At 43.7% G+C, this 144,179-nt stretch overlaps 1 protein-coding gene and 2 non-coding genes across 3 annotated transcripts; 1 reads left to right on the top strand and 2 right to left on the bottom strand.

The window, feature by feature from the left end:
• The first annotated feature begins 29,278 nt into the window (after positions 1-29,278).
• On the top strand, positions 29,279-137,665 carry TEX2 (testis expressed 2). The gene is made up of 12 exons (XM_087441424.1): positions 29,279-29,396; positions 73,264-74,920; positions 93,264-93,464; positions 94,456-94,795; positions 96,467-96,714; positions 107,191-107,337; positions 112,471-112,570; positions 122,124-122,256; positions 128,181-128,306; positions 129,812-130,021; positions 132,841-132,961; positions 134,541-137,665. Exons 2-12 carry the CDS (start codon positions 73,289-73,291, stop codon positions 134,661-134,663), a joined length of 3,381 nt encoding a protein of 1,126 aa, XP_087297550.1. The 5' UTR covers positions 29,279-29,396; positions 73,264-73,288; the 3' UTR covers positions 134,664-137,665.
• On the bottom strand, positions 137,170-137,301 carry LOC147915056 (small nucleolar RNA SNORA76). Its single transcript, XR_015554814.1, has one exon. It is a non-coding gene; the product is annotated as a small nucleolar RNA SNORA76 (small nucleolar RNA).
• Positions 137,490-137,559, bottom strand: LOC147915055 (small nucleolar RNA SNORD104). Its single transcript, XR_015554809.1, has one exon. It is a non-coding gene; the product is annotated as a small nucleolar RNA SNORD104 (small nucleolar RNA).
• Positions 137,666-144,179: the final 6,514 nt, after the last annotated feature.

Raw genomic sequence — 144,179 nt, 5'->3', positions numbered from 1 at the left:
ATTTCAGGAGACCCTTGGGCATTTATGGATTTACCATTTGAGGTTTTGATTCTTTAGGAATGACCCAGAAGATTTAGAAGGGAGGCAGGCGGTCGTTCCGCTGGACCCCTGTGGCAGGACCAGTCACCGAGGTGCAATTTGTTATTATTTCTCTCTGGGCTCCTTCCAGCCCCTGCCATCATGCACAACTCTAGGAGGCCCAGCCTGAGGCCCTGTGTGTCCCTCACCCCAAGGAAGGTTGTAGTGGGGGAGGGGCAGAAGTGGAGCAGCAGGCAAAGGGGAGTTTTCAAAACTAGGAAGAGTGAGCCGCAGGGACTCACTCCCTGCCCCTGTGATGGCCGTTGGTCCCTCAGAGAAATGTTCGACTGCACGAGATGTCCAGGGAGGGCGGACACTAGGCCCCGGGACTTGCACCCTTGGCCAAGATCCTCATGCAGCTCATGTGACAGGGAGCCTGTGGAGCCACCTGTCTTCTAGGGACCTTGGGATCCTGATTCACGAGGAGCTCAAGCAGTGACCACAACCAGAATTCCTCCCTCTTCCCCTGTTTTCCAGGAACCACATGATCCTTCTGGATTCTTATACAACTCTAGGGAGAGAAAGGATTTGCCAGTTGAGGCCAACATTAAATTTCCCAACAGCATGGCAGAATGGGGGCTCAGGGACTGATTATATTTCACTTCACGATGATGAAGGAATGTGATGTTTGTTTCACAACCAAGTTTGGAGTTGATAAGCCACGCCTTCTACATAGAACTGAATCATGCTCTTTGAGGCTGATGTGCATGTCTGGAGAGCATGGATGGTGAGTGAGCCTAGGCAGCCACTCAGTGAGCCTCATCTTATTGGATATTTTTGCAAGAAGTACTTTTTAAGTACCTGTTAAGGTCCAGATCCTATGCTGGGTTCCGAGGATGCATCAGAGAACAGGACACACATGGTCTCTGGCGCTTGTGATATTTTGCCCACGTATATCAGTCACGAAGTCACATTCTCAGAGAAGTCACGATTTTCAGTCGTGCTTTTTTAGGAAGAAAGTTGCTAGCATGTCAAACGTTCGCGGAAGTTATCCCTTTCCAGTGTTAAAGTTCTACTCAGGAAGTGGATTCCCAGATCCGGAGCGCTTTGGCGTCATTGCAAAAGGAAGTCAAATGCATGGGGACATATTTTCATCAGACTACAAATGCTAAAAGGACAATTAAGCTCATGTGGGAGTCTGCAAATTTTTTATGTTAAAGAATAGTCTTTATACTTGAACAGGTCAACACCCATTGGTCTACTGTATAAATCTCTGAATTTGTCAGAGTTCTAATCGCTGTCTTGAGGTGATGTGACTGTCCAGCCCTTGGTCCACGAGTGTACATAAGTAGAGCTGTGCGTGAACACACACTTAACGCATGTGCTCATCCATATGCACACATGCACGTGACAGGGCACTAGAGAACAAGGACGCCCTAGTCCTGTGCTTGAACAGATCTTGTGCCAAGACCAACACAGGTGCTTCTCTCTGTTTTGTGGGAGGTGTTGGCATATGAGGATGTGATATTTAAATCAAAAAGTGAAAATCAAGACAGCATGACTCCAACAGTCCAACACATCACCTTTGCTTATCAGAGTTTATTCAACAAATGATGAGCATCTGGTTTGTGCAAGGCTCTGCATGATCCATGGCTGTGTGGAAGAGGCCAAGATAAGCAGACACTTCAAAGAAGCAGGAGCCTACAAATAACCAAGACAGACTGAAAGCCCGTTATAGGCCTATCCAGCCCTCGAAGATGGCAGCCCTTCCCACAGTGCTTTGTACACAGCAGGCTTGTGGCAAACCCAATTGGGTCTCTTCGTTCAAGATGGAAGCAACTGATCCACGTGGTTGAAGCAGAGGGATCCAGGCCATTCAGGCAAAAGCCTGGGGTTTGATTGGAGCAGAACCCAGCACCAGTTGGTAGTTAAGGCCACTTGACACGTTGCAGGTTTAAGCCCTGGGCCCTCTCACAGCCAAGGATTGTCCACGTGGCAGAACCAATGCCAAGTGGAGAAAGCATGCACCAACATACCGCTTGTCAAGCCATGCTGTGGCCGCGTCCCATATAAAAAAGTAGAGGAAGATGGGCATGGATGTTAGCCCAGGGCCAGTCTTCCTCAGCAAAAAGAGGAGGATTGGCAGATGTTAGCTCAGGGCCGATCTTCCTCACAAAAAAAAAAAGAAAGAAAATATTTGTTGTTGTTTATTAAACTATATTGGCTAGTATTCACTCACAGAATATTCAGAGGCTTTGGAAAAGAAATGGGTTTTGAAAAAGCATCAGCATGGGCCGGCCCTGTGGCTTGGTGGTTAAGTGCGCGCGCTGCGATGCTGGCAGCCCGGGTTCGGATCCCGGGTGCGCATCGAGGCACCACTTCTCTGTCCATCCTGAGGCCGAGTCCCACATACAGCAACTAGAAGGGTGTACAGCTATGACATACAACTATCTACTGGGGCTTTGGGGGCAAAAAATAAAATAAATAAAATCTTTAAAAAAAAAAAAAAGAAAAAGCATCAGCAGAAACAGTGCGATTGTCCCTGCTCGATGGTGGAGGACAACTTCCTGGTGGCCAGAAGAGGTGAATTTGCCAGACGTGCAGTCTCTCTTTAGGACACGTGATAAACCCCGGCAAATACTCTATACAACTTGAAGAAACAGAAGTGGTTTCCCCTCCTGTCCTCTCTGCCCTAGAGATAGCTGGGCCTGGGGAGGGCCCTGCGGGAAAGTGAAAAACAGAAAGAGGAGGGGGTTTATAGTAGAAGCTCAATACATATTTGTTAAACATATGAAAATCCAATCAATGAATTGCCTGTGGTTCAATGTTTATCAAAGCTTGAGACATCAGTTTTTTTGTAAAAGATATTCCTAGATGTTTTGAACTGTGATGTATTCTTCTAGATTCTCTCTTTTTCATCTTTATTTTCAGAGCATCATAATAGCATTCACTTGCACCACAAGAGCGTCTTTGCAGAGAAAAGGATCGCATGCTTCAACCAGGACTTGGGTTTTCTGTAAACATTGGCCAATTTGGGGCCCAGTGGATGTTACCCGGAGTTCTCTTGTCCCAAATTCCTGCCGGCCGTGAGTTCCCGCCGAGTGCTCAGTCTTTCTTAGGTCAGACAACGAACGCTATGCAGTCCACGTGCTTCCTGTTTAACTCAGCTGCCAAAGAATTTAGAGCCAAATTCTGGCCCCCATCAGAGTAATTAACTACCGTCAAGTGCCCGTTATGTCGACTCCCTCTTCCTTTAGATGATATCTCTTCCATTTTGATGCCTCACTGTTCCATTTTATATGACCTTTAATCTTGTTAGCTGTTTCAGATCTTTTTTGGAAAAGGCCTAACACAAATAATAAAAATTAAAATTGTAACTTAAAATTTAACTGATAGAAACAAGTCCTGCTTTTAAATTATGTTCATTTAGAAGAATAGGGACAATATTCCTACTGTCCGTGTGATCTTGGTCAAGTCTTTATTTTGCCCAAAGACCGGGAGCTCATTTCTTCATCAACAGAATGAGGGCACTGGGGAAAGGATCCAGCAGGTTGAAGGGGAACTGGAAGCTAGGGTGGGGAGAGGTGGCAGTATTCCATAGGGTGGTCTGGGCAAGCCTCATTAAGAAGTGAGACTTGAGAAAAGGCTTGAGGGAGCCGAAAGAGTTAAGCCAAACACAGTATCTGGGAGAAGAGATTCCAGAGAGAACAGCCAGAGCAAAGGTACAAAAGCAAGGAGGCCAAAGGGCTGGGGTGGAGGGAGGGAGCAGGAGAGCAGGAGGAGATGAGACCAGCTTCATTGCTGATTATGATATAAAAATAAAAGTTGCCTAATTGTAAATAGAAATGTTTCTTCAGATGCTTGTTCTAAACCCCTGCTCCTCAAAGTGTGGTCCGCAGACCGGCAGCATCGCAGTCACCCAGCCACTTGTTAGAAATGCAGAATCTCAGGACTCACTCTAGTCCCACTGAAGCAAAATCCTGAAGAACAGTATCCCAGGTGATTATGAATCATATGTGAGAAGTCACTCTCGAAAGGATACTACCTTTAGAAATATACAGGCGTTTTTAACATCATATGCTTTAGCAAATAAGAGTCTTATCTGATTGAGACAAAAGAGATTTGCTTGCCCTAAATTGCCCTTTTACAAGGGTTTTTGAGGACCAAGGGCTTCCGAGAGCGCCACCTGGTGGTGGCATAAAAAGTTTACATTTCTAGGACAAGGATCATGTCTAGAATTCGAGTATCATCTTTAAAGTAATTGTAGTTTCAACACAATTGGCTTGGACTTTACAAGTATTTCCATGTCAGAAAAGACCAAAAAGGGCTGAAGAACTGCTCTATATTAAAGGAGACCAAATAGGCTGACCAACAAAATGCAACACGTAATTCTGGTTTGGATCCCAGACCTTTTGAAAAAAGAAGCTATTAAAGGATATTCTTGGGTCAACTGAGAAAATTTGAACATGGAATGTATATTAGATACTAGGATAGGATTAATGTTAAATTTCCCAAGTGTGATAATATACTGTGGTCATGTAGGATATGCTCATTCTTAGTATTAGGAATAAAGCTTGATGATGTCTGTACCTAAATTTCAAACGATTCAGCAAAAATGAAAATTATATATGTAGAAAGAGAGAGAAAGCAAATGGGAAAAATATTAACAGCTAGTAAATCTAAGTGAAGGATATACAAGTGTTCATTGTACTGTTTCTTGGAACTTTTCTGAAGGCTTGAACGTTTTCAGACTAACGAGGGAGAGCTATCGTCTTTGGATACACTTTCAGTCGCAAGGAACTACTTATGAAGGAGACCTGGGACCTGAGGGTCAGGCAGTAACAGCTGGGGTAACCTTGAAACTTCCCCCACAAAGCTATCTCTGTCTCTCTGGCTTATTTCCCTTGAGAGATTAAAGATCAAACCTAGGAGCCGATGGAAGCCTGAAGCGATGGTGTCCCACTTCTCCGGGCTGTGGAAAGACTCAAAGTGGGAAATTAGGCTCAGGGCTGTGTCTCAGGCTGTATCATGGGCTCCATTTGTGCATTTCCCATTTATTTTATGTCCCCATTTTGCATTATTTTAAATTACAAACACAATACGTATTTTTTGTGGAAAAAATTCAAACAATATAGAAGCATAGAGAGTAAAATATGAAAACCATTTCCCCGCTCCCATACACCCTGCCTAAAAATAACCAGTGCAAACAGCTCCTTCTAGTCTTGCTTCGTTTATTTATAAACCCTGGCTATGCACGTTCCACTGAAGAAGGAGGCTTGTGTGGTTTGCCTTTTTATCCATGGCGCCTGGCATGTAATAGGTCCTCATTAAATGTTGAATAAATTATTTCCTTTTACATACATGGGATCACTTGGAACGTATTTTTCTTTTACCTGGTATCCTGTAATATGGAAGGACCTTCACATGTTTAACCAGTTGCCCATTAATGGGCTTTTTTTTTTTCTTTTTTGTGAGGAAGATCAGCCCTGAGCTGCTAACATCCATGCTAATCCTCCTCTTTTTGCTGAGGAAGCCTGGCTCTGAGCTAACATCTATTGCCAATCCTCATCCTTTTTTTCCCCAAAGCCCCAGTAGATAGTTGTATGTCATAGCCGCACATCCTTCTAGTTGCTGTATGTGGGACGCGGCCTCAGCATGGCTGGAGAAGCGGTGCGTTGGTGCGCGCCTGGGATCCCAAACCGGGCTGCCAACAGCGGAGCACGCAAACTTAACCCCTAAGCCATGGGGCCCGCCCATAATGGGCTTTTTTTTCCCCCATTGCAAACAGCAGAGAAAGTCCTTACACATAGCATTATGCACAGTGTGAGTATTCTGTGGCTGAGATTTCTAGCCTGGGAACTGCCAGTCAACGGACATCTAATATTTGAATGGCTATTGTCCTCCTTTGGACTTGGTCACCCGCTGTTTCCTCCTCCTGGAAACTTCTCTTTCCCTGATACATTGTAGCTCATGGAGACCCTCTGCTCCTTGGGCACAGGGGAGGGAGTCGGGGCCTTTTCCATTCAAAGGTAGGAATGAGCTGGTCCAGTGGGGCTTCTCTCTCTGGTGCAGGTGGATCCAGACTTTGAGAAACTCTGCCAGGGGTGCCCTTGCTTGCTAGAGTTGGATGGAGGGAGAAAATATGAAATGTGACAACTAAGAACACTGAGCTTTTTTTTTTTTTTTTAATTTCTGTTTGTCTTTTTTTTGTGAGGAAGATCAGCCCTGAGCTAACATCCGTGCTAATCCTCCTCTTTTTGCTGAGGAAGACCGGCTCTGAGCTAACATCTATTGCCAATCCTCCTCCCCCCCCCCAAAGCCCCAGTAGATTGTTGTATGTCATAGGTGCACATCCTTCTAGTTGCTGTATGCAGGACACAGCCTCAGCATGGCCGGAGAAGCGGTGTGTCGATGCGCGCCCGGGATCCGAACCCCGGCCGCCAGTAGCGGAGCGCGCACACTTAACCGCTAAGCCAGGGGGCCGGCCCAGAACACTGAGCTTTGAGGAGCATTCTAGGTGGTGGGCAGCCGGCCTCCTGCCTCGTGGTGGGTGTGAGCCTCTCAGGTGAGGGGACCTGCCCCTTAGCTGAGCCTCTGGGGAGGAAGAAACTCAAAGGCTACATCCCTCAGAGAAAAAGAGAGAGAGAGGGAGAGAGAGAAAGCCCTTCTAGGAAACACACCAACAGAGCAGGCCGGGAAAACGGATGAAGGGACAGTTGCTGACAGCGTTGGCAAAATTACCAACCATGCACAAAAAGAAAATAACGAGTCTGTGCGTTCCTAGGCTTGATTAAACAGTAATTATGCTTCAAAAGCTTGCTAAATATCCCTCTTAAAAAACCACCCAGCTAGGCAATTTTTCTTTCACATTTAATAGCAACTATTCCTGTAGTCTTTCTTGTCCAAAGTGGCCATAATTATGGGGGCGTGATGAGACAAGCACCCTCATAAGCTGCTGGTGGGAGAGGGAAGTGGCATAATCTTTCTGAAGAATAACTGTTCCAAGAGCCTTAAAAACTTTCCCGCCCTCTGGCTCGGTAATTTGGTAATAACTTCTAGGAATCTATCCCGAGGCAATAGACAAAGATTTATGGACAAAAATGCTCAGCACAGCCTTGTTTATGGGACAAAAACATTGGGGATCACCTAAGCAGTGACCCTAGCGAGGGATGCATTTTAGAATCAACTGGAAGTTTATTAAACACATGTGCATGCACACATGCGTGTGCACACACACACTGGGGCAGAAGTGGGAGGCCCAGCTGCAGTTTGAGTGTCTCTGGTTTTAACAAGCTCACACAGGTCATATTTATGCTAACGCCAGGTGGAGAATCATTCACCTGATCCCTCTAGGATTATGGGTGTTTTTCCTTTAAATATGTCTTCTTTAAATCTCACAATGGGCATGAATTACTTTTATAATCAGAAAAATATATTAAGAAAATAAGCTAGAAGACAATACAAAGTTCAGCTGGCAAACACCTATTGTGTACCAGGCCCTGTGTGCGGCGTTGATTCTGAAATAAACCAAGCATGGTCTGCCCTTCAAGTTCACAGCCCACAGCAGCAGAGCCATGGGGAAATAACTATTCTTCAAAATACATACAGAGACGTGTTGTACTAGAGGTAAGTGCCAGGTGCAGGGTTGGTGTAATCAAGGGAGTAATTAGCTCTGGTTAGAAGCCTTGGGGAACCACTTCTGGATCCAGTCCTTGGGGCACCTGTAGCAGGGCAGGAGGGAGACAGCATTCCAGGCTGAGGAAATAGCTCGTGCAAAAAGCACGGAGGCGTGAACACCCTTGCGTGTTTGAGGAAATGTGAGCAGGGAGGTGTGGCTAGGGCAGAGGGTTGATATAAACCACAAGAGGAAGTAAAACTGGAGAGGCAGGAAGGCCCAGCCCAGCTGCTTGTGCCCTAAGCTAAGGACGGGCAACTTGAGCTGGAAGGCCAGTGGTTCCCAGCCTGTGTGCTGAGGAACACCAGTCCTCCTTCAGACTGTGACGGATGCTCAGTGCAAAGGGATCCCATGCCAAAATGCCTTTGGAAGACTCTAGGTTAAAGTATTCTTTTTTAAAAAATTTCAGGACATGTCAAAGACTTTAATATACTAATATGCCAGGGATTCTCTAAGACTGGGCAGCAGAGGGAGCATGTCCCAAATTTATTTAACCACAGACCCACCACCACCACCAGCCACCCCGCTCCACACACACTTTTTACTACTGTTGTTGTTTTAAAGGAAACTTCTTTTTAACATCTTATACGGTGGTGTTCCCAGGGCATGGTTTGGGAAACTCAGCTGTGGTCAGTAGGATGCCCATGAGGGAAAACCAGTGAAATGAGAAGAGCACAAACTTAGGAGTCCCACAGACCTGGGTTCAAATCCCACTTGCACTGTTTCCCAGCTCAGTGACCTTGATCACATTATTTAAGCAAGTTGCCTCGTCAGTAAAGTGGGACTAATAAAAACTACCTTGTGTGGGGCCAGCCTGGTGGTGTAGTGGTTAAGCTTGCATGCTCTGCTTCAGCAGCCCGGGATTCACAGGTTCAGAACCCCAGGCAGGGACCTAACGCACCACTCATCAAGCCATGCTCTGGCAGCGTCCCACATACAAAATAGAGGAAGATGGGCACGGATGTTAGCTTAGGGCTAATCTTCCTCAGCAAAAAAAAACTACCTTGTAGGCTCTTGGAGATAAAATGAAAGAATATGAGCAATATGGTAGACACCTAATAGGTTCTGAGTAATTGATTGTCACCATTATGTTCTTTTTATTTGTTTCAGAAAGATCCCTTGGCAGCTGGCTTGAAGGGTGCTCAGCCAAGTTCAGGCCTGGAGGCAGAGGGACTAAGGAACATGCTGTGTAGCTGCCTGGGGAGGTGAGGAGTGTGGCTGAACTCACGGGGCAGCGAGGACAGGGGGACTATCCCACAGCTGCGAAAGGCAGGAAATCGCAGGACTGGGTGACTTGATGGAGTGAGAAGGGGAATACTGAGGACACCCCTAGGTCAAGGACCAGTAGGTCTGGGGGTTGGTGGGAATTTTAACCAGGGCAGAAAGTCCAGGCAGAACAGCATTTTAGGGAGAAAAACAATGAATTGTTGAGTGTGTATAGCCTCCTCTTTCTAACTCAGATCGTTCTGCATGACTTAAGACTGGCTCTGAAAGATACTCCTTGATTTATTTATTTTTTTAGAATTGTAGACACAATGATTACTCCCACTTTCAAATCGGATTTCATGTTGTTTTTCTTTACCTGACTCAGAAGGTTTTAGTATGTCTTTTCCCCAGCCTGTAATAACAAAAGAAGGAAGAATAAATTTTAGGTGGGAAAATTAGTTGCTCGGCTCTCGCCTGAAAACTACCATGCATGCATGTCTCTAGGTGCTGTCGCAGAAGAAAGGTTCTGTGGTTCCACAGCTGAGGGGCGGGGGCGGGAGTAGAAGCGCTGCCTTTTGAACGGATGCTGGTGACACTCAGATGTTTTCACACTGAGAGACATCAGGACGTCCCCATATGAACGTCTGTGTTCACCATGAATCCGCCACTCACCATAAAGAGCAAACGGCAAGAAGAGAACTGTGCCAGACATTTTGCTTAAGGGAAATCTGATCCATTTTGCTTAAGGGAAACGTGACCTCCCAGGAAGACAGATCAAGGCAGCACCATTTTGTAGGTGAGGATACTGACGCTTAGGGAAGCTAAGTCACTTGCCTGAGGTCACACAGCAACTGTGGCAGATCTGAGATTCCAGTTCGGGTTCTGGAGAGCAAACTCCACTATTCCATTTCCACACATCTCCGGAGAAGCACGCAAATAAAATGCTCAGCGAAGTGCCTGGCACATAGTAGGCACGCAGTAAAAGTTAGCTGCTCCTATTACCATTATTGTCATTCTTAAAACTCGGAACAGGGTGGCTGCCAGTGGTGGAATCTGAGAGCTACTGTAACAAGCCCAAAGGTAATAATAGCATGTTTGTGCAAATGTTGTCATCGGCATTTCCTCTAAGCTTAAAAGCACTTGGAGCAGAAGGGAAACCTCCTCCTCTACCCCAGTCTGGGAGTTTTACAGGCAAGGAAACCAAAGACTGGACTTGCCTGGGATCACCCAGGAGGAGGGCGAGTGGAACCTGAACTCAGATCTCCTGACTCCACAGCATTCCATCACATGTGGGTGCATCATTCCAGGGCCAGCATCTTCAAATTTCTCCTGCTCTGTCTTCATAACGCCTTCTCCTCTGCGTATGAAATCTCCCTCCACTTCTATCTTATAAGGACACTTGTGATTGCATTTAGGGCTTACCCAATAAACCAGGATAAACTCCCCATCTCAAGATCCTTAACTTAATCACATCTGCAATATGCACATCTTTTTTGCGTGTAAGGTAACATTCACAGGTTCCAAGGAATAGGATGTGGATATCTTTTGGGGGGTTGTTTTTCAGCACACCACAATGGCTAATAAATTCACTTCTCTGCTAGCTATCTTTCAAGGCCCTGGCGAATGGGAGCTGGGAGGAGAATGTCAGTAGACAGGAGAGAAAGGGAGGAAGAGAGAGGGCTGAGGCCTGGGGTGAGCTGTCATCTAACGGGCTCAGGCAGCTCCTCTGAGTTTTGGGGATGCTGAATCAGCAGTCAGGACACTCATTGGATGCTCTAGGGGATCCAGCAAACTATAGACCATGTGTTGGCTGCCTATTCTTGTAAATAAAGTTTTATTGGAACACAGACATGTCCATTTGTTTACATATCGTCTGTGGTTGCTTTTAAACAGAGTTGAATAGGCAGAGTCGAGTAGTTGGGGACAGAAACCATATGGCCCACAAGCCTAAAATATCTACTATCTGTCCCTTTAAGAAAAAGTTTCCTGGTCCCTGCCCTGGGGAAGGAGAGGAAGCAGAGAGATGACTCTCTGTTCATATTTTTTTCTGTCTTTTCTCCCCTCTGTGTTTCATTCTTGATTGTTTCTAATGCTATGTCTTCAAGTCTACTCATCTTTTCTTCACAGAATCTAATCTGGAGTTAGCACCATACAATGTATGTTTTTCCTCAAGCATTTTCCTTTCATTTCCTTTCACCTCTACAAGTTCAATTTGGGTCTTTTTTCATATTTTCCATATCTCTACTAAACATGCTCAATATTTCCTCTACCTTCTTGAATATAGGGTATATAATAGCTGTTTTAATGTTCTTGTCTACTAATTGTATTATCTGTGTCACTTTTAGGTCTATTGATTGATTTTTCTCATTATGGGTCACATTTTTTTTCTTCTTTGCATACCTGATAATTTTTTATTGGATGTCAGACTGTGACTCTACCAGTTACCAATTTATTTCCTCTCAGCCCCAAATCGAGTCTTTGTTGCCTGCCCTGAAGTAGCTTAGCTGGACTCTGAGCTTTTCTTCTTGGCAGCTGGCACCATGTTATGCTGTGTCAGTAGGGGGCGCTGGAGGGACAGCGTAGGTAAAGGGGCTTGTCTTCCTTATTCTGATGTGCTTCTGCTTCTTTCTCTTATTGCACGGCTGCCAGTGGAGTGTGGGGGACATCCAGGGGCAGTCACCCCCATCGAATTTCAGCAGCATCCCTTTGACAGCTTCCCGTCAAGTGTCAGGAGCTCCCTCATGGGCAGGTTCTCAGTGAGTCTCACAGGCCCCACAGTGGCTTTCCACCTTCAATCCACTGGGAGGATTTCCTACTTGCCAACCCCAATCCCATGGTTCTCTGCCCACCACACTGACCGGCCTGCATCCTAGAGGGGAGTTTCCTCCTTGCCCAGTGACTGTGGACCAGCTCTGGCCCAGGCAACCCAGTGAACTCCACCCTTGAATGGGCTGCAACCACACCTTCTCCAGTGAAGTTTGAATTCCAGCTGTAGATCTTTCCCTCAGTCCTAGGATATTCTTTGGAGTTCTCTTTACCCATTTATAGTTACTCCCCTGTTATAGTTAATAATTCTTTATACTAAACTTTCCCTGTTCAAACTACTATGTGGTTTCCCCCTCTTGAGTGGACCCTGAATGTTACACAGACATTGTGAATTTTACCTTGCTGGGTGTTGGATGTTTTTATATTCCTAGAAGTGTTTCTGAGCTTTGTCGGGGGATGCAGGTAAGTTGCTTGGGAACAGTTGGTCCTTTCAAGTCTTGCTGTTAAGCTTTGTTATGCAGGACCAGAGCAATGTTTTCGTCTAGGGCTAATTTTTCCCCACTACTGAGGGAAAAAACCAATGCCTCACGAATGACGAGGTTTTCCACTCCAGCTAGCAGGAACATGGTCTACTCCTGGTCCTGTATGACACCCAAGAATTGTTCTTTCTGCTCCTTGTGGGTTGTTCTTTCTCTGGCTTCTGGTAGTTTCCTCACATGTCTGTGCTGACCAGTATTCAGCTGATGACTTGAGCGGGACCCTGTGCAGATTTCTGGAACTCTCTCTTTGTGAAGCTCTCTTCTCCAGGTCTCTACCCTGAAAAATAGCTGCTCTGGCTTCCCAACTCCATCTCTTTAATTCAGAGAGCCTGCCAAGCTCCATCTGACGACCCCTGCCCACACACTGGCCTGCAAACTCGCAAGGCAGTTGGTCAGGGCAGTTGTGGGGCTCACCTGATTTGTCTCATCTCTCAAGGACCACTATCCTCTGCTGCCTGATGTCAATGTCCAGACAACCATTGTTTCATATATTTTGTCCAGTTTTTACGTTGTTTCAGGCTGGTCCCTGTTGCTCTGTTTTGGTCAGATGTGGAAGTCAAATCTCCCAATTTTTAAATATTCATTTATTCAATGCATGCACAAAAAATTATTAAGCACCAGCCATCTGGACAAGCTTCCAAAAGATCTCAGGCTGAACACAGAATGGCTCTGAGACGGGTGAGCTAGATTCACACAGGATGTATAATGGGCTAGTCAGTCGTATGAAATGCTTGAGCCATGTTTCCCACATGCGGACAATTACATGAGGTCCTGAGCATATCCCTAGGCCTTGGACTGAGATGGACCTTGGGTTGGAAGTCCCACAGTAGAAGACCTACTGTGACATTTATGCTACTTATGGAGCTATATCATTGTCAGTTTAATTCTTCACTGGATTTTTGTCTTAGTGTAGTTTCTTACTTTGACCACAAGGGAGCGCCAATGGGCTTGGTGGCCAATAGTTGGGGGACACCAAGCATTGTAGACTTTATTGTGTGTGTGTGTGTGTGTGTGTGTGTGAGGAAGATCAGCCCTGAGCTAACATCCATGCCAATCCTCCTCTTTTTGCCGAGGAAGACTGGCCCTGGGCTAACATCTGTGCCCATCTTGACATCCGTGCCCATCTTCCTCCACTTTATGTGGGACGCCGCCACAACATGGCCTGACAAGCACCCGGGATCCGAACCCAGGCCGCCAGCAGTGGAGCGTGCGCACTTAACCGCTACACCATGGGGCCAGCCCCCATTGTAGACTTTAAAAAGAAAATCTCAAGATTGCCTCCTTCTTAATTGATCAAACCTTAACTTTTTTCTCCTATTCTACACTTTCCAAATTTTCTGCAATGAGCTTGCATTGTTGTTTTTTGTTTTTTGGGTTTTTTTGCAGGGAAGGATTTGCCCTGAGCTAACATCTGTTGCCAATCTTCCTCCTTTTTTTTTTCCCCTCCCCAAAGGCCCAGTGCATGGTTGTATATCCTAGTTGTAAGTCCTTCTAGTTCTTCTGTGTGAGCCGGCACAGCATGGCAACTGACAGATGGGTGTGGTTCCACAACCAGAAAACAAACCTGGAGCCGCCAAAGTGGTGAGAGGGCAGAACTTGTTGAACCACTAGGTCATCATGGCTGGCTCGAGCTTGCATTGCTTCTACAAAAGCAGAATTGGGGAGGAGGGGAGGGTCACCACTCAGTGATAGATAAACTTATTTGGTATACTAACTTTGGACACTTTTTCTTTATATGATTGTGGTTATGTGATAGTATAATTGTTTAATAGTTTTTAAGCTTGACATTATAATTACTCTCTATGTTTCTACAAGTTCTTCATAAACATTTATTGCTGCACATTATACAGTGACCTAATATTGAGAGCTCACTTGGAACCAGGAAAACTCTTTGCTGAGTGACTTATGTGCATTTTTCTTGGTCCTCATAATAGTAGTGCCTACCGTGTGAGGTGCGCACTATTACTACCCATATTTTATCCACAAGTAAAATGATACTTTGAGAAGACTTGATAGTAAATGGTGGAGTGTCTTCTAACATCCCTGCGTTTCTCTAATCACAGTGATATTTCGTTGGGTATTACCATAACTTAACCATTTACCTAGCATGTCCATTTAATTTATTGCCAAATTTTGTTATTATAAATAAAGCTGCAGAAAACATCTTTATGTATAAAGCTTTTTCTGGATTCGGAAAATATTTCTGGAAGTGAACTCATCAAGTCTAAACATTTTTAAGGCTCTTGATAAATACACAGCACCAAATATGAGAAAAATTTCAGGAAAACTTGAACTCTGGCTGGATATTTTATGATATTAAGGAATTAGTGTTGGGCCGGCCCCGTGGCTTAGCAGTTAAGTGCATGCGCTCTGCTACTGGTGGCCTGGGTTCAGATCCCTGGCGCACACCGATGCATCGCTTCTCTGGCCATGCTGAGGCCGTGTCCCACATACAGCAACTAGAAGGATGTGCAACTATGACATACAACTATCTACTGGGGCTTTGGGGAAAAAAAAAAGGAGGAGGATTGGCAATAGATGTTAGCTCAGAGCCAGTCTTCCTCAGCAAAAAGAGGAGGATTGGCATGGATGTTAGCTCAGGGCTGATCCTCCTCACAAAAAAAAAAAAAAAAAAGGGAATTAGTGTTCATTTTTCTAGGCAATTGAATGGTATTGCAGTTGTGTATTTCTAAAGAGCCTTTCCTAGGGATACATAATGAAGTATACAATGAAATAATATTATCTAGAATTTGTAAAATAATTCACTTGAGGGAGGAGTAGTGGATTGATGAAAAAAGTGTAGGCACGTGTCAATCATTGATAAAGCCAGGTTATGGGTACACAGGTGTCGATTACCTTATTCTCTCTACTTCTGTATATGTTTGAAAATTTCTATGATAAAAAGTTTAAAATATAGCTATAAAATAATCTTATAATCTATAAGAGAAGTCAGCTCCATATTCCTATTCTGCCTAATTAGTGAGAAAGGCAGAAAGAGGGGGTAGCTTTCTCGAACAGTTTCACTCAATTCCCTCTCCCCATCAAATAAGAGTTAAGGTCTCCTAAAAACCAAAACGTATCAATCGATTTCATTTTGCTGAGACTTTTATTTCTTTTTTAATAGGATTATAGAGCTGGAAAGGGTCTTAGAGATCTGCTCCTCCTTTTTTAAACTTCTGAGAATCCTCTTCTGAATTATAATCAATGCTCTTGTGACAATTTCACACACACTCTTCCCAGCCATAATTTGGTGCAGATTTCTGGAAGTGTCCAGTGTTCCCCTTCATAGTGGAGAAACTCATCTATCATTTTAAATTTAAAAAGCAAAATATTTTGTGTTTTATGGACACAGGTGAGCATTGAGCATTTGGAGACTGTCTGGGGGAGGGGGACACAGCATCAAAAGGAAAAAGAGTTATCCCTCTGGTCACTTTGCACACACACACCTCCATGGTTTTACTCAAATCCCTCCCTCCCTCCGCACACTTCCTCCTGTGTGCTGGCACCTTCTAACCACCCTCCCGCATTCTTTCCACAGGACACACAGGCCTCATCTGGCCAGCTCTGCCAGCGTCAGCAGCTGGGCTTGGGCATGTCACACAGTGCTGGCTCAGTGCAGCTGGTCCCCAGTGGGGGACACCCAGAAGATGAGGTTGAAGAAAGACGGAGAACAATACATTGCCCCTCTCTGCAGGTCTTGGTTTTTCAGTCTTCAAGAGTCCTTAAGGGAAAGCAAAATTTAGCATGCCCCTCCTCCTTCTTTTTTCCTAACTTGGTCACAGAAACAGGAATTTCTACCTATCCTTATGTATTCCACGTGATTTAGGAAATAAAATCTTTTAAGACAGAGGGAGTTCATTCCCTTAAACAAATACTGCTACTGCAGGGTTTTATTAGGTTCAGTGGATGTTGGATATAAAGTCATTGGAGTCATCGCCCTCCTCCCACCATATATGGGAAGGATTTTTGTACTTTTCCCCAGGCCTTAGAAATTCCATCGTAAGGATTCAGACTAGAGGGTTTGTGCCTCATTTTTCTCATGGTGCTGCTCTGTTCCCTCGATAGAACTTGTCAGTTTGAAGCTTCTGAGGCGTAGAAAGGAAAGTCTGTCACACTACTGTAGAGTGAGAACTAGAACTCTGGCTCATCCCAGCGGCCTTTAGCCTAAAAATATCTCAACTCAGCTTACAGGAACTTTTTTCTATCTTTTCTTTTAGTAGAAAAGGCTGGAGGCAGACAGAACCTTTCCAAACTCTAGCTGCATAGAACACGTGTCTGTAAGAGCCAAGATGAAGAGAAGAGCTGAGAGGTGTTTCCTTGGGTCCAATAGGCCCAGAGAGGCCCTTCACTGTTTCTTAGTGGACATCTTCCTTCATAACGAGTGCTTATTGAGAGCCTATGGTGGGCCTGGTCTTGCAGAAGGAGGGAGGAACAAGATCTGATCCCTGTTCTCCTGGAGCTCACCGTCCAGGGGCAGAGATGCTAATAATTACTTGAATCATTCTTTTGATAAGTGTCACCAGAGGGACCTTGGCCGCTCTCATTTATAACCCAGGGCCAAAGGAAATGTGTCACCAGGATGACAGGCTTGATTTCATCTTTAGAGAAGAGTCTGGTAAAGGTGAAGAGGTCTGAGGAGGAGGTAGATATTGATGGAAAAGATCGGGATTTGATACTGATTGATCTGCAGAAAGGGAGAAAAGGCAAGGAGGTTTCAAGTTGTTCCTTGGGCCCTCTGTCAGCGTAAACATTAACCAGGTTTATAGCAGATACATGAATTCTATAGCCAAGCTCTTGAAAAGGTCACTGAGATGCAATCACAGCTTCATGGGAGCCTTGAGTGATGCTAGCCAGGCCTCAGACTGTCAAGTCCTTCAGAGTGAGGATGAGCAGGTCACCTCTGTGGATTGCTGCCCACTGTGGGCACCTCCTCCCTGGTGCTCCACCCACAGACAAGGTCCCTACAGGTGAGGACCCATCTTCTTATCAGGCATTTTATTTTTTGGCACCCAACTTTTCTCTGTTGCCCAAACACCATTAAAACAACAATAATGGAAATTGGGAGAGAAAAAAACAAGCTTATCACTCTCACCTATCAACACGTTAAGTTTTCCATTTCCAGGCTTGTGTGAAAGACGAAGACAACAGGCTCGTGGGAACATTGTTTGGTGATTATAGTGACATCCCAGGGCCTTCCCTGGCCAACACCCCACTCTTACTTTTCCTGGCACCAATGTTCAGATTGAGGTCTGAAGTCCAATCTGCTGGACAGGAAACCAACCACCAGAAATGTGTGACCTGGGTGGCAAAGCTTGCTGTCTCCATCCCACCATGGCTTCGAGGGAATATGAGAGACCAGACTAAGGGAACAAGGTTTGGGTGAGTTGAGAGGTAGCAAATAGATGTTTTGAAAAGGACTGAGTAAGACAGAGAAGCGAGCTCTGGGTTTAGCGGAGTGGAGGTCATCAGTCATTTGACAAGAGTAGTTTCAGGGGAGCAGTAGAAGCAGAAGCCACTTTGGAGCAGGTTCAAGAGGATGGTAGGAGAGGAAGAGGAGAACTCTTTTGAGAAGTTGTGCTGGAAAGCACAGCAGAGAGTGGGACGGCAGGAGGGAGTATTGGGCCAGATGGAGGGGATTTTTCAGAAGACAGAGACTAGAGCATGTTTGTATGTTGATGGGAATGATCCAGTAGAGAGGAAGAAATTGATTATGCAGGAGAAAGATGGAGGGTGATTGCAGGAGTAAACGTCAGGAAGACAGCGAGTTTAGGTCTTTGATAGGATCAAGGACAGAAAACCACGGGCATGCACGCAAATGCCACAGGGAGACCTGGTGCTAAGAAGGTCCTATCTGCCTGGTCCTGTATTTCCAGGGAAGGATGATGAGCTCAGCAGCTGAGGGGGGCAAGGAGGTGCAGGGCATCTGAAGAGAGAGAGCAATCATAGTTGTCTCCGAGAGCGGGAAAGGGAACTTACCCAGGAAATGCATGCTTGCTGGCCAGGGTTGAGTGCCCATTTGAGGTCTGTGATTATCAATTTAAAGTGGAAGCATTGAGTGAGGGTAAAAGCAGAGGGTCCACCTGAGAGCTGATGGTGGCAGTGGAGATGGAGAGAAGCAGACAGATTTGAGAGAGTTCAGATATACCCAAACCAGGACTTGTTCATGGATTGGATGTGACCAGGAAAGGATGAAATCAAGAATAACTCACTGTTCTTGACTTGAGCAAGTATGTGGGTGGGCAATGGTGCCATTGACTAAGATGGGGTGGGCAGAGACCGAGAGCTCATTTGAAGCATTTTAACATGAGATAATTATCAGGCATCCACAAGAGACCATGCAGGCAGTTGGGTAAGGCTGGAGCATAAGGGGGAGGCCCTGTGTTTTCTCCTCTGCTCTGAGATGTATGAAAACTATACCATGAGCTGGGCCTGGGTATGTGACATTCACCATCCTAACTGGCACGAAGAGGAAGAAAGGCACTAGACTGAAAGCTTCTTGCAGGCAGGGCCTGGGTTTTGTTCATTGCTGTGTCTCTAGCAGCTTGCAGAGCACCTAGAAGACAGTAGGTGTTCAATCAGTATTTTCTGGCTGGATAGATGAATAATGCCCTTGTCCCCCGCAAGCCTCCAGAAACTGGGTGAGTTTCTAAAGTCTGGGACAGATAGCTTCATAGCTTAATGAGAGAGGCCTTACTAATTGTAATGATGATGACAATGATTTGGGAATGACATAGTCAGGAAGGGCCAATTGCCCTTCTGAATAATCACTTAAATGGGTCACATCGTGATTGCTCAGAGTGACATGAGTGGCAAGGTGGGTGTAGGAGGGTGGGGTGGGTATTGGAAAATGGGAGGGAGGTAATTCCAATTCCACCATTAAGCTGGGTTTGCTCTGTGACCTCAGGCTAGCTATTTGACTTCTCTAGCCTTTTGGGTTTTTTTGGGGGGCGAGTGATAGAGATCTACCACCCCAAATGGCCGTAGGCACTCTAATAAAATTGTGGCGCCTCTGTGGCAAACAAGGGAACCTAATAAACCAGAGGCTGAACATCAGTTCTCAGAAGCAAAGACTGTCTCTACTTTAGGAAACTTAGCCAGGGCCCTGGATACTGTGAAAGAGGCCAATGATTTTCCAGCCAAGTCACTATAGGACTTGGCCTTGAGGAAGGGTAGATGGAAAACATAGTCTGCATTTGTTCCGCTCTTTGCCTGTGTGTCCCAGGGATCTGTTGTGTTTCCATTTTCCTTTGGCTGAAGGTAGAGGGCCTGGGCTAATCTCCTCTTGCCAAGTTACACAGCCCCGTGGTTGAAATCACCAGGAAGGCTTCATGAGGACCAGGTGCCTGGAGTGTGTGTACCACAGAAAGAGAGAAGAAGGAACTTGCGTGGGGGTGAGGAATAGAGACGCCACAGACACTGGAGTCTCCCTACAAGAGTAAAGTGAGGCCATGTGGCAGGCAGCCAAGTAAGCAGCCATAAAACTACAGAGAGATGGGGACTTGCAGAATGTAAGGCACGGGATGGCCTAACCTCTGTGAGTTTATAGAGGAGGAGACTGAAGCCCAACAAAGGTCATCTATTTATTCACCAGACATTTCTCAGGAGCCAATTATGTGCCAGGTGCTGAGCGGGTGTTTTGCTTAAATATTGCTGCACAACACATCACCCCAAAACTCAGAACTTAAAACAACAGCCATTTTATTATTTCTCACATATCTGTGGGTTGACTGAGCTCAGGTGTGGTTGTTTTGCTCTGTGTGGTGATGGCTGAGACTGTGGTCATCTGGGGCAAGGCTCAGCTGGGACCTCCGGGATGCTTACTCACAGACATGGCAGTTGCTGCTGACTGTTGGCTGGGCCTTTCACCTGGCGTGCCTCAGTTCTCTTCTATATGGCTTCTCCATGTAGCTTGGGCTTCTCAAAGCATGGTGACTGATTTCCAGCCAGAAAGTGGAAGCTGTCAGTCCTCTTAAGGCCTGGGCTCAGAAGTCCCAGAATGTTACTTCTATTCTATTGGTCAAAGCCAGTCATAGAGTGTATCAGTTATCTATTGCTACATAAGAAATAATCGCAAAACTTAGTGGTTTAAAATCGTGAAAAATATTTTTCAGTTTCTGTGGATTAGTCAGGAATTACGGAACAATTTTTCTGGGCAATTCTGGCTTAGGATATCTCATGAGATGCAGTCAAAATGTCAGCCAGAGCTGCACTCCTCTGAAGTCTTGACTGGGACCAGAGGATCCATTTCCAAGGTGGCTCACTCATATCATTGGCAAATTGATGCTTGCTGTTGGCGAGAGGACTCAGTTCTTCTGTACGTGGGCCTCTCCACAGGCTGCTTGAGTGTCCTCATGACACGGTGGCTGGCTTCCCCCAGAGCGAGTAATCCAAGGGGCCCAGGCAGAAGCCTCAATGCCCTTCATGGGCTACCCTCAGAAGTCGGACTTCATCACCTCCGCCATACATTTTTTGTCACACAGACCAGCCCTGATTCACAGTGGAAGGAGACTATGAAAGGGTATGAATGACTAGGAAGTGAGGACCACTGGGACCATCTTGGAGGCTGGCTACTATACAAGGCCAGCCCAAGATTCCAAGAGGTGCAGAAATAAACTCTACCTCTGGATGAGAGGAATGACCAAGACTTTTGGCCATCTTTAATCTGCCAGAGAGGGCCGGCCCCACGGCTTAGCGGTTAAGTGCGCGCGCTCCGCTGCTGGCGGCCGGGGTCCGGATCCCGGGCACGCACTGACGCACCGCTTCTCCGGCCATGCTGAGGCCGAGTCCCACATACAGCAACTAGAAGGATGTGCAACTATGACATACAACTATCTACTGGGGCTTTGGGGGGAAAAATAAATAAATAAAGTTAAAAAAAAAAAAATCTGCCAGAGGCAGGCTCTGGGGATTTAGCAGAGGACCAGTCAGAAAGGGCTTTGTGTTCACCAAGCTTACAGTCTAGAGGACCACACAGAAGACTAGTGGCAGAGAAGGAATGTGTCTATCATCTTATTATACAGATGACAAACCTGAGGCTCAGAAAAGGTAAATGATATGCCCAAAGTCAGATGGTGAGTAAGTGACAGGCTGAGATTAATACTCAGATCCTTCTGACTCTAAGACAACCCCTTCTTTCCCTTACCCTGTACTGCTGCTCATTATGTTACAATGCTAAATTTTAAATGGGGAATACAAAACTGTATAAGTGTAAAACAATAGCTGTGTAAAACAATAGCTGTGTAAAACAAACTATGCTTTTAAAAAGAACAGAAGGAAATACAAACAAAATGTTGACAATTGTTAATGACTGGTAAGAAAACGAGGGAGTTTTTTTTCTTCCTTCTTCTAGGTTTCTGTGTTTTTTTTTCTTTTCTTCTTCTTTTTTTTTTTTTGTGAGGAAGATCGGCCATGAGCTAACATCTGCCAATCCTCCTCTTTTTGCTGAGGAAGACTGGCCCTGGGCTAACATCCACACCCATCTTCCTCCACTTTACATGGGACGCCTGCCACAGCATGGCCTGACAAGCGGTGCGTTGGTGCACACCCGGGATCCAAACTGGGGAACCCTGGGCTGCTGCAGCAGAGCGTATGCACCTAACCGCTTGCGCCACCGGCCGGCCCCCTATTTTTTTTTTTAATACTCTAAAGTGAGCTTCTATCACTTTCATAGTAGAAAAACCCAAACTATTTGCTGCTGTGGTGGGTCACATAGGCCCAGCAGAAGAAAGGGGTCCTGGGGGTTGGAGGGGGAGCTGTGGGGGAATGAGAGAGGAGCCCTCCACCTGCAGATTTTGGTTCCTCCTCTGCCATGTGGCATTCATTGCACTTCAAGTGTGTGGTTCTTCTGAAAGTCACATGGCTGTTAATTAGCCGCCTGTGCAAACAAAGCTGCTCCCACCCCCACCCCCACCCCCACCTCAGCTGAGGTACGGGAGGAAGAACCTCCTCCGAAAGAGGAGCTGTGTTTCCCACGCTCCAGGGGTGGGTGGAGCAAAGGAAACAAGAGGGCTGATGTTTCCCCTTCTTGATGAGATATATCTATAACACTGTTTTCTGGTCCAAGATCAAGGGACCTGCCTTGTCAAATGAGTTTATGTACTGGGAAAACAAGAGAAAATATTTGAAATTGATGCTTTCCTGGAAACGCCAAGATATGTAGTCACAGTAGATAGAAGCTGTTTGGTTGTTTGAAGTATTAGAAGTCTTTTTTGGTTTGCTCCAACCTTGTGATGTCTTTTTTTACTTCTGTTTTTGAGGCTTAAGCATATCACCCCATTGTCTTCCTGCATGCGTTACACTCCATGGCAGAAATTTTCCGTAGAGTAAAAAACAACAGCTTCCGTTAATTTGGCACCTATTATGTAATGATGCTACATTCAGCATTTATACATACACTTAATCTTCACGATAACATATAATGTGGATATCCCCAACTTGCAGATGAGGAAACAGGGGCTCAAGAAGGTTCAGTATCTTCTCCAAGGTCACATGGCTCAGAAATGACAGAAGCAAAACCTGAACCCAGGTCCACACAACCCCAAAGCCATTAGCGTAATGCTGCTTTCCTAAAAAGAACATTATAAGAAATTAAAAGACATTTGAAATCTTATATTCCTCCATCATAACTTAAGATGGCAGCTATTTGCTGAGCAAAGTCCCTCTTTTTGAAAATGGACTTGGTATCAGAAAACTCGTATTACCACTTGAGATCTCCCAGCCACTGCTGTCGTGTGCAGTTCTGTAAATGCTTCTACCAGCTTCCAGCAGGTGCAATCTAACAAGTGTCTTGTCTTGGGGTTCACAGCTGGCACCTCTCAGCCCCCATCCAGGGCATCTCTGTCAACATCCACTCCGTGCCAGGCCAGCTCATCCTGGAAGCAGGGCTCAGGTCCCTCTGCAGAGCCTTTCACCAGTGGGGGCAGAAGCCATTGGATAAATGCCTTCCCCTTTCTCCCCTATCCCAGATAGTGGGTGCTGAGATACTTTTCATAGGGCTTCTCAGGCCCTCCAAATCAAGCAGCCAGGAACGTGGCCACCCAAATAGCACATTATCAAACGCCTCTGCCTCCATCCTTGCTATGGTCCCTGAGCCTCAGGTATGCTCCCTGGGCTCATGCTCCCCAGTAATGTATTTGAATGTGAGCTTTTGTCTCGTGCTCTGCTTTCTGGAGAACCCTGGCCAAAACAGATACATACATTTTCTTTGCCTAAGCTCTCACCCAAATATAGACCATCTTTGTCTTCTGAACGGCATAGGTGCGGAGTAGAATAGCCACGTGGAAATGCACAGGCTCACAATTCCACCATTTCCATTTACAACTCTTTTAACAACCTGGTTGGGAGCTGACATTTCCCACTGACTTCTAGCTACTGTATATCAGGAAATATAAATCACCCTTTCAAGATTAAAAAAACTGAACTTCCTCTATGTTTGGACGGATGTACGTGTTGTTAAATAGCCAGCTGAAGGGCCGGCCTGGTGGCGCAAGCAGTTGGGTGCGTGCGCTCCGCTGCAGTGGCCCAGGGTTCACTGGTTCGGATCCCGGGTGCGCATCAGTGCACTGCTTGTCGAGCCATGCTGTGGCGGCATCCCGTATAAAGTAGAGGAAAATGGGCACGCATGTTAGCTCAGGGCCAATCTTCCTCAGGGGAAAAAAAAAGAAGAGGATTGGCATCAGATGTTAGCTCAGGGCTGACCTTCCTCATGAAAAAAAAAAAAGTGGCCAGCTGAGCCCTCCCACTTCCGCTACTTACAGAGTGATGTGTTGTGGTGGGGACCAGAGATGCAGGGCTGGGGCCAGCACTTGTTGGCTGCACTGCTGACCCTCCATCCCTGGAGTTAGAATTGTGCTCCAGGGTGATTCTAGGCAAGCTGGAGATGGAATTTCCTGTGCTGGACTAGAGCAGAGGGCCTGGTGCTTGAAAGGCAGCAAGGTTATGGAGAAAGCAAGAGAGTAACTGCTGTGTGGTGTGTTCATTCTCTGTATGAGCACTGGGAGGGCCCCTGAGAGGCAAGGCGCAGAGTAAGTGGGGAAAGGGAGGGAAATGTCAGTCTTTCTCCCTAGAAATATCAGTTAGAAGCCACCATTCCCCAATGGCCCTTGACATGACAGAGCTTTGAGACATTTATATTTAATAACCTTGGGTCTCATGTGCTAACTAGCAAAGTAAATAATAGACATCATCTTGCCATTTGCTGCTCCATTACGGAGAGGAATTATTCACAGGAGCATCAACCTACTGGTTGAGGCATCTCCGAAGCCCCTGAAGACTTCTCTCAAGGAGCCCTTCCCACAGACGCTCCTGTCTCCACGATGGTGGGAGTCCTTCTGATGATTAACAAGTTTTTGTTTTAGAAGGAAAACCAGATGAGAATGATGCTCTCTCCACCACCAATCCCCATCATCTCAGAGAGTCACCACAGTGGTGGTACAGAGTGAACAGAAAGTACTGGAAGCTGCACAGTCTTAAATCATTCTCCATAAGGAGCTGGGGAGGGGAAAAACCAGGAGTTGAGCATCTTCAGGAATTCCAATTCTACGACCACACCTGACCTTGTCATCACTCAGAACTGTTCTCCTGGGAAACCCTCACCTGCCCCATCCCACTCTGAATGAACACAAAGTCTGGTTCTTTTCCTCTCTCCTGCCCCAACATATTTCCTCCCATTCAGCCCTTCCTCCTTGGATTTCCTTCTATCTCCATCCAACATAGGACACATGATCCATCATTTCAACCCCCCTGTTGTCAGTACCCAAATTGCTTTGTATTCCTCCTGTTCCTGACCCTGTAAATTCCTGACTCTAGATTCTCCATACCTAGGCCCAGCTTCCAAGCCCCTGATAACCATCCATCCAACTCGGCAGGCAGTCCTGGGGCGGCATCAAATGCACCGGCCCTCGGGGCCGCCCAGAATTCTCTGTCTCAATCTGACGGCTCCCTCTTTCATTCCTCTCAGTGGCTTTCCAGTTCTTCAGTTTCCCTCCAAGCCTGTATTATCACCTCCCACCCACTCTCCAGAGATGACTTAGATGACTTTGCTTCTCACTTTACAGCTAAAAAGACAGAAGCCTACAGGCAGGAATTTCCTCTACTTCCTGCTCCACCTATGAATGAATCTGCACCCACACCCATTCTTAGCTGCATCCAGCTTATCTATTGTAGTAGGAGAGCAGACCCTCTGCCTGCCCCAGTGTAATTCCCGTCTCCTTGGGCCTCCTGGGACCCTGCCCCCTTGGTCCTCTCCTGCCCAGCCTCTTCATTCTCTTTTCTTAGCTCTTCTCAGCCTAGCTCTAGGGAGCATATCCAGCCCCACCTAGACTGCTTTTGTCAGTGACCCCAATAACCTTTTAATTTCCAACTCCCAAGGTGTACTGTTCAGACTTCTTCTAACTTGACCCTTCTGAGGCCTATGTTGCTGTTGACCACTCCCTCCTTCTCCAATCTCTTCTCCTTTGTTGATAACACTCTTTTTTTTTTATAATTTCTATTTATTTATTTTTTTCCCCCAAAGCCCCAGTAGGTAGTTGTATGTCATAGTTGCACATCCTTCTAGTTGCTGTATGTGGGACGCGGCCTCAGCATAGCCGGAGAAGCGGTGCGTCGGTGCGTGCCCGGGATCCGAACCCGGGCCGCCAGTAGCGGAGCGCGCCCACTTAACCGCTGAGCCACAGGGGCCTGCCCTGTTGATAACACTCTTACTTGGGTTTTTATCACTTTTCTGGTTTCTCTTCTTAATAGCCTTCATCTGTCCACTCCTAAAACATTATTGGGATTCCTCTGGAGTTCTAAGTACTATTCTGTGCCCTATAGCTCCCGGGCTTACCTCTGTGGAAGCCTATAATGGTCTAGCAACTTGTCGATCTTTCTCTACTACATCTAGTGCCAAAAGTCCACCTTTTTTACACTGTTTTTTACAAGTACCTTCATCTCCATCCCCAGTGCTTAGTACACCACTTGCTACTTACTGAGCTCTCAGTGATTGCTCATTAATGGTGCATCAGGGGCACAATGGATCCCTCATCGTTTTTTCGATATACAAGTAGATCAACTTTTTGTGTACTTCATAACCATTTCTCCCCCAAAAGTGCAATGCAGTGTCAAGAAATTGAATTAAAAACCTTAGAGCATTTTTTGGTTTGGAGTTCCATGAGAAAATAGGGGTTATCTTGAAATGTCATAATTGGGAATAATTCAAGTATAGCAGAATCTATGTAGGCTTAAGCTGAAGCCTGGGTTGTGAGAGAGACTCGGGTAACGTGGGGGGAAGGGGGACAGATGCCAAAGTAATAACTTGAGCTTGAATTTCTCTGACTTCTCCCTCTACCTCTTCTGTAAGTACAGAAATTTAGTTCCCTTTGTGTATGCTGTACCTATAGAGCAGCTATTTGGGAGACAAAGTAAGGAATCTTGCCTGATATCTGAATTGGGCATCACAATCCCTGACCTTTGCCATAGGTTGCTATAATGAGTCACGGATGCCAAGCTCTAAAATCACTCTTTTCATTTGTAAATTCAAAGTATGTATGTATATGTGTATATATATGTATGTGTATAGCATGTATGTACATGTGTATAAGTACACATATATATGTATATATAAGTATGTATATATATGTGTATATGTATATATATATATATTCATATATATTCTTTATTTGATTAGGTTTCATTCTAGCCCAAGGAGGAAGAATTTATTATCCCATTTTATAGATGAGCAATCTGAAGCTCAAACAGATTTAATTATATAACTTGTTCAAGGTCAAACAGATGGTACGTTAGAGCAATGGAATTTAAACTCCAAAGCAGTGCTCCTATATCACACTGTCTTTTGGTGAAGATTAGTGATATTTGCTTCTTTTGCCTTTTTAAGTTATCCATCCTGTTCCTGGCAGCAAGCAAGGTCATTTTGGCAGGCACTGGAGCAAAGCAGTTAGGAGAAGCCTGGTCATTAGAGCCACAAATGCTGGCACTTTCTTTACTAGTCTTGTGATCTTGGACATCTCAACAATCCTCTTTGAGCTTCAGTTTCTGCATCCGTAAAATGGAGAAAATAACAATCATATCTGCCACACAGGGTTATTGTAAGGTTTCAATGAATTCATATGTGCAAAGACCTTGACATAGTATCTGGCACATAGTAACTTCTTAATAAGCAGGAAGTGTTAATATTATTTTGTTATTATATGTTCATTTATTTTTCAAAGCATCTAAATTCCTCACTTTTCAAAAAGAAGAGCTCCTTCTAAGTGTTCATGCTGGATCTTGTTGGCCCTAGTTTTAGGTCAGGTTGATAATGTATGAATTAATCTAATATTTAGGTAGGGCTTGACATGGACAAGGAAGGTGGTGGGCACTCTGAGATATACACTGCCAGCTTCCAAGGACTCTTCCAGTGGTGCAGGTCCACGTTTCTCCACTGTGCAGCCCCAGGTTGGGGGTTTTAAGATGAAGCCGAGAAGAGCTTTGGGCTGTTTCTCTATTGATGACTGCTCTTGTTGCATATTTCCAGATATCCACAACTGGAGCCTTCTCCTGTTGAGACAAGAGCTCCTTTTCCTTTGGGAAGGCCAAGGGGAGGCAAATAGTGATCCCAGGCAGTAATTTCTCCAACCCAGAGATTTAACCCTGATGAGTCTGATCAATCTGTGTGCGGAGCTGTTTCTGGCAAACACAGCACCCATCAGATATCACAGCAAAAAAAGGGTTGCTCTGTGGAGGCCATCTGCTCCTCATAGGAGGAGTCTGGGTGAAAGGGGGTGACCTTCAAGTTTAGGGCAGTGATTTCTGGGTCAGATGAATGTCTGGGACATGGGGATGGGGAGAGGAATGTGGTGTGGGTGGGCAGGGCTTGATGGCATTGGAATGAAGCTCCAGAAGGGCAAGGCACCCTCCTGGGGTTATAATTGGGCCTAGTGATAGCAATGAGGAAGGGTGTGCTTGCCATTAAGATGTTTAAGGTTTTGGAGCCGGCCCTGGCTTAGCGGTTGGGTGCGCGCGCTCCGCTGCTGGCGGCCCAGGGTTCGGATCCGAGTGCGCACCGAGGCACCGCTTCTCCGGCCATGCTGAGGCCGCATCCCATGTACAGCAACTAGAAGGATGTGAAACTATGATGTACAACTATCTACTGGGGCTTTGGGGGTAAAAAAATAAATAAATAAAATTAAAAAAAAAAAGTTTAAGGTTTCTCTCACCAGTCAGAGAACAAGACTGGCTTGTTGTTTCATCTCAGTCCAATACCCTTCAAATTCAGTTCTTAGTAGGACCCACTCAGGAAACTGTTCTGAGTTTCTCAGTAGGCGACCTCCAGCACAACCAGCAAGTCTTCCAACCATATTACTGATTTTGAGGATAAAAAAGAGTTTAGCTTTATTTTTGGCAGTTGAATTTGAATTTCATTACAACGATGGACTCGCAATATGCACCTGAGTGTGGCTCTTGTGCCACCTACATCAGAATCACCTCGGGGGAGGGGTGTTGAAAAATGCATATTCTCCCCAGTCTCATTCCAAACGTAGGGAATTAGAGGCTCTGGGATGGGACCTAGGAATCTGCATGTTAAAATCCTCCAGGGTGAGGCTGAGAATGTGCCTTTTTAAGCCAATTTCTGGGATAGTACGGGGATAGATGTGTCTGACGACCCTCTAAAACCCAAATTCGAGTGAATTTGCTCAGCGGGAGACCCCGAATTCTCGGAGCCTCAGTTTCTCCCTCTGACAGGGGCAGGTTCTGTCTCCACTTGTTAGGCTGCAGGAAGAGGATATTTATAAATGGAAAGAGCTGGGGAAAGCTCTGCAGCCGGGTTGGGACAGAAGAGAAGCTCTCCCCCCTCCCACCCGGAACTCTTCCAGGTAACCCTGCCGCTGCCAGTCTCCCCAGCTCCGTGGGCGCCGGCCCCTTTAACAGACCTGACCAATCGCCCGCACATTTCCGCGGCCGCGCCTCGGCGGGCGTGTAGGGAATGGATTGGCCGGGCCTGGCGCGCGGCCTGCCCCACCCCGTCGTCCTCTGGTTGGCGGCGGCGGCCGCGGGCGCGGGGCTGGTCCGCCGACGGGGCGGGGCAGCCGGTGCCCGGGGGCGGGCGGCGGGACGGCGGCCGGAGCCCCAGGCCAAGCCGGAGTTGGAGCCGGACCCGCGGCGGCCGCGGAGCACGGGCGCCGGCGCAGTACGATGAGGCAGCCAGCGGATCCGGGGTGAGTGCGCCCGGCGCCGGGTGGGGCGGTGGAGGAGCGCCCGCGGAGAAGGCCCGGGCCGGGGGGCCCGACCCCGCTGGTCCAGGGGCGCGCCGAGGCTGGCGGCCGTTGGCGCGGCGGGGCGCGGGGTCCGGTCCCCAGGCCCCCGCCCCGCTGTCACCGCCCGGGTGTTGACGAGGACGCCCACTCGCGACGTCCCCGGGCGAGCCCTTCCTTCGTTTGGGGCGGTGTGGGTCGTTTTGGGCTTGACCTCGGCCCGAGGTGCTCGCCGGCCCGTCCCCTCAGCCTGCCGTCCGCGGGCTCGGGGCTCGGGATTCGGCCCCTGCCAGGGAGGACGGTCCACACGCAAACTAAGGGAAAACAGCTCGTGATTTTATGAATGGGGCCCCGGGTTCCTGCCGCCCCGCTCGCCCACGTCGCGAAATGCTCGGAAGTCGAGAACCGCAGTTACTTGTGCGAGGATCTGTCAGGGGCTGTCTGCGCCTCGGGTTCTTTTTCTCCAACTCCTGGAAATCGCGGTGGCCGTGGGGTGGTTTGCGTGCCTTAGACAGGAGGCGGCGGCGTGCCGAAACCCGGGGATCGGAAGGTCTTCAAGTGACATTGGGCTGAGGCCTACCGCCAGGTGCCCTGTCGGGAGCGCGGGTGTGACAGTGGAGTGTGTGGCTGCTGGTGAGCACAAGAATGAGACGGGGGGACCAGGAGAAGGAATGAACGGCCGACTTAAGTTGCACCACGCACGCTGCCCAGAACGCGCGGCAGACGCGGGGGTTGATGCAGGGGAATTTTCCCCTTTTGAAAATGATTTTTGGAAAACTTAGCCCCCCAGTGATGGTTACTTAAACCATCAGTTGTTATGATTACAGGGCATCAAATGTAAGGGCAAAGTCTGTTTCCACCCTCGTTCTTTCTCCCAACCTATGAAGTACTTTGTCACTGCGTTTTACAGACACTGCACAGGGAGGACATACTTTTTTAGAGTTGCAGGAAAAGCCTGGGCCTCTTGAAGGCAGGGGTGGGGCCATATTCACGTTTCAAGTCCCAGGTCTTGACATTATGGCTGTTTTGCGCAAGAATTGAAAGGAACACACTTTACATGTTCTGATGATTTTCATCAAAAGCTTTAAAAGAGTCCTTTCAGGAGCCAGATATAAGCTGGAAGGGAAACAGTGAGCGACTTTTATAGGGAAACCAATAGGGAAAAGCGGAGGGGCAAATGGTCCTTGAACTCTGGATATGGAGTGTTTGAGGAATCTAGGTTTTTGGGTTCAGAGCCGGATGACACAGTGAAGCTCATCTCATAGGAGGTATTGGAAGAGCAAAACTGCCATTTCTGTTAGCTCTTACCCAACCCTTAAACTATTTCAATATTTTTTCACATTCTTCCAAAAACTTGTAGTTGGTTTAAACTTATGGAAAACAAATAAGCCTCCTGAGGTGATGGGGATAGAGTTAGATTTTTGCCTGGTAGTTCTTTATTTCACGTGGGCCTCTCAGGGAGTGTCAGTGAAGGCTTGAGTGTGGGTGTGGAGGGCTCTGGGTGAACTCAACTTGCCTGTACATCTATCTGCAGGAAAAAGTGCTGTGCCTGAGAGGAGGGAGATTAACAGACTGATTCAGGTCAGAAGATAGTGGTTGAGACAACTGACCAGTAAGCCAAGGGCTGGGACAGATGAGAAGGAAGGGAAAGTGCAGGAGTTTGGTTGGGTTGAGTGTGCAGGGCCTTGTTGGAGGTTTGAAGAGACAGTAGAAGGTTATCGTATGAGAGGATTGAAGATAGCATACACCAAGTGTATTGTTTGTTTATTAGAGATTACGTTTTTAGAATGCTTCTGGAAAAGAAGCAGGAAAGATTAGGCTTTTAGGTAGAATAAATGTGTTGGATGTTTTGGAGTTTTGGTCAAAAAGAAATTGCATGTAGTCCAAAAATACTCATTCAATGAATTGTTGTTGAGAGTCGGCTATGTTCCAGAAACTGCATACCATTATGGGTACGATGGAGGAAAAAAAACAGGTTGAAAGTTTCAATGCCTTATGATTTGCCTGCAAGTCAAAAGCTCTCACCTTCTGAGGATTTTCTGAAGCTCTTGAGGAAGAAAAGGGGAGAAATGCACAGAATATTATTTAATGTAAGAACAAAGCAGAGCAACCAGGAAATTATTCCCCCATAGATCACTTTTGGTATCAAACTGAATCTTCAAAGACTGGTTTTCTGTGTCAGGTTTGGTATAAAACTATCTTCATCTTCATAACTGTTGGTCAGTATCTTGTGATGGTGTTAAGTTCCTATTCTTTCTTTTTTTCCCTTTGGAATTTCATTAAACAAACACTGTCCCTGTCCTCCAGGTGCTTCCAGTTCATTTTCTTTGCCTGAGTATCCCGCAGGGTCTACTCTCTTCTGTCTGATCCTTATTCTTTCCTGAGGGTCCCCCTTGGGAATTGTTGAGGTCACAGAGAATGTTTATTTTTTGATTCTGACCCAGAGCATAAGGCAGGTAGTATAGAAAAGCGAGTTGAATTCCAACTCTGCCACGTACTACTTTCTCCCTTTATCTTTATATATATATCCTCCCAAGTCCGCCAGCAGCGCTTTGAGGGAGATAGGTGGTGGTAGCCTCATTTTAAAGAAGAGGAAACTCAGGCTCAGATAATTCAGTAACTTGCTTAGGGTGATAAGCTGGTTAGATGACAGAGCAAGAATTTCAATCTAGGACTTTCGGATTCCAAAGTATGCTTTTTCCATTGTACCATGTTGCTTTTCCCAAAAGAGGAAAGGCAATTTATCAGAGATAGTCTAGCACAGTGCCTTCTTTGGACACGTGAAAGGTCAGGTTCAGAGATGTTCAGAGAATTGCTACCATTAACGTGCTCATGGTGGAGCAAGAGTTAGCATTCCATGTCCTGCCTCTCTGCCTGGTGCATTTTTGGGTAATTCATGTGGCTGTTGGGAAATTTGAGTTTACTGCTGTGAAAAGGTGACCAGACTTACCAGGTCTGTGGCCTTGGCAAATTATTTTTTCTCTCTCTATACCTCACTTTCTTTATCTGTAAAATGGGACAAAATTCACATTTCAACAACGCTGACAGTACAGTTTGTCTCATCTTAACATTTCTAGAAAAGAAAAGTATCTTATCATCTCTGGGGTTGTACAGTTGTAGTTGGCAGTGACTTCCTTTTTTTGTACATAAAATAATGGGGTGTCTTCCAGTCGATGGGGTCTTAGATTAGATGAACTATGGTAGTACATTCTTTATAGGTAGTTGCGAGGATTACGTGAAGTCACTCATGTGCCTAGCACATAGTGAGCACCCAATAACAGTTGATGCTGTCAAATGACAGAACGTATGGTTAACTGGTAGGTGGCTCTAGGGTAAAGCTGGGGAGCATCTCGTAAGATTTGCCGCTTGGAGCCCACGCAGTAATCCGTGATCTGTGGGCAGGAGCAACATTTTGCAATTTGCCTAGAGCTCTGTCCTTTGGCTGACTTTTGTCCCCGCGAGAAGCATTAACTTCAGGAGCTAACGAGCCATGGACAGACGGCTCGCTTTGTCCTGCCTTTTCATTAAGGTCTTTGTCAACTTTAAATCCCAAGTTAAAAATAAATATCGTTATAAGAAGATTGGAAACCTACGCTAATGTGAATACTCTTACATGTGAATTTTAAAGCACCTCAAGGTTATGTACAAGATTCTGTGTTGCCCCTTTCAAAACTCCTTATAATGCTTGCATTGTGTGAAATATCTCTCAGACACCATTAATCAGAGGGATGCTAGGAGATCATGAAAGTACAGAAGCCCTTGACTGGCACTGGGTAAGGTAGAGAGCACTGGAGTTGGTGTCAAGAGGCCTGCTTCCAGTCCTGGGAGTTTCACCTGTTATCTTGTTTATCCTGGGAGTTTATCCTATTATTATGTGTGTTCTTGGGCACATCATTTCACCACTTTGGGCCTCGAGGGTCTCTTTTCCAAAATGAGGACCTGATTTCTTAGTCTCTTCCCCCTACTCCCTCCAACACAGTGTCATAGATTATGTGAGTTGATGAATCTAAGGATCTGAGAAATTAAGTGTTTGAAAGGAGATGATTTCATTCAGGACTCCTGAAGTCTCAGTTGGATGTTTGTGATAGTGCTTTGTAAAGCAGAAAACAATAGGCAGGTGATAACAATATGAGTAACTATCCTTTATGGAGAATTGCTGTGTGCCAGGCACTGTTCCTACTTTTAAACCTCACGTCACCATATGAGTAGTAGATACTATTATCAATCTTATTGTAAGATAAAGGAACTGAAGTTCGGAAAAGTTAAGTGACTTGTCCAGGATCACACAGCAAGGACAAGGGTTTATTGGGACTAGAATTCAGGCTTATGTTGTTCCCCAGTACGAGTTCTATGGTTGTTCCAGGTGGATCCTTTCTCGTCTTGGAATCCTCTCAAGCCCTGGAATTTTTCCCAGTTTAAAAAGTAAGATTCCCTCTGCTTTGAGATCACACCTAAAGAATAACACCTGTGGGAGTTACAGAAGACTTAATTTAAGTCCTTGAAAGGAAAGGTTTTTCTTTGGTGAACGGAAGCCATAGGCCAGGTCACTGTGAGCATAAGTGGGATGTTGAGAGAAGAATCGAACCTTTCTGTGTGGAAGCTGGTGGGATGGGAAACGTGGGTGGGCTTTGAAACAACCAGGTAACTTTGTCTGTTGGGTTTGCCTGGATATTGGTTCTAAGGGCTTTCCACTAATGAGATTATTGGAACAAGTTGAGTGCCTCCCCAGCTTATCCTAACAGTTGAGAACAGCACAGGGCAAGAGGAGCTCTCTTCAATCATAAGCTTATTTAGGATTTGAGATTTAAACCCACTGCTTGGATTGCTCCTGCAGATCACCTTTCAGAATCACAATATGCATTTTATTAAGTTTCATTTCTCTTTTGTTACTTAAAGATTTAAGAGCAAATAAGCTGGCCTGTTCTCTTATTCAATTTTAAGTCCTTTCTTAGATCTAATGCTGTCTTGTAAGCAGTGTTCCTAAAGATGGTTACATTTATCATTTAGGGCTTGAAATAGAGAATTTAAAAAACTTTCCAATGAAAGGACTGGCTGAACATTGATTATCAGTCATTCAACAAGTGTTTGACAAGCATCTACTGAGCCATCTATTGTGCTTGGCATTGGAAATCCAGTGGGGAGCAAACAGATGTAGTCCCTGCTGGTACATAGCACATTATCTAGTCTAGACAATACACAAGTCAATAGACATATGCATCATATATATTAAATTGTGGTAAGTGTGAAATCTTCCTCTGAAGGAAAAGAACAGAGCACTGAGAAAGAATAAAGGGAAGGAGCCAGCAACTGGGAATGTTGGAAAGAGCATGTCAGGAAAGGGAGCAGCATGTAGAAAGTGTGGCTGCGGTGAGGGGGGGTGAAGATGGGAAAGGCAGACATGTCACAGAGAGATTGGCGCAGTTTAGAGGTGAAAAGCCAGGGCTCAGGAACCACACACTGATTGAGGGGCCTTGGTAATTTCTTAACTGCTCAATGCCTTAGTTTCCCACCTCTGAGTGGCTGTGAGGATTGAATGCGCTAATGTCTGGAAAGTCCTGAGAGCAGTGCTTGGCATGTACAGGAAGGGCTGTGGGTAAGGGTTTGCTGACTCTCAGGCAGTGGGGAACTTGACCTGGAGTGGATGAGCTTCTGTTCTTGGTCAGCATTTTGCACCATTCCATGTGTGAAGTAACCATAGGGCTGAAGGTAAGACTGAGATGGCTAATATGTGTGTCTGCTGGAGGCATCCTAAGGTAGTTTGGTGTTGGATGGTCTGTAGTGTGCTAACCATTGAGCACCTGTACCTGGGGAGCACTTGCCTTGGAGCCTTGGCCCTACCTGTAGGAGCCTCTGCTGTGGGTGCAGTGCTCAACTTGAAGCAAGGGTGGACTGGAAGCAGTTGTTCCTCTGCTCTTTCCTGCAGATGTCTGCTTTAGTGTTTGGATGTGGGAGGTAGATTTTTAGCCTTTTTTTCTGATAAAGTGGCCAGTGGCCTTATTATCAGGTGATCAAACATGACCACTCAGAGCTGCTATGTGCAGTACCCACCTGAACCCCATCTCCGATGAGCTTTGGTGTGGTGCTTTCTCCTACAGAGAAACAACCACACCTTGGGATCCTGCAGGAGGAGAACTTCATATAACTAGTCACTGGCTTTGGTTCTTTGGCCTGGCTTGGGATGTTGAGTAAGATACTATGAACCTAGCCACATTAAAGTTTATAATTATCCTACAGAGTATTTGTTAGAACTGATTGAATTTGTGTATAATTGCATTAGTTCCTTTAAAAAAAAAACCACTTTTATTGTGGAAACATTTTTTACAAAAGTAAAGAATAATATAATGAATCCCATGTATCTATCACTCATTAATTATCAACATTTTGCCAACCTTGTTCCAAGATAGTTTCACATTTGAAGCAGTGTTGGTGGATTTTCTGCCGCAGTATAAATGTATCTTTGCAATATAAAATCAAATGATAGATAACAGTCCTAGAGAAAAAAATTCCCGCATGCTGCAAATTACAGGACTGGTGTTAGTAGTTGAAATTCAGAATCTGAAATGAACATTTCTTGCAAGCCCCTTATAGACTTGCTTATGAAAAGTAGGCATAAAAAATTAGAATATTTCCAGGGGCCAGCCCCATGGCGTAGTGGTTAAGTGCGTGCGATCTGCTGCTGGTGGCCCGGGTTCGGATCCCGGGCGTGCACCGATGCACCGCTTGTCAGGCCATGTTGTGGTGGCGTCCCGTATAAAGTGGGAGAAGATGGGCACAGATGTTAGCCGAGGGCCGGTCTTCCTCAGCAAAAAGAGGAGGATTGGCATGGATGTTAGCTCAGGGCTGATCTTCCTCACACACACAAAAAAAAAATTAGAATATTTTCAAGATGACCAGTTAGTCTATGTCTTTACTAAATTTTGAGTGTATTGGGCACTGTGTAGGGTATATATAAAAAAAGTAAGACAGTCTTCTGTCCACAACTTGTAAAATCATAGTCCCTTTCTTCGCCACAAGGAATCACAAGGTTATTTTCAAATATTCCTAGCAAATGAAATTTACACAAAGCCCAAACTATGAAACTGACTAAACAGTATTTTAGTGGTATATACTAATTTAAGTTCAAATTATAGCATTTACTTGTAAAATCAAAGAGGACACAGTTAATATGTTGAAAGTCTCTTTATGTTAGACTTTTGTGTATTTTTTTTTCCCCCAAAGCCCCAGTAGATAGTTGTATGTCATAGGTGCACATCTTTCTAGTTGCTGTACGTGGGACACGGCCACAGCATGGCCGGAGAAGGGTGCGTCGGCGCGCGCCTGGGATCTGAACCCGGGCTGCCAGCAGCGGAGCGCGCGCACCTAACCGCCAAGCCACCGGGCCAGCCCCTGTGTATGTTTTTTTAAAGGGGAAATTTAAATCAACTATGCAAAGAACCCAGTAGCAGCACCTCTGTGGAACTCTGTCAGACAGAACTTTCTGTAACGTGGAAATGTGCCATATCTGAGCTGCCAGTATGGTAGACAATAGCTGCATGTGGCTGTCAGACACTTGAAACGTGGCTAGTGCAACTGAGAAACTGAAGTTTTAATAGTATTTAAATTTAATTAATTTTTATTTAAATAGCCCTATGTGACCACATCGGACGGTGTAGCTTTTTTTCTGGGGAAGATCAGCCCTGAGTTAACATCCCTGCCAATCCTCCTCTTTTTGCTGAGGAAGACCCATCTTCCTCCACTTTATGTGGGACTCCTCCGCAGCATGGTCTGATAAGCGGTGGGTCAGTCCGCGCCCGGAATCCGAACCAAGGCCGCCAGCAGCGGAGCGCATGCACTTAACCGCTACGCCACGGGGCGGGCCCCAGCTCCAAGATTTATAAAACCATCATTCTCCATCATAGGATAGAATCCAGCACAAACTAATTTCGGCAACAAACGAAAGAGCGCAATTCAAATGTAGTTCCTGAACTCAGTGCATTTTAGAGAAAGAAAATTTGATTGTGTAGAAGGAAGAACCGGGTCTTGGGGTTCATGGTCTTCCTATAAGGTTTTAGTGGTTCAAAGACCTGGAGAGGTTAGATTTGATGCCGAGATGTCTCCTGGGACGGAGGATCTTATGAGATGAGGAATGAATCTCCCAGTGGAAAGTGCTTCTACTGGTTGTTGCGTTGCGGATTGTCTCTAAGAGGTAGAGAGGAGTCTGTGAAGTGGCTTGTATGAAGGTTTCAGGAGGTAGGATGACCCCAGCCTTGGCAGTTGTGTTTGCTGCCAGGAGGATATAGAGGCTCAGAAGAGATGTGCCGAGGGCCTGGCCTGTCTTGGTCACCTCTTTGCCCCCAGCACATAGTAGATGCTTGATAAATATGTTTCAAAAATGGATGACAGTTTTCAGGAATAGACTTGAGCAAATCAGGAGAATGGCTTTAAATTTATCTAGAAATTGTGAAAAACAGGCGCCAAGGGAATTGTAATACCAGTGACCTGCAGAGTATGCACAGCAGGTGTTTTCTGCCAGAGGAAATTGACATTTCTCTTCACTGCAAATGCATGCTGGCCTTCTTCTAGTCCTTTACCAAGTGCTGTTGATTTTTATTTTCAAGCCTCTCTTGAATGGTGTCTTTCTCTTCAACCTCAGTGCCACCACTCTAGTCCAAACAACCATCTTTTTGCTCGGAAGACAGCGGCAGTGGCCTCACTGCTCTCCCCACAGCTGCTTCTACTCTTTTCTGATCTATTCACCCCACTGCAGTCAAAGTAGTTTTAAAAATTCCTCATATGATCACGTCACGTCCTTGCTCAAAATCCTATGAGGGCTTCTTGTTGCTCCTGGGATAAGATCCATTTCTGAACCTGTTCTGAAAAGTGCTGTGTGCTCTGGCCCCTCCTGCCTTCTGCTTCAGCCTGGGCCCATGCTTCTCTCCTTCTGGTTTATTCCAGACATCTTTCTTTTCCCAGCTGGAAGGGAGCTAGGCCTTTCAGGAACTGAACCACCTGCTCCTTCTTCAGGAAACAGCTCTGCCCCCTCACCTTTTTTCTCTTGTCTTTTATAGCACTTCTCACCCTTTCTTTTGACATAGTCTTTAGTAGACGTCTGCTTTTCCCCTTCCTCCAGGAGGGCAGAGACCTTGTCGATTTTGCTCACCATTATATACCCAGTACCCAGCACAGTATCTGACCCGTTGCACAAGCTTCTCAAATGTTTGTTGAGTGATAAATGAATGCAAGCACATTGAAAACAAGGGGGAAGCTTGAGGAATGCTTTTTAAGGCTTGGGTTTATTGGAGGGATTGAATAGTTTTTAGAGTAGAATAACGCAAGAAGGGAAATAGAGGGGGAAAAAAAAGAGTCCGTAGGATCCATCATTGGAGCTGTCCAGCGGGTTGAGAGCTGTCTTACAAAAGAAGCATGTTCTGTGCCCTTGACCTACACTTGAAAGGCATTTGCCTGCCAAGTTGCAAGGGTGGCCCTCTTGTCTGGGCTGGCTTCCTGTCCCAGCCTCAGGAGGCAACACTCGCTCACTGAGTATGCCATCAGTAGCGTGGTGCTCCAATTTGAGACCTCAATGTTGGAGCCTTCCATATGCAGCCCACAATCAGGAATGTAGTAGTTTTCCTCTCTTTCTAGAGAGTAGGGATTCTGCCCTGCTGATATTTGTATCTCTCTCCTTCTTCTTACCCACCGCCCTCACGCCCATCAGCAAACCAGAGTACTCTACCTGTGGGTGGTGTTTGGCAGGTGTTTGTTAATATCCGCTAGTACTACTCAAAAATAATGCCAGATGGGCCCTAAAGAGGGCTCTAGGCAGCAGTAGGAGGGAATTCTAGTTGCATCTTTTTTTTTTTTTTAAAGATTTTATTTATTTATTTTTTCCCCCCAAAGCCCCAGTAGATAGTTGTATGTCATAGCTGCACATCCTTCTAGTTGCTGTATGTGGGACTCGGCCTCAGGATGGACGGAGAAGTGGTGCCTCGGTGCGCGCCCGGGATCCGAACCCGGGCCACCAGCATCAGAGCGCGCGCATCTAGTTGCATCTTGAGGGGAGAAGAGGCTTCTTGCTGTTGGGAGGGGCTCTGTCAGAAGAACGGAGGCAGCTTTGTTTGGACCTGACCCAGCAGATGGGGGAGACTTGCTCTCTTCCTGAGACCGACTTCAGATGAGGGGAGGAGGCTGCCAGTGTGCATCAGATCCACCTGTCATGTGGGAGGGACTCATAGGAGACACCTGGATCTTCACGAGGAACTTTGAAGTTCTAAATAGGAAATGGAAGGACTTGAGGTGGAGATGGTGGTTAAGGTTCTTCTACAACTTTTGTGATTGTGATTCTGAAAGAGAAAACTGATATGGGATGTCACTAGCTTGTTTCCTAGGTAATGTCTTTTTTTTTGTTGTTTTTTGGAAGGAAGGGACTGGTTCCCTAGACCAGGGCCTCTGATAACCAGAGAGGAGGTATTTCATGAAGACCAAAGTGATGTGTTTTCTGGGAGACTTGCAAGTCTGCTTAAGAAGGCTTTAAACTGAATATTAAGGAGACAAGAGACAAGTATACAGGAAAATTGCAGAGCCAGATAACGTGGAGACCTGTGTGACTTAGCAGCAGTGTAGGCACCGTAGTGGTGTCCTGGAACTCTCAAGTGGAAAGTAGCACCAAAGCTGGTTGAGAATACCACTGAGGGAGGGGCTTAGGTATCTGTAACCTCATGCCTGAGGGTGAGCAGCTAATGCCTCCTTGCACTAGAAACCTTCACAGCACAGCCAGGTAAGTATGATCTGGTGATAGGTCGGATTGGAATGGAGCAAAATAGTATGGGTACACCTGGGCCCGAAAGAAAACCCTATGAGAGATTCACTCTGTGTGCCTTGATCATGGACAGCTGATGGAAAGCATTTCAATTAGGATGGAAAGAGCAGGAGTCAGGTTATGTCATTGTAAGACTGCTGGGCTCAGGGGACAATGATTTTTTTTTCCCACAGACAGATTTTAAAACAGGCCCCCTGGCAGGTGTAATAGACCAAGCAGATGTTTATATAAGGTGAATTCTGTTAAGAGTGGACTATACGGTAGATTTTAACCCTACCTTGCTGATAATTTTACCTCTGAAAGCAGGTAGAGGGAAGTGTGTGTGTGTGTGTGTTGGAGTGGTGCTGCTTGGACCTAATGATGACAAATAATAAAAAGCTGGTTGACAATGTGGATGGGGTAAAACCCTCCAGAGGGCAAGGGAGCCTCTGACTGCAGCCCAGAAATAATCACAGAGCTTGGGTTTAGGCAGGCTGGCTCCACAGCACCTACTCTCTCTCTTTTTTTTTTTTTTTGTGAGGAAGATCAGCCCTGAGCTAACATCCATGCCAATCCTCTTTTTTCTTTTCTTTCTTCTTCTTCTTCTTCTTTTTTTTTTTTTTTTTTGCTGAGGAAGACTGGCCCTGAGCTAACATCCGTGCCCATCTTCCTCCACTTTATGTGGGATTCTGCCACAGCATGGCCTGACAAGTGGTGCATCAGTGCACGTCTGGGATCCGAACCCAGGCTGCCAGCAGCAGAGCGCGCGCACTTAACCGCTAAGCCACGGGGCCGGCCCCGCAGTACCTTCTCTTAACCACGACAGTCACTGAGCTGAGCATCTCCTACCTTATTTTGTTGTTTCCTTTGATAACAGTGATGGAAATGCTCCTCACCTAAGCTGGAACAGGAGCCATCTTGGTGTCCTCAACATCCAGATGCCTGTTAGAAGTGACCTCTTGACACTGCCTCTAGACACGGTAGTGTCTAATTTGATGTGGCCCCTCCTTGGTTTCCCATCCCACTCACCCCCTACAGAGTTAAGAGCAGAAACTCCAGCACCTGTGGTAGGAATTCTGAGGGGAGCTGTCCTCAGGGAAGGTGGACCTGCTTGCTCTGGCTAAGTTGAGGCAAGATCGAAGTGGAAAATAAGTCAGAGTAGTAGAAAACCCATGGGAAAGGAGCTGCTTTTGTTTTAATTTCCCAAGGTAGGCTAATGTCTGTGGGGATATGATGAGTGGTATTCGATCCTGATGGGGTAGGTTAATGGTAAAGCAGGAACATTAATTTTTTTCTTTAAGGCTAAAGCTCCCAACAGAAATGACTGTTGATCATGCTCTGAGCCAAGACCAAACTCATTTGGTCAGCCTAGCTTTTGTCTTAAGGCTTGACTGTGATCGAGAGGGTGTTGGCAGAGGCTTAATAGCCTTAAGTGAATTTTATTTCATGAGGTCTGATTTGTAGTACGAAAATCTTATAGAAGGGAAAAATACATCTTGAGTTTCTGAATTAGCGATAGAGTTGTTTTGGTAGCAAAGGTAGCAAGCACAGGGCCTAGAATTTTCTGGGGCTGTTGGTCAAGAGATTCCTCCAACTATATACATTTATAATGCTGGAGTGTTGATCTCAAAAACTGAAATGTAAAACATGTTTAAAATATGTATATATATTTTTACCCATGGCTTAGAGGAAGTCTTCCAGAAATTGCAGCTTTAACTATTTCTAAAACATCACTCTACTGTGGCCTGATAAGAATTGTAGCCATTTCGTGTTGTCTGTTAGAGTTGACCCATTAACTTCAATTTCCCCTCCCAGAAACACTCTTCTGCTCCTCCTGGGCTCCCTTCCACAGTGCTATGATGGGATACCCTAGCCTCACCCACCACTGTGCTGAGTAGGTACAGAGCTGGTGGACGCTGTATTGGTTAATGTTCAGTGAGATGGGTGCTCAAGCTAAGGAAAAAAGGTGAATTTTTTGCCATGTTTTTGTATTTTAGGAGTTTGTTTATACAGGTGCCCAAATTGGTATTTAAAGTGGGAATGAGAGGTTTTTTTTTTTTGTGAGGAAGATCGGCCCTGAGCTAACATCTGCCAATCCTCCTCTTTTTTTTTTTTGCTGAGGAAGACTGGCCCTGGGCTAACATCCACGCCCATCTTCCTCTACTTTATATGGGACGCCGCCACAGCATGGCCTGGCAAGCGGTGCATCGGTGCACGCCCGGGATCCAAACCCGCGAACCCTGGGCCACCGCAACGGAACGCGTGCACTTAACTGCTTGCGCCACCGGGCCGGCCCCGAGAGGTTTTTGGTTTTCAGTTTTTGCAACAGTAAGGCAGGCACAGGTACCTGGTTCAGCCCTGTCAGTTCTTATTCTTGCCTGTCATTGTAGGGTACACGTCAATCTCTCTCAAAGATGTGATGCTAATGTTAAGGGAGGGCGTGATCCTGCCTGACAAGCAGGAAGCCCAGAAACTGGCTTCAGAACCCCTCCTCCAAGCACTGTGATGATTTCAAGCCAAATTCTTTGAGGCTTGAGAAAGGGCTTGCCAAATAGTTTATCCCCACATTGAGTTAATGGGTTGGTTATCCAGCAATCTCTTGAGCATTCAGCAGATGATGCTGCTCAGAAGACAGTGGCTGTGCTTGCGGACTGTCACTGGGCAGGTCCAGACTCTTGCAGTGAAAGTCAGTCTTCTATGAATCTCTTAAATGGAGTCCTTCCCCACTTTCCTATTCCTTTTAAAGAAAGTCTTTAAAGAATCTTAAAGCAAGTCTTTTAACCCCTTGAATAGCATTAGCCGTGATACATTCTTAATTATAAAAAGGTTAATTAGATTCTTTTCTCCCAGATCAATAGCTTATAAGTCAGTGTGCTAGTTTTTCTTTTTCTTTCTTTTTTAACTTAAGCACTTAAGTATATTTTGGAATTTTAACTTGTTTTTCGATTTTTTGGTTATTTGTCGAGTGTCTAGAAAGTTCCCAGCTATTTTCCCATGAAGGTTTTAGTTCCAGGAATAAATTACCCGTGAAGCTTTGGGAGGCACTAGAAGACTGTCGTCTTCCTGGAGGAGGACTTCACCCTGCTGTCTCTCTTCTGCCCTGCCCACCCTCCCAAAAGACCATGCACCCACCATCCAAAGGGGTGTAGATCAAAACTCTACCCCTCTTACTCAAAACAATGTAGTAAGTTTTTTTTTTTTAATTTTTTTTTTTAATTTATTTTCCCCCCAAAGCCCCAGTAGATAGTTGTATGTCATGGTTTCACATCCTTCTAGTTGCTGTATGTGGGACATGGCCTCAGCATGGCCAGAGAAGCGGTTCCTCAGTGCGCACCCGGGATCCGAACCCGGGCCGCCAGCAGCGGAGCGCGTGCACTTGACCGCTAAGCCACGGGGTCGGCCCTGTAATAAGTTTTTTAAGTCAAGGATTTTTAGCCTTGGAGAAGGGGAAGGGAGAATTCTGTGTCTTCCTCTCACGAATTGAATGTGAAATCTTGTGGGTGTTTGTGTATGTGTATTTGGGTGTGGGAGGGTGTCTGTGATGTTCATCAGGCTTTCAAAAAGCCCTCGACTGAGTGAGGTTAAGGAAGAACTCCAGCTCTAAAGTCTTTTATACCTCTCATCTAGAAAGCTCTAAAGCCCGCTTTTTAGAATGGAGAGACTGATTCACAGGAGGGGAAGAGCCTAGAGCACAGGTTGCAGGTTCCTAGCTGGTGGGAGTCCATGTGTGCAAGCCTGGCTTCTCCTCACTAGTCGTACCTGGTTATCCATGGACCCCTGAGATTCCCCTTCCTCACTACTGTCCTCTCTCCCTTCCTCAAATCCTTAAGATGGCGTTTGTGGGAGAGCATTGGATAAACTTGTCCTCCAAGCCAGTTATCCTGTGCCAGGATATTTTCTCCTTGGTTTCCTTAGTCAGTTTTTTTTGATCAATGTCCTAATTGCCCCCTAAGTTCTTTTTTTTCTTTTTAAAATTTATTTATTTATTTATTTAGTGTGTTTGTGTGTGTCTGAGGAAGGACAGCCCTGAGCTAACATCCATGCCAATCCTCCTCTTTTTGCTGAGGAAGACCGGCCCTGCGCTAACATCTGTGCCCATCTTCCTCTACTTTATATGGGATGCCACCACAGCATGGCCTGACAAGCGGTGTGTCAGTGCACACCCAGGTTCCCGGCCGCCAGCAGAGTGCGCGCACCTAACCGCTACGCCACGGGGCTGGCCCCTGCCCGCTAAGTTCTCACAGGACCTCTTTTCATTTCTCTTGGGCTTACCTCTTTTATACCACCTTCTCTTCCTCCTCCTTCTCTTTTCTTAATGTGTTCTAAGTTAATCTGTTCTCTGTCATTCGCTTTCCTGTTAGGTTTGGTAATTCTTGTCTGCAGCCAGAAAGGGGGTCCTGACTGACGTAGACACAGGACTGGGAGGCTGGTCCTCCCAGCTCTGTGACGCTGGACAGTGGATCCTGCCCCTCCCCGGAATGCTTTGGGGTCTCAGCTCATCCCTTCCAGCCCAGAAGTTCAGGGATCTGCTCTTGTAGTCTCCAGCTGGTCAGGAACACACATCTGCCATTGCCTGTCACTGGCTTCCTCCTTTCCTCATGGACCTCATGTGTGTCTTGTGATGGTTTTCTAGTCCTTATTCCAATTATGCTAGAGGCAGTAAAGATAAAAGTTATTGCTTTCAGGAAGACCATTCTTCCAGGGGCAGGCCAACAGATAAGACAATGTTGGTGACTAATATGCAACAGAACCCTGTTAGCAGAAATTGTATTACAGTCAGAGATGACCATCTTCTACCTTTGGTAATTTAAGCTTCTTCCCCTCTCTGAATTTCACCAGTGCTCCAGGTGTGTGTGTGTAGGTATGTATGGTGTGTGTGTAGTGTATGTGTGTGGGGGGTGTGTGTGTGTGTGATCTGGCCCTAAAAGGGTTTTGGAGGAAGGTCTCCTTCTCTTGTTACTTCTGAGGATTCATTAGCCCCTTGGCAGCACCACCTTTACGTGGAGGTAGGCATGTGATTCGAGAGGCTCTAGTTAGGAAACCAGATCTCTTAATTGATAGAGCCATCCCATGAGCTAGTAATGCAAGCTGTTGGTAATTACAAAAAACCTACCATAAAATTCATCTAAAATTAATGAGGAGTCAGCATGGTGAATTTTAAATACAGAGGAAGTTACGGCGTTGGCTCTCAGTTATCTGACAGTAGCTTACTTCTTGCCGGTCTTTAAGCCTTCAGCTGGCTTTACTTTGCTCCCCGTTGTGCCTGTGGGCTCTCTTCTCACTCCATTCCAGTTGGTTTACATTCCTCCACCATTGACCCATTTTAATGGGAAGCTACCAAAAATTGCAGTGCATCCCAAGTCAGATGTTTGGGGTTATCCGTTCTGCTCTTCTCTTCTGTGAACACAGAGAAGTGAAAGGTCCAGTGTGCTTAAAAGAAAACAATAAAACATGTGGAGAACAAAAACTTGGAAGTGAAAACCAGCAAGATGAATAGAACATGTCTGTTTTTCCTGACTTCGAGTTTTTTAAAAGGAGCATTGTTTAATACTTCATTTTTTATGTATGTCAGCATTTGAAGGTCTCTAGATCAGTGCCCATGACATATACTGTGATAAATGGTTAAGGTATTTTGAGGCTAACGTCTTTACTTTGGTGACATGTACTTTATGTGCATAACATCCCTTAATTTAATAGAAAGGATCTCTGGTCTATATGTGTTTTTATGTGACTTGAAAAGGAACTAACTATTCCGTTTAAATAGATTTCAATTAAGATAATGACTTTGAGACATCTCGCAATGGTACATTTTCTGGACTCTTAAGATAGAGTTGTCAAATTATAGCAAATAGAGTTAGGAATTATTTTGCAATTTTCTCAGCAGATTGTAATTTCTCATTCTGTACATCTAGTCATTCTGGAAATAATAGTGTAAAGGTACCTTTTTCTAAAACTGATTATTTTCCAAATACAATGATACCTTTTGGTTTAGAAGAAATGGTAGAGGAAGATTGTAGTACAGGAGGGCAAGCAGAAAACAGTCATTTTCAGCCTCTCTTTTAATGTACTTTTGGCTGCATTTTTGAAGAAAGACCAAAAATTGCCATATGTGTGAAAGAACATTGGTAAGTGGTTAGACTTGGAATGAAAGTGAGATTTTCAGAGTAACAATGTCACTTTCTTCCATGGCTTGTAGAAACAAAAGATGTGTGATCACAGCTGGTCCAGCGCCTGGACTCAGCTAATCTGTAGGATATTTAAATTTGCATGATAATCAAATTTCCATGTTGGAAAAAGTGTAGAGAGCAAGAGTTTGTCAAAACAAGAATAAATTTTAAAAAATGAAAGGGATAATGTACATGTATTAATTTTTGCAGGATGTGGAAAAAATTTTAAATATCTAGGATGCAGTTTGTTGAGGGAGCCAGAAACAGTGGGAAGGGTGACTTAAGGGTTACATTTTGATGTAGAAATGCTCAAAGCAAAAACTTGCCTGGGAGGAAAGTTTCTGTGGAGATGGGCCCTGCATTTTGATTGATGTACTGAAGCATTGGAGACTCAACATTAATTTTGATCTTTCTTAGGAAGCTGGATAAAATAATGTGTTTCTGAGAAAAAATAGTAACTTTTGAAGTGTCAAAACCTTGCAGTGGAAAATGCCAACATCCATGATTCCAAAGCAAATTCAAGAATCAACATCCTAGTGCATCCTCATTGACTTGCTATTTTGATTTCAGGGGCCGTTAAGCCATGAGGTCCAGCAGGTTGTCATTGGGCATCCCAGAAATGTGAGGACTCTGTACCCACAAAGGAGTATGGCAGCTAGTACTCTGGCTTCCTAGTGGTTTTCCTGGGAAAAAGTGTTTGATCCAAACAGTTCCCAACTTAATAAAAACCTTGCTCGTCACAGGCAGCTCTGAGAAATTTTAGTTTCCCGAAATCACCGAAAGGATGAAGTTCTGTCACCTCTTAAAAGACTGGTGTTTTAACTTCTTTTGGGCCAGCCATACACCCCTTTGAGCCTCTGAACACTATGAACTCTCTCCCCAGAAAACCCCACGTATACACACAGGGCAAACATGCATGTAGATGGATGTTAAGAACCCTTGATTTAAAATAATAAGATGTTGGCCGGCCCCGTGGCTTAGCGGTTAAGTGCGCGTGCTCCGCTACTGGCGGCCGGGGTTCGGATCCTGGGCGCGCACCACCGCACCGCTTTTCCGGCCATGCTGAGGCCGTGTCCCACATACAGCAACTAGAAGGATGTGCAAGTATGACATACGACTATCTACTGGGGCTTTGGGGAAAAAAAAAGGAGGAGGATTGGCAATAGATGTTAGCTCAGGGCTGATCTTCCTCACAAAAAAATAAAATAATAAGACGCAAAGGTTGTTTTTTTTTTTTTTTTGTGAGGAAGATTAGCCCTCAGCTAACATCCAATGCCAGTTCTCTTTTTGCTGAGGAAGATTGGCCCTGGACTAACATCTGTGCCCATCTTCCTCTACTTTATATGGGACGCCGCCACAGCATGGCTTGACAGGTGGTGCGTTGGTCCGCGCCCAGGATGCGAACCAGCGAACCCTGGCCTGCCAAAGCAGAGTGCACACGCTTAACTACTATGCCACCAGGCCGGCCCCTAAAATGCAAAGTTTTGAAGAGAATATTGGAAAGGAGTTTGCTGTTGTCACAGACACCATTTTTCATTGGAGGGTCAAGGAGCTCTCTTGGGAATACACTTTGTGGGTTGTTTGACAGACGATTTAGCAGGGCTGGAACATGCGGCTAGGCCTCCTTTTGAGAGAGTTATACAATCTGAGAGTAGTGCTTCAGGAAGGGCAATTCCCCAGTCCCCTCAGGAGCTGGGGCCTAGTGTTTTCTGTCAGGGGCTTTTTGGAGAAGGTCTTTTTGTCTAAGGGCAGTTTTATTACGTGTATTTGAAAAAGTAATACCAACTCTGCATTTACTTCCCATTATATGCTTTTTTCCCTTAGAGTACAAAGACTGATAAAGCTTTTGAACTTGTGGGTTTTTAGAGCCTGAAATTAGTTAGATAAATTGCTTGCTATGTTACTTATAAAGGAGGCATTACATACTTTATTATGCATAACATGATTTCAGAATTCTCCCGTTTGAAGAACATATGTTTTTAAGAAGGTACCTTGTGAAAACTACATGTATTGGATTTGTGTCCTGCTTTCAAATCTTCTGCTGCTCTTTCCAGTGGGCCTTGCGTGTGAGACAAGCTGGGAGTGGGGTGATTCTGATGCAAAGGCAGGCCCTGGAGCCACAGGGCTAGAACCTGGTGTCAACAGCTATTTGATTTCCTGTTCTGAACCCCTAGTAGATGGTGACTTGCAGAGGAGCTTTTATTTATGCCATCAAGGTCTAAGAAGTCACCACCACCCATGAGTATTCCCCCCTTTTCCTGAAGGATTCTTTTCTTTGATACATTCAGTTTCCTAAAAGAAATGCATCTTCCCAGCAGAAACAACATTATACAAGTGGTTTTGTGGAAAGGCGAGGTACCATGCCGGCAGTTCTCAGTTAGGGAAGCTTGTGTTCTTGAAATGGTACTATTGAGTAGAGATGGTCTGGGTTTTAGGTTAGATCTCACTTTCTCATAGCAACAGTGTTATAATATGTTACATTCTGGAGCTAAAACCTGATGCCCAATTTCTAAAAATATACTCAACCGTAACTGTACTATATGGAGTTTTCTAAAAATGACATAAACAGGTTACTTAGGTATTACATGCAGTGTTTATTCACTCATTCATTTGACCAATAAATCTTTAAGTGCCTACTCTGTACAACATAGGGGACACAGCAGTGAATAAACTGAATCTCGGCCCACAGGGAGCATATATTCTGTAGGGCAACAGGTAACATGTAGCCATATAACATAATGTCAGGTAGTAATATTGTTCTGAAAAATAAGGAGAATAAGGGAATGGGGAGGCCATTCTTTTAGGGTAAGATGTTCAAGAAGGTCTTTCTGAGGAGGAGACATTTGAGTCCTGCCATTATTTTTACTACCACAAATTTTGGGGAGTAACAGTTGTCTTTGGGGCCATGGAATTCAGTGAGGCTTCTTTGCAGAGATTTTGACTGATTAACGTGAAGGACCTTTTTAGGGGTTGGGACTTTGGTGTCGGTGACCTTTTGAGAGAGTGATTTGGCCTTATCTGGTTTGTCCCCTCTTTTTCTTACTGTCAGTTTTCCTGTGGCAGGAGCAAGAGGAGAGATGAAGGTGCTGCTGGCCTCTTGGCCATGGTTCAAAGCAGACCAAGCATCTCCCTGCTCTCCGGCCACTGAATGTTGTGCATGCCAGCAGTCTTTTTTTTTTTTTTTTTGGTGAGGAAGATTGGCCCTGACCTAACATCTGCCAATCCTCCTCTTTTTTTGCTGAGGAAGACTGGCCCTGGGCTAACATCCATGCCCATCTTCCTCTACTTTATATGGGACGCTGCCACAGCATGGCTTGCCAAGCGTTGCGTTGGTGCGTGCCTGGGATCCGAACCGGCGAACCCCGGGCCGCCGCAGCGGAGCGCGCACTTAACTGCTTGTGCCACCAGGCCAGCCCCCCAAGCAGTCTTTATTTTTTTTTATTTTTTTTTTTTTTTAAAGATTTTATTTATTTTATTTTTCCCCCCAAAGCCCCAGTGGATAGTTGTGTGTCGTAGCTGCACATCCTTCTAGTTGCTGTATGTGGGACTCGGCCTCAGGATGAACGGAGAAGTGGTGCCTCGATGCGCACCCGGGATCCGAACCCGGGCCACCAGCATCGCAGCGCGCGCACTTAACCCCCAAGCCACAGGGCCGGCCCCTCCAAGCAGTCTTTAAAATGCATGAACTGCTCTTCACCAGTCACTCCATGAGGTCTGACAACCTGAATGCTTTCCCTGGACTGGTCACCACATCCAGAGGCCAGCTAACCTGAGCTTGGCCCCTAGTCCCAGACACAGGGGCCTGGGTGTGGGGAGAAGGATTGCAGTTGTTGGCCTAAGACTATTTTTCTTTCTGAATGTCATTTTAAATCATTGAATCACAAAATTATAAAACAATCTTTTAGGAAGGAGTATACTTGTGCAAATGATGTTGCCTCTGTTCAAAACATTGTCACCCATGTTAATCAGTCCCGCAGTTAATCCTTGTTACCCCATAGTCCCAGGGTACGTTAATAACCAGTATTTGTAGAGAGCTGCAGTTGACAGACCCGTTGCCATACATCTTCCTTTAATCCTCACGACATCCTATTGTTACTGCTGCCCCTTTCCAGACCAGAAAGCTAACTCTAAACTGGTCAAGGAAGGAAAGGAACTAACCACACAAGGAGAAGCCTAACCAGGGGCTTGTGTAGAACTCCTTTCATCCCCACACAGATCCTTTGAGGTAGACTTTATTTTTCCCATTTTGTAGATGAAAAACTGAAGCTCAAAAAGATTATGTAACTCGCCGGAGGTCACACAGCTGGTGGGGCAGAGCTGGGGTTTGCTGCCATTGGAAACGCATGCTCTTTCCACCCTGTCAGGCGCTTACCTCACCTGCCTGAGGCCACCTGCCCCCTGCTCCCTTCTTTCTTCATTGTCACCTCAGCTACTTTGCCTGGTATCTGAGCCAGCGGCCCACCTGAGTCCTCTGCCAGGGCAGGGTATCGTGGGCTGGGCCGTGGGCAGGCAGTGCCACGTTGAGAAGTGCTTCTGTCTCAGGTACCTGGAGGGTTAATAGACTTTAAAACATTTATTGACAAAGAGCTTTATACACACACACATGCACACGTGTATGTACATATGTATGCTTACATACATATAGTATACATAAGTATGTATGTATGTAAGTGTGTGTGGAGAGAGAGATATATATCCATAGAGGAAAGTTAAACTCTATATCACAGTAGCATATCAGACATTTGTTTACATTTTTAAACATTGTGTAATAATTGTACTTAATAGTTTGTGTTTTTCCTCCATTTATCATGATTTCATTTGCCTGTTGCTTCATTTCTACATAGTGTACATACTTGCCATTTGTAAGGACTCTGTAATATTTCCTGTTAACATGCATAGAATCCTTTGTTGACTATTTGAGTTGTTAAAGCTTTTGTGGCTTGGCAAGGAATTTACCTAATAGCATTATTTCCTCAGGAAAAAAAGTTCTGAGTTTGGCTTAAGAATAAGTGGTTTTTGAAAAATTGTTTTGTAAGTTAGGGGTGGCTTATTCACCATAGTTTCAATGGATTTTGGCTAGAAATATCTAGTAGCCATTTGATGGAAAACAAACATTTGTTTTTTCCAGATTTGAGTTTACATTTTGTTTCAAATTTTATAAGCAATTATTATAAAACTTATAAAGCTTTTTCGAGTGTGAGTTATGTGTCTAACCAGGCTAAACTCTCTTAAGAAGCTGAAGCAGAGAGGATTGAATTGACAAACACAACTCTTTAAAAATTAAGGTTATGTTTTTGTGTGTGTATGTGTGAGAGGAAGATCAGCCCTGAGTTAACATCCGATGCCAGTCCTCCTCTGTTTTGCTAAGGAAGATTGGCCCTGGGCTAACATCCGTGCCCATCTTCCTCTGCTTTATATGGGATGTAGCCACAACATGGCTTGATGTAAGCGGTGCGCCAGTGGGCAGCCGGGATCCGAACCTGCGAACCGTGGGCCACCCAGCAGAGCACGCGCACTTAACCACTGCGCCACCGGGTTGGCCCTAAAAATTAAGGTTATCTTGTTGCTAAGAATGTAATTGCTGAATTGTGGGTGATAAGAGAAAAAACTTCCCAAATTAAACTTCCCAACATTCGACGTCTGCGGCACAGGGTTGGCACCAAGGCAGTAGCTGCTTCTTCCCTATCCTGGTCTTGGGCATTGGTGAAGGGAGTTGCCTAGACCTGTTTGATTCTCATTTCTGCCCTTACTAGTTCTGATGCCTTAGGCAAGTTTCTCAACTTCTCTGTCTCAGTTCCCTCATTTGGGAAATGGAAACACAATTTCTGCCTTGTAGGGCCATGAAACTTAAATGAGGACTGTCTTGATGTGTCTGGGACATAAATCTTCAATAAAAGTGAATTCTCTTTTCTTTTTTTTTTGGTGAGAAATATTAGCCCTGAGCTAACATCTTTTGCCACTCCTCCTCTTTTTGCTGAGGAAGATTGGCTCTGGGCTAACATCACTGCCCATCTTCCTCCACTTTATATGTGGGACGCCTGTCACAGCATGGCTTGATAAGCGGTGCCTAGGTCTGAGCCTGGGATCCGAACTTGCAAACCCTGGGCTGCTGAAGCGGAGTGTGCTAACTTAACCGCTAGGCCACCAGGCCGGCCCTGAATTCTTTTTTATTATTCTTAACTCAAAACTTTGATTGAATTAGTGCCAACTAAGTGAGCTATTTAGGTGATGCAGAGACCTGTCACTGCTCATTTTAGGGAACAGTTATTCTTCCTTCTCCATTTTGAAGTTTCTTGTTTGCTACGTAGTTTGAATTAGGATGCCAGAAGTTGAAGAATTTTCTGTGTAGGATAGCAGATGAAATTAAACTTCTCTTGAAAGATATATTTCAAAAAGTTGAACTTATGCAGACACTTCTGAAATGGTTTTATTATATGTTCCTTGCACAGTATTGTTAGAAGTTCATGACTTCAAGAAAATACTATATCATCCAACAAGTTCTCTTTCTACTGGTTTTAGGTTACTTGTAAGGAACCATTAGTCTTTTGTCTGGGTTGATATGTAGTAGTGACAATTACCGAACCAGAACTTTCAACACCTTTCTGACATCCACCCTTGGAGATTACCCAGTGTCAGACTCTTAAGATGTCCCAAACTGAACCTACTACGTTCCCCCTAAACCCGATCCTCCTCTTATTCCCAGACTTGGTGAATGGGACCACTGACTACTGTCCTTCTTGTAAGCCCAAAGCCTAAGGCTTGTCCCTAAGAGCGCTTTCTTGCTTACTTCATATCCCATCCACCAAGTCCCATGTGTTTCATCTTCTGTCTTGCAAGCCTCTCCTTTCATCTCCACAGCCACCTCCCTTATCTGGGCTACCATTGTCTCTCAACTAAAATGTTGTAAGAATCTAACTGACCTTCTTGAACCCCTTCTTGCCTATTTTCAGTCTGCTTTCACATTGTAGCCAGAGTGAGCTTTTCAGAATATACATCTGATCACCTCCATATCTGCCTCCAGACCACATAGAATAACCCTTCAGTTGTTCCTCATTGCTTTTGGGATGAAGACCAATTCCTCTATGTGGCCTTCAAGGCCCTGCATGACCTGGTTCCTGCCCGCCTCTCCAGTCTCGTGCTCTGTACACTAGACCCACATCTAAGGGGCTTCTTTGGATTCCTCCATTAGACCGTGCTCCTGCCTCAGGTCCCTTGCTTGTGCCATTCTCTCTTCTAGACTGCCCACGCTACCATCCCTCAGCCAACTCGGACTCATCCTTGAAATGTCAGCCCAGTTCCCAATTGCTCCAGGGACTCTTCCATGATTGATGCTCAAACTGATCAGGTCTCCCTGCTGGCTGTGATCTCTTGGCACCCTTCATGTTCCTTCATAGCTCTTGCATTGATTACTTCCTTGTCTGTCCCCTGGCCCATCTCTAAATTCCCTGAGTGCCGCTCGAGTACTGTGCTGCTTTGTGAATTGTAAGGCAGGGTATAAATGACAAGTACTGAACTCTAAATCATGGCCTCTGCTCTCAGAGCTGAAATTCTGTGTCCAAGTAGAAAGGTTTGGCTTGAATTAAAATATTTGTGCAAACAGACCTGTAACAGTGCATAAATTGTGAGGTTAAGAGAGCCTTAGCTCTACAATCAACTCCAAATGCTTGTTTTATATACATGATAAATTGTGGGGAAAATAAGAGTTTGTCTTTAACCAGGTGTTATTTTTGAAGTTAATTTCCGTATAGCGGTACCTTGAGACATTTAGATGAACATTTCATGAAGTAGTTTACGTAGGGAAAATCTCTGGTCACAACTGCCTGAGATGGCCAGCATAAAAGGGAAGACAGAGACATCAATAAAGTCACCAGGTAATCAATAATGTGGAGTGAACATTTGCTACAGATGGAGCCTCGTAGGCCGCCTCATCTGATATACCCTCTCTCAGTGTCTCAGTGAAGTCCCAGCTAATTGTAACCAACTTCCCTAAAGATGGAAGTATGTTCCTATAGCACACAAAAAGCAGTGTGCAGTATTTTGGGGGTTTTATAATTTTAGTACATGCAATAGAATATTTACTTATATAGAGAGGTGAATTAGAGGAGTAGGATAGGGTAGGTAGCGTTGAGGGCCAATGGAGGCCTGCTGGATTTCTTTTTGCTATAAACTGTGGTTTTGGGGCCGGCCCCGTGGCTTAGTGGTTAAGCGCGCGCGCTCCGCTGCTGGTGGCCCGGGTTCGGATCCAGGCGCGCACCAACGCACCGCTTCTCCGGCCATGCTGAGGCCGCGTCCCACATACAGCAACTAGAAGGATGTGCAGCTATGACATACAACTATCTACTGGGGCTTTGGGGGGAAAAAAAATAAATAAATAAAATCTTTAAAAAAAAAAAAACTGGTTTACTATACTATAAGAAAGTCTTTGAAATATGGAGCATATTTCCTTAATAGGTTGGCTGTTATCCATAGCAGGCTTTGAGGGGCTTATAACAATAGAGAGAATAAAGCATTTTGTAGCCTGTTCTGTGAATTATTGCAACTTTTTTTTTTTTTTAGCACTTTTTAGTGCGTTCCTGAGTTGTCTTTAGACTCAGGGTCCACCCTGGAATTGAGGCTTCCCCTAGACAGATAGGGTGAAGATCTTAGTCTTTCAGTGATGGGCTTGGCATGCAGCTGGTGCTCAATAAATGTTGAATGGATGGAACTCTTTCTTGAAGCACAGAGCACGTGTAGAAAGCTTTGGTTGACTTTGGATTGATTTGTCCCTGGAAATATCTGAATGAGGCAGTGTAGTGCAGCGGTGAAGAGGATGGCCTTGGAGCGTGAGTCCTAGCTCTGCTAGTTAGTAGCTTTGTTACCTTGGTAAGTTGCCTAAAGCACTTTCAGTCTTTCTTTCAGCAGAGTTGTTAGGCTTAAGTGAGATATTGTTGGTAAAGCACTTAGAGGCCTGGCCCGTGTAAAGTTAATTGTTGTTATTGGTTCAGAATCCTTCTGATATGTCCTCACAAATCAGCACTGTGTCTGACTTGGATCCCTATGGCCCTCGGCCAGCCTTTCCTTTGAGAAATGATTCCTCCTGCTTTAGTGGACTGTGGCATGTACTGCTCAGTATACCAGTGGTGTTCTTTACCACAGAAATTTAAATGGCTGTCATAAAGTTTTTAGAGGGAAAAACCCTGTAGTTTCTCAAGAAAAGAATAATCATGATACATCTTTGTTTAAATAGAATAACTGCCAAACAGATAGGGTTTTTTGAGAATAAGAAATAATATTCCCTTGGTATGTATACTCCATTATATCCATGGGAAGAGAGCAGTGTGGTTAATTATAGCAACATTTCGATGTCACTGCCCAAACTTTACAGTTTATGAAGTGCTATCCCATTTATTCTTTCCCTCAGCAATCTGAGGGGTGGGGTTCCCTCATCATGACCCTCATTTGACAGGTCAGAAAATCCAGACCCAGCGAGGCTGCTCCTGAGCTGGAGCTCTTCCCAGTTAGCCTCAGCTGTCCCAGGCAGCGCGCTTTGGGTGTTGAGTTATCTGAGTGGGATTTTATGGGATCCTAATTGCACGCGATGGCCAGAAAGTTCTGCTCCTGTTTTGGCGTTTTGCTTTGGCAGAGAGTACTCTCTGAGGACCCACATAAGCTGGAAGAAAAAATTCCAACAACAAACTCAGTACTAATCATCTGGAAAGGGCAGGACACTGCTGTGAGGCAGTTATTGGACCTGTGAACAGAAAAACGTCAAGATCGCAACTTTCCAGCATTCGCTTCTTTGAAACGTCAAGTGGATCCCAGTACGGCCATGAGGTTTATGTGCCTCCAGAATGAGATTAGATGGTTTGGTTCCAGGCTGTGTACTTGTATGGAATGCTACTTGTGCCTATTTTCCCTGATCTGCTGAGAAACAGCTTTTTCTCTTGTTACTTTGTGCATCCAGCTTTCTTTTTTATTCCACTTGCCTTTCATTCCTGCTTTGGGCCTTGAGACAGCAATGAAACAGACCTTCAGGAATGGGCAGCTGTGGAGGCCCTGGCTGGGGTCAACTCTTTACCCAGGGTCTGGGTTGGGGGGGCTAGGACCAGCTCCAGGAGATGAGGCCACAACTTAAGGGGCAAACAGTTCAGGCAAGTATATCAAAGATCAGGAGCAGAACCCAGTTCTACTGTGTCCTGTGCCTGTGGAAGCAGTATCCCACTTCTGATTCCTCATTTAAAATGTCTAAAGTAGTTGATTGATTACTTTGATAGAAATAGGCCTTTTTTCATGTAGGTAAAGAGTGGTAGGCTCTTACAAAGCAATTGCCTCTAAGGGGGTGCCTTCTAACGTAAATGTAGACTGGATTAACTAGTTACTGATGTCCAGGAATAGCTGGTACTATATCTCCAACTGAGTTCCTGGTGATTCCATCACCTTTTTCCGTGTGTGTGTGTGTGTGTGTGTGTGTGTGTGTTTAAGTAAGAGTAATGTGTTCCTAATATTCCAAGTTGATTTAGACCAGTGAGTCTTAATTCCATGGTAGGTATTGGGGGGGTTGTGTGCACATACTTAGGATGTGATTACTGTGGAATTTTTTCAAATTATATGTCTTCCAATCTCCCCATCTCAATTATGATAAACCCTGAGATGAGAAGGGGTGGCTGGGTCATCTGTGTGAAGACTTTTCCTAGGCTGCTCTGGTATACCTCCCCTCTGCCCAATCCCAAGATGCATCTGCCTTTTGAGAACTAGGTAAAAAGGTGATTAGGGCTGGCTGATCAGTTGTCCCACTGCAGTCTGCTGGGTGGAGCTGACCTTAGGCTGCTGGTTCCAACCTGGCATGTCAAAGGAACCCATGGGAGCCACAGGGCCATTTTCAGCATTTCAAAAGACTTAGTAGAAACTATATATTTACCCAGGATAAGGACACAAAAGCTACCCAAACCATCAAATTTCCTTGCTTTTGTTTGGAATTGCAAGTCTGTATGGTTTCATGCTGATTCCAAGTTCTGATTGGCTGTGGATGACATAATAGGAATTTCTCAGACCAGATTGGTCTAACTCTAGACGTTGTTACTACAGCTGGTATCAGGTCTCACTCCTCAAACTGAACGTGCTCACTACCTTTAGAATGAGGTTGCCCTTGAATGTGAGTGCCCTTGACTATCAAAATTAAGCAACTGATTGCTTACTTAGCTATGCTTATCATCATCACACCTGTGGCAATGATTTGATTTCATAATGTATTATGAACTGTTTATAAATGTGAATTGTTGGCTAAAATTTGGATCAGCGTTGAAATGGAAAAATAGTAAACAGAATTAATCAATTACTGTGAAGCATCATTTGTTAGAATCTTGCAAAACATGTGGCCAGCATGGAGAAGGGACAGAAAAAAAGAGGTTCGTGAAACTACAGATCTCATCCAGTACCCTCGTTTTAAAAATGGTCCTTTTAACCAGCTTTGCACTAAAAGCAAAGATAACTCACAGTAGAGCACCAATTGTTATTACTTAGTCTCTGTAGCCTCCTAGGATCCTGTTGATTGTATGTTCTTTTTATTCTTTTTACATAGTTGTGTTTGATGTATACACATCATCCCAAGTTCTGCTTTTTCATTTTGTATTACAATGTATAGACTGTTCCATATTTCTGCTTTGCTCCTGTGTCATTTTTAATGGTTACAGCTGACTGAACTAAACCTGAAGTCAGACAGTCAGGATAGTCTAGTTCAGGTGATTAGAGAAGTCTAGCGACAAGCTGTCTGTTTGATCCTTGATAACACGGCTGATGGGGTCAACTCTGGCCAAGTTGGCATGCATAAAAAAGATGTGCTCACGCCTGCTGCGGATGCTGATAATAATAGCTTATGTATGCTATCTGCTATTTCTTAATTTTCCCAGCAGCCCCTATGAGATAGGCACTATTATCTCCATTTTATTTATATATGAGCAAAAAGAGGCTTTATGCAGTAACTTGTCCAGCTTCATAGGCTGATAGGCAGTGGAACTGGAGTCTGAAGCTAGGTCTGTCTGATGCCAGGCCTTGAGGTCATTTTTTTTTTTTTTTAATTTTGTGAGGAAGATCCGCCCTGAGCTAACATCTATGCCAATCCTCCTCTTTTTGCTGAGGAAGACCAGCTCTGAGCTAACATCTATGGCCAGTCCTCCTCCTTTTTTTCCCCAAAGCCCCAGTAGATAGTTGTACGTCATAGTTGCACATCCTTCTAGTTGCTGTATGTGGGACGCGGCCTCAGCATGGCCGGAGAAGCGGTGCTTCGGTGCGCGCCCGGGATCTGAACCCAGGCCGCCAGTAGCAGAGCGCGTGCACTTAACCGCTAAGCCACGGGGCCGGCCCCAGGGCTTGAGTTCTTAACCAGATTTTTCTGTGCACAATGGGGCCCATCCAGTTCTCAGCCTACTTCAGAAAACCAGCCACCTTCCACCTTAATCCTCACAACAAACACATCTGTTAATATGTATTAAAGTCATAGAGGTTTAATATTAAAACAAGATAGAGTAAATGCTGCAGACAAGTAGGAGCTCCTGAGCACCTCCCACCCACACTAGGGATTTGTTAGTCTTCCTAGAGGCAGAGTGGTGTGAATGGCCAGCCCACATTCAATCTTTCCTTTAGTTCTATCCTTTAGTCGGCCTTAAAGTTTCTCGAACTTGAATGGACACAACAGTGACTACACAAGGTCACCTGAAGCATGTATATAGTAATTTGTGGGAACCTCAGGAGATTCTTAGGGATAATTTCGGCTATAGGTAGCTTTTTGCCCTGACTTTAGAACCTAACCCCCACTGAGGAGTGGCCACAAAGTTCCTATGCGTGTTAATTAGAAGATATCGGTGTGGGGGGCCAGCCCTGTGGCGTAGCGGTTAAGTGCGCGCTCTCCACTGCTGGCGGCCCAGGTTCAGATCCTGGGAGCGCACTGGCGCACCACTTGTCAGACCATGCTGTGGCGGCGTCCCACATAAAGTGGAGGAAGATCGGCAAGGATGTTAGCTCAGGGCCAGTCTTCCTCGGCAAAAAGAGGAGGATTGGCATGGATGTTAGCTCAGGGCTGATCTTCCTCACAAAAAAAAAAAAAAAAAAAGAAGAAAATTAAAAATTTTCCCATGTTCTGCCTGAAGCCTTTTTCCATGGCGATGATCGGAAGTCATTGAAGCAGTCCCCCTGCTGCATGTAGTGGTCCTGGAAGGAGGTGTTTCCTCTGACTGCTACCTGGGCTCCTATGTGTCTCGGGGCAGGCAGGTCCCATTCCTCTGCACTTTTCCAGGGTCTTGCTTCTGTTGAATGAGAAAATTTCTCACATGAATTAAAGCAGACTCATCTGCTTGGGCTGGCTTGGAAATTGGAGTTCAGACTCCAGAAGTCTGGTTGGGGCAGATGAATGAAAAGTGTCTGGATTTACCCCCTGAGCCTTTGGCTTCCTATTCTCTAGAAGTGTGTTTTTCTGGAGTGTGGACAGGGACCTTAATTCTAGGGTCCTGGTATTACCTGAACTCGGAATGTGTTTTTCTTTTGCATTATGTTATAGATGGTGGTTCTGTGTACTTGGAAAGGTACATTTGTACCATAGTTAAGTTATGTTGTGGATTGCATTAAGTTTTGTGGGCCTAGGAACCTATGTCCCATTTATTTTCCTTCAGGATAAATGGATTTTGAATTTCAAACAATTGACCTATTGATGAACTTTTGAAACTCAGGCTACTCTTGGTTGAGGATTCACTTTCTGTGATTACTTGTGTGGTATAAATGTAGGAGGTCAGATGAGAGGCTGGAGTTGTCTAGGAGGAAGACTTGGGGTTTAGTTCAAGCATCACTACCTTCATGGAGGTTGCTAGACTTGACAAGGCAGAGGAGAGAGGGGAAGGCATTTCCAATACAGGAGCTGCATGAATGGAGGTGGGAAGGAGGATGGTTTTCACATGAGCCAGTGGCTTATCAGACCCAACCAGAATGTTGGGAACACGTTGGAGAGTAACTGAAAATAAGGTTGAGTAGATAGAGGGGCTGGGTTATATTGGGCCCTGAAAGCCAAGGAGATTAGATGAAATACAAGAATGTGATAGGTTTTTGAGCAAAAGAGTGACATGATGAGAGTAGTGTTCAAAGGAAGATAGTCTGGCGGCAGAATGCCATGGGGGCTAGTGGCTGGAGCAAGGGATGAAGTCAGAAAGAAATACTGAGGTGTGCGGTGACGAAAGAAGAACTCAGTCGACAGGACTGGGGAACTAAAGAGGTTTGGAGGATAAAGAAGAGGAGAAGATCAGAGATGACCCTTTGGGGACAGATGGATCCATTGGGTTTAGAATTAGGCCTCTTTGGACCTGGATTGGGTCTGTGTTTGGGTGGAGAGTGGAGAGGAATGCATACAAGAATTTCTAGCCAAGGGATGGGAATAGTGATCAGTGTATATAATTGGGTATGGGAGACAAGATGGCAACTCCTTCCACCTTCCCAGTGAATAAGGGGCAAGGCCATCTGCTTGGAGGGAGACAAAATTGGAGGCCTGGATGAGAGACAAAGCCTGGAATCACACCAGTGGGGGATCACTAGGACATCAGTGAGCTAATTCAGAAATTTCATGGAAACAGCAACAACATGGACCAGGTCAGCATGCTGCAGCCACCTCCTGGTTGGGGTGTGCAGCAAACCCCAGCCAACCCTCTACCCCTGTACCCTGCCTACCTGGGATGGAAATCCTTGGCAGTGGGAGTGACTCAGGCCCGGGGGTGGGGATGTCTTGCAGACAGTAGATAGCAGTGCTAATGATTTAGAGAGGGTGGTGCAAATGGTAGTTTGGTCTGAAAATACAGATAGTGGTTTGGTCTTAAAAACTAGGCCAGCCCTTCTTTTACCTCGCTCTCCTCCCCGTTTTTAAAAAAGCCAGACAGAGTAGGATCGTTTTTTGTGAGAGGGCATGGAGTTGTGTCCCTGTAAGGATAGGTGGTCCCTGGAGGACTCTGCAGGATACCGTAGAAGTGAGGGTGGTAGGAATGTGGAAGAGGTGTAGTTTGAATCCATGAGAGGGCAAAGCTGAGAGGTTGTTTGGGGTGATGTTTGTGTGGAGTAAGAGTTGAACGAAGCTTTGGGGTAGAGAGCCCAATGGGAGTTCTGTTGTTATCACAGCAGAGCAGAGGCAGCCTGGGCAGGAGTTACCTTTTGTACAATTTGGCAGTGGATGGGGGAGGGATGAGGGGTGCTTGAGGAGGGCTGACGTATGTTTTCTGTTGCCACAGCACACCCAAGTGCTGATTATTTGCATCTCATTCTTTTTTTTTTTTAATAATTTTATTTATTTATTTACTTTTTCCCCCAAAGCCCCAGTAGATAGTTGTACGTCATAGCTGCACATCCTTCTAGTTGCTGTATGTGGGACGCGGCCTCAGTATGGCCTGAAAAGCGGGGCGTCGGTGCGCGCCCGGGATCCGAACCCTGGGCTGCCAGCAGCGGAACATGCGCACTTAACCACTAAGCCATGGCGCCGGCCCTTGCATCTCATTCTTAGTGGACTCAGCAAACTCCCCCTATGACCAGAAGTCCGGAAGGTCTAAAAGTATTTGTTAATGGGAGATGAACTGTTTCAATATTATTAGAAAACTATTTTGACTTAATTGCCTTAGGCACATTAGTCAGTTCAAGTGCCCTCTGGTTTCCTTTGCTTGACTTGAGCAGTTGCCAAGAATTTCTCTGGTGCAAAATGGAAACGTAGGACTCTAAGTAGCTTCTGTTCCATGGAAATTGAATCATAAATTGAATCAGAATTTAGAGCTTTCTGGAAAGTTCCTTGAAGACAATAGATGAGGGTCCCCACAGTTTACAGTGAAAGAACCCAAAGCTCAGAGAGGTGAAGTGGGCGAACTCCGTCACTGTCATTTGAGGGTCTTGGTCCTCCTCGGAGCTCCTGCCCCTGCTGCCTCATGGCTTCACCCGGTATGTATTTTCAGTGACTGATTCTACTACCAACTGAACAGTTGTCAGAATCTCACAGTTAAGTGGAACTTTTGGGCCGAGTCACATCACTGGCTGTTAGCTCAAGTCCTTCCCTGTCACAATCCACAGTGGTGGTGGAGTTGATGGAGGAATGTTACCTCATGGGGTCTATAGGTAAGTGGTTCTCCTCAGAAGGAACCACAGTGTGGCCAATTGGCCAGGCAGGACCATGCCTCTGCTGGGAACCCAGTATCTCTTGACCTTCTTGCAGGTCTTTTTTTTTTTTTTTTAATTTATTTTATTTTATTTTTATTTTTTTAATTAATTAATTTTTTTGTGAGAAAGATCAGCCTGGAGCTAACATCCGTGCTAATCCTCCTCTTTTTGCTGAGGAAGACCAGCTCTGAGCTAACATCTACTGCCAATCCTCCTCCTCCTTTTTCCCCCAAAGCCCCAGTAGATAGTTGTGTGTCATAGTTGCACATCCTTCTAGTTGCTGTATGTGGGACACGGCCTCAGCATGGCCGGAGAAGTGGTGCGTCAGTGCGCGCCCGGGATCCGAACCCGGGCCACCGGCAGCGGAGCGCGCGCACTTAACCACTAAGCCACAGGGCCGGCCCTGAAGTTTTTTAAAATGAGCTTGAAATGGTTTTTTTTAAATTGAAGTGAGAATTTATATATGCTATTCAACCTTGTAATTTCACTTCTAGAAATATTTCCTAAGGAAATAATCAGAGGCAGTCAAAGGTTATGTATAGCATCATGATGTATTGCAGCATTGTTTGTAAAAGCAAAAAATTCATAGTATCCTATGTTGAAATGGTTACATTATGGAATATTAATTTTATATAGCTATTTAAAAGCGTGTATAAAAGAATCTTTATTGACTTGAGGAAATGCTTGCAAGAACAGTAGACATTTAGCAAATGCTTGCTCTGTACCAGGGTCAATGCTCAATGCTTTTTACATAAATTGTTTTATTTAATCTTCTGAACACTCTTTTGCAATTCCCATTTTACAGATGGAGGAACAGAGGCTTGGTTAGAATAAATAATTTGCCTGAGTGTCAGACTGCTACCAAGTTGGTGGAACTGAAGCCAAAGGCCTCACTGATAAACTCGTATGCTGGATTACTTCACTGAGTAATCTTGAGTATAAAAGCAGATTACATACATAAATACATATAGTGTGACTCATTTTATAAAAGTGAATCTTTCTGCCTTAGTTTTCTTGTGATTAAGGTGTGGAGGATGGGCTAGTGCAATGATATGTTCTGAAGATAATGATTTTTTTTTAAAGATTGTCATGCATTTACATATAGTTTTTTTTCCAGATCACAAAAGTATTTGGAAATACCTAAAGCAGAAAATAAAAATTACTGATAAGCCTATTATATGGTGAAAACTAGCATTAATGCCCCGTGTTTTTTGTCTGGTGTGTGTATGGGTATGAATGTCATTGAGGTGCTTAATAGTTACTGCAAAATTGGTTTCTGAAAAGTTTTTACTAATTATGTTCCAACAATTAGTGCAAGAGAGGGTTTGTCTCACTGAACCCTTGCCAGCATCACACATTATATTTTAGTCATGGAATTTGGTGGTAGAAATTGTTTCATTGATTTATTTTCCAATTTTTTGTTGTTTTTGGTAAGTGGAGCTTGTTTGTTTATTGGCCATTTGAAATTTTGTTTTTGTGTGGTGAAGATTAGCCCTGAGCTAACATCTGTTGCCAGTCCTCCTTTTTTTTGCTGAGGAAGATTGGCCCTGGGCTAACATCCATGCCCATCTTCTTCTACTTTATATGTAGGACGCCTGCCACAGCATGGCTTGATAAGTGGTGCGTAGGTCCGCACCTGGGATCCAAACCTGCGATCCGAACTTGCGAACCCTGGGCCGTCTGAAGCGGAGCGTGTGAACTTAACCACTAGGCCATTGGGCCGGCTCTGGCCATTTGAACTTTTGGGTGAATTGCCTGTTCATGTACTTGGGAAGTGTCTATTGAAGATATCTTTCTAAATTTGACCGTTAAAGACCTGAAGAAAGACTGTTAGAAAGTCCTTATAAGGGGAAGTTTTACTCTACTCAGTCTTTACTCAGTTTGAAGGCATTTTTCTTACAAGGATGAACTAGCGGTCTGTGGTTAAAACCTGATTTCTTAACCAGTTGGAATTTGTTTGACTTTAAAATTTAAGGAATGGTTGATGAAAGATATGTGGGACCTCTCTGGACTATTTTTGCAACTTCTTGAGAGTCTATAGTTATTTCAAAATGAAGTTTAAAAAATTCAAGGAATGGTAAAACTTTGGCTCCCTCTACTACCTGTAACCAGGCTTGATAATTCTGACAGGTAGAGCCAACGGCAGGGCGGGGTGGGGGTGGGGGGGGAGTAATATATGACAATAGACCCAAAGCCAAACAATGGTTAGGAACCCTGCTTTTTTTGTTATTTTTTTAATTTGCAAATAATTTCAAACTTTAAAATGGTTGCAGAAATAAAAACCAAATAAGGAACACAGTATACTCCTTCCCAAATTCACCTGTTGTTTTTCTTTTCTTTTCTTTTCTTTTTTTTTGAGGAAGATTAGCCCTGAGCTAACATCTGCTGCCAATCCTCCTCTTTTTTTGCTGAGGAAGATTGGCCCTAGGCTAACATCCGTGCCCATCTTCCTCTACTTTATATGAGACGGCACCACAGCATGGCTTGACAAGCCGTGCGGTGTGTTGGTCCACGCCCGGGATCCGAACCTGCAAACCGGGCCACCAAAGTGGAGCACACGAACTTAACCGCAGCGCCACTGGGCCTGCCCCCAAATTCACCTGTTGTTAACATTTGACCCCATGAGCATCAGCTTTTGAAATGTGCTATTTTGTGACCACGGTCACTACCCTTGTCTCATCTTCCAGATTTTCAGCTCTAGTCTCCTAGGTTCTAGGCCTTCATTCACCTGAACAAAAATGTTTACATCCAGTATCCAAACTTCTCAAGAACCTACAGTGATTCTGTTTCCTGAGATTTAAATATAAATCCAAATACTTAGCCTTCAAAGGTTTTGAACAATTGATTCCCTGCCCCTAAACTCAAATACTGATCTTCTTCTTGCGCCCCCCAGTGCAGCCCCTCAGCTGTAGCTGACCTAATTGTTTAGCGACTTTCTTGATATGACTTGACTGACTTGTTCCCATCTCAGCGCCATTCCCTGCACCTGTGTTTCATATCCGCAATCTTCTTTTTTCTACATCTCTTCCTCCTAAGTCACATACATGACTTTTCTGCTAAAAAAAAAAAAAATTATTCCCAGACTTCTTTACTTGGTTAGCTCCATCTGATTTGGGCATACCTGCCCTGAGTTTTCATTACTTGAGAGTTTTTTTTGCTTTCATATAGATGATGTCTTTATACCATGTCCATCTGTTGTCTGCTGGAGTTCCCCCAGTGGATGGCACCGATGTTATCTTTTATAAACATCCACAGGCCTCATGTGATTGTGCTGGAGGCATGACCTGGTTTTGAATGAGTTACTGTGAACTGAATTTGGATTTCATTGTCTGGACCATCTAGAAATCAATAAAGCAAAATTCTAATTGTGTTGATACTTTTGAACACTTTTTTCCTCTGGGGATGTGGCACCCTTCTCAGGTGGCCCTTCCTCACAGCAGGTAAAAGGTCTGTGCAGTGGCTGAAGAGGGTGGACCTGTTGTTTACTAGTGGTAGAAACCCTGTGTTGTGTGTTTGTGGTGCAGGACCCTGCTGGGTTGAAGACTTTGAGTGTGGCTCTGGGAACCTAATAACTAATGGGAAAGAAGTTCTGAGTTTCTAACAATCAAGGTCTAAGTGCCTTGGGAGGATTGCCTTTGCTCAAAGAGTACTTTTCTTTTCTTTTTTTTAAATGAAACTAAGGCTAGAACTAGTTCGTTAACTAGAATGTCAATATTGATTTTTGTTTGCGAGTTGGAGTATTAACAGATTAGAATGGCTGCTGGCAATTCTCAGCTGCTTCACTGAATTTAAATGAATCAAGGGATACCTATTAAGATGTACTTGAGATTTTTAGGCTAAATCCTACCTTTCTACTGTGGTTGGTTTTGACCAGATTCACTGTTTCCTCTGTAGCATCAAGGCAGAAAAATGGAATCTTAAGGCCTCTTCTTTACTTTTTATAAAACCAAATTCTATTTAAAAATGCACAGATAAGAGGTGTTAAGACATCTTCTGTAATACAGTGCAGCTTGCCTCTTTTCTTCTGCCAGGAGAAGTTTCTGAATTAAAGCTATTGACTGACACAGCCTATGCTGGCAGATGGTTGGTACTCATATATCATATGTCCAAGTGCAGGCTTGTTCAGAGGCAGCAAATGTGTAACAGGCTGAATTTTATAAAGACAAAGAATTTTTGTGTGTGTGTGTGAGGAAGATTAGCCCTGAGCTAACATCCATTGCCAATCCTTCTCTTTTTGCTGAGAAAGATTGGCCCTGGGCTAACGTCCATGCCCATCCTTCTCTACTTTACATGTGGGATGGCTGCCACAGCATGGCTTGATAAGCGGTGTGTAGGTCCATGCCTGGGATCCAAACCTGCGAACCTTGGGCCGCCAAAGCAGAGCGCGCACGTTTAACCACTACGCCTCTGGGCCAGCCTCAACAAAGAATTTTGATAACGACCTTGAAAGATTAGGGACGTTCCTGAGAAATGAGACATATTCCAAACCAGCCTTGCTTGTTAAAATATATTATATATAATACTGTATATATATGTAGATATAAATATTATACTGTGCTCTCTATATCTGGAGATTAGGTCAATTTTCAGTCAGTGTTGCATTATTCCCTCCTTGCTTCCTCCTTCTCTTTTTCCTTCCTCCAGCACTTCTAATCTAGTATGTAAATTAGAAATTAATAATAATAATAGCCACATTACTATTTGTTCTAATGTGGGAGGACCAAGTAGATGAGTTGGTGATAAGTGAGCTGCCTGGAAGGAACTGTTTTCTCTTTTTATGTCTCTGTAGGACCCCAGGAGTGAATTGTTTCCATTATAGCTGGAGGTAGGAAGGGCAGTTATGATTAGAATATTAGCCAAAAAAGCCTCCACCAGATTCAGAGAGGTTATTATCTCTGAGTTAATAAATGCCAACATTGAGTCTTGAAATAGCTCTTCATTTTTCATTGTGCAGTCTGATTTATTGTTGATTGGTTTTTCATGGCCTAATAAATGATGATAACCTTTTTGAGTGACTAGAAATAAAACAGATTTCATGGATCTTTGGTATTCTAATTCTGACTCCACTGAAGTTGATAGCCTCATGGAGTTCATAATAGGAAGGGCAATGGGCTGTTGGCTTCCTGTTTGAGGCCTTTGTTTTTTATAAATTCAGGTTAGATGGGAACCATTGATTTGTTCCTTGTTTTTAGACTGGATAGAATAGAATCCTGCATAAGTGCTGGGGGAGAAACGCTTATTGGAGGCTTTCTCAATCTTAGAGCAGTGAACATCTTTACAAGGCATGGTAATCTTAATGGAGACTTATAGTCAAGACCTCAGGAAAGACCCGTCAGCAGAACAGCTTGAGATATCCTTCCTGGAAACATACCTGACTAAGGCTGAGGTTCAGAGAGCATTTGGCTCTAAAAAGCTTTTTTTGCCCCCTAAAAGTATGGGAACATAAATGCATTTGCATTTATCATCTTAGAATGTAACCACAAGGTAGTGTAAACACTAAAGAACAATGTGAGCTTTTTGAATTGAATTGTTTTAGTTGGCATGATAAGTAATTCAAAGTATTATATTATTTCATTGTAAAGTTTTGAATCGTGAAATTTTAAAAACATTTTTTATTTTTAATTATGGTAAAATATACATAACATAAATTTACCATCTTAACCATTTTTAAGTGTACAATTCAGTAGTGTTAAGCATATTCACATTGTTATGCAACCAATCTCCAGAACTTTTTCATCATACAAAACTGAAACTCTGTATTTATTAAAAAACAACTTCCCATTTCCCCTTCTTCTGAGCCCCTGGTGACTGTCATTCTACTTCTATTTATATGAATTTGACTACTTTAGATACCTCATATAAATGGATACAGTATTTGTCTTTTTGTGACTGGCTTATTTCACTTGGCATAATATCCTCCAACTTATCAAATCTAAATGAGGGCTGGTTTGCCTCTGGTTCAACACCTCTTGCCAAGTAGATGTAGCCCTTTGGGGTCCCAGCTACTTGTAGAAGGGTCTCTAGTTAGTGTTCCACCTCGGCCAGCCTTGGACTTTGATTTCTTTGATTTCAGGAGATCGTTAAAATGAAAGTTCCAACTTGCCAGAATCATTCAGTGTTTTGAGGGCAAGAGTGGCTTCTCGAGAGCTCATCTCTCTGGGTTCCCATTTTCCTTAGTTTTGGCGTGGTTATTCTTTACTCAGTTGTTGATGCTTCAGTGCTTTTCAGATTTTTTTTTTTCAATATGGAATTCATTGTTAATTATTTTCAGTAGAATGATGGGCCTGATAATGGAGCCTGCCTTCACAGACACCAGACCTGCGGCGTCAGTTTGTCAATGTTGCCTCTGCCACCCCCATCCATTCTGGGGCTGGACGTAATTAATCGTTAGCACCACTTTGAGTATGACCAAATCAGACTTTTGCTTAAACGTATGTCTGGCAGGAAATCGTCCTATGTGACAATGTGAGCTATAGGTCCTCCCCTCACTAGACTCAGGAGTCAGTGTTAAAACCCAATGTCATGTGGTCTGCTGGTAGCTTTAGAAGAAGGAGACCTGTTGGGAAGGAAATTTCCTTTTTTGGCGTTTCATTCAGTTCCTGAGGGCTTGAGATAAGGATGTCTCTTTTTTTTGAGCCTGGTTATAATTGAGTTTGGATAGTAGAAGGCAGGAGGCGAGTTACTTTTTTATGATGCTAGATTGTCAGGTGAATAATGAGACTCCTCATTCCTCCTCAGTGCAGCTGGTCACATGCTGGTTGTTGAGAATGGAGCTCTTAGTTCCTGGGAAAGCTGTCCGTGAAGGGGCACGGGGGCAAGTACCAAGGCCAGGATAAGCAGTAATAAAGAGCGTACGTGACATGCTTGAGGAAGCAGCTTGCTGTGGTGGGAAAGGCATCAGGACATCAGCGTCAAAAGCCCATATCTGTCTCCTTGGCCTCCTCCTCATTCAGTGCTGTGGCCTTGGACAAACCACACAATCTTTCTGGGCAACAGTCAGGTGCTTTTTCTCTTGATCTTGGCTGTCCTGCAAGCCTGTAACTGTGAGAAGGTCAGTTTTGCTGGCCCTGGCAGCCAGCCACTAGGAGGACAGAGAGGAGGGGGCTTGGAGTGGTCCCCAGAAGGAAGGTGTGACTGCTTGATGGGTTGTCTAGAACTCAAACCATGGACCCTGGTTCTAGTACACCCAATTATCCAGCAATTTTGGTCCTACAAGCAGTCTTTGTTTCTCTAGTCTAATCCCCTCATTTTGCAGATGAGCAAACAGGGCCCTGAGATTTTCTTTATTCTTTTCTTTTTTTTTTTTTTGTGAGGGAGATCAGCCCTGAGCTAACATCCGTGCTAATCCTCCTCTTTTTGCTGAGGAAGGCCAGCTCTGAGCTAACATCTATTGCCAATCCTCCTTTTTTTTCTTCCCCAAAGCCCCAGTAGATAGTTGTATGTCGTAGTTGCACATCCTTCTAGTTGCTGTATGTGGGATGCGGCCTCAGCATAGCCAGAGAAGCAATGCGTCGGTGCGCGCCCGGGATCCGAACCCGGGCCACCAGTAGCGGAGCACGCGCACTTAACCGCTAAGCCACCTGGCCGGCCCCCCTGAGATTTTCTTGTATTTAAAAAGTAGTAGTGCTGCTTTCACCTCACATGGCGGATTTTAGTGAGGAAAAAAAAAAAAAAAACTAGTGAAGTGGAGCCAGGCTCTGGTCAGTGTGGATTTGGGGGAGTTTCTCTAAACCTCCGAAGCCACTGCCTGAGCTCTGGAGAAAGACATCAGCAATGGTGAGCCAGATTGCTTGCCCCATGCTGGCCATCTGGCACCCATCTTTCCATGGGGCCCAGCTCAGGCCCTGTTGGCTGACACAGACCTTGAGACAGTCTGATCAGAGATCACCAGAGGTCCCTTTAACAAGCAAGTCAGGGGGCCCGACTGTGTGTTGGAGGATTGGGCAAGTAGGCTCCTGATGGCCCTTCCTGGGCAGGTGCCAGCTCACTGTTCCCTGGGGCCTTGCCACAGGCTCCTGGATACACTGCTGTTTTCACCCTTAGGGCCTGGACTGGGCCTGACTTTGCCTGCGGATTCCCAGGCAATCCCACCCTCAGCTACAGACGAGCCTCTCCACTCCTGCCTTGCTCCCCAGAGGACCAACCTACACTGTTCAACCCCAAAATCATGCTCTCTGTATTTGCACCTGTGCCCACAATCACCTTAACTTGTAGCCACCACTCCCGTGAAGCACCCTCAGAACAGCAGAGCCTTGCAGATCATCCTTTATGTTATTAAAGTCATTGAAATGAAGCTTATTTTTCAGCCTACTGAGAATTACCAAGTACCAGACTTTCTTTTTAAATTACCTCTATAATTTTCTTTTTAATTTACTCTTATAAAAAACTGGGTGACAGTTAAATGAAAAACGTGTTGCGCTTGGTATTTTTTTTTTCACTAAGCCTACAGACCTGTGGCTTAAAGATAACAGGGAAGGATTGTCCTGGACCTGAGGCTGTCTTTTTAGCTTGCTGCCAGCTCCTGGATTTAAATTGCTTTGTCTGACCGATAGAAATCATTTCCTTTTCCTGGATCCAGTGGGGCTAGGAGAACCTGAGGGTCGTGAATGAGCATGGGTAAAACTCTGTTGGAAAGTTTTTATGAAAGTAATTTCTCTGAAGTATTGATATTGAGAATGTGTAGTTTCAAGATGTGTCCTTGTTGTGGCTGGGCCGTTGAACTGTGATTCTTGTCATCATTGGGTTTATTTCCTGTTTCTAGTGATCCAGGATCACTATTTCCTGCTGCCGCCCCCCCCCCCACCGCATTCATATATTTGAACGTGAATGTTTGGTGGAAGACTTAAATATAGGAGTTCTTCAAATTAAAGAAATAAGCAAGCAACATATTGTTGTTTATGGTAGATTACTTATATAAGTGTATTATGTTAAGTTGTATACAATCACCTGTAAACATAAACGTGGGGTTTTAGATTTGGAAAAGACTCTTGATCCCCTATTTTACAGACGAAGATTCTGAGACCCAGTGTATTCTTGGCTTGTTCAAGGTCCCAGAGTCAGCTGGAAAAGGAGCAAGTACCAGAAGCCTTATTTCCTTGTCACAAGGCTGCTCTTTCCACTTTTGCATGATGCCTTGCTTGTACCGACGGTCTCCCACTGTTCCCCAACACCCACCCTCTGTCCTGCAGGGAGAGAACAGGCCCACGTGGCAGGACACACCATGCCCATGCTCATCTTCATGCTTTTGTTCCTTCTCTCTAATCATGCCCATTCCGTCACAGCCTACTCATCAATTTAAAAGACTGAGTAAGTGTCCTACCTCCCACACTGATCTCACCCTCCTCAGAATGCTGAAGTCCACTCCTCAAGTGTGTTTTAGCTCTTTTGACAGGGTCTCTTTCTAGCTTGTGGTGTTAATTTCAATCTTGTAGGGCCTGTCATGATGCCTGGTGCCCAGTAAATGGGCCTTAAGTGAATAAGGAGAGAGGTAATGTCCTAGATGTCACAAGGTGGGCTTGGTGTCTTTTGTTTTTCTGCCCAGCTTTTCAGGTGTCTGTCTTCTCTCTAGCTAGCTACTAAGCTCCAGAAGGGAAGAAAGCATAACTTCCATGTCTCTCACCATAGCCCTTAGCAGTCTTCTTGGTTGGTGGTGAGTTAGGACGTTGATACTTCATTTTCCTGCCCTTTGAATCTTGGATTCAGTTTACCATATAAGTTTGCTTTATCCTGAAGCCTCAGAAGATGGCCATGTCTTGATGGCTGCCTAAATACTCTCGCCTTATGGTACCTACCATTTGGGGAATAAAGAAGCCAACAGGTCATAGCAGTTAGCTTACAGATTTCCCTTTCCGCCCTTGGATACTTTGCTACTTATTTGCAGTGGCAAGATACTATGAGTGTTGGTGGAAGATGCAAGCCAAATAATTGTTAGGATTGCTGTGAAAACTGCAATGGAAGCAATAACCCTCCTCGGTTAGCTTTTTATAGCAAGAAAACCACTGGTGAAATTTTTGCTCCAAGATCCTTAAAATCAGCAGGATGTTGCATGTTATCCTGTTAGACTTCTGAAGTAATGCTGGTAACATCTATTGTGCAGGTATTTCAAGGCTTGAAATACAGATTTTTTTTTTTTTTGTGAGGAAGATCAGCCCTGAGCTAACATCCATGCCAATCCTCCTCTTTTTGCTGAGGAAGACTGGCCCTGAGCTAACACCTATTGCCAATCCTCCTCCTTTTTTTGTTCCCTTTTTCTCCCCAAACCCCAGTAGATAGTTGTATGTCATAGTTGCACATCCTTCCAGTTGCTGTATGTGGGACTCAGCCTCAGCATGGCTGGACAAGTGGTGCGTTGGTGCACGCCCGGGATCTGAACCCGGGCCACCAGCAGCGGAGCGTGAGCACTTAACCGCTAAGCCACTGGGCCGGCCCTTGAAATACAGATTTGCTGATAGAAATGAGCCAGTTAAGAGGGAGGAAACGATTACTCAGATGTTGTGAAGTAAGACAGATTGTATGGCGGATATAACACTGGTTTGTAGTTTGCTCATAAAAGAGAATGTCTAACTGGAATTTATCTGGTGAAAATGAAACCATTAAACCTGCTCAAGTGAAAAACAGTGGCCATCTGCCAAGTAAAAGCGTAATCACCATTTAGAAGTGAGCTTCATCTGTACTCCTTTATGCACATGACAGTGTCTCCTATGGAGAAACCACTTTCTGACTTCTGGTTTTCTTGCTGTTTTCACAGAGCCTGAGCCCTTGTGAAGCTGGCAATGACAAGTCTGAATGGTCGCCATGCCGAAAAAATCATTGACATGCCAAAACCATCAGCCCCCAGAGTGCATGTGCAGAGGTCCGTGTCCCGAGACACTATCGCCATTCACTTCTCGGCATCCGGGGAGGAGGAGGAGGAAGAGGAGGAGGAGTTCAGGGAGTACCTCGAGGAGGGGCTGGACGACCAAAGCATTGTAACAGGGCTCGAGGCCAAGGAAGACCTCTGTTTTGAACCCCAGGGTGGCTATGACCCCGCTGGCCCTGCCGCTCAGCCTGTCCTGGCAGATGGACTATCTCCTGCCATTTTGCCCGTCTCCCAGAACACTGCAAAGCTGTTGGAGTCCCCTCCTCCAGCAGTGCAAGTATTAAGTACAGTGCCATTGGCTCTGTCCCCAGGGTCGTCTTTGTTGGGGCCCTTAGCTAGCTCTCCCAGTGTGTCCTCCCTTTCTGAGCAGAAAACCGGTTCTTCCTCCCCACTGTCCTCTCCTTCCAAGTCTCCTGTCCTCTCATCCAGTGCCTCATCCTCCACACTTTCCAGCACAAAACCCTTCATGAGCCTTGTGAAGTCCCTGTCCACTGAGGTGGAGCCAAAAGAATCCCTACACCCCTCAAGGCACAGACACTTGATGAAGACATTAGTCAAGTCTCTGTCCACAGACACCTCCAGGCAGGAGTCAGATACTGTGTCCTATAAACCGCCTGACTCCAAGCTGAATTTACACCTGTTCAAGCAGTTCACACAGCCACGAAACACAGGTGGAGATTCCAAAACTGCACCTTCTTCCCCACTGACTTCTCCCTCCGATACGCGCTCCTTTTTTAAAGTGCCCGAAATGGAGGCTAAAATCGAAGACACTAAACGACGCCTTTCAGAAGTCATATATGAGCCTTTTCAGCTCCTTAGTAAAATTATAGGGGAAGAAAGTGGCAGCCATAGGCCCAAAGCCTTATCTTCAAGTGCTTCAGAACTCTCCAATCTGTCCAGCCTGAACGGTCTCTTAGAAAGCAATAACAACTACAGCATCAAGGAAGAGGAGTGTGATTCCGAGGGGGATGACTATCCAGGCGATCCCAGCATCCCCAGAAGTGACCCCCCGAAGTCCACTGATGAGCCTGCAAGAGAGGCAGAACTGAAAAGTTCCCAGGTGAGCAGTCTAAAGGATTTAGGCCTGAAGACAAGTTCTCTAGTTCTTGAGAAATGTTCTTTGTCTGCCTTAGTGAGCAAAGAAGATGAAGAGTTTTGTGAACTGTACACTGAGGACTTTGATTTGGAAACGGAGGGGGAGAGTAAAGTTGATAAGCTCCCAGATATCCCTCTCAAGCCAGAGGTGCTGGTAGACGATGGCACGGCTCTTGACAGTGACGATGAGATGGCCTCCGCCGTGCAGCACCCGGAATTACCAGTGAAGACGCTGGGCTTCTTTATAATGTGTGTCTATGCGTACCTCATCCTTCCCCTCCCCCATTATGTGAATGGACTCTTTCTGGGAATTGGCCTTGGATTCATGACTGCAGTTTGCGTGATTTGGTTTTTTACACCACCAAGTGCTCATAAATATCACAGATTACGTAAAAATCTACAACACTGGAACACAAAATCTCTGGATATCAAAGAACCTGAGATACTAAAGGTAAGCCTCTCTCCAGCAGCTGGCTAGCACACGCTTTCTCTCACATAGAGCCTTATTTTAGATCCAGTTGAATTTTTTTAGTGAATTGTCACAAGCAATGTTTTTAAGCCTTCAGGATCTTCATTCTCCAGGCACCCAAGAGACTTATCTGGAAACCTCATTGTAGTTTAGGTTTTGCCGATTCACCAAGTTGTTTTTCAGGGATCTCCATGGTTCTGTAGAGTAGCATTTACATCCAGTTCCTATTTGAGTCTCTCTCTAAACTTGCCAGAGATTTCCTACTTGCTTAGGATTTGTTATAGCTGAGTCTGTTAGGATTAAATATTCTTGAGACCCTAGAGAAGGGTTAAATACTCCTGGAATGCAAGAGAAGGAAAGGAGGAAGAGAAGGCAAATTAATGTGAGCAGTTGGTCCCTGCTGGCACTCTTCTTTCCCCTGTGCACGATGGGGCATGGGCTGGAGAAAGAGACATCACCGTTCCGTGTGTGTCAGATCTCAGGCTTTAGGCCTCCTGAGGGGTTCCTGAGGCGATCCATCAGGGTGCGGGAAGAACATATTAGAACTTCCATTTACATTTATTTTTGTATATTTAAAAATTTTCTTGTTATTATATGTTTCATAATATACGCAATATAAAAGTATAGTTGTAGCTTATATAGTTCGTAAGTCATGGGCACATACACACATTTTATATATATATATATATTTTAATTGTGGTAAAATACACATAAAATATACCATCTTAATCTTTTTTTTTTTTTTTTTTGGTGAGGAAGATCAGCCCTGAGCTAACATCCATGCCAATCCTCCTCTTTTTGCTGTGGAAGACTGGCCCTGAGCTAACATCTGTGCCGATCTTCCTCCACTTTATGTGGGACGCCACCACAGCATGGCCTGATAAGCAGTGTGTCAGTGCGCGCCCGGGATCCGAACCCAGGCCTCCAGCAGCAGAGCGTGCACACTTAACCGCTACGCCACGGGGCTGGCCCCCGTCTTAACCCTTTTTAAATGTACAGTTCAGTGGTATTAAATACATTCACATTGTTGTACAACCATCACCACCATTCATCCCCATATCTCTTTACATCTTATAAAACTGAAACTCTATACCCATTAAACAACAGCTCCCCATTCTTCCCTCCCCCTAGCGCCTGGCAACCACCATTCTACTTTCTGTCTTTTTGGTTTTGAATACTCTAAGTATGTCATCATGTAAGTGGGACCATACGGTATTTGTCTTTTTGTGACTGGCTTATTTCACTTAGCATAGTGTCCTCAAGGTTCTTCTATGTTGTAGTATATTACAGAATTTTCTTCCTTTTTAAAAGCTGAATAATATTCCGTTGTATGTATATACTGCATTTTGCTTATGCATTCTTCTGTCAGTGGACACTTGGGTTGCTTCCACGTTTTAGCTATGGTGAATAATGCTGCTGTGAACATGAGGTATATAAATAATCTCTTTGAGACCTTGCTTTCAGTTCTTTTGGGTATATACCCAGAAGTAGAATTGCTGGATCATATGGTAATTCTATTTTTAATTTTTTGAGGAACCGCCATACTGTTTTCCGCAGTGGCTGTACCATTTTACTTTCCTACCAATAGTGCACAGGGTTCCAATTTCCCCACATCCTCACCAACACTTGTTTTCTGTTTTTTTGATAGCTTTTTGATAGTTCAAAGCTTGTTTCTTTTGTCTGTTAATAGGTTTTTCCTCATTTCTGTTTAAATAAGAATGCTCAAAAAATGGCACCATGATCTCTATTGCAAAAAAAAACAATAACAAAAAACCACATGGGGAAGAACTCTCAAGGTCCAAAATAGTGTTTGTTTTGTTTTGTTTTTTAATTTCATAAACTTTTTACTTTATTCAAAAGAAATACATGGTCAATGTTTAAAAAACACAGGAAACAAAGAAAAAATTTGTTCTTTATCACACTAGTGGGAGGGAATTATAGTTAATGATTTGGCATATATCCTAGTTTTGCTTTGTTCTTTAAATTTCTGCATGTATGAATATACACATGCCTACTCACACACTCTTTTTGTTTTGATATAATGGGATCATATAATTTTCAGTCTGACCTTTTTTCTTTCTTTCACATGGCAACATGTTATGTGCTTGTTTCTTTTTTAAGAGAAGCTGGTGTTCAGTCTTGAGGATGTGACACACTTAAGTTTAGCATTAATGTATGAAGTGGAGCTAAAGTGACTGATTATGCATGGTTGCTAAGCTTTTTCAGTAGGGTGGTGCTGTGACTACCTGAATTACGTGCCCTCTAAGTAAGTTAGTGCTGACTTTAGCACAGAAAAATGGTAGTTATATTAACTCCAGTGCCTAATGACTGACTGTGGCATTCAGTTTAAACTGGTTTGAGCACTTAGTTGTCTCAGGAAGATTTTAATTTTATTTTTTTATTTATTTTTTTTTTTAAAGATTTTATTTATTTATTTTTTCCCCCCAAAGCCCCAGTAGATAGTTGTGTGTCATAGCTGCACATCCTTCTAGTTGCTGTATGTGGGACGCGGCCTCAGCATGGCCAGAGAAGCAGCACGTCAGTGCGAGCCCGGGATCCGAACCCGGGTCGCCAGCAGCGGAGCGCGCTCACTTAACTACCAAGCCACGGGGCCGGCCCTCAGGAAGATTTTAATTTTAATCCAATCAGTCTTTAGTGTTGAGTCCAGTTCCTGCTATATGTCAAGAATTTACTTAACTACACTGGAGGATACCAGTGGAATGGGATTTTAATGTTATGGCACAGTCTGGCTGCTTTGATCTGGTCATTGAAATAGTAGAGGCAGCAGTACGATGCTGAGCACCTACAGTGGGCTAAGTGTTGGTCACATTATCTCATTTAATCCTTATCACAACCCTTTTCAGTTAGGGTATGTGCTCATGAGAACGTGGAGGCACAGGGAGGTTAAGTTACTTGTCCAAGGTCACATGGCTAGTGATTGGGGGAGCCATGCAGGACTAACTTTTTTTAACGAAGGTGTGTTGCCCTCGGTAAATGTATTTGAATTTTCCTTGTAGAGAACAAGTACTTCAATGGTGTCGTGGACTGACACCTGTAATCCAAGCAAATTGTTCGTTTTAGCCTGAGGTCTTTTGTTTGGCTGTTTTTAGAAACCTGGCTAAATATGTTCTGTATTTTAAAAAGAGACACTACTACGAATTAGAAGGGTAGGTTGTATGTTGCAAGCCAGAGATTTCAAATGCAAATATTTTGGGGCTTAATTAATTTTATTGAGCAGAAGGTCAGACTCTTTGGAACCATTTAAAAACTATGACACTTTAAAACATTTAGCAGTGTTGACATTAAATTTAGGACCCAAATGTTGTGATAAGAATAGGAAAGTATAGTGGAGTCTAACTTTGATCGTCTATCTTCTATTATATTTTCTTATTGTACATTGTGCTTTACTTTCTGTATGAAGTAGTATAACATTAGCTATTGTAACAAATTAGAAGTCTTTCTTGTCCCCATAGCAGTCCAGTGTGGGTGTTCCTGGTGGGTGGGTAGGTAGCCTTCTCTGCATGTTGATTCAGGGGTCCAGGTTCCTTCCATCTTGTGGCTCAGTAAACTTTTTCTTAAAGGGCCAGATAGTAAATATTTTAGGCTTGTGGGTCATACAGTTTCTGTTGCAACTATTAAACTTTTCATTGTAGCAGAAAAGCAGTATAGACAATATATAAATGAATAGCTTTTGCCTGTGTTCCAATAAAACTTTACAAAAACAGGCCTCAGGCCCAGTTTGCCCATCCCTGGCAAGAATATTAGAGCTCTTTGCATCCAGCTGGCAGAAGGGGAAAGAGAAAGCAAAGAGAAGGCATACCTACTGAAATGCCTGGACCCAGAAGTGGCACACATTACTTCCATTCACATTCCACTGGGGTGAGCTAAACACAGGGGCCCTCCAAAATGTCAAGGGCCCTGGGAAATCTAGGACTTGGCTGGGCAGCTTCTTCTCAGCAACAGCTCTACGCAAGGAAAGGGGTTCCCAAATTTTAAAGGCACAGCTAGCCTTCTCTGCCTCACTTTCATAGGACTTATCAGAGCTGTAGTTATATGTTTATTGTCTGTCTCCCCCAGTACACCATACACTTTATGTATGCATAGGCCACGTCCATCTTGTACATCATTGTGTCCTCAGCACCTGGCACATATTAGGCACGTGGTAAGTAATTGTTGGATGAATGGATGGGTAGATGGATGAGTGGATGATGAATGAATGAATGAATGAATGAATGAGGTTTTATCAGAAAATTTAGGCAGTGAGCCAGTGTTGACCCTATTATCTCCCAGTGAAGTTGGCTTAAAAAAAAAAAAAAAAGTTTAGTCAGGGGTCGAAATGAGTGATCTTTTAAGAAGATGAAAAATAATTACTAAAAAGTTCAGCTTATGGAGAGTTTTTTCTCAAAGCAGTGAAAAAACTAAGATGGTCCGTCTTTGACAGGATTTGAAACTTCGTGTTTATTGCTTAGAAATTGGCAACGTCTGCTTGCCTTGTACCAGCACTCCTACAGTGCTGCCCTCCTGAATTCAAAAGGAGTAAAGAATGGCTTATGCCAAAAAGAGTATTGGGGAAATGGGGATGGTAGCAAGTTCTAGATTTCCACTCTGCCTCCAAATTTATGACTTTAAAGTGATGCAGGAGATGGTCCTTGGTTTCTTTATAAAACAGGTCTGTGAACCTGTTTCTAGGTTGAGTTGAAAGAGGTACTTTTTGAAAATAGCTTGATTTTGGGGATTAGTCAGCTGGTTTGAGTTATTTTCTGTGCATCTGATGCTGTTTAGTTGGTTTTTATAGAGGATATGATGATGTAATTCTTGAGGGCAGATATGGAAACTTTAAAAAAAAATTCACTGATATAGGAGGCTGATAAACTGATAAAACTGCCTGTGATAAAGTTCTGTAATACAGAGGCCCAGCCCCTTGACAGTGATCCTTCATACTTCATGCCCTAAGTAGACTCTGTCTGGGAGCCCCATGAACCAGTCAGGCAGGGAGCTTGGTGCTCTAGGACTATTTTAGGGCACCATGTGTTTTTTGGGGTTTTTTTTTTACATATTTTTTTAAAATTTTTATTTATTATTATTATTTTTTTTCTCCCAAAGCCCCAGTAGATAGTTGTATGTCATAGCTGCACATCCTTCTAGTTGCTAGGACACCATGTGTTTTTAAACCTCTGAGCCATAGAAGTTCTCATTGATGGGTCCAGGAAGTCCTAGCAACTTAGACTGAGAGTCTGGTTCCTTTATTGGCTCCATAAACAGTTCAAGGAGAATCATAGTTTTTCTTCAGTTTGATTTCACATGACAAGGAAAGGGAGGAGAAAAGTAAAGCCTTTCTGTACCTTATCTGGGTGATTTTATTATTCCATCCACACTGCAGACGCTATTTAAAAATGATGCTGCAACAGTGATGGGTGTGTGGGATGGTGAGCCAAAAAGACTAATTCGCAGCCAAGTAGTAGCTATTCTCAAAGACTGGTGTGTGATTGGTTAGGCCTCGTGGTACTCCACTGTCTCCCACTCTGAACCCCGCTGATCAGCAGCTCTACTGTCTGAAATAAAAGCAGTCAAAGCCTTTGTGTGGCCAAAGAGCTGTCAAAAAGTCCATAGAAGAGCCCTTAGAACCTCCTGGAAAGCCTGCTTGTTCTTAATGTATGGGAATTCATAGCTGGTGCAAAGCAGCAAATAGGAGAAACGTTGCCACAGGCATTCAACACGAAGTGAAGTGAACGAATGAAAGCCAGGGGGAAGACCAAAATGTTAGAAGCTAATGTGACTTAAAGCATGACAGTCTGGGTAAGTTAGCTCAAGGCAGAGCCTCCTGTGTGCTTTGGAGGCCAAGGGCATCATTGAGAGCAACACCCCCGGGTGCTAACCTTCTGGGGTTTTATTTTGGATGACAAGCTAGATACCCTGAGCTGGGGTCCCTGGGAAAGAATGAACTTGGGCATGGGGAGAAGTAGGCATTTAGAGTCAGCATATTGGACCTGGGATGTTTGTTTTTGCTGAGCATTCTTAAGCAAGTTGGATGTTCTTCCTTCTTCAAGAATGTACTTGTCACTTGACCAGGAGTATATTTAATTCAGTGCCATTCCTGCACACTAACATTTCCACATGTCTATAATGAGAAGCTTCTTGAAGATTTCAAAAGGTTCTTGGGTTTATGTTTGAGTGTATGACTCATGTAATTTTGAATTCTATTCTTGAGTAAATTCTTTATCTCAGACTTATAAACCACTTGCAGAACACAGCAGTAGGATGTTGGTTTCCAGAGTGATGATCTGTCTCTTTTTAAAAGATATGGCCTAGAAAGATAACTAAAATTACATTTATACCGTTGCAAGACTAATAGAAATTAATTTTGGAGAACCTTTTTTCCTTAGATCGTGTCGTATTTAGATATTTAATAAGAAAGACAGATTTTTTAAATAATTCGTTCCCTAAATACAGGCTTTGGTTTTGATATATAAAAGAATAATTTTGTAGGGAGAACATTATCAATTTTGAGAAGAAATTCTAACTTGTAAATTTAATCTCAGTTTCATGCAATTCTTGCTTTTAAGAAATTAGAGTAAGCAAATCTTAAGGAGAAAACAGACTCATTACATGCAGCCAAAAAAGACTTGGGTTGCTTTTCGTTGGTCTCTCACAACCCTCAATATAATGAGTACAAGAAATAAAAAAGCATAAGCATTTCTTTCTACATTATACTTAACTGAAAATATCCTGCCCCTGTAATGGGTCACCTGAGTTTTTATGTATGGCTTTGATAAATGTGGCTATTTCCCAGTGCTAGAGAAGTTTGTCAGGTGAGATGTTTCAGTGCAGGCACTCACTTACAAGCAGGTACCCCATGTTTTAAAGTTGGTTGGAGAGGCAACTGTGTGGAAAATGCTTCCTGAATTCCATAGGACCAATGATTAACGATGTCAGGTGACCCCAGAATGATTTTTTTTGATCTTTTATTTTTTAACTTTTTGTTGTAGAAAATTTAAAGTATACACAGAAGTAGAGAGAATAGTATTAATTAACTTTCATGTACCCAACACTCAGCTTCAACAATTTTCAACATTTTGCCAATTTTCTGCTCAACTTACTAACTTTTGGCATGGCTGAACTGCAATTCTGGTCCACCTATGTATAACTACAGTTTATAGCATTGTTTCCTTGGGAAAATGCATCCTGAATTCCAGCTAGGTGGTAGAGGACCACCCTCTTTGGTTTTGTTCCAGGTGTCATCTATGGAGTGAGGAGAGAGGCTGTGGGCATTGTGGGTCTGAGATTTCTCAAACCATGTTTTTTGGAAGAGTAAGTCATTAACTATGAAAAAATATCAATGCTAGGTATCTTTTCACCTCTAAATTTTATATGTAATGTATAAGGAAAGTACTAAATCCATCAAAGATGGTTCTTATTGTACAATAATTAGCCTTTAAGATAAGATTTGCCATACCCCCAAAGACAGGGAGAGTGTAAGCAAGATGGCCCCAGGGCATGAGCATGTTGATGTGTTGGTGCCCGAGCTGCTGTTGTGAACTCTGTTTCATTCTGTTGCTTCCTTCAGTGGTCTCCTGTTAGGTTGCTGAAGATCCTATCGAAGAAGAAAATATTAAAGTTTCTATTTGTATATATTTTTACTCTTTCTATCTAAGAAAGTAAATAAGCCTTGCAAATTTTTAACATGCAGATGACCATATGCTGAGCTTTGGCCAAAATCCTTGGAAATTATTGACAAGGCTATTTGAAATATGGATTTACATCATTATCATTAATGGTGAGCCTCACCCAAAGTGTACATATCGTGCCTTGAGATGTCAGCTGAAGATAATACAAAGCTATCAAAAGGAAAAACTGAAAGTTAGCAAAAAGGCTAATTATTTCGTCTTTTGCTCTTTATTTTACTGTTTATAAAAGCTATGTTATATTAGAACATATATATAATTTATAAGTAAATGTATATATATTGTGGATATATACTCAAAAAATTTTTAACTGATGGGATATGTGATCTAAAAAGTTTGGAGGCTACTGATTTATTTGCTTGCTAATCTATTTATTGTCTTATCATTTCAACACTTGCCAATATGATTTAATTTTTATTGTGTATTAACATAAATCAAACCTTGATTTTTTTCAGTTGTTCATCTGAAATCATGTTGTTTTTCTAATTTGAATGCTCCTTATATCTCCTCCCTCTATTACTGTCTGCCAGTGCATATCCCTGAATTGGGGAGGTGCTACCCTGAAGGATGGGAAACACTGGCATGAAGGCTGTTTTCCCAAGCAGAGTCTGTGGCTGTAGCCCTGACTCCAGTGCTTCTGTGACACTGCTGTGAGGGTGACCTTGGAGCAGATTGGAGGATGTGGATAGTATTGATGCTGGCACTGCCCTCCCTGATGGACTTTTTTTTTTATATTCATGATGGTGTCTTCGAACAGCATTTATTTTGAATGTGGACTATTTGCTTGAGGCTGTCATTCATAGTATGAATTCTATATATCTGTAGGTCTGTTTGTCTTTCATGGGTAAAATCAAATTTGTATCTAAAGTTCTGTAAATTTTAGTGGACTGTTTCTGCCATATTCCAAAGTCCATGATCTATGGTATTATGTTTTTTTTGTTTTTTATTGTGAAATTTTTGTTGTACATTATTGTTTATCAGTCACCATATAAGTGCATCCCTCCACCCCTTGTGCCAACCCCCCACCCGCCTAGATATTATGTTTTAACTGATGACTTCAGTTCTAAACCATTAATACATCAGAAAGGCTTTAAGCCTGGCAAAGAGAAAATCCTGCTTATTTTTCAGTTTTGGGGACAAAAGAAAAGTAATCACCTTGTTGTGTGCTTCAGAGATGATTTTCAGTAGCAGAGGCCTCGAGTCCTGACTCTGTTCTTATGTTTAGTATTTGCTTCTTCCCTGATAGACTAGATGAAAGAATGAAGCAGGGGATCTGAGTGACAGGCAGCCTCAAATGCCAGCATAGCCACATGACAGCAGGGTGTCAGCCCAGCCACCCCAGGCACTGAAGATAGAGAAAGCCCCACTGCTTCCTTGGGCCAGAGGGCTGGCACTTTCCTCTGGTGAGCTCAGCATCAAGCTAACCAAGAGAGCACTGGCCTTGACCTCCTGATTGGCACTGTAACTGAAAGTGAGCACCATAATAGTTCTTCCAGACTTTATTATTTTGCGAAAGGTTAATTGTAGCTTTTAATCTTTCCAAGTATTAAATGAGTCCCTTTACAGATGGTGGTTTGTACTTTCAGCCAGATATGGTTTCTAAATCCAGTGGAGAACTGAAGAGAAACCCCTCATCTTTTATAGATGGGATCACAGGACCAGTCTGTGGGCCAGAGAGCTGCAGCCCGGTTGACTGTGGTCATTGTCCCCCAGTGGCGTGCACTGTCTCCATTTTAACGGTTCCAGCTTCAGAAGGAAATGAGGCTTGTCTGAGTCGCTTTACTGTGGGTTGAGAGCATCTCTGAGTTTTTTACTTGAGCTGTTAAAATGGAATGAGTTGCTAACTATATGCTATATCTCTTTACACCCACTCCCATGTCCCATAACAAAATAAAGTTGGAAAAATACCTTACTTGGTAAGAAATCAAGGTTAAGAATTTTAGAACAGCCGAGCAGTGGACAGTTGGGCACTATATGGGGAACAGGGGGAAGGCCTTGGAGTTACTGTGCTGCTCTCAAGATTTGATATTTGACCACTTAGGTCTGGAAATTCCATGTGCAGCTTAATCCAGGGAGTTAGTCAAGCCCCAGGAAAAAACTGGCTAATTGGGAGTATCAAAAGGCACTTAGGGTTGCACTGGGAAATTGCTTTCTGCAAGGGCAGCCTGGATTCGGGTCAGTAGGGGTGTATTAGGAGGCAGAATTAGGGGGACTCGAGGAGAGTCATCCCTAGCCACCTCTTGGCCTGAGCCTCCCGATGGCCAGTCTGCATCCTGGATGCCTGACTGTTGTAGAGTCAGTTATCAGCCCCTGTGAGTCTCAAGGTTTCCTGTCAAAACTTGTAATGTTCTGGCAAGAGCCCTACATGGGAGTCAGGAAACCTGGACTCCAGTCACAAGACCTCTCTCTGCTCTATAATTTTATTTATTTATTTATTTTTTCCCCCAAAGCCCCAGTAGATAGTTGTATGTCATAGTTGCACATCCTTCTAGTTGCTGTATGTGGGACGTGGCCTCAGCATGGCCAGAGAAGCGGGATCTGAACCCAGGCCGCCAGCAGTGGAGCGCACGCACCCAACCGCTAAACCACGGGGCCAGCCCAGACCTCTCTCTGCTCTAGATGAGAAGTAGCTAATTCAATTTCTGTCCTGAAAAGCTTTAACATTTTTTACTCCTAAAATGTTGAGAGCATCACAGCAACTCCAAGGCCTTCCCCTTGTTCCCCATATAGTGCCCAACTGTCCACTGCTCAGCTGTTCTGAAATTCTTAATCCTGATTTCTTCTTACCAAGTAAGATATTTCTCCAACTTTATTTTGTTGTGGGACATGGGAGTAGGTGTAAAGAAAGAAAACATATAGTTAGCATATAGATATTCTCGTTCTGTGCAATTTTGTGCAGTTATAACTTGGTTTTTCTCTTTGGGAACCCTGCACTTAGTAGGTCCTCAGCTCATTCCTTTGCTTCTCTCTGCTTATACAGCTGGAACCATACTTACTTCTGTGAGGGGCACCCCAGCCTGTCCTATTTACTTGTGCTTTACATACAGATTTTATTTAATCCTCACAGCCACCCTCTGAATTAGGTTACATTCATATATTCAGTCAACAAACATTTGTTACAACTGTGATTGTCTTGTGGCATTTGTAGTTAAGTAAACCAGGTAGTTAACAGATATAGTGATAGGAGGAAAGTGACAGAAAACTGAGCCTAGGTGATCAGAGAAGCTTCCTAGAAGTATCATCTTTGCCATGACCTGAGGGATGGCCAAGTGTTAGCCAGACTGAAGATGGGCTGTGCTTGGAGGTGAGGTAGGAGGAGCCTGGGCCTTGGAGTCCAGTGGACTTGGTTTAAGTCCCAGATTTGCCACTCTATAGACCACTTTTTTTTTTTTTTTTTTTTACAGCACTCTCCAGGTAAATCACTTAACTTCTCTTACCACTTTCCTAACCTGTAAAATTGTACGGAATTGGCAGAAATAAAGGAGATAATGCACCTGAGGTGCCTGGGTCATAATATGAGCTTAAGTGTCGCCTATTATTATAAATATGAATACTAATATTTTAAAAATCGTGTAAGATTTTGTTCCTTTTCGTATATAGAGATTATACCTCAATACAGCACTGTTAGCATGGAGAAAGTCATTATGGCTTGAGCAGAGTATGAGGTGGGGACCGGGGAGGCATGAAGCTGGGAAGTAAGCCATGCTGGACCCTTTTACGGGTGAGAAAACGGAGGGTCTAAGGATAAGTATCATCTAGCTTGGCAGGAAGTGGTGAACCAGTACTGGAACCCAGCGTGTCAGACTTTTAGCAATTCTGCTGATACACATGGGCTGGTTTCAGTGCATGTATTCTGACCAGCAATCTTCCATGTAATCAAGTATGATCAAGGATCAGGCCTCACTTAAGCTAACAAATGATTGTTCACAATAGTCGTGCTATTCAAATCCTGATTCGTGGGTTGTATTCATTTGTTTTTTGGCAGCTGTAGACGTTAGCCTCTGATAGATCTTTAACACCAAGAAAAGAAAATGGTAGTGCAGGAAGGAGGAAATCTAAAGATAAAAGGGAGGGAGAAAACACAGTTGCCCTTGTGTTTGGAGCACAGCTGCTGGTGACTCAGAAAGGATGGGGGTTGGGAGAAGGAGGGTCAAGCCAGCCCCAAACGAGAAGAAGGGATTTTGGAGCCCCTCAGGAAAGGTATCTCCTAGATTATCTTCCTAGGCTGACCCCTGCCTCTCACCTCTTGTCTCCTCTAGTGGGGCAGGTAGGGTTTTGTGGTTTTGAACGGTGCAGGACTTGAAACTCTCTTCTTTCCCTCACATCCTCTGAATCAGATTGTTCTAGTATTCTTGCAATTTGGTGAGTGATAAAGGGTGACCTGTATCTGTCAAAGCTGCCAGCAAAGGAGGACAACCACAAATCATCTCAGATCTGCGGCCGTGTGGGAAGACACTGGCTGAAGCCCAGCAAGAACTCTGTAGAGGGCTGGCTCTCCCCTCAGGTGGTAGCTCACGCTGCTGGGTCAAGAGCCTGGCTTAGTGGCTAAAAACCGAATCCCTGAAGCCCTCTGGAAATGGTTGCTCTTATTACCAGGTACAAGAATTGTACTAGGAACAATAACTGAGTAGCAGCTTGATAGACTAGTGCAGAGGAATGGCTCTTCACCGAGTGGTCATGTAAACAGATGAGCTGATGCGGGGCTTGTATCCCAAGACACGTGAGTGTGTCTTGTCTTCTTTTCTACTGAAAACCAAAGGAATAAGCTAAAAACTTGATGTAAGTTTGTTTGTAAATTGGGTATCTTTTACTGTTCTTATAGAACTATGAGTTGTAAAAAAAACTTTAGCCTTTTACCTGATTATTTTTATCCTTATTCCTGAGGTTTTAGTATTGCATGTTAGCTTTTTATTTTTTATTTTATTTTATTTTTTTGTGAGGAAGATCAGCCCTTTGTTAACATCTGCCAATCCGCTTCTGTTTTTTTTGCTGAGGACGACTGGCCCTGGGCTAACATCTGTACCCATCTTCCTCCATTTTATATGGGACGCTGCCACAGCATGGCCTGACAAGCAGTGCATCAGTGCACGCCCGGGATCCAAACCCTGGCAGCCAGCAGCGGAGCGCGTGCACTTAACCACTATGCCACAGGGCCGGCCCCATGTTAGCTTTTTAATTATAAAAATTATAGCTTTTTGATTTATAAAATAGAATGTTTAATCTGGAGATTACTTAGATTATCTTCTCTCATTTAATTATGTAAAGCACCTAGTAAACACAGCATAAAACTACGCTTGTTGGAAGTGTCAGCAAGAGGAGAGAGGAGGATTTTGACCATTCTGGTTGAGCCAGGTGTCTAGGTCTGAAAAGCCAGAACTCAAGAGTGAGACGTGCGCTAATATAGTAGCCAGTAGCTATGTGTAGCCGTTGAGTGCTTGAAGTGTAGCTATTTGGAACTGAGATGTGCTCTAAGTATAAAGTACACACTGGATTCTGAAGACTTAGTTGAAAACAAAGAATGTAAAATATTATTAATAATTTTTAATATTTATTACATGTTGAAATGATAATATTTTGGATATATTGAGTTAAGTAAAATGCATTAATAAAATTAATTTCACCTGCTTTTGTCTTTTTTAATATGGCTCCTAGACAATTTTAAAATTTTGGCTCACATTATATTTCCATTGGACAGTGCTTCCTTGGACAATTCTGCATTTTCTGACTAAGGAAAGACAAAACGAAAGCAATTGGAGGAAACAACCTTTTATTCCTAAATTTCTCTTATTCGTAAATCAGATAATTAACCTATCTCATCTCAGGGCTTTAGAAAGGGAAAAATCTCTACAGCTCACATTACTCTATTTCTCAGAGACTGTCCTATTGTTTGAGAGTAACTTCATAGTATAATGCCTGTCTTTTGTTCCCTTCAGCTTTTCTAGTCTGGTGGTGACCAGATGATAACTGTAATGCTGGGTGTTTTGTCCAAAATTCCAGTACCATGTTAATTCTTTTGACTTTTTTACATGTCTACTATAATCTTACATAGTTGGAAACTAATGAAGAATCTTTTATATGGAGATATTGTTGCAGAAATGCTTGTCATGTCAAATTATGATTATCATAATTCAAAACAGTCATTAACTAAAGGTTGAGCATCTCAGCTAAGATGTTATGATGGACCCACAGAGGTACCACACATGCTCTTTTTCCTCAGGTAGCTTTACTCTAGCCAGAAGGCATATACTCAGAGTGAAATGACTCAAGAAGAGCAATACCAGGTGGAAACTGTATGGCCAGATGGCTCATACATGACACTGCTGCTATTTTAATCTCACAGTCATTCCCTGCTCCTAAGAAGTTCTTAAGCACCAGCCCCTCCTTCCCTCTATCCATGGATTCTTCTTGGTTATAGTAGCTCTGCAAGTAAATACAACCTGGCCTTGAGCATGGCTCTGAAGCAGCCCAGAAAAATCAGATCCGCTTCAAGTTCTTTATAAATCTATTTGCCCTTAGAACTTGAGGCCTGGGCTGGCCCCGTGGCTTCTCGGTTAAGTGCATGCGCTCCGCTACTGGCGGCCCGGGTTCGGATCTCAGGTGCGCACCAACACACCGCTTCTCCGGCCATGCTGAGGCCGTGTCCCACGTACAGCAACTAGAAGGATGTGCAACTATGACATACAACTATCTACTGGGGCTTTGGGGGAAAAAAAGAGGAGGATTAGCATGGATGTTAGCTCAGGGCTGATCTTCCTCACAAAAAAAAAAAAAAAGAACTTGAGGCCTAGTAAACCTGTTATATGTAAGAAAGTATTTTCTGCAATCAAATTGCATAAAAAGAGAACTGTGGATTATATGCCAGGAGAGCTTTAGTGAAAATGTTTGTTTAAAACATTTTAGACAAACATGGTTTAAAAAGACAAATACATTTATAGAAAACATCCAACAACAGCAGAATGCATATTTTTTATAGTGTATGTGGAACATTCACCAGATAGACCATGTTCTGGGCCATAAAACAAACCTTAACAAATTTAGAACTGAAATTATACAAAGCATGTTCTCTGACCATAATGGAATTAAACTAGAAATCAATAACAGAAAGCTATCTGGAAAATTCCCAAATATTTGGAAACTAAGCAACACACTTCTAATTAGCCCATGGGTCCAAAGATAGTCACAAGGGGACATAGAAAATATTTTCAATCAAATGAAATTGAAAGTACAGTGTATCAAAAGTTGCAACTAACACAGTGCTTAGAGGGAAATTAATATCATTAAATGCTTTTATTAGAAAAGAAAGAACGTTTGGGAGCAGCACAAATTGCCAATATCAGGACTGAAAGAGAGAACATCACTACAGACTCTACAGACATTAAAAGAATAATAGGGAAATATTGCAAAGAGCATTATGCCCAGAAATTGGACAAGTTAGAGGAAATAGACAAAAATTCCTTGTAAGACACCAACCACCAAAGCTCACTCAAGAAGAAATAGATATCCTGAGTAGTCCAATAGCAATTAAAGAAATTGAATTCATAGTTTAAAACCTTTCAACAAAGATAACTCCAGGCCTGGATGGCTTCATTGGCAAATTTACCAAACATTTAAGGAAGAAATATTAATTCTACACACACTCTTCCAGAAAATAGGAGGAGGATTACTTCCCAACTCATTTTATGAGGCTAGCTAATACCTCAAGATACTGCAAGAAAACTGTAGACCAGTTTCCCTCGTGAACTTAGAGGGACAAATGAACAAAATATTAGCAAGTCAAATTCAGCAGTGTATTAAAAGGATAATAATGGTGTTATGCTGGTAAATTGGCTTTCTTCGGTGTGGTTGGAGAGCTCTCTTTGTACTATTCACTGGTTTCCTTGGTGTAAAAACTCCCACCACGGCCAATTGCAAGCTACCAACATGAAGTCACTAAACATGGAGTTGGGAAGAGATGTGTAGAATCAGCTTTCGTGAGGTGGTGTGATCCAACTTCAGCACATCATGACTAATTTTCCCAAGAATGCAAGACTGGTTCAACATTTGAAATTCCATGAAGGTACTTCATCATAATAACAGACTAAGGAAAAAGACAAAAAACTCTGAACCAAAAAATGTACTTAGTTCTACACTTAGCAAAATAAAGCCACCCAAACTGATGCTCTAAAAATACAGACCTCTTCAGGCCCCACTGTGCTCTTGTCCCCTTTTTTGCTTCATTGTTCTCATCCTTGCTGTTTCTTTACAAACACATACATTACACCCTCTTCGCATGGCCACTGCCTACTCATTCAACATTTTTGAATAGATGCAAGTGACTCACTGGGAGGAGGGGGAGATACTCCTAGCTCATGCAAAAAATATACTGAGGTATATAAATCTGTATAATTGGCTCCTAAATTTCACACACACCTCCTATGACAAAGAAGTACATTTATCTATTTTACTTCCATAACACATTCGGAGTACTCTTTGTGACAACTTTTCTCTTTGATGGTTACTCTAGTGGGATTCTAGGATGGCGAAATGAAGACCTATTTCTTCTCTCCTGGTTTGGGAACACCTTTGGGTCAAGAATCCTTTCCTTTTTTTAATGTTTGTATCAACTCCTGACACGTTACTTGGTACATAAAGAGATTCAACATATGTTTTTGATAAATGAATAAAAGAAAATTTTGAGGATTCCTCATTTGCAGAGGCTCTCCATTCAAGACTTTAGTGTGAGACTCAAGTTCCATGGAAATGGCTATTTCTTGAAAAGAAGGGCAACCCTACCTCCAGTGTAGTGATCTTGAGTACCTCTCTGCTCGTTACAAAGACATTTATAAAGTGAGGTGGAGGGGGAAGATATTGATTAAAATTCCTTAGAGAACTTCTTTTAAAGGGATCTGGGCCACTCATCATCTAAAAAAGCGCTGGGAGCAGGGGGGTGCGGCCCAGTGGTGTAGTGGTTAAGTTCGCGTGCTCCACTTCAGTGCCCCGGGGTTTGCAGGTTCGGATCCTGGGTGCAGACCTATGCAGCGCTTATCAAGCCACGCTGTGGCAGGCGTCCCACATATAAAGTAGAGGAAGACGGGCATGGATGTTAGCCCAGGGCCAATCTTCCTCAGCAAAAGGAGGAGGATTGGCAGCAGATGTTAGGTCAGAGCTAATCTTCCTCACCAAAAAACAAAAAAGTACGGTGGGGCAAGCAGAGTGTTAAATGATGAATAGTGATTACAGCTATGAGATTAGCACAATTTTATGGTGTGTTACGCTTTTGTGTGTTGTCTGTGCACTTAAATATATTTGCTCTTTTTAAAGATTTTATTTATTTTTCCCCCAAAGTCCCAGTAGATAGTTGTCTGTCATAGCTGCACATCCTTCTAGTTGCTGTACATGGGACACGGCCTCAGCATGGCCGGAGGAGTGGTGTTTCGGTGCACACCCAGGATCCGAACCCGGGCCGCTGGCAGCGGAGTGCGCGCACTCAACCGCTAAGCCACGGTGCCGGCCCTATTTGCTCTTTTTAAAAATCAACGTATACAGGGGCCGGCTCCGTGGCTTAGCGGTTAAGTGCGCGCGCTCTGATGCTGACGGCCCGGGTTCGGATCCCGGGAGCGCCCCGAGGCACCACTTCTCCGTCCAACGCGAGGCCGAGTCCCACGTACAGCAACTAGAAGGATGTGAACCTATGACATACAACTATCTACTGGGGCTTTGGGGGGAAAAAAACTGAATAAATAAAATCTTTAAAAAAAAAAAAAAAAAAAAAAAAAATCAACGTATACAAACACTTATGTTGATGGGAGGGTAGCTGGAGCATAATTTTACTCATTAAAGTTACTGTATATCTTTGAATTTTGATGTATTGTTGATCATATCTATGATTTAATGCCTAATTCTCAATCGTCTGCTTTGCTGTGTGATTTCAATGAGATAGAAACAGAGTGGTAGGGCCGGCCCCGTGGCTTAGAGATTAAGTGTGCGCTCTCCGCTGCTGGCGGCCCGGGTTGGTTCCCGGACGTGCACTGACGCACCGCTTCTCCGGCCATGCTGAGGCCGCGTCCCACGCACAGCAACTAGAAGGATGTGCATCTATGACATACAACTATCTACTGGGGCTTTGGGGGAAAAAAATAATTAAATAAATAAAAAAAAGAAACAGAGTGGTAGGTGTTTTCTGATTCCTGGATTGGTCACATGAGTTAATATGCTCTGAAATTTCAAAGATTGTTTGCAGGTGGGCTGAGAAGAGGGTGTGTTTGGCTAATTTAAGAAGGCCAGACTGGGTGGGGTTACTCACCCCCAAAGGAGGTCAGGCTGAGAGACTTACTCTATTTACATGAACAAAACTTGTGAGTGTCCTGATTTACTTGTTAGCATTAAAAAAGGAAAAAGAACCTTTTATTTAGGATAATGGACATTAGAATTCTCCCCCCAAATCCAGATTTTTAGTTATCAAAAGCATACCAAATTACTCCTCAGCACTGATTATCCCTCAAGCTAAGCACTTGTCTCAGCAACCTCTAGTCATCAATTAATTGACACTTGAGTCATAGTCAAGTTTGGATTCAGTGTCCCAAATACCACAGTGGTCATCATTTTCATATTGAATCAGAAGTATATTTATTCTACTTTTACTAATGGAAGTTTTTCTCCATCAGGGATGGATGAATGAGATTTACAACTATGATCCAGAAACTTACCATGCAACTTTGACACATTCAGTCTTTGTTCGACTTGAGGGTGGGACCTTAAGACTTTCAAAGCCCAATAAAAATATATCCAGAAGGGCAAGCTACAATGAAGCAAAGCCAGAGGTCACCTACGTCAGCCAGAAAATCTATGAACTCTCAGACAGCAAGGTGAGCCCGACTAATTTTAGAATCTTAGATGAATGAAAAGCATTTGGAATCTTGGTTGCTGTACTGTATTTTTCCCCCTAAAGTTTTGTGTGTGTGTGTGTTTAAAGTATTAGCATAATTTAGAACAGTAGCTCTCGAACGTTAATGTACATATGAACCTTCTGAGCATCTTTTTAAATGCAGATTCTAATTCAGCAACTCTGAGCTGGGCCTGAGAGTCTTCATTTTTATGAGCTCCCAGGTGATACCCATGCTGCTGGTCCAGGAACCACACTTTGAGGAGCAAGGGCGTAGCACACTCTTCTGACTTTGAGAGTTCATTTTTTCAGGCAAACAAAAAGCCTTGTGTGGTGGTGGTAGGGCGATAACTAATGAAGGCTCTGTAAATGTGAAAATTATGGATCTGCAAAATAACTACATTTTGATACAAGTACTATATACTTATGATTTTGAGAAATGTAAATTATTTGTTCGAAAAAGCTACAGCTTCTCTGTTTTTCTTATAACTCATGTGAGTGATCTTTAAGTTTCCCCAAAGTGAAAGAAGTATTTAAAATAGTTTTTGTATAAACTTATTCTTGAGGTTGATAAACTTGAGCTTCTCAACTAGATCTAGTTGGGTAAATTCTTTTTTTCTTTTTCCAGCTTACGTTTGGCCCCAGGTCATTAAACTCAGTTGATATCCAAATTAGTTGATGATAATTTGCTAAACAATTATTGTGCTACTGTTACCTGAAAATTATAGATATTTGTAACTCTTGCAAAATTCTTAAACATCTACCTTCTGGAATGATTTTGAAGAATAACAAGTCATTTCTAAAAATTTATTCCCCTTTCTATACTCATGTTATAGACAGGTGGTAATTATTTCACATTCATCATTTTAGTCAAAAAGAATATAAAGTTTGCATTTGTGTTCTGCATAATATCAGTATACAGTGTAGCCAATTCTTAATTTAGTATGTAAATCATCATTTCCCTTTCTCTGTAGATTTATCTTGTACCTAAAAGTTTGGCTCGAAAACGAATATGGAATAAAAAGTACCCCATTTGTATCGAGCTTGGTCGACAAGATGATTTCATGTCTAAGGCCCAGAGTGATAAAGAGAATTCTGAAGATAAGCCACCAGCTGAGAGAGATCTGGGAGGCGAGGACCCTAAGAAGCCACCCCATTCTCAGGAGGGAACAAGATCTAGCCAGCGAGATCAGATACTGTATCTCTTTGGAAGAACTGGCCGAGAAAAAGAGGAATGGTTTAGAAGATTTATTCTGGCATCTAAGCCGAAGTCGGAAATCAAGAAGCCACCTGGTATCTCTGGAAGTAAACCAGGTAATGACATGTGTACTAAATGCTTATGTATTTTTAAAGGGCCTGTGAGAGAATTGAGAGAGATTTACAGGTAGGACAGAAGGCAGCCCACCCTGAATTGATAACTGTCTGCCGCCTAAGGTGAGTTCTCATGAATCATTTACCTTTTAGGCTGGTCACTGCAACCCTTTCTACTGAATCATTCAACCAATGCTGGAACCATTTGCAGATGTATGTTTTTTTGCATTTACTGGTTCCTTAGGATTTATATTTATTTTTACATATAACGACTCCTCTGAGAGAAGAAGCAAAAAGAGAACCCTAGTTATAATAAGAAGGCAAGTGAGAAGCAGCTAGTGCTCTCAAGCTGCTGGCCCTCCAAGCCTAAGATGGCCATAAATCATAGAAATGCAGATTCCTCTGATATCCTGACTCCCTGCATTTGCATCGATAACCATACACCTCTGCTCATTTCCTATCCTTTTGCCCACGTACTCTGCTTGGAACTTCACTGAATCTTTCACTGTTCTCCAAACATGCTGTGCCCTGTCGTTGCTTTTTATATATGCTGTTCCTTCTACCTGGAATGCTCTTCCCCAACCTGGGCCAGGAAAATGCCAGCTATTTCTTCAAGAGGCAGTCCAGAGATCATGACCTGCGAAAGTCAGTACTGGGGAAAGCACCTCTCGGCTCTCTTGGGCAGAAGTAGTTACTCCCTTCTTTCTGCCCTGAAAGCCCTTTAGTCATGCTTCAGTTACAATGCTTATTACAGAAAATTGTGATTTATTTGCCTACGTGCCCAAGTTCAAGGGCAGGGATTATGTCTTATTCTTCTTTTTAATGTGGAATTGGCCCAGAGAAAATGCCTGATAAAAAAAATTTGTTGAATGAAAGTTGGCGTGTTTGGAATTGCCATGAGCTGTGGATGAGCAATTAGCTTTCTGCCCAGGTTCCATTTGCCTCTGGGGTTGTGTCGGTCCTTTATTTGACAGTACGAGATCACCAGGGAAAAAAAAAAAAGTACCTATCAGATGTATTTCATGGCTCCCATGACTCTGAATTGTCTTGGAGAGGAATAAAAACTGTTCTAAAAAATTGTCTGTCAGGGCCTCGCCCCATGGCTAAGTGGTTAAAGTTCCACACGCTTCACCTCAGCGGTGTGGATTCGTGGGTTCAGATCCCAGGTGCAGACCTGCTTCACTGACCAGCCGTGCTGTGACAGTGACCCACGTACAAAAAAGTCGAGGAAGATTGGCACAGATGTTAACTCAGGGCTAATCTTCCTCAAGAAAAAAGAAAAATTATCTATCATTAGAGGGGAAGGTATTTTTCAGGATGGGAAGTAGCCTTATAAATATTTTTTAGTCATTTGATAGCATTTTAGCTGTTTTTCAACTTAACCCAGTGGAGTTTGTTCTATGTTCCATTTACAGGCATGTGCCACATAACAACATTTCAGTCAATGATGGACCACATATACGACCGTGGTCCCATAAGATTAGTACCCTATAGCCTAGGTGTGTAATTGGCTATATCATCTAGGTTTGTGTGAGTACACTCTGTGATGTTCGCTTAATGACAACGTCACCTAACGCATTTCTCAGAATATATCCCTATTGTTAAGCAATGCAAGACTGTACTTTGCAGTCATTTTCTTCATCTGTATTAACAGCTGTCACTTATTTGCACTAGGGGTTTTGCCCTCACACAGCAGGCACAACAGTCCCTCCGGGCACCTGACCCACAGCCGCAGCAGCAGCAAAGGCAGCGTGGAGGAGATTATGTCCCAGCCAAAGCAGAAGGAGCTGGTGGGCAATGTGCGGCAGAAGATGCTTCTGGACTACAGCGTGTACATGGCCAGATGTGTCCCCCAAGAAAACCAGAGTCCCCAAAGGAGCCCTGTACTGAGTGCGGAGAGCAGCCCCACAGCTGGGAAAAAGGTAAAGGTGGCTGCTTGGGTCATGGCTTTCCTGCTCTTCTACTTAAACTCATTTTTTCATGCATAAGCACTTTGAGCACCTCTTGTGTACCAGGCCCAGTTCTAGGCTTTGGGGACACAGTGATGAACAAGGCAGATAAACGCCTTGCCCCCAGGGGGCTTGTTTTCTGGTCACAGAGACAGCAAGAAACAAACATCAGGTGGTGATAAGAATTAAAATAAAGCCAAATAAGGGAGGATGGAAAGTGGCCAGAACTGCCATTTTAGATCAGTGGTCAGGGAGGGCCTCTTTGAGGAGGTGACCTTCGGGTAGAGACCTGACCAAAGTGAGGAAGTGAGCTGTGGTGATAAGTGTGGGAGGAGCATTCCAGGTGGGGGGACCAGCAAGTGCAAAGGCCCCAAAGCAGGGATGTGGTTGGAGTATTCAAGGCACCGTGATGAGGCCGGTATGGGTGGACAGTGTGCAGGGGACAGAGAGGCAGGGCTTTATCAGACCATTTCCAAGGGGGATGGGAAGCCCTGGGAGGGTTTTGAGCAGGGAGTCACGTAGATCTGATTTAAGTTTAAAAAGATAAGTGGCTCTCCTTGGAGAATTGGCCGTAGGAGGAAAATGGTGGGTGGGAGGCAATCATGGCAGTGGAGAAATGGCTGAGGCTAAGGTGGTAACAGCAGGTGGTGAGAAGTGGCTGGGTTTGGGGTATTTGTTGGAGAGGAGCTGGCTGGATTTGCTGATGAATTAGATGTGGGGTGTGAGAGAACCAGAGGAGTCGAAGATGATTCCTAGCTTTTTGACCTGAGCAACTAGGTGATCAATAGGAAGTTCAGAGTCATTAGTAAGAGAGGTCTAATTCCTCAATAACTATTGTATTCTCAAATTCTCAGACTCCTCAGCTATGTCCAATGCTTTTGAAGATTTACCATCTGCATTGTTTCCAAAGTATAACAAGCTGGACATTGACTCAAGATCGTCTGTGATAAGATAAATAATATAAGCTGCCATATGCCAGACTCTGTTAGGAACTTTAGAACTACTGTGATATCTTGAACAGTCTTACAAACTAGATGGCATTCTCTCCATTTTGTAGATGGGGGAACTGAGGCTTACAGAAGTAAGTAGCTTAATTTCACAGTGGTTAAGTGATGGAATATGCAAAACCTATCTGTGACTCCGAGGCCTCTCGGCTGCCACGACTGCCGTTTTAGTGGGTCATTCTAAGACTGTGCCTGACTTGAGGGCTCCCGCCTGTACTCCTACTAATATTCTAAGGCACAGCCTTCTGCCTGTGGAGCACGAAGCCTGTTTTTTCATGTTCAGTTACTAAAGTGTTTGACCTCTTACAGTGACCGTGTTTCTGTTCTTAATGGGGAGCATTTGGTGCCTTCCTCTTTGTGCCTTTAGCCTTTGGTCTTGACTCATTCCATTGATCATCTTCAGTGTGGAAGAGGCCCCTGAACCCTCACCCAGCCCACTTTATCAGGGCAAAAAGACGATATGTCTTTGCTGGCCTCTGACTCAGTACCTCTACCCTCTGACCTAACTTACCAGCTACCTCAGGAGCTAGACCTCCCTCTAGGCTAGAGTGATGTAATATAAAACTGTTCTAGAAATGTCCTTTTAACACCAGTGAATTCCCCTCCCCCAAATTCTCTTTTTCCCTGGGTTATTGGCTGTCTGGACTCTCATCAGACTCAGGAAAATCAGGGGGAGAACTGTGCACTGATGTAAGAAAATTATCTTACAAAATGTTTGCTTTTTAAAAGCGTTCCTTACATTAAAAAACACACATGTGTTTCAGAGCATTGTTTCCTCAGTGTGTGTTACATGTACTTGTTGTATCATGTAATCACTGGGGTCTGTGGAAGCCCCAGGAGGGACTGGGAGGCCTGGATGGCACACAGCCCAGCCCCTCAACACAGCATTGCTGTCAGTGGGGGGGGTCTCAAGTACAAACCTCCTTTCCGGGTACTAGGCACTTACTCCTTTAAGCACCAAAACATTTTTTTCCCTCTTCTAAGTCTGATGAAAATCTTTAAAAACCACTATTGCACTTCCTGGTCTCCTTAGGCAGAGCAGGCAAGGATGATTTAATCTTTTCTTGGTAGTTTAAAGACTCAGTACAACAAATGGAAATTCAGGCCTGTCATCTGCAGGCCTCTGAGGTCAGGAGGCCTTTCACCCCCAGTCTGAGCCCTCCCAGCCAGCAGACTCTGCAGTATTTTCTCTTGGTTGTCAGTTGGCTGGTCTTGGTGTGTGTCCTTCTAGTTGCTTTTCCTTGAGCACTTGTCCCCACCTCCCACCCCCACCCTTAATTTAATGATTCTAGTCTGCATGGGTTAGGAAACCAGAGAGCCAGAATTGTGTGAACAGAGATAACTGTCTTTGAAAGAGGTGCTTTTGAAGAAAGTGTGTGATCTTTAGTGCTGGGTCCTGCATCCAGTTGGCCTGCCTGAAACTTGTGTGGGCCATGTGCTGGCTCTCAGGGGTGGTCTGATAGTTAAGACGATCTTGAGTAAGGTGTTTTAGTTATCTATTACTGTGTAACAAACAGCCCCAAAAGCAGTAGCTTAAAACAACAGCAATTATTTATTTTGTTCACAAATTTGTAATTTGACCAGGCTTGGCAGTGAAGGCGTCTCTCTGCTCCACACAGTGTCAGCTGGGGAGGCTGGACTGGGGGCTGGAGGATCTCCTTCCAGGATGGCTCACTTGCATGGCTGACAAGTAGATGCTGGTTGTTGGTTGGGAGCTCAGCTGGGGCTGAGGGCTGGGAGCCTCAGTTCTTCTTCATGTGGCCTGAGCTTCCTTCAGCGTGATGACTGGGTTCCAAGGGCAAGCATCCCTAGAGAAAGAGCCAGGCAGACACTGTATTGCCTTTTATGACCTAGTCTCAGAAGTAAAAAGTAATGTCGCTTTCATCATGCTCTATTAGTCAAAGTAGTCAAAAAACCCTCCCAGATTCAAGGAGAGGGGCTTAGATTCCACCTCTTGCTGCTGGGGGAGTAGCACATTTTTGGAAGAGCTTTTGGGCTGGGAAATATCATTGCACGATTTTTGGAAAATAAGGTCTGCGACAGTATTCCTGTACTACTTTTCTTACTTTCTATGCTTTTCTTTATAAGTCAGTGGAGATAGTTCTTTACTAGTTTTATTTCTTAATTTTTCAATTTGAGCAAATGAGGACCTTTTGTGCCCATCCTTGATTTTTATTTTCTTTTTTTGTGCACGCGAAACATTTATGTAGTTCCAAAAATCAAAGCTGTACAAAGGCATACTTGGAAAAGTGTCATCTCTCCCACCTTATTCCTTCTATTCCTCCATGTCATTCCCACTCACTCCTCATAGTGAAACAGTCTCCTTAGGCTCTGGTTTATCCTTTCTGGGTTTCTTATTTCCCCTTCTGTCTTACTCATAGGGTAGCATACTATAGATACTCTTTTGCACATTGCTTTTTTTACTTACTGATACATTCTGGAAATCATTCCACATCAGTTCATTGATCACTCCCCCTCCCCTTCTTTTTAAACAGCTGCAAAGTACTCCATTGTGTGAATGTTCCATAGTTTATTCAGTCTTTCTCTTAAATGGGCGTATAGGTTGTTTCCAATATTTTTCAATTACAAACAATGCTGCAATGAATAACTTTGTGTATGTGTATTTTTGTGTTGTTGGGGGTGTGTCTTCAGGGTAAAATTGTGGAAATGGGATTGCTAGATCAGAAGGTAAATGCACCTGTAGTTTTGTAAGATATTGCCAATTCCCCTCCATAAGGATTGCACCAATGTTCATTCCCACCCGTAAGAAGAGTGCCTGTTTCCCACAGTCTCGCCAAATGTCTACCTTATGGATCTGGTCATTAGTGCTTATCCCTCCTTCAAAGACTGAGCCAGATTATTTCTTAGGGTCCGTATTGCCTCTGATACCCTGAGTCTAAGAGGGACTCAAAGGGCTCAGAGACACAAGGAATCTTTGACAGTCTTTCAAGCTACACAGTCATGTCGTCAGTGTCAGCTACCACCCAGATGCTTTCCCAGGGTAGCATGCTCCCCTTCTCTTTCATAGAGGTAGCTTGGATCACAGCTCCAGCCTTTGCCCCAACCTCTCCCCTCCCCACCCCTACCCTGCTGCTCCTCTTATAGGCTATGTTCAAAGCATCTCTTACCCTGAGGTCTCCAGGTCTAATGGCAATTTCCACATACTTGGCGTCCTTTCTCACATGTTACCCAATGCTAAACTAGTTCAGGAGGTAAATGGGGCCACTGGTGCTCAGGAGCCAAACCAATATTAAAAACACCCAGTGATATAATTAGTAAATATAAACTAGATTTGTATTAAACAACGCTAAACACTTTTGGCGGTTATTCTTACCCATAATAATTAAAAACATGTTCAGGGAATTGTGCATATTGAAATCACTTTGGCACTCAAAGTTTGAATTATAAAATGCCACTATTTTGGGAGGAAGAGCCTGGTTCTCCAGATGTTGAGTGGTTAGTGACTAGCTGCTGAGCCCTGACTTACCCTTGTACTCTGCTTTGTCCCACAACCACATGCTGTACCAGCCTCTGAAGTCTCCAAACCCCTGTGATCTCAGTGCCATTTTCTCTCTTTTTAGGCAGCTTAACATTTAGAATAGTGAGAGAGACCATGAGGCTGGCTGAGGCGACCCAGAGCTTTATTGAGGTAGTCTACTTGGTTTGAGGAGATTTAAATAGTAATTCAGAAAACAAGAAAATAAGGAAATTCTCTTTTTAAGAATGTCTAAAGATGGGATAGTTTTACCCCTAGTTTGGTTATCTCAGGAAAGGAGACCCCACAGACTGGCTGCAGATTTGCTCAGGGGTATGAGGCCAGGGAGGCTGCTAGTTCTGTGTGCCCTGAAGTGGCCTGCCTGGGAAAGAGGGTCATTGGTGAGGCAGTGGTGTGAGGCCAGGGAGGCTGCTAGTCCTGTGTGCCATGAAGTGGCCTGCCTGAGAAAGAGGATCATTGGTGAGGCAGTTATGTGCCTGTCTTCCAGGCATGAGCAAGGCTCTGGTGTTCAGATCATGAAAGGAACTTCCACTCTCCTTCTCCATGGAAGGTTTTAAGATATGTTTAGAGATAATGTAGGCTGCCCCAGGTCTGGAGAGTCCTGTCCTCATTATTACTAGTTTCGCTAATTATCTTGTTAACCTATAAACTGGATCATGAGGGTAGTGCTCCCTGTTTGGTGTTATCAGGAGATGAGAACCCTACATAGCAAATAGGAATCAAATAGAAACCGGGAAATCTGTAATAGGCAGAGTGATTTTCCAAGGCTTCCTCTTTCCCTCCTCAAAGTGAGCTTTTCAGACACTTAAAAGTAGAATTGGAAAGTGCTTCTCATATAATAAGTAAAAAATATGAAGCCATACATCAAATTTAAAAATAATTTTAAAAAAGATATAGACAAGAGTTCCAAGACAATTCAATGGGGAAAACAATAGTCTTTTTAACAAATGGTGCTGGAACAACTGATATCCACAAGCAAAAGAATGAAGTTGGACCCCTACCTCACACCATATACAAAAAATGAACTCAGAATGGATCATAGACCTCAATGTAAGAGGAAACTATAAAACTCTTAGAAGAAAACATAGGAGTAAATCTTCCTGACTTTGGGTTAGATAAAGCCTTCTTAGATAAGACACCAAAAGCACAAGCAACCAAAGAAAAAAAAAATAGATAAATTAGTCTTCATCAAACTTAAGAAGCTTTGTGCTACAAACAATGCCATCAAGAAAATGAAAAGACAACCCACAGAGTGGGAGAAGATATTTGCAAATCATATATCTCATGAGGGTCTAGTACCTAGAATATATAAAGGACTCTTCAAACTCAATAATAAAGGGCCGGCTCCGTGGCTTAGCGGTTAAGTGCGGGCGCTCTGATGCTGGCAGCCCGGGTTCGGATCCCGGGCACGCCCCAAGGCACCACTTCTCCGTCCAACCCGAGGCCGAGTCCCACGTACAGCAACTAGAAGAATGTGAACCTATGACATACAACTATCTACTGGGGCTTTGGGGGGAAAAAAATGAATAAATAAAATCTTTAAAAAAAAAAAAAAAAAAAAAACTCAATAATAAAAAGGTAAATAACCCAATTAAGAAATAGGCAAAAGATGTGAATAGACATTTTTCCAAAGAAGATATATAAATGGCCAATAAGCATATGAAAAGATACTCAAAATCATTTGCCATCAGGGAAATGTGAATCAAAACCACAATGAGATACCACTTCACACCCACTAGGATGGCTATAATGAAAAAGACAGATAATAACAAGGATTAGTGAGGATGTGGAGAACTGGAACCATGTACATTGCTAGTGGGAATGTAAAATGGTGCAGCTGCTGTGGACAACAGTTTGTTAGTTCCTCAAAATGTTAAACATAGAGTTATCATATGATCCAATAATTCCGCTCCTAGGTATATATCCAAGAGAAATGAAAACATATGTCCACACAAAAATGTGTACACAATTGTTTATAGCAGTATTATTCATAGTAGCCAAAAGTGGAAAACAACTGAAATGTCCATCAACTGATGAATGAATAAAGTGTGATATATGCACACAGCAGAATATTATTCTACAAGAATGATGTGCCGATACATAATGCAACATGGATAAACATTATGCTTAGTGAAAGAAATCAGTCACAAAAGAACACATATTGTATGCTTCCATTTACATGTAATGTCCAGAATAGGCAAATTCATAGAGACAAGTTAGTGGTTGCCTTGGGCTGGTGGTGATGGTGGTGGTGGGAATGGAGTTGAGGAGGAATGGAGAGTTACTACTAATGGGTACAAGGTTTCTTTTGGGGATAATGAAAATATTCTAAAATTGATTGTGGTGATGGCTTCACAACTCAGAATATACTAAAAACCTCTGAATGGTACTCTTTAAATGGGTAAATTGTATGGAATGTGAATTGTATCTCAATAAAGCTATAAAAAAGAAAAAGGATAGAAAATCCTTTAGGTCCAATTTTGTTTTTAGAAAAAGTTCTATATTCTTAAAAGTATGTATATAACATTGAAAAAAGACTGAAAGGAAATATAATAAAAATGTTTTAAATAAGTATATCTGGGTAGTGGGATTATGGGGATTTTATACAGTGACTCTGAATTGCTTTCATAATTGGGGAAAGAAGCTAACAGACTTGGGGGAAGAGTGTTCCTTCTCCTGAACCAGGCAGCCCTTTGTGAAACCCTCATGGCACCAGACTGTGTGTGACTAAACTTTAGGAGCAGAGCCACTAAGCTCTCTTTGTAACAAAAAAGTTGGGTTGGTTTCCTAATTTGTAATAGGAAATGTTACACCACAAAGTTAAGTAAATCTATACCACTTTGCTTTGGAGGTTAGTTTTTAATAAAATATATCCCAAGAGCTACTCAGACTGTTATGATAGCCTTGCTTCAGCTTCGGACCATTGAAATCTCCAAACTTTTTTGTTTTGCAAAGTTACTGTTTCTAAATGTATGTATATAGTTGAAATGGTGAAACGAATATTCTTCTCACATTTGCCAAATGGCAATGTTAGGAAATATATGCACATTTACTCTTTAAGCTCTTAAATTTGTATGACATTCAATGGAAGTGAGTTCTTTCTGGCAGCCTGTTGAATCCAGATTTTGTTCATAAAGCTGCGAATTGTCAATGTTCTGCTGCTCTTGTGTTTTTCTTTGTTCCCAATGAATCTGTGGAGAGAAGCCTGCATTAGAAAAAGGAACTGTTGAAAATAAAAAACAACCTGCTTGTCAGTTATTTTAGAAATTTGTTTCCACATCATATGCCTCTGGCTTGGGCATAAATTGTGAAATAGCCTTTGTTTCTTGCTATTTTGTGTTAAACCTGTTTCCTGTGAATAATGAGGGTTATAAAGAAAGCTTACTAAAGGGTGTACTCTCCTACGTGAAAAGGGAAAGAGCAATTCTTCTCTTATGTAGCCCACTACTCTAAGTAAGACATGCGGTGCCCTATGTGGGCAGCAGCTTGGCACTGCCTGACTCCCCGGGGGAGGAGGGCATTGTCCTTGGATGAGTGTTTACTCAGAAGTCTGCGTGGATAATCTGATGTGACTCAAAGACAGTAACCTCAGAAAAGCTGGATCAGATCCCTTGGGGGTGGGGTGCAGATGTTCAGGCAGAAAGAAAAATGATTCCAAAAAGCATGTACAACTTGTGGCATGCCTGAGTGCTCACTGACCACGGATTTCCACTCTTCCGTCCAGGACCTGGTGGTAGAAATGCCTTGGTTAATATCAAAAGACATTACAGCACTAGAACAGCACAGAGAGAATACTCTACAGCCATTAAAATGAGTGAAGTAGAGCCATGTCTTCTGAAATGGAATAACCAGTGCGTATTATTTTTTAAACCAGAATTTAATTTTTTTTAAATGAGACTCACCAACAGTGATTAGGGACACCTTTGAAAACACCCAAATTTGAAGGACTCCTAGAACATAAAATCTCTCCCCTCATATGCGGTAACATTAGATTGAAAAATAGAGTAAACCCCCAGGCCCCCGAAGAGAGAGACAGCACAAGCTCCAACAAGACTAGTGGACAGGTGGGTGTGGGGTGCCCTGCACAAGCTCAGTGACTGGTTCACCTGGGTCAGACCCTCAGAACCTCAGGCTTCAGAAAAAGCACGCATAGGTACATGCCATAGACCTTGGGGTACTCACAAGTCATCAAATCTCCAGTGTCAAATCCGTGAGCACCAAGCCACCTGTATACTGTGCTCCTGGCCTAGGCACACAGCTGTGACGTGGGCACAGTTGTGGTGCCCACAACAGATAGCACTGGTGTGAACGCACACAGACAGAGCATGGAGACAGTGAGGGTGTGTGGTGTGTGTTATGGCTGCAGGCAGCCTGTGAGGGCAGGACAGATGCATTTATAAAAACAATAGAGGGAAGAGAAAGGGTGAACAGTTCACAGATTTCTCCATTTCTAGTTCTTTTGGTCTTTGCTTTCCCAGGCTAATTGTTTCTGTAAAGCTATAGTCTAATTAGAGACCTCAGCATAGGGTAATATCTGTCACACCAGGGTCCGGTCACATCCCCTTCCTGCCTCCCACAGGACAGAGCAGGTGGAGATCGGGAAGAAGGAGGCTCTGTGTCATGATGTGCAGGGCACTGAATGGTTCCGAGTCTGTTTTCTCATCCCTAAAATAGAAGTAAAAGTTCTGTCTTTCTGGGGTATTATGAGATGTAAGACATAAATGAGGGAAGGAGGACTCCTGTGAAGGAGTCTTATCATAGGGCCTGGCGCAGGGTCAGTGGACAACAACAGTGACAATGGCAGTGACCTGCACTAACCCCCTAACCTCACTACACCCTCAGTGGATGTTGCTGCTGCTTCCTCCTCCTCCTTCACCCCTACGCTGGCCCTCTCCAGGCAAGAGTCCATAGTCTAATAATTAGCCTTGGAAATTGGAGACTGACGCAGGTTCGCTCTTCTCCCACTTCGTGCGTTGGCCACAACAGATGTTTCAGGTGGATGGTATCACGTGGAGGTGAGACCCAGGGTATTTCACTGGGCTGAGATTGGTGAGAAGAGCTGTAGGAGTTTCACAGAATTCCTGAGAGTGGCTCTCTGTAATCTGGGGCTGTGGTTCTCAACCTTACATGTTCATTACATCAGTGAGAGAGCTTCTAAAAGTCTTTTTTTTTTTTTTTTTTTTTAAAGATTTTATTTATTTTATTTTTTCCCCCCAAAGCCCCAGTGGATAGTTGTGTGTCGTAGCTGCACATCCTTCTAGTTGCTGCATGTGGGACTCGGCCCCAGGATGAACGGAGAAGCGGTGCCTCGATGCGCACCCGGGATCCGAACCCGGGCCGCCAGCATCGCAGCGCGCACACTTAACCACCAAGCCACAGGGCCGGCCCTAAAAGTCTTAATACCCACTTAAAGTAGTATCTGGGTGTAGGATCCAGGCACCAGTATTTTTAAGTACTCCCTGACCTTCACCCAAGAGAATCACGAGCTTACCAGGATCAGGCTGAATGTAAGAGTCCTAGGCATTGGGAACCTGAGGGGCTGCCTGGTGACGACCAGCCTAACAATTACACATCCAGGGAGCCTTAGCTGGAAGAAAGATAGGCAGACATTTGATCAGATATGTCATTGATTGAGACTGTTGGTACCAAGCTAATTTGGGGGGCAGGGCAATTTCGCTGAGCTAATTGTATGAAATATTAGCTGGTTCGCAGGAAGACTGGTAGAAAAAGAAAATAGACAGAGGAGTTTTTATCTGTGATGGTGGCTTTTGTTTCTGTCTTTTTCTATTCACTGACATAATGGGGGACTTGTAATTTACAGGGAAGAAATACAACTCACATGGTCGTCCATCTCTATAGGGAGGGAACTTTAGTGACTTTATAAAAATAAGCACCTGTCTTGTTCTCCATTTGCTTTCTAGCTAATTTTGGTCCCTTTTCTTTTGTCAGTTGCCAGAGGCTCCACCCTCGGAGGAGGAAGAACAGGAAGCCTGGGTGAATGCCTTACTTGGAAGAATGTTTTGGGACTTCTTAGGAGAGAAATATTGGTCTGATCTGGTATCTAAGAAAATCCAAATGAAACTCAGCAAAATAAAGGTATTGTTTTACACACAGGAGGCTTCCAATTCTTCACATTTCTTAATTTCTTCAGGCTTTGTACCATTATATCCTAAGTAAAAAATAACTTGTTTTAAATCATATAACATATGAGAGTAGTAAGTTCTTATCAAATGACATATCTGGGCCATGACCTTGACCATATGACGAACTGCATCCAGGGACTTAGTGAACCTTCCTGTTTTGCTTTTTTCCTTGTGTTGCCCTTATTGTTATCCACTTTAGGTGATAATCCAGAAGTTGGTTTGGGAAAACGTGAGCTTTTGTAGCTGGTTTGTCATATAAAATTCTGTTATCTAAGTTAGTAGTGAACTTGAATTGTGTGTCCAGAGCCCACCCAGCCTCACGGACGTCTAGGCTGCACAGTGTACGCTTTGAGGAAAATACCAAACTACTAGAGACCTCTTTCCCAACTCCTGCTCCCTCTCAAAGCTGGGGAAGTTAGCATTGTACTCTAAATGTGTCTGTATTTGACCTTTACTTCTGGCCAGATGGTATTTTATTTTGGGCACTCTCTTTATTGAAGAAACAGTCCTGGTGCTGATCTAGGCCCGCTTAGAAGTGAGTTTAAATTGCATAAGTATTCCTCACGATTGCCACCAAATGACTCAGTTAGTGTCACCTTTACCAATCAAGAGACCTTGTTTAGGTTACTTAAAAGTAGGTTTTTGACCCAGTGAAGACCCAGCCAAGGAAGAGTCACTTTGATCCCCAAATCTTCACTGAGAGGTTGCATGGTCAGCAGCTTAAGTCAGTGGATCTTTTTGGGTCATAGATACCTTTGAGAAGCAGAAACGTATGAATCGTTTCCCTAGAAAAATGCACAGAATTTTGCCCACAACTTCAGAGAGTTCAAGACTCCAGATTAGGAAACTGTGAGCTAAGGTAAAATTATATTAGAAGGAAAATGTGGGCATGAAGGAGCTTTGATTTGATGTCTGTCATTCCTTTGGGTGACAAACAGAACCTTTTCTGGCTCAGTCAGGCTCTGGTAAGCTCTGTCTGCCAACTGCAGGCCAGTGTCATCCCTTCCTAGCCCCTGATGAAGAGGAAAGTGCCTCCTAAGCTGGAAGAGCAGATTTCGAGACAAAATCTGGGGCAAGGATTTGGAAGGGCTCTGTCGACAAAGGTCAGCCTATTTGTGTTCTTCAGGTGAGTTGAAGGTTCAACCCGCTCTGTTAGCCATGTCCATACAGGGGACAGGAAGCGGCATTGACCCTCCTGTGTTTGGAGATAAGAGGCCAGCAGCCTACTTGGTGCTCTCTCAACCTCTTCCTCTTCTTGGAAAATGATGGAGGGCTTGAACACCTGGGTCAAGGCACACGGGTAAGGCTGGCACTCCTCTTTTCCCAGAGACTGTCATGGGCCCTCCCCTGAGCAGGAGGGCTGTGGGTCCTGGCAGTGTGCAGCAGAAAGCAGAGCATACCTGAACTCCAGACGGGACGCTGCTCTCCCTGTTACCCACATTCCAATACAAACTTGGAGAGGGCGGTGTTCTACGCTTCTTTCGGAGCTGGAAGTCCATGGAGCCTCTGCCCCCTTGGTAGAGAATGGTGGGCTCCTTCATCCCAGAGGAGATTGAGGGAAAGTCTTTTATTTTCATCTTCTCCTTTTGCTGGTCATATGGGTTTTTGCAGTTCACGAACTTAAACTCTCTTTTGTTTTTTGAGGTCAGAAGTGCTAGAAGGTTAGGATGGAGAAAAGTAGCCTAGATCTAGTAACACTGGGAGTTCAGAGGCAGGGGCTGTACTCCCTCCCTTGCCAGCCTCAACACCTCCACCCTGACCTGAGCTGCTGCCCATGAAGTGCCCTGCAGACCAGAGGGCACCCTGACAACGGAATAAGCAGGAAGGTAGCAGGATATTACGCAAATTCTGAACCTGCCACCCCCCTGGCAAAGAACTCCTGGCCAAAAAAACTCTTATTATCACCAATATCCAAATATCCTTGGGAAGAGCTGTTCCTTAAATCTAGTAGTGAGTATTGGTTAATGGCTAGTCAAGAGCCAGAATGGCTGGAGGAGCCTGAGCTGTCCCCGTGACAAAGATCTCCCTGTCTCCTAGTTTCCCTTGAAGGCTTGGCACATGGAGAACTGTTCGCTGGCCTTGCTCTGCAGTCTCAGACTGTCACCCTTGCATGTGATAATGAGTCATGCTGTGAAAGAGCAGCCCTGTGTGTGTATCTGGTGCCCAGTGTTGGGTTTAAAGCAAGTTAAGTTTCTACCCCAACATCAAGTACACTCTTGGCCTCAGCTGACTGCTCCAGCACTGCCGTGGGCCCTCAGTAGTATGGGCCTCTTGTGCCCGTGTCAGCAAATGCTGCTGTTATTGCATACAGCAGCAACCTCAGAATGTCCTATACACCTGAACGTCTAGTCCCCAGTTGGGTTTACTCAGGAGGGTAAAGAACATGCAGTGGATTCCTGTCTCACTGTGGTGCCCTGTGGGTGGGAAGAAGAGAGTTTCTGGTTGAAAAGAGCAGGAGGAGGAGCGACCTTTCCTTGCCTTTCCCTGCAGGGCAGGATCGGGTAGGAAGGAGGCTGCTCCAGGGCCTGGTATTGAGAGTTTTGATTTAGATCAGAGATCTGAACAAGAATGGATGGTTAGAGATGTTCTAGAATCTTGGAGTTGGGTACTCAGGTGTATAAATAGGAAACCAGGCCCTGCTGATCCCACTTCCCCATTCTGCTTACTGGGAATTAGAGCCCACCCCACACCTGCCAAGTCTTTCTCAGTCCCCGGTTCCTTCAGTCCTCTCCTTCATCTTAGGTCTTACCTCAGGTTCTTTCTCTGCCCTTGCAGGGACTACAGGGTGCGGGATGGGATGAGGTGGAAGGCTGGACAGGACACAAAGGGACATCATGTTCCTGCTGTCTCTGTATTTGCTCCCCTGGCCCAGTGTTGGACTCCTGTTCCCATAGAAACCCAGCATGCTCCTGAAACACTGGGTATTAGAATGACAATAACAGACAAAAAGGACGAGGGCAAAGGGCAAGATTTTGGCTACATTCTTGGCCAAGTAGTGTTCTGTAGGCTGATTGGAAGGCCACTATGTAGTTACCACTACATAACATTGGTGCTTTGGAAAAAGGTTTACCAAATACAGCAACCACTAATTCAAAAATGCACATTGAATACTGTCTCTAGTCATGTTTTGTCTATCAGACATCATAACCTCTTTAAATTAACCCCTCCATTCCACCCCTGCAAAAAATAAGAGATGAAGTTCTCTCACTGGTGAATCCTAGAAGTATATGTTTCTCTGCAGAGACAGCTGAAGAGTTCCAGCCAAAATAGGCATTAAATTCTTGTCTGACTAGATGCTACCCTGTTTTATAGGGAATGTTCAGCATATATTTAATTGTTTAAAAAAACTCAATTCTAAATTTTACGAAATTATTCTAACGTTCAACTGGAGAAATACTCGTGAGAATAAGAAAATTCTGAGGGAAAAGAAAGGAACGGGACTTGTCAGATTTTAAAATGTGTTGTAAAGCTACAGTAATAGGAGCAGTTTGATAACAGAGTGCTCAGTACAGACTCCAGTGTGGTGGGAATCCCATTACAGATTAGTAGAAAGGTAAAGGTGGCATTACAGATTAGTAGGAAAGTATTGGTTGTTCAATCAATAGGTTAAGACACCTGACTAGCCATTGGGGAAAAAATTAAGATGAATTCCTAATTTACATCTTACACTAAAATTAGGAATGGACTAAAGGTTTTTTGAAAAGAAATACATACATAAATCTAGGTGGAGGAAACATAGATGAATTAATTCTGTCGTCTCAAGGTGAAGTAGGAATTTCTAAGCGTGTTAGCAGTACTCTCATGTTATTTCCTTGACAGGAAATTCCTGCTGATAGCTGTGTTAGTCAGGTCCCAGCAGGAGACAATGGCACATCAAATGGAGTAACCTGAGGGGAGAGTTGAATGAAGAGAGGATTTATAAAGGTGTGGGCAGATGGAGAGAAACCAAAAGGGATAGTGCAGCACCCCAGGCTGGCAGCAGTGGGGAGCTATTACTGCTCCCCGAAGAGGCAAAAGCAGTTCCTGGAACTCAGGCAGCATGGCTATGTGGAGAGGGCTGCCTGTCTGACAGGAGCTGTGGCCTTCCATAGAGGGAGGGGTCAAATGCCTGACGATACTCTTCTCCTTGTACCTCCCAGCTCCCCTGGCCATGGGTGTATCCCATTGGCCACGCCCAACCAGAAGCCAGAGGGCAAGAGAGCCCATCCATGCGGTTCACACAGACCGGCCTCTTGGGGTACAGTGAGAAACTCAAATCCAGGGGGACAAACGGAAAATGTGCAGCACAGGGTCAAGGGATGTGATTTTTTTCAAGGATTTTATTTTATTTTATTTTTTTTTTAAGATTTTATTTATTTTATTTTTTTCCCCCCAAAGCCCCAGTGGATAGTTGTATGTCGTAGCTGCACATCCTTCTAGTTGCTGTATGCGGGACTCGGCCTCAGGATGAACGGAGAAGTGGTGCCTCGATGCGCACCCGGGATCCGAACCCGGGCCACCAGCATCGCAGCGCGCGCACTTAACCACCAAGCCACAGGGCCGGCCCAAGGATTTTAATAAATGTTGCCTATCAGAAATGTTGTAGCGATTTCTTAATTCCTCACTAGTAGTCTAAAAGCGGTCCATTTTCCACACTTGAGCCAACTCTGGGTGTTACTATCCTGAACAGCATGGCTGGCTCTTTCTGCACAGTCAGATCTCTGGGCAAACACCACTCCTCAGAGAAACCTTTGCTGACCTCCTCAGCCAAAATAGCCACCCCGCCCCCCGTGCCCCAGGCTCCCTCTGTCACGTTATCTACCTTATTTTCTCTGTAGCACTCATCACTCTCTGAAGTTATGTATTTGTCTACTTATTTATCTGTTTCCACTTCTCCAGTATAAACCCCATGAGAGCAAGGACTCTCCCTGACTCCTCCATGGCTCTGTCTGTAGTGCAATGCCTAGTATGTGGTATGTGCTCAGTAAATTTTGGTTAAATAAATGTGTCCCCAAAACCTTCACCATCATTCTTTCTGAGGGTATGTTGAATTCTAACCTTTACCAGGTTACTAATGTCTTATTCATTGTTTACTTCTTTTCTCTAGCTCCCCTACTTTATGAACGAGCTAACTCTGACAGAACTTGACATGGGGATGGCTGTGCCAAAAATCCTTCAGGCCTTCAAGCCTTATGTTGATCACCAAGGTAACTCTTAATTGTCTCTAGAGAGGAATTGACCGTTTATATGAGTGTTAAAATGTCTCCATTGCTACAGATTGAATACCAAAGCTTTGTGTTTGGAGGGAGTTGGGCACTTTTTTAACCATCTATTTCATGTTGATTGTTTTTCATTCTTAACGGTCATAGCCTTAAACTGATGGGGAATAGATCAGGATTCCCCCTTCTAATCCTTCTAGTCTCTCAGATCCTTACAGTCCTCCTCTAGCCCAAAGACACCCATGTGCCAGTTGGTGGGGCCTGAGCTTTTGTGTGATTTAGAAAACAGCCCCTGCACTGGATGGTCATAGCCCTTGCCAGGGTGAAAGGCAGTGGGGTTGATTTCAGCCCCCATCACCCGACACGGACCTCATGTGCATCTGCCCCAGCCTTGAACTCTTACCTGGAGCTGCGTCTCCTCATATGTATTCACATCTTTACCTCACCCCAGCTTCTAGGTTGCAGATTATTTGACCTTCATGTTTTACATCTTTATGTTCCTTACCACTCCTAGTAGGTTCTCAGTAAGTGTTTGAAAAATGAAGATATGTTGTCAGGCAATATCTTGAGAGTAAGGCTCTCTGCTGAAGGAAAGTTCTCAGATTTCATTTTTAACACATGCTACTGACACATCATTTACACCTACCCTTGTGGGTTGGGGGAGAAAGAGTTGATTAGAATGTATAGAGTTTGGGGCCGGCCCCGTGGCTTGGTGGTTAAGTGCGCGCCCTTCGATGCTGGTGGCCCGGGTTCGGATGCTGGGCGCGCACCGAGGCACCACTTCTCCGTCCATCCTGAGGCCGAGTCCCACATACAGCAACTAGAAGGATGTGCAGCTATGACATACAACTATCTACTGGGGCTTTGGGGGGAAAAAATAAATAAAATCTTTAAAAAAAAAGAATGTATAGAGTTTAAATAAAATTATGATGTAAAGGGGGCTGGCCCAGTGGTGCAAGCAGTTAAGTGCGCGCGCTCCGCTGTGGCGGCCTGGGGTTCGCTGGTTCGGATCCCAGGCACGCACCAACTCACTGCTTGTCAGGCCATGCTGTGGCGGCGTCCCGTATAAAGTGGAGGAAGATGGGCATGGATGTTAGCCCAGGGCCAGTCTTCCTCAGCAAAAAAAGAGGAGGATTGGCAGATGTTAGCTCAGGGCCGATCTTCTTCACCAAAAAAAAAAAAAAAAAGAAAAAAATTATGATGTAAAGATTATGTATATTTTGTGGCATGTGGTTTTAAAAGAACCTTGATGGAAAATTGAGTACACAGGAATTTGGTGAGAAGAGTGAGTCAGGTAGGCAAGAATAGTCTGTGAGCAGTCAGGAAAAAAATCTCCCCGTCATGGAAGCATCAGACTTCTTTGCTGTAGTATCCATTTCCACATGAGCCTCTTTCCACCTGAACTGGAGTTACATTATTCCTCAAAAGGCTCAGAAACAAGGTAGGGGAGGAAATAATTACAGCTTTTCAAGAGAGTGATATTTGTTTTGATAAATGTTTTGTAAAATTTAAAGACTATAGCATCTACTTTTGTCTCTGTATGGCTGTATCATATGGCTCTTGAATCATTTAGTGAAATCACTTTCTGTGTTGTATACATTTGATGTAAATACAAAGAGTTTTTTTCTAGTGCTACAGTTAGCAGCTTTATCTCTCTAGCAATATTTCAGCTGACAGCCCATATTTCCATGTTTTAAGCATCACATCCATTTCAGAGAAAGATAGACCAGACTATTATTTGCAAATCCAGAAGTCCACCTAATACTTGCATGTTGAAATCACCTGTAACCACTTAATTATGTCTACATTTTGGTAAATCTGAGTGCTCCTGGGTTTGGTTAATTTCTGGTTCACTAAGGGTAAAACTAGAAAAGATTATTTGCAAATGGTTTAGCTAGAGTTCTTTTAACTGCATGTGAAATTTTAAAAGATGCGTTATCTATGTGTTAAGCATGTAGCTAGGATGTTTGCCCCATCGGCATAGGAGGGCTGCCTTCCTTCCTCTGGCTCTAGCGGGTTCTGGGTTGCCGTTTGCTCTTTTCCTCTTTAGGAGTTGACTTGTAACGAGCTGGTAAATGATCAGCTAACATAAGCCTCATGCAAATCAGGCTTAAAGAAAGTGAATAATATGTGTACATGCTCTATTTTCTAATGCGTTAGCAGTCTCTTATCTCAGGACTGTCTTTTGTTGAATTAGTAGAAATTTCCAACGAAAGGGAAGCAGGCCCACAGCTGGGCTTTGCAGCATCTAAGAAGTGTCCCTGTGACTTTGAACTCTGCAGCCTCCTAGGGCAGCTTGGTCAGGCTTTGAGTGAAATTCACCAAATGCCTAAGTCTCAAGTCTCTTTCCTGTTCCTCTGGAGCAGGAGCTGCAGCAAGACATTTCACCGTACAGATCAAAGCTTTGCTGGTTTTTAATCCATTTGAGGCTTTAACTCCTTTCAGGGCAAGTTTTAGAGATCTGCCTGCTTATATAACAAGGAAGGAAATGTGACTAAAGAAAGGAATGATAAAGACATAAAACCTGTGGTTTTTAAAAGTTTAATCAAATTCGGTTTTTCCAAGTCTGCAAAGGATGCAAGTTATGGTGAAACAGAAATGAACACAAAGGAAATATGTGTTTTGGATTCCATTGCTCTAAGAAATTAAAATCAGGAGTGACTTGCTAAAACTGACTCTGAAAAACAGAGCTCACCTCCAGGGAAATGCAACCCAGGTTGAAGCCTCAATGGCTCTACGGAGAGAGGCACCTCCTGTGGGATCCCCCCACACACCCTTTTTTTGTTTGTTTTTAATGTTTCCTAACTTGTGCTTGTTTGTTGGAGGCACATGGCTCAGAAGGGATATTTGGGCCAGAGCTGGTTGGATCACTCTGTCCCTTTGCGTGCTCTTCTTGGAGGCAACATAGAGTGGTGGTTCTGAGTGCCAGCTCCACAGCCTTGGGCAAGTTCCTTAGACCTTGAGGCTAACTCCTCTCAGGTGGGGAGACTCAAAGCACTACTTGGTAGGCTTGTCGTGAGGATTAAGTGAGTTAATACATGAAAGGCACTTGGAAAGCGTCTAAGGCGAGAAAACGCTCTGTAAGTGTTAGCTATTGTTATTTTTACCATTATTAGTGCTGCCTTCGCTGCTGCTGCTCTTGGAGAGTTTAGAATGTGGGTGGCTGTGGTGTCCAGTTGACCGATCCTACAGCCTAAAGCCGGCAGATCCTACCAGAATAACCAGAAAGTAAAATGCCATTCTCAGCTTTTGTGGCCTTGCCACTAAATGGAGCAAAGTCTGTAGTTCCTCTGAAGGAAATCACACATTGGCCATGTTGGCTTGTCCGAGTTCCAGAACACTCAGCCAGTTTCTAGTGTAGTGAATGAGGTTAAATGACCACCTTCCCCAGAGTATCTTCACTCCCCACCAATGGCAGGTGGCTGGAGATGGAGAAGATCTGTCCCTTGGAAACCATGCACCTCCTGCCTTATCTCTGACCCCTCCCCGCTTCACACGTACCTCTCACTGTGGGATGTGTATGTGTCTCCTTTCTTCCTTCAGGCCACACAGTGCAGCCTTGATGACTGTCTGTCTTACCCTCCCTCCTCGGACTAGCCTTCCCTTCCCACCCCTCATCCCCACCCTGGGCTGCTATTTCCAGGGCCTGTCCTCTGGGGTCCACCAAGTCACGTCTCTCAGCCAAGCTCTTTCCAGTTTTATTAACTCTGTTAGGCTAATGTTTGCTCCTTCATTCATTCAACAAATATGAATTGTGGGGAAAACTGGAATATTTAGAAAAGATAATTAGGAAAATATTATCCATTATCCCACCATTCAGAGGCAGCCAGGGCCACCTTTTTTGATACATTTGGTACATTTTTGGTACATTCTTTCCTAATCTTTTTTCACTTATGGATAAAAATTAATTTAGAACGTATAGCTCTTTTTCAAACCCTTGAAGATTTGGACAGATTGACTACGTAGACTTGAAAGGGCAATGAGGGATTACCTAACTGGACCCTGCCATGTTTTAGATGTATAAGCCAGAGCCCAGAGGGGGAGGACTTTCCAGAGGCCACCCAGCAGCCTCGCCTTTCTGTCCTGTTCCACAGCTTAAGGCCAGTGCCAGAGGCTCACCATGAGCACTGGCCCTGCGCGTAGGCCACCTGCATTTGGGCCCTGCTCCTTCCCTGTCCGGCAGGAAGACCTTGGGGAAGTTACTAACCACTCAACGCCTCAGTTTCCTCATCCTTAAAGTGCTGATGGCTGTAGCGTCTCCTTGTTCGGTTGTGGTGGGGATGAAGTGTTACATGTAAAGTGCCCTGAGAGCACACGCGGCATGGAGTAAGCCATCAGTGTTTGCTGCTGCTATTTGCAAAGCTTTCAAGGGGCTCAGTGGGGAACAGCTTCTGTCGTGCCTGGGACCGGGGGTATCAGAGCAGTGCCTGCAGGCATGTCAGCAGTGTCAGAATGAACCAAGGATGTAGACTGTGACCGCTCAGGTTCAGACTAATTCATTAGTCTTCAGGACCTTTGCTGCATGTATTTAAATCTGCAAATAGTCACTGAGCGTCCACTGTGGACAAAGTGCTGTACTGGTTTTGCCCTGTTTTGAGACACTCAAATAACAACCCAAGTTTTGACTGAACGTGTCAGATTCTGTGGAAAGATTACCATGTCCCCCAGGACTAGGAACCTTGTCTGTCTTCAGAGATGCCCTCAGTCATGACTGGTGGTGTCCGCCACCTATGACTCGTTTTCCAGACCTTCATCTATAGTGCCTGTTGCCTTGATCCAGTGCTGGGACTGAAGTTACTTTGCCAACTGAATATTGCAGAAAACTGGAACCAAAGTCAGTCTGTGACCTGCCCACTCCTCCCACTATGTCCTCATCAAGAGCAGATTCTAGGAGAGCAGCTGCCCGGGGCAAGCATGGTGACAGGGCCAGACCATGGGGCTCAGTGCTGACAGGAATGGCACGCACGCTCTCTGACTAGATCGTGTTATAGAAAGAAAAGCTACTTTTTATGGAAAGGGAAAAAAATATACCCTTTGGTGAAACTTGGGTGGGGTGCAGTAGAGGAGACTCTAATTTGCCACTATGTCAGCCTTGAAAGGTGGAGCTGCTTCTAAGAACAGTTACAGGTAGACAAAGCTAAAAATGATGTGTGTCCTAAAAGACACAGCCAAATACAAAGGCTGCTAGTTTTCTTTGGGATCTGAGGGAGCAATATGGCACCAGCCTGTTTGCCAGGAACAAAACAATCACTGGTGCGCTCTTCTAAGAGCCAAATAACTCAAACATCTGTTCTTGGTAATATATCGTTAAATGTTCCATTTTAAGGAGTTTTGTTCTTTGGATGCCAAATGTTGGCTTTCAGAGTGAAAATCAGCCTTTAATAGATACAGGTAGAGGGAAATGGAGGAGCAGATAACATGAGGGCCAAGCTGAGGTGAGCGAGGCTTTAGGTTCTCTTAACTCCTTCTGAGTGCCAGGTGCTCCATTAAACCTATTCCAGTGAGGCTGATGCCTTTTAGTTATTTTAATAGTAATAAAACAGCAAACTGCTGAGTGAGACTACTAGATTTATATGGCAACGGCAGGACTATTACTGAGGCCATTGGGTCTATTATAGAATACCAGGGAGAAGACAACTGTTCCCAGTTGTCTCAGGTGACACGCACCAAGGCATGTTTATTGTCTCTGGTGGCATCACAGTCTGATCTGCACCAGGTGGCCCAGGCCAGCTTTACTCTTCTAGTATAAACTTCCTGAGGGCATGGATTCATCTCAGTGTCTTTAGCTCTGATATCTTGCATTAAGAACTCAATAAACATTTTGGGGGATAGTCACAGTCTCCCTCTGAGTAGTGGTGGTTGCGGCAGTGACTGATCCTTCCCTCATGAAGCTGAAGAGTGCACAAACAGCCATCTGAGCTCCTCACAGGTCCTTGCATGAAGGCTGATTGAAGCTTGTTGTTGTCAGTTGTGTTTCCTGTGTTGCAGAATAAAGTGCTGATTTTATTTGATCAGGTACCACCATTCACCACTGAACACCCCTTCTGTAACATGAGGACCTCTTGTTCTGTAACATGGGGGAGACCTATTATGGACTGAATGTTTGTGTCCTCTCAAAATTCATATGTTGAAGGCCTAACCTGCAATGTGATAGTTTTTGGAGGTAATTAGGTTTAGATGAGGTCATGAGGGCGAGGCCCTCATGATGGGATTAGTGCCTTTATTTTTATTTTGTGTGTGTGTGTGAGGAATATCAGCCCTGTGCTAACATCTGCCAATCCTCCTCTTTTTTTTGCTGAGGAAGACTAGCCATGGGCTAACATCCATGCCCATCTTCCTCCACTTTATATGGGATGCCGCCACAGCATGGCTTGCCAGGCAGTGCGTTGGTGCGCGCCCGGGATCCGAACCGGCGAACCCCTGGCCGCCGCAGTGGAGCGCACGCACTTAACTGCTTGCACCACCGGGCCAGCCCCGGATTAGTGCCTTTATAAGAAGAGACCAGAGAACTAGTAGCTTGCTCTCTCTCTCTGCCATGTGAGGACACAGCAAGATGGCCCGTCTGCAAGCCAAGAAGAGAGCTCTCACCAGGAACTGAACTGGCTGTCACCTTGATCTTGGACTTCCAGCCTCCAGAAGTGCGAAAAATAAATGTCTGTTGTTTAAGCCACCCAGTTTATGGTATTTTGTTAGAGCAGCCTGAGCTGACTAAGACAAGACTCTTTCTGTTCATGCGTTTTCCAGAGAACCTCTCAGGAGTAACTGCCTTGCTCTTATTTAAAGGCTTAAAAAATTGTCCTGCTCAACTTCTGGTTTTTGTTCTTGAGCACTGCCCAGAGCAGATGGTCCTAGAAAGCAGCATTTTGAATGAAATGCCTCACAATAAAGTGTTAACATTTGTCAAGAACACAAAAGAAAAAGCTCTGTAACTACATTTATCTATATTAGTAGCATCAATTTGGTTAGAGTTAAGACACCACTCATGGAACAGTGTATGTCCCCATCTTCACGTTGTTGCTACATTTATCCCCAATGGGAAGACAACTTTTCTAGTACCTGCAAGGCAGGAGCCTCCTGCCTCACCCATTGTATAACCACTTGGTCTCGGCTCCAGATTGTGTGTGTTCTAAGGTTTTCAGAGTGCTTTTTGTCTGCTGAATCATTGTCCCAGAAGCAAGTTTTTCTTTGCTCGTAATGCTAAAATAGTCTCCTTACCCTCATCTGAATGCAAACCCATCATATTTGTTGGAATATTTGCAGTTTATGTCTGTTTTTATAAGTTGCAAACCATTCTTGACTCCTCCATATTTTCACTGAGAACCAGGGCTGAGCAAGGCCCCGTGGGTGGGCCTCAGGGGACATATACAATGGGATAAAAAAATAGACCCCTTCCCCCATGCAGAGGCTCGGTCAGATGTCCACGCCTCCTCCCCTCCCCAGCCTGGACAGGGCTCTCTGGCTGCCCGATGGAGCCTTTTCCCTCTTGGCCCTGCAGCCTCCTCTGGTCTGGTCCCTGTCTGCCATGGCAACAGCAGTAGCTAGGCTGGAGCATGGAGTCATGGAAGTGAGGAAGTGTGCAGCAATGGCAGAGAAAGAAAAGAACCCTGGCCAGGACGTGCCAGGCGCTTGGCTATACACAGCAGTGTCGTCTCCCTCGTGCCAATGCAGAGGCTAGTGCACAGAGGTCAACAAACTTCCAGTGAAATTCAAGCCCCGTCCATGTAACTGGGTTCCATGCGCTTTTTCCTTCCTCTTCTCTGCCTCCGACGCTGACCCTGGCAGAGGGTGGGGGCGGGAGGCAGACTAGACCACATGTCATTGGGTGGAACGTCCCAATGACTGGGGTGTGGGTTTATTAATCCTATATCCATATCCCTGCACTTAAAAAACAGACAAACAAAACCTTCCACTTTATAGGAAGTAAAATTCTGGTGTCTTTAATGTGACAACCTTCAAAGGCAATATGTACTATTAGTATTTTTTGGAAACCTGACTAGGATTTTCAAAAGAAATGATTGTCTGAATACATACAGCAACCAGGTAGTTTAAGTCTATTGATTGGAGATAAACAACAGTATCTTCTTTGTTGATGTTCTATTTAGATTGAGTTTAAAATCGATTAATAGCAAGCCTTCTGCCCCTATCCCCTTTCTACTGAAGTGATTAATGACTAAGTGACTTTATTAAAGCAGATGTGCTCTTTATTTTCATTAACAGTACCTTTGAAAAGCAAGCTAATTAATGATTTTTAACTGTTTAATGTAAGCAAGAAATAAAGCAGTTTTGTGAGTTGCTGCACAGACAGTCACAATTGATCTGCATATCACTTAATTAAACCAGGTCGTTCATGGAAAATAATTACCTTCAATTATGAGAAAAAGAATTTGTTGAAAAAATGGGAATTATTCTGCCTTTAGTGAGGAATTACACCATTAGTGCTTCTTGAGGTTAAGCAAAGCTTTTATCTGAGATGGTTGCCAGATAGGGGATAGGTAACTTACTATAATTGCTTGAAAATGCTGCTGTGTGTGAACAATGGTTTTGGATTACTTTCCTGCTTCCTTTTAGATCTTGACATTTGTCTTATAAGAAGCTATAAAAGTTTATTAACCTTTAAACACCCACTTGAAGGATCACGTTTTGATTGCAAGTCCATGAGGTATTATGGAGCTGTGGGTCTGGAAAATCACAGTATAGCCTGTCCTATCTGCTGAATCATAGACTCCTTGTGTAGAAGGTCATGAGATGATCCATTTGCATTTTAGACTTCCGGTCAGTGGCCACTTCTGCTGGTGGGCCATCCCAGTGAAATTCCACAAAGCTAAAAGCCTTTAGTTACGGTCTCATTGACATTAGTATCTTTTCTAAGGAATAGGTTTTTGAACTAAGGTACAAAGTTGTTACCCAGCTTTATCTGGATAATCCTGGAGATCAAACATTAATTCTTTTGTTTCCATTACTAGGCAATTTCCAGAAAGACAAGGGTTCTAAATGTTTTTGTCACTATCCTTATCCTACCGAGCTAAATCTGAACCATTTTCCATGCCCCTCCCCCCAAAACCACTAGATAATTTTAAGAAAGATGGTGGTTCTCGCATGTGTCTTTAAAGAACAGCCCAGCTTGCACTGAAGTCGCTGCACCTCTCTTCTGCCTTGTAACTGACTGGGAATCAGGAGACCTCATCCTCGTTTTGCCCCTGGTCATGCCATTTCCTCCTGCTGGGAGTGTGTTTTCTTACTAAATGTGAGAAGACACCAGAGGACAAGACCCTTCCGGCACTACCATGTACACTGAGCTCACAGTGACCATTCTAATGGATATTGAAATGCTGGCAATTTGCCAAATATTTGAACCATTTCCGGAACCTTTTCTTTTCACAATCTCCTCTTGTTTGCATTGGTGGTACAGGCAATATATATCTATAGACTTTCAAATGTGATTCCTACTTAGATACTTTAAAATGTAAATTTTATACTGTCATTTACAGTCATGTTTTTCTTGGAGGGAAAAAAACCTTCTATTTTTTCACCATTTCTCCAGGACTCTGGATCGATTTGGAAATGTCCTACAATGGGTCCTTTCTGATGACTCTCGAGACCAAAATGAATTTGACCAAACTAGGTAAAGAGCCTCTTGTGGAAGCCCTGAAGGTTGGAGAAATTGGCAAAGAAGGGTAAGGGGCTATATGAATTTACTAATCCAACTCTGGGGAACCAAACTCTCCTCCAGCTTTTGAGAAGCAGGTTTGATGGGTAGTAGTCCCAGATGTTGAGTGAGCTTCTGTGTAAGTGCTTCTGGACAGCAGAAGGCTTCAGGGAATGGATCCCTAGTTTCATCCTCAGCAGACCGTGAGTCCCCACCTCTGCTCAGTGTTTTTGGCCTCAGTGCTGTCACTGGGGCACACGGTATCAATTACCCAGAAAGCATCACTGACTCAGACCAGCAGGGCAGGCTCCTCCACGCAATAACATGCTCTGTGAAGAGAATTGTCATTCAGAAAGTTCCTCCTTCAACTTGCAGCCACAAACGGAAATATATGGGCCAGGCTAAGGTCCTGAGGGAGCCTATCTGCTTTAATCACAAAGTCAGAATTATTTATAATTAGATGATTGATCTTGTAGCCAAGAGGGTGCTCCTAAAGGGTTTTGAGATGAATTTTCCCTGAATAATACGATATTGCTTTACTTAGTAAATTCTTCTCTTTGTAGAAGATGCTGAATCTGCTGCCCAGAGTTTGTCTGACTTAGTAAATATTCCAAATTTGTGAGCTAATTAATGAAGCTTGATTTTTTTTTCTTAAATACCTAGAATGGATAAGCTAGAAGTTTTACATTCTCACACATCTTTAAAATGACTGCTTCTGACTACAAATTTAAATTATCTAATTGTTTTTACCAAACTAAAAATGCTGATTGGAGTCTGCTTCTCATATCTTTAGCCTCTTTGCATAGAATTAACAGTATGATGACAGGAAAACACCACAAGAAGCTACCTTCTCAGGGCCTAAATATAAGACAGACTCTTGGATTTTTGCTCGGTTAAGATACTGACTTGATGCTTCTATTCATTCTTGTGGTAATAGCAGATGGGGGGAGTTGGGTTATATGTTTGAGAATGTTCTTTTACTTAGATTATTCTGATTTACCCAGGTATCTTAATGAAATGTTCCTATTTTAATAATTGGAGAATTTTGCCTGCTGATGCAATCTAACCTGTATCTGTGCTATTTTCCTTTCATTTTTCTGCTATTTGTTAAAATGTGTTTGGATTCGGCAATCTGTGGATTGTATTTTCTGGTGAGTGGTATTTATCAACTCTCCATGTAGCATTTCATACCGTGTCAGCGCTGAGTCACGTTTGGTCCCATGTGACGCCACTAGGAAGCTTGTCCTTTCATCATGTTCTTGGACATAAAGGCACAGTTTGTAGCCCTGAGCGGATTGAGATCAGGAGTATTCAAGAGTCTTTCCTGGCATGGAAAGTCATACAAACTTCCTCGATTTGAATTGCTGGGGTCCTGATCTAGTCCTCTAGTCAGACTCAACTTCTGTCGCCGGACGCCCCCACCCCAGTGCCGTGCATAGCTGAGCATCATCAGTCCAGCCTCATGACACCACAGTTGCAGAACCAGCTGCTTATAAAATGAAGCACCTCAGGTAGAAGCTGTCTTGAAAATGAGGTCTAACTAAATGAGAGCAAGACAGAGCAAACTTCAGTCAGAAGCATTTGTGCAAGGAGCCCTTTCTGGAAGCAGCCCTGTGCTGGCACAGAGCTGCTGGGACTCCATTGGAAAGAGGGTTCTTGGGCAGCATGTGGGGCCCCAATACGGTCAGGTCCCTGAGACCCTTGCTACTGTTATTCATGTGGCTCCCTTGGCACAATTTCAAGTTCATAAACTCTGGCTGATCAGAGGATGGACATGTTTCTGAGCAGGCAGTGCTTCTCTAGACTGTGTGAAAAAAATCCTCTGCTTTAGGAATATGATGGTATTATATTTAATTTGAAATGTATTTCTAAAGTACTATTTTGTTCCAGTAAAGTCTGGTATAAAATGTTTTAATTCTTCCTGTGAGGGTGTTAAATTATATATTGATGTGTAATGGGCTGTCATTTAATTTTAAAAGCAAGGAAAAAATACAATCCAAAAGCACTTCACTTAGGAAAAAAAGGTGTAGAAAAATGGACCCTTAACCTGTTTTTGCACAAAGGACCCCTTTGGGAATCTGAGAGCTCTGGATCCTTCTTCCAGAAAATGCCTACACATGTACTCTTTGGCTCACAGTTTCTAGGAACATCAGGAACCTCTGAAAGCTCATCCATAGCTAAGAACCTAATCCCAGAGGTGATACTAGAATCCACTTCTTCACTTCCTCAGTCATGAGTTTATGGAATCACCCTGGGCTCAGTACCAGAGGAGAGACAGAAGTCAGTATATGTGGTAGTTGTTATTGAGCATGTGATCCTTGGTACTGATGTTTTCCTTAATAGTCAGCTTCTCTGAAGAGCAGACTGTTTGAAGAGTTGGCTAGCAGGCCTTTTCCTCCAGGCCCTCCCTTTAGCCTGTGGCTGCCTGTCTTGGGTCTCACTTCCCTGCAAGGGCTTGTTCCCCTGCTGTCCTGCTCTGGCAGGGTTTCTGCTTTGTCTCACTGCTTTTTCAAAGTCCCCTTCAAGTGTGCAAACGATTGTGCCATTGGAGTGTCTCTGAGGAGATGCTGCTCAACCTGTGGAAAGTCCTGCTTACTGGTAGGAAGTTTGTTCATGACTTCACGTTGTTACCCTGAAGGTGATAGAAATTGAAATCCATGTTGCTTTATTCTAGTGAAGTCCTTTCCCTTTGAAATGTGGGTATACTTTATATTTGCAGACATTTTTTCCTTTAGTCTTTTTATTTCCCAATTAGTCTTCTCTTATGTACCATAGTTAACATAACCTTGGGGCAATAAGGTACTGCAAATGGAATTCAGGTAGTGAGGTGGGCTGTCTTAACTTAATCCCAAAGAGGACCAAAGTGAGTCAATAAGGGAAATGTTCTGCACGTTGGATGCTCTTTAAATGAAAGGTGGCATTAGAGTGGAGCGCTTCCTGCAAGGCACGTGGCCTATTCATGCTCTACCATTGCAGCCTCGGTCCGGTGTGCAAGTCCCCATATGGAGGCCCCCTCTGACTCCGTATTGGGTCACTAGTTCACAGTATACCCCGAACCACCACCACCACCACCACCTCACCCTGAGGCCACTGATGTGCTGGGAGCTGAGTGCATGCAGCCCACACTGTGACTCAGTCTGTTCTGTGAGTGTAGGCACATGTGTCTGTGGGAGATGAATAGGACTGATTTCTCTCAAATAAAAGAAAATGAATACATTCTCATGAATGTGGGTCCCAGCAAACAGTCACCTCACTGGGCTGTTTAATCTAATTATGTATCCTTCATTTAAAGCTTTTTGTTTTGGAGCTGCTTTTTAGAATTGCCTCCAGAGTCTATGACATTCTTTTAACTATCCTGAGTGATAGCAAATCATCCTGCTTTGTAGATGAATTGGATCTTTGAGAAATTGCTAGAAGTTGTTCAGAGGTGATGGTGATTATGAGACCAAGAAATAAAATATTTGGTCCAAGACAGAGTATCAGTGATAAAATAATTTACTTTTTCTTATGTATCTGACTGTGAGTGCATTTCCAAAAAGATTTTTAGCAGAGGGAGCTAAACTGGAATAAGCCTTTTAAGGTGGCTCTTTGAAAGGATATCACACTCATCTGGAATTTTAAGGTGTGTTTTAAAAAATTAGGCTTATTACGTTATAGCACATCTTATATAAGTTTGTGCAGTGTGTCTTGCTCTGAAGTTCATGCTGATATCATAAAGTTGAGATCATAAAATGCACGTTCAGTTATAAAACTGAATATCAGCGAAACAGTTAGTTACACATTTAATTAGTAAGTATTGAGGGCCACATAATAGAGCTCCCCATACAGAAAGTAGAGGTCACTTTTGGTCAAAATCAGAATTCCATGTCATCTGATCTGCTTTCACTGATATAGCATTGTCTAAATTATTAACTTCAAGCCACAAAATTTGTCCCATTCTCTGTCCTGCAGAGGATTAATTCGGGAACTTGGAAGCTCACTGCAGTGCTCAGCCTTTGGCATCTTCTGCCCCATGTTTGGAGGCTGCCAGTTTGGATGACAAATACCAGTGGGGACAGGAGGGGTTGGTGGTTCAGCAGGTTTCACTGTGGTCCCAGATCTTGAGGAGCCTTTTGGCTGATTTACATCCCTGACTTTCCTCATCTCAAGACCCAATTTAGACTTTCTTGGGAATCATATTTTGCTATGTATATTTTAAATAAAAGAAGATCTCTGTGAGGGATGCCTAACCGTGGAAAGCTCTGAAGTGGCTTTGTGACCAGGGAGCACACATAAGCATTTCTTGGACCAGCCAGGCCTCTGATGGATGAGGAAGAAAGAGTCAGTCAGGTGCTGTCCCTGTGACTAGGGACTAGAGGCTTTGTGTCTGCAGGAGGAGTTTCTCTTTAACATTACACTCAAGCCTGTTGGCTGAGGTGGGTGGCTCTAATGTTTCAGAGCCCGGGCTGAGGAGGATGCAGGTGTCCTTGCAGGGAGGACATTCGTGAGGCCCTGACTCCTGTTTCAGGGGTGGAGATTTCAGTCCTGCCCTCCCAGTGATGGTGCCTCTGTTGGGCCTTCAAGTCCACACCAGAGTGTGTGCTGTGCCCTTGGGTGCCCTTGGCCCCCATTGGCCAGGAGATGATTGCCCCACTGGGCTGCTTCTGGTGCCCCAAGAACAGCATCACAGGAAAACCCCAAAGGATTGCACTTGCAGGGAGATGGGACCTAAGCTCCACTGCCTTCTTCTGTCCTGGTAGTTTTGTCCTTGTCAAAAATACAAGGCCCAGGGGCTGGCCTGCTGGTGCAGTGGTTAAGTTTGGCACACTCTGCTTCGGTGACCCGGGGTTGCAGGTTTGGATCCCAGGCATGGACCTACACTACTCATCAAGCCATGCTGTGTGGCGTCCCACATACAAAATAGAGGAAGATGGGTATGGATGTTAGCTCAGGGCCAATCTTCCTCAAGCAAAAAGAGGAAGATTGGCAACAGGTTTTAGCTCAGAGCCAGTCTTCTTCACCAGAAAAAAAAAAAAAAAACAAGGCCCAGCTTCTGCTTAGTGACCATTTGGTTGCTTAATAGTGTTCAGAGACTACGCTGTCCCATGTTCATGCCTATCTGAAGCAAAGCCACCATCCAGGGAGCTGCCTTTTGTGGGGCTGAAGCTTGGCCAAGAAGTCCCCAGTGCCCCTCAGAGGGGAGCCTTGATCACTCATTGCTGCTGGTGATCTTGCAACCCCCATGCCTCTGGAAACTGATTATCCAACCTGGAAAGATCAGTGAGGGACACTGCTCTCTGATGAGGCTTTTTATTACTTTATTTTTAAAGTGGTTTTTAAATTTGTACTTCTCCAGGAAACTTCCTGGGTTCTCATGTCACTTGCTTCCTAGAGTGCCTTGAGATTTGTACCTTGTGGCTGTTGGCTTTTTCTGTGACCCTCAGGAGCTGGGGCAGGTGTGGGATGAGATAAGCAATTTCACTAGAAAGGAGTCTCGAGTCAAAACTAATTTGGAGGTAACTAAGCCAGAAAGCATCATAGTTGTTTGACTCAGCCAGAGTCAGGGGACTTGCCTGAACATCCCCATCATCAGTGAGAGGTGCTCATGTCACCAACATAAGCTGTCACCTCACCCTTGCAGCCATCACTCTTTCCATTCACCCTCCCACTTGGCTGCTGCTGCACTGTTGAAGAAATCACTGCATTCATGTGGACTGCATCACACTCCCACCACCTGTCCTTCTGATGCATATGCAAAATTGATCTCTTTGGGCCCAAGTCCTCTGTGGTTCTGCCAGGGGACTTGGCGCTGAAGAGCTTCCTGGGTTACCAGGCCAATCCGAGGCCTCTTCTTTTTTGGATGGGTTGGGCAGAATGAGGACGTAGCAGCGGTGGTGGTGGAGCGCGTGTGTTCTCTTTCTAAGCAGAGCCTGGGTGAGGGGCAGGCTGCAGTGGTGACTTTGCCCTGTTCAGTTGCAGGCCCAGGGCGTACTGTCTGGCCGACAGCGATGAGGAGTCCTCCAGTGCTGGCTCCTCTGATGAAGATGATGCACCAGAGCCCAGTGCGGGAGACAAACCGCTTCTCCCAGGGGCCGAAGGGTAAGTGGATCCAGCTTCTAGGCTCTCCAGGGGTCAGGGCAGCAATTGGGAGTGAGGTGTTTTTTTTCCTCCTCTTCTATCATCTTCCTTCCTCTTTCATGTTGAGTGAATGGTTTTAGCATTAATAACCCCAAATCAGTGGCTTGTTTAAATTCCAGGCCCCAAAGCAGAAAGACCCATATAGCTTTCCTTACTTAAGAGGGTCCCCAACAAAATGGCTTTCTTCTGCCATTGGAGTAAATAATAGAATTGAAGGGTGTGCTTATCACAAGGAGCACAAATTGCACACCACCTCCCCCTGGTGCTTGGTGGTGAGCATTACTCCCCTTTAGTAGGGTCACACTTGCTTCTGTCGAGCTGCTATTTCCTACAAAGCTGAAACATTCAGGTGATTTCTTTGGTGAAGTTGGAAAACATGGATCACATAGCTGATCTTTTGGATCATGAACTACGTTTTGGGGCTCCCTTTGCCTGTTACCTAGAGTGTGGAATGATCAAAGTGCTTAAACAGCCTCTCTGTATGGATCTTTTCGTTATTTAAAGTGAGTTGAAGAAACTAAGATGCTCAAGAAGCCAGGTGATGAGAAGCATTTGTAAGAAAATATCAACCTATTCACTTTTGAAATCCTACAGAAGATGAAAAGAGGATCAGATATTTGAGGAGTTGGTACTAAAGTTTGTGTGCATTATTTAAAATCTACCTGCTTGACTTTCTTAAGAATGATTACTTTTCCCTACACACATACAATACTATTCCTGACACTGGAACTGTGGAGGATTTTTACAAGCAAATATCCTCTCTTCTTATCCTTCTCAGTCTTATGATAGATATAATCTGATACAAAAGCTTGCTTTCTTGGCCTGCTAGCATGTCAGCTTGATGTAGCATTTTTCTTTAGAGGTTCCTAAGCCCTTTGAAAAGTAGTTGCCACTCCAAGTTGGTATGACACCACCTAAAAGGCAGTCAGTTAATTACTGTGTTTTGTATCCCTGTTGATGCAGCATGATTTCTTGTTTTCTGTATAGAGACGGTGAGGTTTCTCTAATAGGATGCTGGATTTATATTCAGTATTTGAGGGGTATAAAGGAGGACAGGTAAGAGGCCTTCTCTGTCTGCACTATGAGAACTTGGACCTTCCATTGGCAAGATTCAGGCTCTGTCTAATGTTTATACCTTCTCTAAATTAGCAGTTCCCAACCAGGGGTTATTTTGCGCCTCCTCCCCCCGGGGGGGGGGAGGGCATTTGGCAATGTGTGGAGACATTTTTTATTGTCATGACTGAGGAGAGTGTGCTATTGACATCTAGTAGGTTGAGGCCAGGGATGCAGCTAAACATCCTACAATGCACAGCATGGCCCCACAACAAGGAGTTACTCAGTCCAATGTCAGTAGTGCTGCGGTTGAGAAACTCTGCTCTGAAGTGAAGGGGAACAAAGAGCCACAAAGTTTTGGTTGTGAAGGAGCAAAGTTTGTACTAACGCCACTTTGTGTCCCTCATTTAAAGGTATGTTGGAGGTCATCGAACAAGTAAGATTATGAGGTTTGTGGATAAAATTACCAAGTCAAAATATTTCCAAAAAGCAACAGAGACAGAGTTCATTAAAAAGAAGATTGAAGAAGTCTCCAATACACCCTTGCTGCTAACTGTTGAAGTACAAGAATGTAGAGGAACCTTGGCGGTCAACATTCCACCTCCCCCGACTGACCGAATATGGTGCGTAGAGGGGCCCTCAGGGGCAGCAAGTGATCCCCTTGTTGCATGACCATAAAAATCTCAGCCTACTTACCCTTGCCAGTATGGAAAGTACCTTCTTTGGGCAGAAGTACTTTCAAACGTTTTTCCTGGAACCTTAATATTAGTTGTAAATCCAATTCTGGTTTCTTCTGTGAATGGTTAATTCACATTTAAAGAATCATCTTCACAAGTTAGGAATAGTTAATAGGTGAAGTTTATGGGATGCGTTATTTCTGTTCTTGGTCTTCTTCCTCTTTAAAGCCAATTCTTTCCACCAGTAAGAAGAGCTGCCATTTGTAGAGCTCTTATTCTCTGCCTGGCCTGGGGTGTAACTGCCTCACCCGGTCAGTCCTCACAGCCTCCTGTGGAGGTGGGTGCCATCGTTATCCCCACGTGACAGAAGGGGATCATGCATCCAGCAGAGTCCTGGGCAGTTAGGGAAGACTTCCCTGGGTCAGACCTAGATGTTAAGGAGGCAGAAGCATATGCACTTGGTAATTGTGATAAGAGGTCTATCCAAGGAGTTGTCACTGAATGAACCAGTGGTTCTCAACCCCACCTGCATAACGCAGTCTGCTGGGAGCTTGTTAAAAATAGAGATATGCCTAGCGCAGCCCCCGAGATTCAGGGGTTGGGGGACTAAGGCAGGATTGAGAATCACTGAAATAAGTCATTCATGGGTCCAGCAGAAGAAGATTAGTATCTGTGAATCTCAATTTAAAATTTAAAATTCCAAGTCCTATAAGATGTGCATAAGTATATGCAGTGATTGCAAAAGAGACCTCATTGTACCATAAACTATACATGTATGAAAAAGATAGCTCTGTTCTCTCATAGATGAAACCAACATGCTAGTACACATTCTTGGTGTTCAGAAGGGTTTGTAGGAATGATCAGAAGAGGATTATTGAATTCACTAATCATTTGATGATGATACTGGTGTTTGCCAGTAAAAACTTGAAAATACTTTTTTAGATTTTATTTTTTAAAAGTAGTATTTTCATTGTAAAAAAAAATTGAGAGATTAGGAAAAAATGAAAAAACAAAACAAGACAGGGAAAAACAAGCCCACAGTCTTAACATCCAGAAATAACCACTATTAATACTTTACGTACAGTCTTCCCAACCTAATTTTTAAAAATTTTTTAAGGGCCGGCCCCGTGGCTTAGCGGTTAAGTGCGCACGCTCTGCTACTGGTGGCCAGGGTTTGGATCCTGGGCACGCACCAACGCACCACTTCTCCGGCCATGCTGAGGCCGCATCCCACATACAGCAACTAGAAGGATGTGCAACTATGACATACAACTGTCTACTGGGGCTTTGGGGAAAAACAAGGAAGAGGATTGGTATCTACTGGGGCTTTGGGGAAAAACAAGGAGGAGGATTGGCAGTAGCTGTTAGCTCAGAGCCGGTCTTCCTCAGCAAAAAGAGGAGGATTAGCGTGAATGTTAGCTCAGGGCTGATCTTCCTCACCAAAAAAAAAAAATTTTTTTTTTTTTTTAAAGATTTTTTATTTATTTATTTTTCCCCCAAAGCCCCAGCAGATAGTTGTCTGTCATAGCTGCACATCCTTCTAGTTGCCGTATGTGGGACACGGCCCCAGCATGGCCAGAGGAGCGGTGCGTTGGTGTGCACCTGGGATCCGAACCCGGGCCGCCGGCAGCACAGTGCACGCACTTAACCGCCAAGCCACGGGGCCGGCCCAAAAAAAAAAAATTTTTAATGGGGCCGGCCCAGTGGCACAAGCAGTTAAGTGTGCGTGCACCGCTTTGGCGGCCCGGAGTTCGCTGGTTCGGATCCAGGCGCGCACCGACGTACCACTTGTCAGGCCATGCTGTGGTGGCGTCCCATATAAAGTGGAGGAAGATGGGCATGGATGTTAGCCCAGGGCCAGTCTTCCTCAGCAAAAAGAGGAGGATTGGCAGATGTTAGCTCAGGGCCGATCTTCCTCACACACACAAAAAAACTTAATACTAAGAGTTGATACATTTCTTCCCTTCTAAGCTTTAAGATTTATCAGTTGCAAGTGCCACAGTGGAAGATAAAATTAAAGGCCTCTGGGATAGTGCTATCCAGTGCATGCTTACATGCTGAACTATTTGTTATTGATCCACAAAGATAAGTATAGATATTGAGAGTGTCTAGAAACAAATTGATAGCAACTTGACATTTTTATTGTATTTTTTAAAACATTGGTCCATGACAGATTGAAGTTTCTAGATAGTTTGATAGCATACAGTCTCCACTGGGAAGCCATAAAAAGCATGGTGTAGAGTGTGGAATGAAAAAGCACATTATAGAACGTTCTGTGTTTACATAGGCATATTAGGAGTGTGGGAACACTGACCCCACTTCTCTCAGTGGTCTTGTCTTGGGGGTGAGATTCAGAGAGAGGCAGCATCTTTCACTTTCTGCTTTATACACTTGCATATTTTGAGTTCTGTAACATACATATACTACTTTTATAAAAATAGAAACAATAAAGGTCCTTGCCATTTTAGGAAAAATAAAAACCAGAAAACAATGCCTAGGTCACAGACTTTTCCAGTGGTGCCTCCTTGCTTTCCCAGTTTGTCAGAACTCTTCTCAAATTATCACAGCCCTACACACAGCCCAGGGACACAGGGAGTTCACAATTCATACTTGTTGCATTGAATTATTTTTAGAGGGAGTTTCAGACTAAGAGAACATTTAGGTAGTGATAAAGCCCCATGTAAATCAGGAATGTTTGCTGTTGGCACTTGTCTACTTCCTTTCTTTGCCTCTAAATGTGGTTATTACTTTTCTTCTTCAAAAAGGTATGGTTTCCGGAAGCCACCATTTGTAGAGCTGAAAGCTCGGCCAAAACTTGGAGAGAGGGAAGTGACTTTAGTTCATGTGACAGACTGGATAGAGAAGAAACTGGAACAAGAGTTTCAGGTAAGCTGCAGTGTCATCTGGTGTTTCATCTGAGTCTAAAAGCTCTGGGTAGAACCGAGGTGCTGGACTTCACTTGGGTCGGGATCTGCCTTGGAGAATCTGATGAAAGCTGTGGACCCTCATCCCAGGAAGGTACACATGTGATCAAACAGATCACAGGTGCAGTTTCAAAAAGCCCTAAAACTCATCCACAGAACCCTGTTCAGTAGTCTTCAGAGGAAACCCCAAAGGTGGGTTACTAAGCCAAAGCTCATTCTCTAAGCCTGTCTCCTGCTTTTTGCCACCAAGGTAATAGCAATGTAGCCGAGGCCCTGGGATGAGCTATTCCTATCAAATTTTTATCAGCTGTTTGAGGCACTGTTGTCTTTCAAGGTTTTATGGATTAGCAGACTATTTACTTCGTAATGAATTTCACCTTTTGAAGAAGACCCATATTATTTTTGCAGTGGTATATTTTGAGTTATTGCCTTTAAGATATTATATTTTTATTATTTAAAAGCTATAGATTAACCATAACTGAAAACCAATTTCTGGAAAGCGTAATATTGTCACCAAACGGAAGAGTACTTTGAACCTAGTGACAGGAAAGAAAACCTTATGCCTTTAGTATTTTTCCTTTTCCTTTTCCCTAGATCCTACATTAGGAATTTGAGTGGGTCATCCGTGTAGGGGTACTGGGGTACAAGGAGTGAAAGAAGGGACAAGGGGACAGAGATTGGTGCCTGGTATTTTTGAGGCAAGTTGGGAAGTTGAAGGGTAACTGCTGCACCCTCCCATAGCCACCTGTTTTTGTCTTCATTTATGCTTTTTTAAGAGGACATTACTGAAGATTGAATGCATTGCCAAAATTTACTCATATAAAATTGTTTATAAGCAGGATTGGCAAAGTACCATTACTGTCAATCACTGATGGTCCTTCGGGTGTTCACAATAGTAGGATTTCTTTCATATATTTGAAAAAAAAATTAGCTTACATTTTGTTGCTAGGTATTAAATGGATAAATTCACTTGGAATATGTGTTCTGGACATGGTAATTTGGAAATACTATGAGCAGCTTAAACCAATTCTCTTAAAACAATGTTGAGTATTTATCAATTCACGAGTAATTTTATTGTATGTACATCAAATCAAAGGCTGCTTCTGGGCTGGCCCCGTGGCTTAGTGGTTAAGTGCACGCGCTCCGCTGCTGGCGGCCCGGGGTTCGGATCCCGGGCGTGCACCGACGCACTGCTTCTCCGGCCATGCTGAGGCCGCGTCCCACATACAGCAACTAGAAGGATGTGCAGCTATGACATAACAACTGTCTGCTGGGGATTTGGAGGAAAAATAAATAAACAAAAAAATTAAAAAAAAAAAAAAATGCTGCTTCTGCCTCAGAGCTGACTTATTGGGTTCTTGTTGTGTTCATGCACTGATGTGATTCAAGTCTTTCTAAATATGGTACAGGAATTAGTTTGGAATGTTGTTTTATATATATTTTAAAAACTTGTATAAAATTATTATCAGAACATGGTAGGGTGACAGCCTGAATAAACAAAGCATTCTTCCACATGGCTATTCTTTAATATCTTTCTACAGAAAGTTTTTGTCATGCCAAACATGGATGATGTTTATATCCCTATAATGCACTCAGCCATGGACCCTCGCTCCACTTCCAGTCTCCTGAAAGACCCACTTGTGGAGGCTGCTGATCAGCTGTGATGGGTGAAGATCTGTTCCCAGTATTCTGAGATCTCACTCAAGGTGTGGGGTTCTTGGCTGCCATCTGTGCTGTAGCACTGGCTTTTCCTTGTGCCACAGTTCTACCCTCTGCCTGCCATGGCCCATTCTACCATCAGGTGTCATTCCACACGTCCAGTGACTGGTGTCTAGATTGTCTGCTGCAGAGCTTTAACTCAGAAAGGAGACTGTGGAAGCATCATCATGGTGGATCCGGAGGTGACAGGTGAATCACACCATGGCTTTTTTGAGTCTACCAGTTTTTGTGGCAGCAAAAGAGCAAATTAAGAGCAAAGCTGTACAACTGGAAGGCTTCCCCTTGCCTTCTCGCCTCCAAAGCTTTTCCTCAGGCAGCCAGCGCACAGTGGAACATTTTCTCACTTCTACAGTTTGTGTGTGATACAGCCTTCTAAACTCCAGAGATCTCAATTCAGTAACGTGTGGGGAGTGGCATTTTGTGAACCATTTCATTGGTGATAAAGAGATATGCATAGCAACTTACTTTTCATATTAAATTCTGCGTTTTGGAAGCAAGTAGCCATAGAACATACACACACCCTAACACACTATCAGCTGGGGTGGGGACAGTGGGATCTTTGTGAAAATTAGGCAAAGCCATGAGATCAAACCATCCCAAGCCTTTTACCAATAAGATACAGTCACCTGATTTCTGATCCCAAATGTTTTCCCGAGACTTGAGCATATGTGAAAACGTCATACATGGCACATGACTGGATTGGGGTGGGGCCAGAAAGCCAGGCCAGTCTTTCCATCTGGCACTTTGTGTGCTCCGGGAAGCTTTATATAGGCATCTAAATGCTTTGTTAATCTAACCGGTTTGGGATGTTTTGTGGGCAGTTTCCTTTTCTGATGGCCAAAACGGAGAGCTGCTAATGATCATCATGAGGGTCAAGACCAAGTTTGCTCAACATCATACACTACATATCTCAAAATTAATGTGACCTTTAATGTTGCCAACTTATTTTGTGCATTTGTGTCAGAATGTTTGGTTTACAAGTTTGGGGGCTCTAAGTGTATAATTTGCTTTGAGAAGTACACTTAAAAACACCATTTCTTATTGTTTAAAGCTGCATTCAGTATCAAAATTACCTTGGGTAACTTTTGATAACTTACATATGTGGACAAAGCTAATAGTGGTTTTTTAAACAGCACCTTGCCTGAACATGACTTTAAAGAAATTAATATATTGAAAAAATATTTGAACCCTTATTTGATTACTTTAATTGTACCATTAAAACATTTGATTTAAATTATTTGACCATTCTAGTCATTGTACTGTTCTAATTTCTCATTGTGTAGGCCGATTTGCTTGTCAGTCCGCATGTCTTGTTCACTGGTCTTTATAATTTTTGTGCAATAACTAAAGGCAAAGGAATAGATGCACTATTGTGTAAAGAGATTACACATGACTGTACCCTATTGCACTTAATCAAATAGTATGTGGGGGTTTACAATCGCTTGCATTGTTTCACAAAATAAATATCTCATCAAATACCAGATAAGCATCTAAGTTATTACTGAATCCTGGTTAGATAACAGGGACAGAATCAACAGTGGGTACAGGGCAGTGGGCCCCTCTGCTGCCAATAGCAGCTTCAATTTCCTGGGTGATAACTGGACCAGCCCTCTTGTAAGAAGGTAACGTAGTCCTTACCAGATGGATGAGGTAGGTGCTATTATCCTCAACCCGCATTTAAAAACCCCAGGTGGGGGCCAGTCCTGCTCCTGAGCTGGACCTTAACCTTTAAGTGACTAGTAATCCTCTTAACTCGGGGGCCTTTCCAATTAAGCGCCAAAGCAATTTAGGCACCGCACTTGTGCCTCCTTGCCTTTCAACAGTGCTGCCTCGTTCTCAGAACTAATGCACATTTCACCTGAAGCCAGGTGAGAAATTCATCACCTAGAATCTAACTGGATTACGAAGAGTGACTGGTGCATTTATTTGGGTGCCTGTGTTGTGCCCAGCATGCATAAAATCATCTTCACCACAACTACTGTTATTGTGAGCTGTTTAGGCTAATGGGACACATTAACTTGCCCAAAGCTTTTAGCCGGAGGCTTGGCACACGGTATCCACCTAAGCAATTGGCCCTAAATAGTATTTTTTGTAAATAGGTCGCGGCTGCACCTCAGCCCGATGAGTTAAGTTCAGGCAGGCTCAAGACCGAAGCCAGTTCCTGTCAAGTGCACCATGGCCCTTAAACTGCTCGAGGCCATAGCCCGATTCTCATCTTCCCTCCCTGCGGATACCATCCGGGCCGCGGTTAACTGAACCTGCAAGTCTCACTTATCCAGAGAACACGACAGTAGAGACTACAGGGAAGGCACAGGAATGTGCGGGGCACTAAGTAGCAGAGCTTACAGCATCTCCGACGTTCTCCCTAGGGCCTTTCGACCTTGGCTCTAAGGGCTGACGCCTGAGTCATCACAATCCGGGGAAAACCTCCCGCCCCGGCAGCCGGTGCTGCCTTGTTGCTCACGGTTAAAAGGGCCGCCAGCGGGGGGCAGGCGGCCCCAGTTATGCGCAAGCGCGTGCTCTGGCGCCGCAGCCTGACCCCCGGCGCCACGTACAGGCGCAGCAGGGGCTCAAAGGCAGCGCGTCGCGAAAAGAAACACGACACCAGCCATGTGATCAAATCATTTTATTGGTGGGCTTAGGAGGAGAGTGAAGAACTGAGATGACAGTGACAGCCGACGTCCTCGGCGCTGCTGGGATCTGCAAGAAAGAGGTGGGTGAGCGGGTGTGCCCCCGCAGGCCCGGTCCCTCCCCGCCGCGGCGGCGGCCCCGCTCAGATTCCAGTTCGCATCACCCGCGTCAGCAGTCTAACACGTGCTTTGATTGGGATGTCATCACCGCTGGCCGCCCGCCCCACCCCTGGCTCCCAGGTCCCTATACCCGAGGCCAACGCGCCACGGCCCACCGCAAAAGGAACCTCACCTCCCCAGCTTGACGGTCGCCGAAAGACTGAGGAGCGGTGCCGGCTCCTACTTAAAGGAGCAAACGGGATGTGGTTGGGCGGGCTTTACCGCTATTAACCAATAGCAAGTCAAACTTCCGGCCACGTGCCGGTAAAGTGGCCTAATGATTGGCCGTGCTCTCTGGGTCCTCCAGGGTATGGAGTGGTCACGTCCCAACCATAGAGATGGGACTCAAGGGAAGACGGCGAGTCGTGCGGTGTGCGGAATGTTTCCCGAATTTGTTTCCACGTGTGGATCGCCGGCTTGAATTTAGTGCATATCTTTGCAGTATTCAGTACACGAAAGAAAATTTTACAAACAACAGGACGCAAGTAATGCCCAACTTGTTTGAGATATTCTGTGCCAGGAGCTTAGGCTAGCAGCTGAGGGTATAAAAGTGAAGAAAACTAGCCTTGCCCCAGAGTTCAAAGTAACCTCTGCTGGTGGAAAGAGCTTTTGTTTGAAAGTAAGCCGATGTGCAACCAAATCCTGACTTTCTGATGAATTGCATTTATGACCTTGATCACTTAACATTACTGAGCGTAAAATTTCTGAAAAATAGGAATTTCCAAAAAAGTAGTTGTAAGGATTAAATGAATGAATGTCAGTCGCCTGGCACATTGAGTGGTAAAGAAATATTTGTTTTTAAAGGATTGGTGTGATGTGGAGAGCTTATGTGATTGCAGTACTTTATTAAATGCTGAAGTAGAGTTATGAAAAGCCTACTGTGGAAGCCCGAAGGAGAGAAGGCCTAACTTTGTGAAAGCTGAATGTGTTCTAAGTATTGAGCTCATACAGCGAGCCAGGCACTTTTCTCTAGTGGATAGGAATATGGCCCTGCCCTCTAAGAGCTTGGTTTACCGGGAGAGGGAACAGTAAGCAGCCACAATCTCTGCTTATCCTTATTTCCTTCATATAATTTCCCTTGGGGATTCTTATCCTTTTTTCTTTTTAATCAGAAAAATGTACTGTTTTTTGTAATAATCAAAGCATTTCAGCCTATGAGTTTGTAGTTGAATAGGGCTCTTATGTTCATTATTTTTTACGTAGTCGTTAGTTAAATTTAAAAATTCCTGTTTGGTCCAAAGCAATAATTATTTTGGCAAGTATTTTGTAACTTCTATATGATTATTTTTATTATTACTTAAACTTTTAACATTTATTACATTGTGGTGCAGTTTCTACACTGGGAAATGTATTAAAATTTTCTTTGTAGCCTAGAATATGAACTATTTTTATAAATATTCCATAGATTCTTGAAATGAGCATTTTTCACTATCATGTACAAATATAGACTTGGAATATTTATTAATTCAACCTTAGTTGTGTTTTAATTACATTGTCCAAATCACTGTGTATTTTATACTTGATTGGGAGGGTATGTACTGTCATTGATTGATAGTGATGTGTTCAAATGCTTCAAATACAAATGTGGGTGAGGATGCAAAGCAACAAGAACTTTGCTCCATGACTATGTGGGAATGCAAAATAGTATAACCATTTTGGAAAAGAAATTGGACAGTTTCTTATAAAGTTAAACATACACTTACCGTATGACCTAGCAGTCTCTGGGTATTTACCCAAGAGAAATGAAAATTTATGTTCACACAAAATCCAGTACAGAAATGTTTATAATAACATTATTCATAATCCCCCAAACTGGAACCACCCAAAAGCCCTTCACTGGGTGAGTGGTAAGCAGTTGTGGTACATCCATACAGTTGAATGCTAGGCAGCAATAAAATAGAATGAACTAATTCATACATGCAACACTCGGAAGAATCTCAGAGGCATTATGCTGAGTAAAAGGAGCCAGACTCAGAAGACAGTGTGATTCCATTTATATGACATTCTAGAAAAGACAAAACTATAAGGATGGAGAACAGATCAAAGAGTTTCCAGGAACTAGGGGCATGGGGAGCTTTTGACTACAAAGGGGCAGCAGGAAGGGCGTTTTTGAGGGTGATAGAACTGTTCTGTCCCTTGATTGTGGTAGTGGTTACACGACTTTATGCATTTGTCAAAACTCATAGAACTGTTCACCCAGAAGATTTAATTTCACTGTATGAAATTTAAAAACAAAAAAAATTTAAAAATTATGCTTCAGTCACTTTCTTTGGTTATTTCTATTGTTATTTGCTTTGTATGTTTTGAGGCTATGCTATTTATCTCATTATGGTTTGTGGCTGATAATATTTCCAATAATCATGGATTACATATATCTATATATAAAAGAACACTCTAAGCTATTTGTGTTTGTTTGGTTTTTTTTCTGAGAAAGATTGGCCCTGAGCTAACTGTAGCCAGTCTTCCTCTTTTTGCTTGAGGAAGATTGTCCTTGAGCTAACATCTGCGCTCATCTTCCTCTATTTGTATGTGGGATGCCACCACAGCATGGCTTGGTGAGCGGTGTGTAGGTCGGCATCCAGGATCAGAACCCATGAACCCTGGGCCACCGAAGCGGAGCACATGAACTTAACCACTACGCCACTGGGCTGGCCTTCTTTGTATTTTTTGTCTTGAGTTCTAGTTTATCTTACATTAGCATTGCTACTCATGTCTTTTTTTCTTTGTGTCTGTCTGATATAATTTTGCCCATCCCTTTATTTTTAACCTTTCTATGTTATTTTGTTTTTAGTGTGTCCTTTGTATGAGACATATGGTTGGATTATAGTGTTTAGCCCAATGTGACAATATTTGCCTTTTAAAAGGAAACATCTCTGCATACAAAAGAGTACATATACAGTACATGTGCGGTTTGGAGATTAGTAATAAATTGAACATTCATATACTCACCACTTAGTGTAAGAAAAATGACGTCAATAACTTTGAAGCTCATTTTTTGCCCTGTCTCATTCCATCTCCCTCCCTCTCTCAGAGAAAACCACTATCCTGAATTTTGAGTTTGTTGTTTTGCTTTTCTTTTTAGTTTTGCTTAATATACTTGCATATTATTTTTTTCAAGTTTTGCTTGATTTTGAGCTTTATAGAACTAGAATATACTGTATGTATTCTTTTGTGACTTGCTCTTTTTATTGTTTAATATTGGTGACATGCGTGTTGTTGTGTGTAATGCAACCAGTAATTGTAGTAATGCAACCAGGTTCACTGCTATGTAGCATCCCAGTACACAATTATACTGAAGTTTACACATCTGTTCTCTTTGTTAGATGCTTAAAATAGCTTCCAGTTTTTACTATCACAAACCATTACAAAGCTGATCCGAATATTCTTGTGTGTGTGCAAAAAGTTCCTTTGACGTACGTACATAGAAGCACAATGGCTGGGTGGTAAGGTAGGCACATTTCCAACTTTCTAGGTAATAGCAAATTATTTACCAGAGTGGATGCCGTACTTTGCACTCCTGCCTTGGCCTACACCCTCACCAATACCTGATATTGTCAGACTTTTTATATGTTTGCCAATATGGTGAGTATAAAATGGTGTCTCATTGTAGTTAAATTTTAACAGGCTTCAATATATTTTTATTTATTATTATTATTTTTTTGCCAAGGAAGATTAGCCCTGAGCTAACATCTATGCCAGTCTTCCTCTACTTTATATGTGGGTCGCAGCCACCGTGTGGCTGACGAGTGGTGTAGGTCGGTGTCTGGGATCTGAACCCTCGAACCTGGGCCACCAAAGCTGAGCGCACCAAACTTAATGACTATGCCATGGGGCCAGCCCCTGATATATTTTTATATGATCATTGACCAATTGTTGACAATCATGTTTTCTCTTCTGTATTTGCTATTTTAAAAGTCAATTTTACATATAATAAAAGGCACCCATTTTTAAGTGTCCATTTCCCTGTTTTTTTAACAAATATATCTACTTGTGTAACCTCCCCCACAATCAAGGCATAGAATATTCTCATCACTGAAAAATACTTCCCTCATGGGCCGGCCCCGTGGCTTAGCGGTTAAGTGCGCATGCTCCGCTGCTGGCGGCCTGGGTTCGGATCCTGGGCACACACTGACGCACCGCTTCTCCGGCCACGCTGAGGCAGAGTCCCACATACAGCAACTAGGAAAATGGGCAGCTATGACATACAACTATCTACTGGGGCTTTGGGGGAAAATGAATGAATGAATGAATGAATGAATAAATAAATAAATAAATAAATAAAAAAGACTATGGAATTCATTAAAAAAAAAAAACATCCTTCCCTCATGCCCCTTTGAAGTCAGTCCTCGTCCCCATCAACCACCACCCCAGGCAACCACTGATCTGATTTCTTTTATTATAGGATGGTTTTACCAGGTTTAGATATTCTTGTAAATGGAATCATGCAGTTTGTACTCTTTTGTGTCTGGCTTCTGTCACTTACTCTAATGTTTTTGAGATTCACCCATGTTATTGTATCAGTAATTCATTCCTTTTTGTTGCTGAGTGGTATTTCATTGTATGAATATGCCACAATTTGTTTTTCCGTTCACATGTTTGCGGAATTTGGGTTGTTTCCAGTCTGGGACTATTATGAATAAAACTGTTATGAACATATGTGTAGAGTCTTTTTATGGACATTTGTTTGCATTTCTTTAGGAGTGGAATTACTGGATCATGTGATAAGTGTATATCTTTAACTTTATAAGAAACTGCTAAACTATTGTCCAAAGTGGTTGTACCATTTTACCCTCGAACCAGCAATGTATAAGAGTTCCAGTTGCTTCAAATCCTAGTCAACATTTGGTATTGTCACTCTTTCTAATTTTAGCCACCCCATTTAGGGGTGTAGTGATATCTCATTGTGGTTTTAATTTACATTTTTCTGATGACTAAAGATGTTGAACATCTTTTCGTATGACCATTAATATATCTCATTGTAAAGTATCTGTTCAGACCTTTTGCCCACTTTTTGTTGTATAAGTTCTTTGTATCTAGATCCTTTTTCATATATATGCATTGTGAATATTTTCTCCCACTCTGTCATTTGCCTTTTTATTTTCTTAACAGTGTCTTTCAATGAGGAGACATATTTAATTTTGATGAAATCCAATTTGTCAATATTTTTCTTTTATGGATAGTGCTTTTGGTGTCATATCTAAGAAAGCTTTGCCTAACTCAGATCACAAAGATTTTTCTCCTATGCTTTCTTCTAGAGGTTTTATAGTATTTGCTATTTCATTTAGGTCTGTGACCTATTTATTGAGAGTTAATTTTGTGTATAGTGAGGGATGAGGGTCAGGCTCATTTGTTTGCATAGGGATATCCAGTTGTTCCAACACCATTTGTTGAAAAGAATATCCTTTCCCCTGTGGATTACCTTGTCTCCTTTGTCAAAAAATCAATTGACCATATATGTGTGGGTTTATTTCTGAACTCTATATTCTTTTGCATTGATATGTATCTATCCTTATGCCAATGCTATAGTCTTAATTACTGTAGCTTTATAGTAAGTCTTGAAATCATATATAAGGCCTCTTTGTTCTTTCTCAAAATTCTTTTGGCTATTCTAGGTCTTTTGTATTTCCAAATACATTTTGGAATCAGCTTGTCAATTTCTGCAAAAAAGCCTGCCAGAATTTTGACTGATGTTATAGAGTCTATAGATCAATTTGGGAAGAATTGAAATCTTAACAATATTGAGTCTTCCATCCCATTAACATGGTATATTTCATTTATTTAGTGTTCCTAGTACAATCTTGCATATATTTTGTGAAATTTATTCCTAAGTATTTCATTTTCAATGTTATTATGAATTATATTATCTTTAAATTTCAATTTCCAAGTGTTCATTGCTAGTATATAGAAATGTAATTAATTTTTGTAAATTGATTTTGTATCCTACAACTTTGCTAAATTCAGTTATTCTAGTAGCTTTTTGGTAGATTCCTTTGGATTTTTCTATGTATACTTTTTTATTTCCAACATGTATGTCATTTATTTCTTTTTCTTGCCATAATGCACTCCAGTATAATGTTGAACACAAATGTAGAGAGCAAACTTCTTTGCAGTGTTCCTGATCTTAGGAGTAAAGCATTCACTCTTTCATCATTATGATGATTTTAGCTGTAGGTTTTTCATAGATGCCCTTTATGAGGTAGAGGAAGTTCCCCTCTCTTCCTAGTTTGCTAACACCTTTTACCGAGAGTAAGTGTTGAATTTTGTCAATGCTTTTTAAATTAAAATAATAAAATAATTTTTCTCCTTTATTTGGCCAATGTGTTGAATTAAATTGATTGATTTTCAAATGTTAAACCAATCTTGCGTTCCTGAGACAAGTTCCACTTAATGATGATGCATTATTATTTTTCTATATTGCTGGATTTGATTGGCCAGTATATTTTTAAGGGATATTGTTCTATAGTTTTCTTTTCTTGTAATGTCTTTGACTGGTATTGGCATCAGGGTAACGCTAGCCTTATAAAATGAGTTGAAGTGTTTCTTCCTTTTCTATTTTCTGCAAAAGTTTGTGTACATTTGTTATTATTTCTTCCTTAAATGCTTAATAGAATTCACCAGTGATGTCTTCTTTGCCTGGAGTTTTCTTTGTGGAAAGATTTTAAATTAAGAATT

Source organism: Ceratotherium simum, chromosome 16 (genome assembly GCF_057802395.1).
Source record: "Ceratotherium simum simum isolate JZ-2026a chromosome 16, ASM5780239v1, whole genome shotgun sequence".
NCBI lineage: Eukaryota > Metazoa > Chordata > Mammalia > Perissodactyla > Rhinocerotidae > Ceratotherium > Ceratotherium simum.
This window is presented reverse-complemented; position numbering and strand designations above follow the sequence as displayed.

Coding starts and splice junctions, on each gene's coding strand:
- TEX2 (XM_087441424.1), top strand. CDS start 73,289: ATGACAAGTCTGAATGGTCGCCATGCCGAAAAAATCATTGACATGCCA. Junction 74,921..93,263: donor AAGAACCTGAGATACTAAAG/GTAAGCCTCTCT, acceptor TTTCTCCATCAG/GGATGGATGAATGAGATTTA. Junction 107,338..112,470: donor TGAAACTCAGCAAAATAAAG/GTATTGTTTTAC, acceptor TCTTTTCTCTAG/CTCCCCTACTTTATGAACGA.